Below are 144,179 nucleotides of genomic sequence, written 5' to 3' on the forward strand. Positions count from 1 at the left end.
AAATATGGCAGCAGTCATTTAAAGATGGTTTCCAGTGTTAATATGACTTATTTTCATTCCTATTCCCTCTTTCCATGTGAATCATTTCTTTTGGTTGGTGTTCTCAAATGTAGGTATCTCATTGAAATTTGCAAGTCAACTTTGTTCCTTGTATGGGCCACAATTGTTAATTATGGACAAAATGGTCAAAACAAAATTTCCTAATTGAGACTCCCACCTCATGCCTCTGGTACTCTTGGAACCCAAGTCTGAGGAGTAATTTCTGAATTCGTCAGTGCTACACTGACTTTCTTTTAGGAATTATATGTATTAAGATAGCTTTTCTTTTTTAGAAATCCTCAGTGAGCTATCTTGGGGAATGAAGTAGGAAAAGAGACATTGATGGAAAAACTGAAAAATAAGAACATTTTAAAAACCCTCCTTCAGGAAGGAGTCCAAAGGAGTTAGGGGACTCTGATCCTTTGGGAGAAGTCAGAAGATAAAAATTCTGCCCAGCAGTATTCATTCCATTAAGATTTTTTTTAATAAGCATGGAAAAATGGTGTGCAATCAGTATAGATTTTAATTAGCTAACAGTCACTCCAGAGATTTTGAACAGCACCAATTCCAATACTAATAAGTATTCAAAAGTTAAGAAACCCTACTATGCTTAATATTATAAAGGTAGAGTTCTGCAGCAATAACTGAAAATTATATACCTGCTTCAATAGAAATGTGTTCCCACTTGCATTTCTAATAACATTCTTGAAATGTGGGTCATAATCATTCACACATGGGCTCCCTCCGTTATGCTACCCCCCATATTTGAGGTGTTAAAGTTGCTGTTTTGGAGATGATCCCCTCTTTAAATGATGTATTCATCTTACCCTAGACCATTCAGGTATTTTTAATTTAGAAGTTTGCTAGTTGTATCAGCCGTGTTTGAGTTAAACTTTACAACCTCTTTAGATTTATATTTTTGTACAATTTGTGTATCCAACCTAATGTAAAAATGTGCATGCATACACTATCCTCTTTTAATATTGAAGCATCTGAAATTTCCCAGATATGCTTCGATAAAAGAAATGATCTACTTTTATTTACAATATTTTATCTAGATAATGTATGGGTACAATTATGGTTTCATGGACTTCCAATTGTTCTATACCTTCCACACATGTAACTCTATAGAGTAAATTTATTAGAATTATGACAGAGCTTTAAATGCAACCACAATCAATTCAGGAAACAGATTTATTTACTCATGTTCATGGGAGGAAAATCTACATAAAAACATTCATGAAAGCATACCAGCTATGTCATACTTGGATTATTATACTAAATCCCATTTATTAGAACTCATTGTGAAACAATGGGAAACCATGAAATGTAATTTGAATACAAATATTGGTCCCTGCGGGGTCTCAACAGTCATAAAAATATAGGAAAACAGAGCTTTATTTAATATTGGAGCTGCTAATGTCTAAAGTTGTTTTTCTAAGCTGGCCTTACCCTTTCATTTAAAGCCCTGAAGATTTTAGTGTAAACTCTTTGATGGGAGGTTCTGTATTTCATTTAAGCCTAATGATGACCAGCAAGGAAAGTGACATCACTGACCACGTTTTCTATTTGGAGGAAGGTTTAGAACGACTTTGTTCTCTTGTTTTCCCCCACACAGGCACCATTTGGGCTTTCTAGTATATACAAAGAAGAATAATGGGAATTTTGAAAGTTGGGTCTGTATTTGGTTGTCTGTCATTGGTTAGGCAAGTGTTGAGTTACTCATTTCTTTTGTGGTTTAAATTTTTTTCATGTAAGGTAAATAAGAAGGAAATATTAAATAGTTTAAAGTTATTTTTATAGGACAATATATTTCATAGGCTCACATAAAATCAAGCTGCTAAATTTTACAATTTTTCTGTCCAGCAGTTTATCTATATAACTGCCCTGAGTAGATGCTAATGCTGCTTAGCAGACGGCCCTTAGAATTTAAATATAACTCAGTAAAGCTACTCAAAAGATTTAATGATTTTCTCAGGTACCTGTCATTTCAATTAAAAGAAGATAGGAGTCTCTCATTGGTTAAATATTATCTGCTCATTTATGTTTCATACTTCATATAAATGGGGTTATTAAGGAGTTTTAACTGTGCTTGTCACTATGCATTGGAGTCCATATGAATTTCTTTCTTTCTTTCTTTCTTTCTTTCTTTCTTTCTTTCTTTCTTTCTTTTTTGGTCAAAAAGGCAGGATTTTAAAGAATAAAATGTTCTGTTTATTGGAGACTTGAAATAATATATTTTAGAAAAGTGTAGATTGTTCCCTTGTGAAACTGAGTTTTGTGCAACCTCTCGGAATCTCAGTTTATGTAAAGAAGCCTGTATTTCAAATCCGTTGCTCTAATCTGTAGATTGCAGTGCATTTTAAAATTGTACAAATGTGTAAAATTTGTGCTTGTGGAAGCTGCTGCTCTGAGTAGCCGCACTTTCCTTAATGTCACCCTCGCAACCCTCAAGCTATTGCATGCCCCGTTCATGAAAGGATACTTCACTGGGATGATGTAGCCTAAACAATTTGGCTCTAAAGCCTCCTTATCTAGCGCTTCCCTTAAAATTATATTAATTTATAATATATATTGAATGATAGCTTTACAAAAACAAATTCATGAATTGATCTTTATGAAAATGACTCTTTCCAGTAAGTAAAAAAGGGTTATCACAGTTTTGGTAACTTGCACGAGTTCGTATTGAAAAAAACAAACAAACAAACAAACAAACAAAACCCAAAATAAAACAAAAAAACCAAAAAACCTTTCACATGTTCTTAATGACTTTAAAACTGTTGTGCTCTAGGGGCACGCTCAGTTGTATGGTCTGAAGCAGTAGACACCATACAGCTTATGCTTTTTATCTGGGAACCCCACGAAGCGCACGGCAGCCTCCGTGGGACTGCAGCGCCTCCTCGGCCGAGAGATGGGGTAGCGGACGCTGCCATCCGCCAGCCAGCCCGCATCGCAGCGGTCATATCCCAGAAGTTTCCAGGCTGCGAAGATCTGGCCCACTTTTGCGATCTGAGCACCATCGTTGAGACAAGCTTGCACCGCTTCGTCGTAGGTCAGCTTGGTGGGGTGGATCAGGTAGTAAAACCGGCCTGCGGAGAGAAGGGGAGAGAGTCATGTGCCCGTCTGCTGCTGAGCCGCCCAGAGATGGAAGCAGCCCAAACGGAAGTGTTCCCCATGGAAGGGGGAGATAGAGCAATGCAGGGTTGTGGGTTAAACGTAGCGCCCCCCGGTCATTCTCCATTAAATTAGTTTTTTCCTTGTCCCTTAATATAAGTTCAGACGTGCCCTTTTAGAGCTTTGAAACCGAGAAGGGAAATGACAGATGCACTTTCTGTTAGCTAATTAGTGACTAAAAGGCCCTTCTGTAGCACCACAGAAGACAGAATTCCATGTTAAAAGGAAGAGCTATTTAAATTCTAGCTGTACAAGACTGAACCCTAGCACAAGTTTCTGGAAAGGCAAAATTTGAATGTGAAAAGATCAAAAAACATTCCTGACATAAAAGTCCATTTAAAAAAAAATCAAAAGCCCTCAAGTCCTTTTCATTACAGGTATCAATAAGACATTATTCTGATTCAAAGACTACAGTATGAAAATGCAAAAAATACAGGAAGTCACTTGCCATAAATAATGCGGACTCAGAATGTGAACCGAGTCTGTTCAGTTACTAGCAAAGAGGAGAAATTTATGTATTCAGTGGGAGCTCTGACACCTAACCATTTCTTGATTGCACAAGGAAGAGCGGATTAATCTTAGCCACTCATTGAATAAAGTTAATTACTGAAATACCTTCAGTGTATATTAAATATGCATACAATGTATAAAGTAGGACATCAACTGGCTGAAATGCTACGTGGAAGATTTTCTCAGACTTTGAGTCTCAGTGGAATATAATCAGACTCTCTTACCTGATTACACATTGTAGTGGGACGTCTCCTTGCCCTCCATTACATATGGCTTCCTGCAGTATAAATTAATGCTTGCCTGTTCTTTCGGGTGAGACTAAGACAGTGTGATTTGGAGGAAAGGTGGAGGCCACCAGAGCATGAGTTGGAAGGTTGGCTCTGTCATCCATACCAGAGGTCCGCACACTACTGCACACAGGTCGCCAGAAGTTGTGTTGAAACACAGGCATACCCATCCTTTTCATACTCTCTGTGGCTGTTTTGCATTACAACGTATAAAACTACACTGAGTAGCTACAACAGAGACTGCGCTGCCCACAAAAGCCAAAAATATTTATCATCTGGCCCTTTACAGAAAGTTGGTTCATCCCTGATCCCTTCCTGTTTTTCCCAAAGCATGTTGCCAGGGAACTAACAAAGAAAATGCTGGGGCCAGGGTTTGCTTTATGGGTGTGTGACCTGTGCAGTTACACAGGGCTCCATGTGTGTTGAATGTACTTCTGTCACCATCTTAAAATGCATAATTTTTGAACATAATTGTGACCACAAATTTTGAAAATAATTATGAACATGAATTTTGAACATAAATTTTGAACCCACATTTTCATTCTGCACTAGGTCCCACAAATTGTGTAGCTGGTTCTGGATGGGGAAGATTGGGTTGGGAGTTACACTGAAGGCAACAGACCTACCATCAACACAGAGACAATCTATATCTCTTTTCTTCTGCTTTCGTCTCCAGTGTCATTGCTACTTTTTTTGTTTCTTGTTGTTGTCGGGCTTTTGTTTTTGTTTTGCAAAGTCCTCTTTACTCTGAGCTGTCTCATTATTGTGAGTTTTACTGATCAACTATGAACATAATTGACTTTGTAATTTAGAGTATGACATAGAGGCTATTCTCCCTTCAATTAGAGACCTGTATCCCATGGCACACATCTCTATTACACACAGTGACAGCATCATCTATGTCAATAACAAACAGACCCTGTAGAATATCTCAACTTAAACCATTTTATAATTACAATCAGATGCAATAATACCTAGGAATAGTGGAAATGGACATTTTTGCTCCCGTGAATATTTTTTTAAATTATGATGTTAAAGAACTTTTCATCTTTTCTAACTCAGGGCAATACATCAAAGCATGTAAGATTAAAAATTGAGTGTGGTGTTATAGTACACATTGGTCCCCAGGACAGGAAAGAAGGCAGTAATATCTTACTATTACTGAAGAGCTTAATAGCTTACCATTGAAGTTAGATGTAAAACAGAAAACATCATATCTGCTTTTGTCTTTATCCCAAAACCCGTAGTTCCTGACACCGGGCACCGTGTTCTGGCCCCCGCAAGGCTCTCTGGGCTTCGTGATGGGGTACTGCACAGACCCGTCACTGAGCCAGCCGGCGTTGCACCAGTCTAGCCCGCCCCGCCAGGCATCGTACAGCTGGTCGAAGGAGGCAATCACAGCATCCTGGTCCAGACACGCCTGCTGTGCCTCGTGGAAATTGAGATTGTAGCGCCCGAGTCGTGGGAAGTAAGGGAATACCACACCTGTCCAAAGAAGAGACCAAGGGATTAGTGGGACAGAAAGTAACAACCGTGAGCAAATGTCGCTTGAATGGTGAAAACAGAATACAGTCTCCATCAGATGAAGTTACGGTTTTTGGTCAGCTTGCAGGGGTTTCTCGTGGTCCCTTTCCCCTACAAACGGCCTCTCAGCTCTGAGCATTTCACAGTTAAGATATGCGGTTTGATGACTTCAGTGAATTACCCTTTCACTAAGAGTTCAATTTAAGCTTTAACATTCACCTTTTTGGAAGGATTCATCCATGGGTTATATTTTTCAAATAGCCTCCTTGAGAATTTACCTTCTGCTGCTTCTGTTAATAACTTTAAAATTGATTACTACTGAGTCCTTTTCAGCTAGGAAAAAGTCAATATTGAATACTAATAATGGGGGAAGGAATAGAAATAGTGCTCAGAGAGAAGGAATTTATCAGAATGTGCATGTTTTTTGTTAGTAGTTATATAATTAGTAATTAGCTTAGGATAGCCTTTTATTTTTTTACTTATTTTTAAAAAGATTTCATTTATTTATTTATTTGGGGAGAGAGCGCCTTGGAGTGAGGGGGAGCAAAAAGAGAGGGAGAGAGGGAATCTCAAGCAGATTCCATGGCACAGAGTGTAGAGCAGACTCAGGGCTTGATCCCAGACCCTGAGATCATGACCTGAGCCGAAATCAAGAGTTGGATGCTTAACCAAGGGAGCCACCCAGGTGCCCCACTTAAACAGCCTTTTATTTTTATTTATTTATGATAGATTCATTCTTCATTTTCTTTTATTTTTTTAAGATTTTATTTATTTATTTGACAGAGAGAGTCACAGCGAGAGAGGGAACACAAGCAGGGAGGAGAGGGAGAAGCAGGCTTCCTGCTGAGCAGAGAGGACCCTGGGATCATGACCTGAGCGAAGGCAGCCACTTAAGAACTAGGCCACGCGGGTGCCCAGGACAGCCTTTTAAATGTGTAAACAAACATGGTAACAAGTGATTCAAATTAGATACATTATTTTATATATGCTCCTAGAAACTTACTTAACTAAGTAACTTTCACTTAGGGGGTTTCTTACTTGGAGAAACTAAAAAATCATTTTACACATATTTAAGAAAAACCTAATTAAGCAGCCTTATTTCATATTAATAAGCCAATTCTTTACAGTAGAGCATACCTCACTCCACACTCCATTGAGGGTATCCTGGCTCGGTTATCCATTTCAACTTTAAATTGTAGCCCTTGATCGTATTTTTTTTTCTGTTCTTGTATGCACAACAAAAATGAGAACTTTTGTTTAAAAATAATTCTTCAGTGTCCATATTCATATGTTGTAAATTGAAATGAGCTTTTAAAAACATTTTTCTTGCAAATAGGGAAAAAAAAAAACCCACAAACCCTTCTCAAAGCTTGTCCTGTACAAGGCAGATACAGAATAAATATCGGTTGAGTTAATGCCAAAGAATTAAGTTAAATATTTGAGAGGGCAAAAACCCTTAACAAATATGAACAGTGTGACTTGACTTTGCCTGGGAAGATACAATGGCTTCCCCAAAGCCTTCTTTTGGGTCAGATAATCACTGGAGGTGATTGAACCATCTCCTAACTTTCTGCGCATTTTCTTTCAAAGATAAGAATTACAGCATCAGAAAGCAAACTTGTATCATTTGCTGGACTTTCAGAAGGACCCCTGCCTCAAAATGTCTCCCCATAAAAGACAATTAATTCAGAGTGGTTATTTAAGGCCTTGCCTTAGATTTTTGGTTATAATTAGAAATAATTAATGCTTTAGCTTGTGGAATATAATAAATTGTCCCACTGACACAGTAATTGGTGAGTTATATCACAAGTGCTGTTTTATGAGACCGCAGACCCTGTTCAAGATGAATGTACGATTCACTAATGATGTAACCAGGACACAGGAAATGTTTTCTTTTATAAATTGTCCTGGAAGACTCTACAAGAAGAAATTTCAATAGCCTAAATCCAGTCGTGTCCACCCAAGGCCTCTGCAGGACACGTTTGTCCCTCTAGGACGGTCCAGCTGGCAATGTTCCCTAGAGGCAGCGATCCAGGAAGGCTTCCTGATCTCATCCTGCCTTCTCAGGTTCTTGGCTGAGGGATCTGTAAGTTGAATCAGAGCCAAAAGGAAGAAGGAAAAGACTCTCTCAGTTGCCACTGCCCCCTGCAGTGATGGGGGTTGGGGGGGAGCCTGAGATGGTTCTATCGAAGAAGAGCTATTTCCAGGCATCCAGCTAAGAACCCAGTTAGGGCTGGGAAGGAACTGCTATAGCTCTCCCTGTCCCCTCATGCCTTTCATCCTCTTTCCTCAGAACCCCAGCAATGCCAACGAAAAGAAAAATTTTTAATCTATCCAAGAAAGATTTCCTTGGCAGCTAGACCCCAAGTGAGAGAAAAATCTCAAAGTGTTTCAGTCTGGAGGGAGAAACCATTTGGGTTGGAGTCCGTTTCCCAAATGTCTCAAGAAGGGAATAGTGGAGACTATAGGATATTTTAATTTACAATGATTTTTAAGACTTAGAGGGCCTTTCTGGTTTTAAATTCACTGTGGTGGTATTTGGTGGACTCTCGTGGGAATTAGGAAAAAATTTTCTTGAGTAGTTGGTTCTTGATTAACCGTTGAATGTTACCATGATTGATTCAGTTCCAAATTCAGTGTAATGTATTTTTATTTAAGTTCCTTTCAAATTTAACATAACTTCATGTAAACATTTCTTAAAGTCATGATGAAAAAAAAAAAAGTCATAATGAGGGGCTCCTGAGTGGCTCAGTGGGTTAAACCTCTACCTTCAGCTCAGGTCATAATCCCAGGGTTCTGGGATTGAGCCCTGTATCATCGGGCTCTCTGCTCAGTGGGGAGCCTGCTTCCCCCCTCTCCCTGCCTGCTCTCTCCCTACTTGTGATCTCTGTCTGTCAAATAAATAAATAAAATCTTAAAAAAAAAAAGTCATAATGAAACCCAATACTGAAACTTCATTATTTTGCAACTGTAGGAATGAATGGCCAACTTATTGTTATATTAATTCAAAACGTTTAGTTGAATTTTAATTAATGTTTATGATTATGGAAAAGAATGCATCCCAAGTAAATCAAGGTCTATTTCTGTGTCTCAGCCAAAGTTGTAAAAGTTTCACCATACTGTGCTCATTTGGTGTACACATTTCAATAATCAGATGTTTCTTACAAGCAGGGACATTTCTGAAACTGCATGTTTGTTAGTGTTTTATTTATTTACTTATTTTACTTCCCCCAAATTAAGATTTCAACATCCAAGACTGTAATTGCAGAAATCTTTCTCTGTGGAAAAAATGTGCACTTCCTGTAGCTGAATTATAGAGGGAATGGATATTGCTTTCATCCAGCATTACAAAAATACAAAGTAAACTTCCATCGGTGAAAATGAAGGGCGTGTGATTATTTTCCAAGTATGATTATTTTATCCTCATATGTCAAAATGTAATCAGAAGTTGTCTCTTTTCCCATGAAGGGCTGGTATGCATCATGACAAAGGTAATTAATAAAGATGATCTACGTATGGAGAAGAATGTGAGTGGTTTAGTCAGTAGAAATACATTTTGAAAACATACTCTTTAATATTTATAATTGCACAGTCCAGTTCATCCTAGTTGTTGGCAAATGTCAATTTGTCAGACATCTGAAGGATGTTCATTCCATAGCCCATATGAAAGCTAACGTCAATTCCAGTAACTTGAGTAATAGACACCATGAGTATAATTTTCCCTTCCTCAGTGCCCTTTCTAGTGCCTCTCAGTGCTATACACATATCTGAATTATTTTTTTCTATTTCTAAAAGTTCTCAGACTATATTTTTTTGTAGCTAGCCCCATTGTCACTACCAGAAAACCAATACAATGGGAGATTGGGAAAAAAAAAAAAGTGTCACATTTTTAGTTTAGTTTAGTTTAGTTTGAATCCAAGACAGAATAAAATCTTGTACTATAAATACAAACCATATAATTTGGACATCTTAAAGAAGAATGATTTTTGTCCTAATTGGAGAAATTCTTTGGAGAACATAGCATTTAGCATGTATTAAAGGACCAATGTAATTTAAAATATTGTACAAGTACAGCTGAAAAAGCATCATCATGACATTTAAAATGATATGCTTCCTTGACCTTATTTACATACATTAGCAGATTGATGAGGACTTTGACTGAAACTTGCCTGGATGGTCACATGTAAGAATGTAACTGATAATGAAAAAAAGTCAAAAACTGGGTTGGAGCTATTATGGGCTAACCACAAAATCTCTTTTGCCACATAGTCCTTAAACTCTTAAACGGCACCTTGCTCATCTGTCCCAGACTATGTGGAAATTACCAAGTCACTCTCAATGTCTACCTTCAGGTTAGCAACCAAGCTTCTTCAAATGTTATTCTACAGTAACCATCTTAAATTTATTTTTGTAATTTCATTTTAAAATACTAGTCCTTGCCTCATATTGCAGCATACATAAATATGCTATCTGAGTTGTTCTTGAAAATTATTCAGTGCAAATGGGATTATCCAAAGCAAGATAAAATAAGGTGTCTTTAGGGTGTCTGGGTGGCTCAGTGGGTTAAAGCCTCTGCCTTCAGCTCAGGTCCATGATCTCAGGGTCCTGGGATTGAGCCCCGCATAGGGCTCTCTGCTTGGCGGGAAGCCTGCTTTCCCCCCTCCTCTCTCTGCCTGCCTCTCTGTCTACTTGTGATCTCTGTCTGCTAAATAAATTTAAAAAAATAAATAAGGTGTCTTTATCATGGTAATTTTTGAAGCTGGACAATGGTATACAGGGATTCAGTATATGAGTCTTTCCATTTTTCTAAATGTTTGAAATTGGCTGTGATAAATTTTTTTTTTTTATCTTATCCTATTGCCAAGCTGAGAACCTTAAACCAATCCATGTGGAGGCAGACTGTCTATAGCACCTGCTGCTCACATTTTTCCCCTTGAGGAATTTCTCTTTCACACCCGTGATGTCCTCTCCCTTGCTTTTTTACGCTCTCTGCCTTTGGAAGGACCAGGTTCGCCTTCTGCGGTCCTAATCAAGCGTTCCTTGCTTTGCAGTACTTTCCATGGCGTCCGTCCATGGTGTGCATGTTTTGTTTATGTCTTTGAAAGCTTAAACCCATTGTATCCAACATTCAGTCACTTGCAAACTGGAGTTTATAAGTACAAACTACTTGTAAAACAAGTAGTTTACAAGAACAACTTTGTTCTTGGTACCTGATGCCGTCAACTAGATTGTACGTATTGGGTGGAGAAGGCAAGTCGGCAAACTTTGCAAAACAAAGTGTGATGAGAGTTATAATGGAATCCTCTGTAAGGTGTGAGAGCTTCACAGCTATGGAGCGGAGGGGACAGGGTGAAACTCGAATCTTACTCTTGGGAGATGTGTATGTTCTTCAGTTGTTCAGAAATGGATTCATGTGTATAATGCCAAAGGTTAAAATGTTAGCTGTTTCAAGGCAGGTGCTCTGGTTAATGACTGCTTCTACCCTTTCTGCAGCACACAAGAAAGGCAGAAAAACGCTACCTGCAGGGAGGGGAATGGAACCACCATGAGCCACCATGAGCACACCAATTAATGCACTATGACCAAAGACAGCCGGTAGATAATCACCTGAGTCACTCTGGGCGCTTTAAGAATCCTCTGCAGCCAGAAACTGCCAAAGACTGCTGCCTTTTGGAAGTCTCTGGTCTTCTCTCCAACAGAGAATTTTTCCTCCTTGGATCAGAGTGGATAAAAACAGAGGCTTCTTCCAGTGTTCTTGCTGGCAAATTCCAGTTCTAGCTCTTACTACTGGCCATGTTACCATAGAAAAGGAGTTCTCCCTAAGTCTCCTCTGTCAAGGGGGATTACTGAGGTGAACCAAACAGGGTGCACGGGAGTAGAGCAATGGCTTTGTACCTGCTTACTCTATAACCGAAGTCTACCTTATTTCCTTTATTTATTTATTATATTTGAAGGGTAGTTGACCTACAATGTAATAATTTCTGCTTATTTTAAAATACTTACTTTTGAAAGTGTATTAGAATCTTTAATAGCCTGTCAGACCGTTGAATGAAAAGAACCAAGATTTGGAAATCTTCACATCTCCTGGCACCGAAATAGCACTTACAAAAATATTTATCAGTTAAATTGGTTTCTTGGACACATTTACTTGGCTCATATGTTAGTGGGTTATATGGTAGGGAAGTGTTCCAATAGCATGGAAAATGCGGTGATTTGGGATGGGGAAGGGCCTAGGCAGGAAAAATTACTCTTTTTACATTTCCTTTTCAACACCTCTAAGTATGTCTTGAATATAGTCTCAGTTTGACCTTGGAGTGCATCATCCTCTGACACATTGTAACGTTCCTTTTTAAACAAAGGTATAGCAGGCTCCATGCTCAAAGCTCTTAGCAAGCAGGGATCCAGGTGGAATATGGATATCTTATATTCATTGTATTTATTTTTATGGTTTCCTTCTCTTTCTGGCAAGTTCTACTGCTTTCTAGTCACTTAAAATTTCATTTTTAAATAAATGTAGGGAGATAGTAAATATGGCATGGTATAGAAACAGAATTTTAGAAGAAAAAGTAACTGAACAGATAATGTAGTTCAACCTGTTTTTCATAGATGAGGAAGCCAGGTACAAGGATCAAATAATTTGCCCCAGTTTCAAAACTCATACTGGTAGAACTGGGACTAACCTGAAAGTTTTGGTTGGTACTACTAGCTCGAGGGTCTGTCCACTGCCTGCTGCCCCTTTGATAAAGAAAATTGGTTGTCATTCATATTTGATGATTAACTGTTTTCCCTAAACCAATCACTTCTTTCATCTTGAATAATGCCAATGTTTATGGATATTCATGTGACTCAATAAAAACTGAAAGTACAAGGTGATATGGAATCAGGAGCCAAGAACTACGACTAAGAGAGACAAGAGGAAAAAGGAGAGACAAGAGAAGATCCCAAAAATGTACTTTATGATATCATGCAATTTATTAGATACCTAAAACTGAGAAGTCTCCATGTGTGTGATGGGATTCTGTGGGATTCAGGAGGTCACCTCTTCAGGGATACGCTAGTGGGGCAAACAGATGCTTTTCCAAAAGCACAAATCTGTCCTAGGTTATAAAAGGGACTTCTAGCAAACATACACCTCTAGTTTACGCGCAGAAGGAAGGAAAGTATTCTACTAAAGCAGCCAAAAATTCATCCTTCAGTGTAAAGAAACACTGAAATTCATGAATATAAGATGTTCTGAGATGCATGAGAAACAGAGAAGAGTTTCCCCACTGGTGGGGTCTATAGAGGGTGGACTTTGGGCAGCGAGGACACTTTTTATTGTTTATTTCTCTACATTTTGGTTTTTGAACCTACTGGGTCGATTACATATTTCAGGGGAAAAAATTCCCCCAGAATGCCTATATTGTTTGGTATTTGGTGTTTAAAAGACTCTGGATCATTAAAAAAAAGTTTACTTCTTTACTTATTTATTTAAATAAACCTGGAGGGTGCTTTTTTGTTAAATTAAGATTTCGCAGTTACTTTATAGAATACAATAATAGGTATTTTAGTTAGCAGATGTCCTTCACAAAAGTTGCCATTATTTTGAAACTGAGATACTGTTAGAAGCATAATAAAAATGCATCCAATCTGAATTTCTCAATAACCATGTCATAAGATTTCAATTTTGAATAGCATAAGGCAGTTTCCAAATATTATTAATTCAATTCCACTGCACGTCTCTCCTACTTGCAAATAGCTTCAATTTTGTGCATAACTACTTTGTGTACATTTCAAATATGAAAGCTGGAATCAGTGACAGACTGCAAAATACAAAAGAAAAGAAGCCTGCTATGCATGGACTTCTGACTTCTCACATTAATCGCTATGGTTACCACTAGACATTACTCGTCACAGAAAATGATTAATTATCATTTCCAAGTTTAAAATGATTTATAGATACCTACCTTGTAAATCTAATGCTACCACAGCAGTATCATCTTCCAATCCTTCAATCACCTCACACTTATATTTCCCATAATCCTCCAGGGTGAGGTCTGCAATCACTAGAGAAGCATCATTATCACTGCCTCCCTTCAGAAACACTCTACCCTGGTAGCCTCCATAGGCTTTCTTGTGATATCCCATGGAAACAAAAACGTCCACTTCCTTGAGGTAATCTGAAGTTAGCTTGGTCCACTTAATTCGGATCTTGTGGGTTCCTGAGCCAAATGCTGTAGGGTCTCGATAAAATTTACATGGCAGTGTAACATTGCCACCTCGATGTGAGAACACCCTGGCTTGTTCTGCTTCCACGAGTAGACGGGGGCCATTTTCTGCTAAAATAAAAAAAAATAAAAATTAAAAAATTAAAAAAGAAGAAACATAAATATGCTTTTAGGCTTTCTTTTTAAAATAAAATATGCTATCCATATAGGGTATCTGACAACGATTAGCACTGGGTGACAAGCTTCTTTGCATTTTTGAACAGTAATATTTTTTGAACCGCATAGAAAGATATCTTCAATACCTAGAGGGCACTTACAAGGTAGTCTTGTCTTTTAAACCACTGAAAAAAAGAAGGATGTTAGTTATAATAGTTAAAAATTACTGAATATAAAACTCCACAGTCATCAAAGTTTGATAATTTAACAACAAATTCTATTTTTTCCTCTATTTAAATATCAAAAATACAGAAATAAGACCTAGTGAAATGACACAATCTTATGATGAATTTTATCAATACAAATGAAAATTTTCAAGGTAGGCAAATTTCTCTTCCCACCTGAGCTTTCTAATACAATAAATATTTATTTTAATTGTAGCAAAATTATAAAGCAACGTGATCAATTTTCACTGTACTATTCTGGCCAAAGAAAATATACTCACATCAGAAAGGTATTTTTAGCCAATGCTTAAACAAACAAAAAACCAAAGAATCCCTCCAAGTTTTGAAATGTAGTCCTCAAAACGGATATGCTGAAAGTGTATCCAAAGTTGTATTTATTTCCTGATTAACCAAATAATTGTTTCTTTGTTCCCTTAAATCTCCTTCTACCCCCTGTCTTTGCTTTCCGATACACCTTGTTTTCTAGTAGATCTCATTCCCACCTTTCTTTTCCTTGCCCTTTGGTTTCCCTCTTCCCAACTCCAAGACTGAGGTAGGCTCCCGGAGAGCACTGCAATCGTCCCTGCCTGCCAAGTCTTTGGGGCTGCCCTTCCCCAGGGAGCCAGCTGTGCTTTTCACATTTTGGCTTTCTCTGGGGTTCCCCCCACCACCCAGTGAGCTTATTGTGCCTTTGACCCTGACAAGGTCTCTTGAGGGCATGCAAGATTGGAAAATGAGAAAGCAATATAAAAACTCTTGGACACGGACATACCTTCTCATCTACACACAGCTTTTGAAGCTTGCCAAAAACTGCTTTGCATGAACCTCTGCTGCCTTTCCTGCCTGAGGCAAGTAGGGACTGCGTAAATCTCAGCTGTGAATCATTTAGTATGCACAGGTCAGGAAGAGCACCCACTTACCTCCAGACAGATCCCATAACTTACTTATTTAACGGCATACACAGAATTCAGATTTCGAGATAAAAAGTGCCCAAAGAGAGACACAGCGGTTATATTTTTAACATATACAATCAGAATGATCGTATTTAAAGATTTATTTATTTATTTATGAGAGAGCGAGAGCGAGAGAGAGGGAGAGAGGGCACAAGATGTAGGAGGGTTTGGGGGAGAAGCAGATTCCCCACTGAGCAGGGAGCCTGATGCGGGACTGGATCCTGGGACGCCAGATCACAACCCCAGCCGAAGACAGTCGCTTAACCAACTGAGCCACCCAGGTGCCCCAGAATGATTATTTTTAAATGGCCATATTTCATTTATAAGTCAGCCCCAGTCCACAGAAACTGAAAAGTTTAACAAAGCCATTAATGCCCCGTCTTGGAATAGATAATAAATAAGAGGATAATGGCTTAATTAAAATGAATCCTAAATCCAGTTCATTAAGCATTTCCTTTAGATTTTATTATCTTTTTATTTAGGATCATAGAATCATTTGGGATGAAAGGTAAATCTCTCCAATATAGATTAGTTCTATATTGGTAGATACATAGGTAGCTCCCCTACCTGTTATCTTCCCCCTACAATATCCCAACTGTTGCATCCACACGTGTCCTCTTTCCGGGGGTGAGGAAAGTGCTGTAGACTGCTCAGTAATGCCTGAGGGTTGTAGGGAACATCTCCTACCCGGGTGCCTGGAAGGACACTTGGGCAGTGAGCTTCCCCTGCCAAGGCTTGAGCTGAAACCTGACACAGGGCTACAGGAGGCTGCAGTTTCATGACTCTCACAAGATTTTTACTTTCAAATCAAAGCTAATGTCCAAATCCACAGGGACAAGGGATATTACAGTAGTTAGGAACAAGGGTTGCAATGTGATAACCTTGTTATAACCTCACCTCCTCGATTAATAGTTCTGTAGCCTTGAGCAAGCTGTGTAAGCTCTAAGCTCTCATTTCTTTCTATCTTTTTTTTTTTAAAAAAGATTTTATTTATTTATTTATTTGACAGAGATCACAGGTAGGCAGAGAGGCAGGCAGGGGTGGGGGCAGGCTCCCTGCTGAGCAGAGAGCCCGATGGAGGGCTCCATCCCAGGACCCTGGGGTCATGACCTGAGCCAAAGGCGAGGCTTTAACCCACTGAACCACCCAGTCGCCCCCTAAGCTCTCATTTCTTTACCTGTGAATTAGGAATAGTAATATCTAGCTTGTCTAGCTGACCTCTTAGACATGTGGAGGTCTGATCAAAAGTAAGTGTGCGCTCACCGTTAACTGTTCCTACTGCGTAGATCTCCCAGTTTTTCTCAAATATGATATCACCTGACACTGAGCATAATTTTGGCCCTCATTAACTCCACTTACTTATAAAACTTTGAACCATGTGGGCTGAAAAAATACATAAAATGCCAACTGTATGATAAAGGAGACGTAGAAATTATTCTGTGGTTTCACATAATCATCAGGTGTTCCAGAATGAATACAAGGTCTGAGTGCTTCATAAATTAAAGAGTCAAAGCAAAGATCAAAACTCTTGTACAAGGGACTGAGACTTCTAATTTTTTTCCCCTGTGGTTAACTACACATCATCTTGTAGTATTTTAGAAGTGTAAGCTTCTAATTTTTTTTAGGTACTATTTGCTTATAATCCAACATTGTGAGTAGATGATGACTTATGTGGTATAATACTGAGAATAGAGCAGATACCAAAAATCTACTGATCTCCCACAAAATAATTTTTCTAACAAGCCTGCCAGAATGTCTAAAATTCTGTAATTCTTATTTTTTGGGGGCGGCGGGGGGTGGGGAGGCTGGGCATGGAGGTAATCAATGCCAGAAGTCCATGGCTGGAAGGTTAAGAAAGATGTGTAATGTGTAACACATCAGGTGATTGAGGGTCATCAGTGTTCATTAATCTAAACCACCAGCATGGCATTGAGAACAATGCTTTTTGTTAGTTTGCTTGTTTTTAGAAGATCAACGCTTCAGATCATAAATCACTGAGCATTTTGGTGAGAGTGACCTGTTGCAGAACAAAAAAGATATAGGAGGAAGCACTGGCCTGTGAGTCAGGGTGTTTCACTGACTGGTCTGCCTCATGAAGATATTGACTTTGGGATTTTTGTCAGGCTCATCATGGCAGGTAGTCATGATGGGGGTGAGCCAGGAAACACATCAGCTGGAGAGGTGAGAGGGCAGGGACAAAGAGTAGGAAAGGGGATGGAGCATGAGTGCTCGACCGACCAACTTTGCACCCAATTGTCCAACTTTGCACCTGGCTTGCCTAGTAAGTCTTGAATTTCATCTTTGACTGCAAAAACCTAAGTGGTTTGAAATTAACGTTTAAATCAACCTGTTTGATCAACAGGCAGTTGCAAAGCAAATAAAATGCAAGAGCTAAAAATAAACCTTGATCATCAGAATAAGCACTCTTGTGTTTTTTAAAATTTTAATAAAAAATATGAAAGAATACATAAAACTAGGCAGCATACATATGCTTATTTTCGAAGGACTGGAAAAGTTTAATTTGTAAGTCACAGAAATTTCATATTTCTTTTTTTTTTTTTTGAAATGTCATATTTCTATTAGTGAGTATTAATGACAGTGACTTGAAAGATTTGATGCCCTCCAAAGACCACAGTTGTCTCCAGGGGAAACAGTAGGGCCTCATTATTATTTTACGAATTCTGCTGTGAAATCCAGGGGACATCATTCAATTTCACCAAATTATGAAAGCAACTCCATGACCAAACAACTCATCTTCTTATTGCTGTGTCATTTAGATGATCTCTTGCAAACAAGAGATCACAAGCAATTAATTAGTTGCAGAAAAACAATGTAGAAATATGATATTGGATTTTTTTTTCAAAGATTTTATTTATTTATTTATTAGTCAGAGAGAGAGAGGGAGAGCATGAGTGAGCGCACACACAAGCAGGCAGAGCAGCAGGCAGAGGCGGAGAAGCAGGCTCCCTGCCAAGCAAGGAGCCCAATGCAGGACTTGATCCCTGGACTCTGGGATCATGACCTGAGCCAAAGGCAGCGGCTTAACCAGCTGAACCACCCAGGCATCCCATGGATTGGATTATTACCTATTTTTCTTAGTTCTTTTAAAAGTATAATCATTTTTTTTATGGCAGTTCATTGCTGAAGGAATACATATGACAGAAAAAAAGAGGTGTTACAGATTGAAGTTTGTCTTTTTACAGTGAATTGTGGATTGTGCAAAATAACCAGTCTTAGCATTGTTTACTTTCTCATTGGGGTATAGATGAAGTAGGGTCATGACTTTGGATTTCCTAGACTAATAAAATGTAAAACACAAAACAAGACAAAAGTGGGCAATATATTTAAGATGACTAAACAAGGACATTAAAAAATATTACTCTCCCAAGGGAAAAAAACTCTACCAACATCATTTGAATTCTTTTCATTGTGGTGAAAATGTATGTAATGTAAAATTTGCCATTTTAACCAATTTTAAGTGTAGGATTCAGTGGTATTAATTACCTTCACAGTGTTGTGCAACTACCAGAATTTTTATCACTCTGAAGAAAAAGCTAATTCCTTCCTGACACTCCAACCTGGTTGGCTTAATTGTCAGCTCCATGATGAGTCATTTGAGAAAACTGTACAAGGTTTAAAATTGGTTCCTTATTTTTGTGGTATTTGTTGTCACTTGGCGGGTTTGGATGTGTAAGACTCACACTGTGGAAGGTGTTAGTTTCCTGCAGGTAGACAGACTGGTGCTAGGTAGTTACAGCGGAGGCTTGCTTCTGGCAGGCATTTTTGCTGCAAACCTTCAGCTACATAAATCATTGGCTGTACACAATTTTGCCATAAAAGATAAGACAGAACACAACAAAACAACTGGTTGCCCATTTGGTTTGACAGTTTGTTAGTTTCATCAATTGGTGGTGACAGTTTGGTTTCATTTCTCCATTGATGCAATACTCCCAGTTTCTGTTGTGTAAATCTTAGCCTTCATACAGTGACACAGAGTTTGAACCCATGTTTCCCAAAGAACTTTGGAATGTCTATCCACGGTAAACCAAGAACAAACAACAATGTAGCAGTCTTCGACAATGCAACACAAAGCTCAGTTACAAGTGCGCCTGGGTGGCTCAGTTGGCTAAGCAGCTGACTCTTGATTTTGGCTCGGGTCATTATCCCAGGTCCTGGGATGGAGCCCCTTGTGGGGCACTCTGTTCAGCAGGGAGTCTACTCATGTACTCTATCTATATATATATAAAATAAATAAGTCTGACCTGAAGACGCATAAGGGTGTGTGTTTGCTGCTTACTGTTTGTATCAATTCAAAAGAAACAGTTACATTTACTTAAACTGTATGAGAAAGGATTGACAAGAAACTAATGACTTTGGTAGCCTGTGGGAAGGTGAGGTGGGTATTTGGCAGAGGACTCCTGGAGATTTTCACTGTGTATACTTAGATATTTAGAAAAAATGTGAACTATGCAAATATATCACCTACGCTCACAATAAATAAAATAGTTGAGGGAATTTAACTGACAAATAAGTAAACACAAAGCTTTGACGAAAGTGTCTCAGGAGAGATACACAAGAAACCAGTAGCCACAACCCAGTATACTGTTGTGATTGCAGGATCACAATCACCTATGGCTCTGCTAATAAAAAGCTTCTCTTTAAACATGTCTTCAAACATGCCAATTTCGCTTCATTTTCCCTCTTCTTTTAAGAAACCATTGACCAAGGAACTGATTGCTGTCTAGCTTTGACTGTAAAAGAAAAGTCCTGCGCTAAAAATAAGTAAGTGAAGGCTGCTCTTTGTTGTAAAGTCACTGCTCTTTCTCACCATTGGTGACCTTGCCTTTTGGACTCCGAGGCTCTAAAGACACAGCCCTCCCCACACTGCTCCCGCCCCCTGCCGGGGCTCACCTTCTGACTATGGTATCATCTGTGCTCCGCTCGCTGCTATCAATCTGCAGCTGAACCCAAGTGCTTAGGAACGGGCTTTCGGGGCGCCTGGGTGGCTCAGTGGGTTAAAGCCTCTGCTTTCGGCTCAGGTCATGATCCCAGGGTTCTGGGATCGAGCCCCGCATCCTGCTCTCTGCTCAGCAGGGAGCCTGCTTCCTCCCCTCTCTCTCTGCCTGCCTCTCTGCCTACTTGTGATCTGTCAAATAAATAAATAAAATCTTAATCTTCACAATGTCCTTAAATGGCAAGTGTCCTTCCTGTCAAGCATGTGATGTGCTGTGGTGCATGCTCTCGGGGATTGACAGTATCCGTCTGTCTTCCTTGCCTTAGAGCTAACTTGCTTCTGTAACGGAAAACTGCCCAACACCAGCATACAGTATTGTTCTCAGTGATGTTTATCATGAATGGGTACCATGTTGTTCTCTTATCCATAATTCATAGTAAAAAATAAGAATAAATGTTGTCATCGTTTTAGAGCCTACAGGTTGATCTATGACACTATTTTTTTTTTAAGGTGGGTTTTTTTGGTGTTTGCTTGTTTTGTTTTTGTTTTCTGGGACGGTGGAACTTTTTCTTCCTACAGGATGTCTTAGACAAAATCTGCCACATAAATCTGATCAAAGGTGAGCTTCTTTGCTTGAAACAGGCATCTGGAGCCTCCAAGCAGCTGTAGGCAATCCACTGAATGCTCTTTAAAAATCTCTTTTCTCGGAGGTAAACCTGAAAGCTGTGTTAGTATCCTGAAAAATAGTCTGTCTTCATCTTTTTTTCTAGCAGGAAGAAGTAAAGTGTGAGGAGGGTGTTTAATTCTGTCCGATGACTAAGTTCTTTGTGGGCTTTGTTTTTCCTTATCCTTTCAGTCTGGTGTGGTTTTTTTTTTGTTTTTTCTTGTTTTTTTTTTTTTGTTGTTGTTAGTCATAATTTACCGGTTAAGCTTATGGACTCCTGCGCTGTGTCATTTAACCTTTCTGTGACTCATTTTCCTCATGAGTAAAATGGAGTTAAGCCACCTTTTTCCTAGGTTTCTTATGAGAGTTAAATGAGGTGATTCACTGAGAACTTCACTTTATGCCTGGCATATGGTGAGTGCCCAGTGGCTTTTACTGCCCAACACTTACTGAGGTCCAGAGTGCACTAGGTATGCAAACTGCCTTTTATCTTTGACATTGACTTCTCTCCTGTGCTCTTTCTGAAGACAGTTTCTGGAAGGCTTTGGTTTCTGAGAAATCTGTATCTCATCAACTTTGGATGATTCCTTTAATCTACCAGGACAGGAGCTCATTCAGGAGCACCACCTTGAAACCTTTTCGAAAAAACCCAAATCTGTATCTATATAATTCAACTTCTTTCTGTCTCCTCCATTTCCCTGAGGATTCCGGACAGTCTTCATTTGGGGATAGGGACGGCCTATATTCATTTACAGCTGCTGGCCCACCTAGCTCTTCTACCTTCTTGTAAGAATTCCCACGGTGGCCAGGTTTCTCCAGGAAACAGGAATAATTCTTGGGTCACCTGGCTGGCTCAGTCAGTTAAGGGTCTGCCTCCGGCCATGTATCTTCACACATGACACAAAATCCAGGCTAACTGACTCACTTGAATTGTAAGACAGACTACTTACAAAGTAGTGGAAGGACGGTACTGTATGGAACACTAAGAGACAACAGAATTTGGGGGCGCCTGGGTGGTTCAGCTGGTTAAGCATCTGCCTTCGACTGAGGTCATGATCCCAGGGTCCTGGTATTGAGTCCTGTGTCGGGCTCCCTGCTCAGCACTGAGTCTGCTTCTCCCTCTGCCTCTCCCCACTGCTGGTGTACTCACTCTTGCTTTCTCTCTCCCTCTCAAATAAATAAAGTCTTAAAAAAAAAATAGGAATACTCGTAAGAATAGTTTCTTCAAGGTCCATGATCAAACTTTTTTTCATAGTGATTTGATTTCTTCTGAGACATAGTTATAGCAATTGAATAGAAGATGACAGCCAATCTTTACACACTGACAGACTCAACAGTCTCTAAGAAAAGCTTTAGATAGAAGTTGTATTAGGAGCATGAGAATCAGCCTGCCTGAGTTTGAATCTCAGCTTTCCACTTAATAACCATATGAGTAGGGACAAGCTTTGAACCTCTCTTAGCTTCAGTGGGGATAACCACCTTCATACAGTGCTATATGAGATGACCTAGGTAGTCCATTTTCTCTTGTGCATCACACATAGTGGTTTTAAATGTAAATATTCACTAATTAATATTATTGCCATTGCTAAGTCCAATATAACTTGCCCCAGAAATAGAGACAATCTTAATATTGTTGTCATCTTAGGGTTATCTGCTCTGGTTAATAATTTTCAGAGTTTAAATTTATCTATGATATCAAAGACTTATGCACAAAAATAGTAATTGATTCCTATAATTTTAGACTAAAAAACCAAATTGGGTTATCACAGTGATAGATTAAGGAAAAAATGAAAAATAACATTTGAATATTTCACTAATATGGTCAATGGCATTCTTAATATAAACACACTTTCCAAGATTTTACTTGTAATACAGGTTTCTTTCAAAGGGTACAGGGAAACCAAAACATTAGCGTGAGTCATTCTTCTTCATTTGGCTGTAATTAACCACATACTCTTTAATTATTGGAAATGTGTCTTTATGTGGTAAAGGGCTAGTGCCCAAATCTACTTGACTCTGATCAGACCACTTCCACTTTGTGGTGAGATGTAAGGTCCAGTTATCCATAATTTGCAGAAAAGACATTGTTGGTTTTATACACTGGTATGGTTAATGTCTTCACTTAGTATGCAACACCTCAAGATAATACTATCACAGAGTCAATCCTGGAGGCAAAAGAAATCTTTTGCTTCTTAATGAACAATCAAATTGATAACCTAAAACGTGTCAAGTAATGAGTGCCAAAACAAATGAAAGCTAAGTCGAACGCAAATACCCAGGTGGGCAGGGCTGAGGGAACTGATGGGAGCACCATGGTGCTGAGAACACCAGGGAGTGGAATGGACCATGCTACAGCTGTGTACGCATGCTCCATTCTGAACGGGAGCAGGGTACTGGTTCCCGCTGATGATGCCCAATGCGAATGCCGGTTGAAAAATAGCAGGTTATTTGGACTTTTCAACAGATGCCAGAAATGTGGATTTTCATGCAAATGTCTCCTATTTTTAAATCCTTGCAATTAATTTAGATTTGTAAAAAATTACATGAGAAAAAAAAAATAAATATGTGACCTCTGCATCCTCTTTTCACCTTACCTATTGGAGCTGAACGTCTCCAAAGCCCAGACCAGGCTAGCTCCTCATCTCTACCTGCATTTCCCCCTTCTCCAGATGTTCTCAGCAGGCCCGTGGCTAAAAACAGCACTATGGACTGATGATTCCAAAACTTTCTAGCAGTGTACTTTTCCCTGAGTACCAAATGAGTAAATCCATCTACCTGCTGGGCATATACTGGATGCCAAGGGACAATTTGAGTCCCTCTTCCCCTGCCCACACCTGTCCTTTCCGCCATCTTCCTCAATTTCTTTATGCCTCACCATCCATGTGTTTGTTCAAGTCACAATCTAGAAAGTGTGTTCGATATACTCTTTTCCCTTAATCTCTATATCCAGTCTATCAGCAAGTGTTGCCATCTCTATCTTCTTTTTACTTTTTCCCCTAATTGGTTGATATCTCTCTCTCTCTACCACCCATTTCCACTGCTAGCATCCTAGCACCTAGCATCCACACCACTAAGATTTCTCACCTAAGCTACCCCAAGACCCCCCCAAGGATCTCACCTTTCTTCTTACAACACCATAATCCAGTACTCATGGGTCTTTTGTATTTGTAAGTCATATTACATCACTCTCTTGCTCAAAATCTTTAGCCATTTTTCAATGTTTTCAGAATAAAATCTGAACTCTGTACTCTAGACCAAATATAAAGCATTATGGCCTCACTCCTCCTTATTCTGTCCACCTCATCTAAAACCCTACTCTCTTCACCGTGAGGCTGCAGTCCCCCCCAGCTTCTTTTGAGCTTGAAAGCGCTGTGTTTACTGCCCTCTTAGAGAATTCTCGTTACTCACTCACCTGGAGAGCTCTGTCCCAGACTTTTGATGTGACACGTTCCTGCTTACTATTCAGATCTCAGCTCATAGAACCCCTCCTGACTCTGACTCCCCTCTAAAGCGATTCATCCCATGACCCTGTGGGGGCCCCCTCATAACATTTTTTCCCTTAAAAACACTTTATATTTATTGTTTGTGAGTTCATTTGTTTCACTGATTTAATTACATATGCAGGAGCTAAAGTTCAAGAAGCCTGGTCTTGAAGCGATGTTGATCTTAATATGTTGTGGGCAGTCTATAAAAACTTGTAACTTTATTCATCTTTTAGTATTCTTTTTACCTGAAAACGATCTCAGGGAAGTACAGTACTAACTCTCTAATCAGCTTTTCAGTACTTTAAGCCTTAAGACCGTTTGTTAATGATTGTGCCATAAAAGACAAAGCAAAGTGAGAATTCAAAATAATCCTGTGCATGTTTTGGAGATTTAAAGCCTATCAGCATAATTTATGACACCTTTCAAGAGAAAGTAAGAATTACTCATAACCCACGTTACACTAGGGAACCAAATTTTGAAATTTACCCCTCTACTCTAAAAAACAAAAACCAAACAAAAAAAAAGATCCTTGTGTGAAATATTATTTTTTCCTAGTAAAATTATTAGCCACAGATAATCATAAACCCATAGTGAAAAAATATAGTCATATAACTAAGAACATAAGAAATTTATGTAATGCCTATTGTGACTTATAAGGAAACCTACCTAACTTTAACTGCCCCACCTCTCGTTCACCTGTGCCTTCACTACCATTCAGTAACTCTGAGAAAAATACACAAACATCATTCCCAGTGCTTTCTAGGAACAAGGCAAAGCAAGGAGGCAAAGCGAGCACCATTACAAATAGAATCATCTAGAGATGGGAGTCTCCTCGCTTCAAAGGTATGTTTTCAATGGTGTTCTTATTTTAAATTTATAATCTCTTTCAGAAACAAGGTAAGATACTCCTTTTTCCCACTTTCTTCACCTAATTGACACACTTGACTGTAGTGAATGCTCCCTGTTCTAACATGCCTTGTTAATTTCATGCGTGATGAACTATGGACTTTCTGGGTTTTTACCCGTAATGTCCCTGTCCCTTTTGAGTGGACAGTGTTTGGAAAAGGTAGGGAGAACTCTTGTTTAACTTAAGTTGTTCAATATACTTCACAGAGTAATCCAAAAGTGGCTGGAAACATCCTGCTCAGAACTTACACATGTGGTAACTAGTCACTGAGTAAATGCTGAAGTCAAGTAACAACATGTGTAATGAAAACAAGATTAAAATGGCTACTATTTGTATTAACTACTTGATAGGCATTTGGGGGGCACACATGGTTATTGCTATAACATACACAAAATATGTTTGAAGAAATTTCATAGAACTTTTAGATTTCTTATGCTTTTAATGTCCTCATTTTGAAATAAAAATATTTCTATAACAAAGATTTATCTCCCCTGGGTATTATCACTTTGATAACCTCTTAATTGAATATATTAACTTCTTAGCATTTTGGTAGATTTTTCTCTGCCAGAAGGCTTTCCTGAAACAGGAATTTTCCACTTTATGTTTAAAATAAAAAGCCAAGGCAATAAAGAAATCTAAATCTATTTTTTCTTGATATCTAGTAAAGCCAGAGAAACAGCATGTTAAAATTACTTTAACATTAAGCCATTAAACTATAAGTCAGTGCTTTAGCTGAGTCAACATTGGTTCTTGCAAAGTTGCAACCAAAGGGAAAGGCTTCTTTATTTAATGGATTTTCTGGATACTTGGGAAAGTTTCCAAATAATTATTGGCTTCCAGCATGATTTGCCCATTTCAGAGAAAGCCGTAGCTGGTAGTGTGAATTTGTTGTTACCTGAAGAGATTATTATATGTAGGTTTTTCTACCTGGTAACAGTCTAAAATGTATTGCTTTTTATGCTTTATAGCATAACATAGAATCAGCATTCTAGGTGTTATTAGTTTAGAAATATTCTTAAGATGTATTTTATGGATTTAAATCTACTATGTGATAATAAGTTCAATGAGTATGGATACAAAGTTCTAAATAGTAAGAGTTTTTTTTAAAAAAAATAGCTTATTACTCTTTTCTCCATATTTCCTCCTCTGTTTAATACTTATTTTATTATTTTTTTTGTCACCTTTTTCTTGCCCAGTACTCTTGTCAGCAAGCTCACTGAGGAGATGGTCTGTCCTTCCTCAGAGAATAACCCAATTCTTTGCATGAAAGAGGCCAGTGTTTATTAAGTGACCGAAGATTTTCTCAAAAGGACACACAAATGCTGAGAAGACTAGGGCAGGGCTATCAGATGTAAAGTTGGTATGAAAACATATATATTTCTGAACCCGGATGAAGGAATTTATAGAAATTACATATTAATGTATAGTCATTTCAGTCCTTGCCTTTTCTATTTATAACCCCTATGTATGGATATATATGTTTCACTATATATGGGTGTGCATGTACTATACATGCATGTAACTCTACATGGATAGCAACCATGTAGTTGAAGAAAAGGATTGCCATGTTTGACTAAGATCTATAGTTCAAAGCAACTGCTTTTTTGGGTATGTTTCTGTTTAAATAAAATCAATAACAGATAATGCTGTCTTCTGTCTGTAGTACTCCATAACTTTACATCAGTTACCATAGGCAGTAGTAGTTCCATATTCCTAGCAATGTCTGTCTCTCACTAGATTAAAATTGCATGAAGACAAAGACCCTGTGTTTTGTTCATCATTTTATCCCCAGTGACCAATGGAATAGGAGCTCGCTATAGCCTGAATGTTAATATGAATCAAAATTCATATGTTAAACAGTGATCCCCATGTAATGGATTTTAGAGGTAGAGCCTTTGGTATGTAATAAAGTCACGAGGGTAGAACCCTCATGAATGGGATTAATGCCCTTATAAAAAAAAAAAGACCCAGGAGGGGTCCCGTGTTCTTTTTCATCCTGTGAGTTCACAGAGAAAAGACAGTCATCTATGAACCAGGAAGCTAGCTCTCATCAGACACCAAATCTGTCACTGCTATGATTTAGACTTATCAGCCACCAGAACTGTGAGAAATAAGTTCCTGTTGTTTATAAGCCACCCCGTCTATGGTATTGTCTTACAGCAGCCCAAATAAGTGTACATATGTATGTATGGAGTGCATGAGTATTTTTATGTATGTATGTGTGTGCCTTTATACACATTTCCTTCATGGGGGGACTCATCTATTATATTCATATGGTGGCAGTCTTAGTTTGATCAAATGATAAGCCTGTGTTTAATGTAATTGGTTCTTATTATCGTATTTGGCTTTATGTCCTGTCAAAAACTAGTAGATTTTAGAAAGGTCATCCAATACTCATGATGTTGCTAATTTTTATAATGTCATGATTAAGCTAGCCGATATTTTATAACCAATACTTTCTAGATAGAATTATTAATTATTAATAGTGTATATGTTTATCTAAATGCAATTTGGAAAATACGCTTGATAGTTGTGAATTTTGCAATTGTGGCAGATAGCATTACCCTGCCTCAGAAATACAAAAATGAATTAATTTGACTTTGAAAACAGACTCAGAGTACAGATAAGTTTTAAGTGGAAGAGAGGAAATTAAGCTGGAGGAACAATTATCTAGTTCTCACATGAAATTTTGGCTCTGTGGATGGTTTGTGATCATACATTATTAAATTCACTCCCCCTCCCCTTGATCCACTCTCCACCACCAGATCCCGACTCTGCAGATATTACATAAGGAACAGGATAGCACTGCAGTGGCCATTTGTAATCTGAATACTCTTCAAAGCTTCACGTACACATCAGGCAGATTGCTGCCCCCTGCTCTGGGTGCACTCCTGTGGTGTGTAAGGTGCTGTGTGCAGTTTGGGAGCCATGCATATGACCGAATTTGCTCCCAAACTCATAATCATCTTCCTCATCTGCCATTCCTTGTTCCATGAACTAGAAAGACATCTCTGAGCTCTGGAAAGACCGACTGGGACTTGATTAGGAAAAGTGCCTGGATTTAGGTCCTGGATTTATTCCACAAATGTGAATTGATCACCTACTATGTGCCAAGTCATGGTTTAGATGACTGAGATACATCAGGCCAAGATTCCCTACCTACCCTTGTGGAGCTGAAGGGCACAGATGGCAGAAATGGATACAATTACAAAAAATAAGTAGACTAGGTAACCAGTGTTATAGAGAAAAGTAAAGGAAGGCAAGAGAGACTGGGATGCCAGAGGAGGGGCAGAATGTAGTTGACAGGGAGAATTCATTAAGAAAGTGGGAAATGGGGGCGCCTGGGTGGCTCAGTGGGTTAAGCCGCTGCCTTCGGCTCGGGTCATGATCTCAGGGTCCTGGGATCGAGTCCCGCATCGGGCTCTCTGCTCGGCGAGAGGCCTGCTTCCCTCTCTCTCTCTCTCTGCCTGCCTCTCCGTCTACTTGTGATCTCTCTCTGTCAAATAAAAAAAAAAAAAAAAAGAAAGTGGGAAATGATCCCAGATTTGAAGAAGGAGAAGAGATTAGCGGAGAGCAACTTCCCCTCAAAGCCGTGTCACCTGGGACAAGCAACGCAAAAGCTGTGGGTCTTTATTTCTTCATTGCTATGATGGGATATTGATCTAGATGATCTATGCTTGTTCTTTTAAGTTCTTAAATCCCATACGTGATGATTTAACTTATGCCAACCATTACAGAATGGAAGCAGTCATATAATGTTCATCTATCCCACACCGTGTGTCCTGTGTCACTAAATGCTGTGACTGCCACAGGATATCAGAAGTTCTCACTATGAGAGTAGTCATTTGGAAATATCTTATTACACTCATTCATTTTTCAACAAACATGTTAAGCACCTACTATGTGCCAAGCAGTACTGAATAGCTGAGGTATTCCAAAGCTCACAGTGTGATGAAACCAGGGAGGCATGTTAGCACAAAGGAACACATGTTACACTGGAACAGAAGGGTTGTTTGGGGCACACACAAGATGGAGGGGCCAACCACACAGAGTGGGAGTATCCACTTTCAGTGAGGGTTCCAGATATACATTATTTTTTCCTCTTAATATTATTATTATTTTTTTAAGATTTTATTTATTTATTTGACAGAGAGATCGCAAGGAGGCAGAGAGGCAGGCAGAGAGAGAGGGAGGAAGCAGGCTCCCTGCTGAGCAGAGAGCCCGATGTGGGGCTCCATCCCAGGACCTTGAGACCATGACCTGAGCTGAAGGCAGAGGCTTTAACCCACTGAGCCACCCAGGTGCCCCTCCTTTTAATATTATTTCAAAAAATTTAAAATAGCTTTTATGTGTTCACCTTAAATATTACTTAAGTTTGAAAAGCTTCAGTTCCCACAAGGAAAGTAAAAATGATCAGATGACATTTAATACTATTGGGGAAATCTTAAATTGTGAAATTAAAGAGGACAAAGTAGGCAACTTAGAAAATATTTACTTCCGTAGAACTAAGGTAATGACGTGGTTCTGTTAACAAATGAATTTGAAATGTTGACCTTTTCCCACCAGTATTTGTGCTCCCTTTTATATTTAAAAGTCATTTTTTTGTTGCTGTCATTAATTTTATTAATATTTTCCCATGTTTTTATTTAAATTCTAGTTAGTTAAAATATAGTGCAACATTAGTTTCAGGTGTGAAATTTAGTGAGTCAACACTTCCACATAACACCCAGTACTCATCACAAATGCCATCCTTAATCCCCATCACCCATTTAACCTATCCCCCCCAAGCCCATAAAAGTCAGTTTTCTATGATGGTTAGGAAGCAATAACCATGACAATAATAACTGTTATCTATTGGAAGCTTATTGTGTGCCAGGCTCAGTACTAGGCAGTTTTCCATGTATTATCTAATTTACTTCTCACAAAGCTCTATGGAATCTGTGATCATCCCCAGTTTTCTAGATGCGGTAACTGAGCCCTGAAAAGATGAAGTTAGTTGTCCAAGGTCTAACACCAGTAAGTAGCAGTAAGTCTAACATTCTTGAACTTGCCATTAGAAGACCCTTTATTGAACACCAGAGGCAGAAAATGCTGACTCTCTGACCTGTGTAAGGTCAAGCACTTAAATATTCAGTGTAACTGTAATTGCTTTTCACATTGGTTAATGGGCAAATGGTCAAAACATTTCTCTGCTGTCTTAAGACTTGTATTTTATAAAGTATATTCATCATCTCTGAACTTCTTCTAGAAATTGAAAGTCTACACAGAGTGTTTTTGGACCCGATCTAAATATTTTAAAAATTATGCTTCAGTGTGATTTGGTACACCATACAAAATTATTCTTCTTTAAAAAAAATTTTTTTTTAAGACTATTTGAGAGAGGTAGAGAGAGAGCACGAGTAGGCAGAGCAGCAGGCAGAGGGAGAGGGAGAAGCAGGCTCCCCACTGAGCAGGGAGCCGATGAGAGCCTCAATCCCAGGACCACCCAAGCTGAGATCACGACCCAAGCTGAAGGCAGACGCCTAACTGACTGAGCCACCCAGATGCCCCCCAAATTCTTAATGACCTCAAGTTTCAAAGGATTTGTAAGTTGTTTGACGAGGCACCTTATGAAATAAGGAGTATAATTCATTAGTTGAGAGTGTTATGGAAAAGACATTAACAAAAGCTATCTCTTCTGATAGAAGTAACTGAGGAAATTACCCTTCCCTACATTGAGGACAGTATATGCTATACAAGTGAATATTCTGACTGTGCATTTTCAGCAGACTTCATGGACAAGAGAAATTTCTTTCTTGTGCAAACAAACTGGTTAAACAACAACAACAACAACAAAAATAATGGGAATGAATTGGTACTCATACAATTTTATTTAAAGCTGTGTTTTTTCCCATAGGAAGTTGGAAGAGTTTTCATCACAAGAAAATACTTTTTACTAGAAACGCTTTGCACAGGGGCCTACACTTGCTGTTTTTTTTCCCCCAGGTAACCTGACTTTTTTTTTTTTTTTTTTTTAACCCAGAGTGTTTTTTTGTGCCTATATCTCTATGGAAACTTCCATGACAAAATTGGGAGGAAGTCTTCAGAAAAGTAATTAGGTGACTCTTATGCATGAGACTCAAGAATGTATTAAAGCGTTGAACATCTCTACCATGGCGGCCAAGGAGAATTCATGGTTGATGTGCATTATTCCTCCACTATTATTTAGGCCTGGAGAACTTAGAGTACCAAAATAGAAATTTAACGAAAAATGGGAGATAGAAAAGGTGTTTCTGTAGTAACATGAATTTTGAATAATTTTCTATCACTGAGAGAAGCTAATACTGCTTATCAGTCCAATTCAGGAATTTGAGATTTAGATTACTAATTTAATCTTCTGACTGTAAAATTCATATCAAATTTTAAGAGGATTTCAGCTCCCTTAAATTCCTTCTGGGCCAAGTTTGAAAAAAAACAGTTTTAAATGTGAGAAAATAATATAGGATTTCCGCAAGTAGTAAAGGTCATCTGCTTCAATGATTATCTACTGTGCTCTATGGTTTACTTTTGTGTTGTAAAAGAAAACTGAAATTATGGCAAGACCACTTGGAGGCGTTTCTCTGAAGGACTGAAGAAAAAGAAAGTTCAATCTGAGTGCAATCATAAAGGAAAAAGAAAACTTTTTATTAAATAAAAATAACAATGATGGGTATTTAGAGCAATTTAAAAATAAATTCCGGACTTAGGATCATGTCTCAAGTCACATTTCAGTATCAACTTCCCCAAACAAAGTATAGGCTTTGTAGTTTTATTACTTGAAAGCTGTGAGTAACTTTCTAAGAATATGAATTTACAATTAAAATGAAGTGGAGTATCCAGTCACTTTAAAAAAAAAAAAAGGGTATTGTATGCAAATGATCTGGATAATTCTGATCACTTGTGTCAAAAATTCCTTTGCACTAAATTTCAGCAGAGTATTTGGGGTTGGAAAGGCTGGAGCAACAAAAGTTTTCCTTGCTAAAAAATCTTGAGTCTGACTTATAGACTCCTCAGGAGTATTTTAAAAATAATATTTTCATACTCTGGGTGCAATTTGGACTAAGTGTTTTGTACATAGTTAATAATGTAACAAATTTAATAATTACGTGAAACCACAGTCAAAATTTATTTTACATAGGATTTAAAACTGCTACTGTTAATGACGAGTTATTACTATTTTGGCTGAATTGAATTCTGTGATTAGATGTTCAAGGATGTTCTCCTTCCTCAAGAAATCTCTGTGTATAAATGCCGTACAGCCTTTGGGAGACAGCTTTGATTCTACTATACACATTAAAGAAATAGCTGAGTCAGCAGCTTGCATAGTAAAATTTATGATTATATAATTCCTTTTCACGGTCCAACATTGGAAAACATTAAATCTGTGGGAAGCAAAGAGAACTGAAAGAGAGAGGTCTAAAATAGCTAGACACTGTCAAATTCAGAATCCTATTTGTGTAGTCGTAATATATGCAGGGAAATACTTCTAGCAAGACTTACACTATCATTTGACCTTCACTAACCATACTTTCCAACAGGGGATGGCAGTTTTCTGAGACTATGCTTTTGACCTTGAAGATACAACTTCATGTTTTATGTCTCTTGGCAAACTTATAATGCCTCTTGTCCCCAAACTGAGTTCATCTAAAATGAATATCATCATATGTTTAAGCTGTTCAGGTCTAAAATAATTCTTATTTTAATTATTCAGCCTCCAAGGGCAAAGAGAGATGCTGCAGCTCCTTTAAAACTCTCTTCTTATTGCATAAGTCTCTCAGCTTTCCTAATGCAGGATGTCCCTCATCTGAAGCTGGGACTGAGGAAACAGCTGCATTGTACTGCATGCAGTCTCCAATCTTGCTACAGCTCTCAGCCTTAGGATTCAGCTGAGCTGAATAGAAATATGCAGGAGCAATATATCGGTCCGTGGGAAACGGAAGCTTTACCAGAGGAGATGGTCACAAGGTGAGTTACTCTCCTGAACCTTAGCTTGTCTGTCTTTCATTTTCACACTGTGTTTCTTAATGCTTACTCTCACAGAAATGACCCTACATCCTAAGTTTCACTTCCTCTGTCTCCCCGCTCTTGCTTACATTTAAATAAACTTCATGCCCTGCATTCTACTTAGAAGACAGCCACTGTACTGAAAAGCCTTGAACAATGGCATCGACCCCCTGCAGCTGGACATTCTTAAGCCATTCCACTTTGATCGTCCTCAATTCTTAGCCCTACTGAAATGCAACGGCAGTCAAACGCCCGCGGAGAGCGTGTTCACCAATTAACAGAAAGGAAAAGAAAAAGTCAATGCAGCAGAACTAAAATTCAGAAGCACCAACCAAGCATCCCAACTCCAAGGAACTTGCAATTAATTTGACTTTCATAAGAGAACGTGTGTTTTCTTACCTTGGATGTGAATCACTCTGTCATGATCAAGAGTGTAGTTGTCTGAATGATGATCAGCCCAGCAGATTGAAATCAGCACCAGAAGAAGTAGCCTCTTCATCTTTATAACCCAGGGAATCTTCTTCACTGCGAGAGCATCACATACAAAGAGGCTTGTGAGATTTGGAACCCTTTGGAGTGTTGCACTGCACTTCTTATTACCGCCTTATCATCAGAGAATGGGTCTGTAAAAATATTTAACCCAATCTGTTCAGAAAGTTACTGTAGCTGTCTTTGGGAGCTGAAGACTGCAGCTTTGAACAATTCCAGTTTCCCTTATGTAGCCAGAGTCCAAATCATGTTTAACTCTATCTTTGCAGAATTCTAAATCTACAAATTTACATCAGTATTGTTCTGGTATGAAGAATTATAGTTGGTTACAAAAAGATATGGCAATGATACAGAAGGACTTTGAAAATATTTAAATCTCTGAATTGGAAGTATTACTTAACAAAACAACCATTTGATATATGTATATAGGAGTAATCCCCAGTCTAATTAGGAACTGAATCTTAAACTGGGGCAAATAATATTTGCTTGGAAGTTGACATCCTCATTCATTTTACATGTGGCTTCCTAAGCAGGTTAGATTTGCTCGTTCTGAATAAAAAAAAAAAGAAGACAAAAAAAAAATCCCTGGTGTGAAGCAAAAGCAGCACATTTATTTGAGATTCACTTACCATCTTAAACCTGACTTGGGTCGATGGTGAAGTGTTGAAAATGAGGGACCAACTAGGTTAGAGTTGTGCGTGCTACCACTGCAGTCATCCTGATTGATTTTTCATTCATTTCTATCTAAAATGCTGACGCACCAACTTTGAGCGCCAGGTAGGGTCTCTGCAGCCGGCGGAGGCACGGCTGGCCGCAGGGCACATCCCTGCCAGCCTCCAGGGGAATGAGGCAGATGAAGACCAGAACCGGACAGCAAAGCACAGCTCCAGTCCTGAGTCAAAGAGGCAGAGCCCTCGAGTGGCTGTCCCTTATCGCAAGACCAATTTGAGAAAAGGAGACATGGTCCCCCCAAATTTTGTCATCTGAAGGACTCCAAGTGATGGGAACCCCATGACCTTGGCCGTATTTGTCAGGCAAGAATCTCAGGGTCGCTCCTCTGTTTTACCGTGAAAGCTGAGGCAAATGTTAACAAGGGTTTTCTTTTTCTCTCATGCACATAGCAGCCTTAACAACACTTGGCTATTTTTAAAACTGAAATTGCACAGTACTGGCTTCTCACACTAATTTGTTTTTTCCAGGAAAGCCTGACTCTCTGGAATACTTATTAAAGAGCACTGAGTCTGTTCCTGGAGGTCCTTGCAGGCCCGCCTAGACTCGGGAGCCCGATGATAACACGAGTCGCAGGCGTCCCCTGTCTCTTGGGGGACAGAGGCACCTCCCTGCATTCACCCCACTAAAATTTGGCATTGTTGGGATGCCTATGGCTTCAGTCGTTCATGTTAGCGTTACTCCTTTTTTTTCTCTTCCTTGTGTCATAGAAAGAACATGGTAGATGAACAAATTAAGAAACTCACTTTTCTGGGAAACTGAGAGTGTCACCTTCAAAATCCTACCTGACTGGCTAATCTTATGTTGTGAAGTTCACTTGCTTGTTCCTTCGAGGGCTTTTGGGAAATGATTTTTTTTGAAGTTATAGATGTTTGTCCATAGAAATATTACTTACAAATATTACCAGTTTTTAGCCCAGAATTGCACTTTGGGTGAATAAACATAATAAAGGTGATCTTCTGGAATTTGGGGTGTAATTGGGGCAATTATATACACAAACAGAAAGCAATGGGCGAACCGGAGCAAGAGGTGTGGGGATGGCGCTCTCTGCTTGTCACAGGAATCAAAGGAAAGGGAAATGTGGAAGAGAGTGTGAGGAGAGCATACGATTTCAGCAGTTAAAGAAAGGAGAAATTCTAAGTGAGGGATCTGAAGAACAGAGGTGGAGAATTTGCTATGTTAATTTTACTATTTGTGTGGTCATTTACAGCATAATTTACATACACATAATTTACATATACACCCATACACACACACACCCACTTTTAGACTTGTGCATCCTACCACTACAGTCATCCTGATTTTTATTCACTTTTACTCAAAATATATTATTCACAAATTTATATATCTCCTTTAATTCCATACCATATGTAGTATTTTTTTTAAAGATTTTATTTATTTGATAGACAAAGATCACAAGTAGGCAGAGAGGCAGGCAGGGGTGGGAGTTGGGGGGGGAAGCAGGCTCCCCACTGAGCAGAGAGCCCAATGTGGGACTCGATCCCAGGACCCTGAGATCATGACCTGAGCCGAAGGCAGAGGCTTTAACACACTGAGCCACCCATGCCACCACACAGGTGCCCCCATGCCATATGTAGTATGAAAAGTGATATCACCAAGGGTTCATCCCATTGAATTAATGTATTAACTGTCCAAGGACTCAGTTTTTAATTGCAAATATCCCAGGTGGTGTGGGGTATCATATCCCATGATACGCGAGACTGGGAGTTATCTTTGCTACCCTGGCAGTGGAGCGACTGTCTTACCAAAAGAGGTAAAACTAGACAAACAAACCCTGGGGACACAATCTTCATTGTTTAAGCAAACAGCAGGACAATGGAGGTATTGCACCTGGATGGAGGTTCGAGGACAAGGGCTGTGCCCACGGTCTGCACCCTGGGCCTCAGTGAGGGATGCCTCAGGCTTTGCGGGTGGTCATGGGAGTGAATGAATGGAGTCCTGTTTATTTGCATTTTGTAACATCGTTTTCTCTGTGTATCCATCTATGTTAGGTAAAAATTTTTTAGTTTTTGATACGAGTAAAAATCTGGGGAATTTGGGGGACTTTCATACTACCAGTTACTACCAGCCTTGAACTAGTGCTCAGTTGAACTGCAACTCAGACTCAGATGGTCTCTTCTGCCAGCCTCCCGAGCCTTGCCGCCTGAGGCCACAGCCAGGGTCACGAGCAGTTCACGTGGAAATGGCCGTGTTCTTGGTCAAAGACCTATGATAGGACTGTAATATTACATTTCTGCTTTGGCCATAATGAAATCACTATTCAGAAGCAAGATACTGGGGACAACATAGAAGTCTAATAGTTTGATAGAAACAAAGATATGCTCATACCAAAGTCTAATGGCAAAGTGGCCAATTGCTATTCCTTAAACACCTACTGTGTTATAATTAGTGTTAAGATGGCGGCAACACTTGTGAGCACAAGGTAACATGTAGACTTGTCAAATCATATTGTACACCCGAAACTAATGTAATGTCTGTCAACTATACTTCAACTAAAAAATAAGAATAATAACATTACAGTTTTAGGTAATGGGGAACTAAGCCAAGCAGAAGGCATGTGTGCTATTTTCTGTACCGTGAGAGCTATGCCATATATTTCCTGAACAGCTTCTACATGGCTAGGCACTGCCCTGGGAGCGTCACCCATTTAATTACTATTTCTCAAAACAACCCAATTGAAGAAGTATTTTTTTTTTTAAAGATTTTATTTATTTATTTGACAGACAGATCACAAGTAGACAGAGAGGCAGGCAGAGAGGCAGGCAGAGGTTGGGGGGGAAGCTGAGCAGAGAGCCTGATGCGGGGCTCCATCCCAGGACCCTGGGATCATGACCTGAGCTGAAGGCAGAGGCATTAACCCACTGAGCCACCCAGGTGCCCCAAGAAGTATATTATTTTTAAAAAGATTTTATTTATTTTTTTAAGGGGGGAGAGCACAAGCAGGGGGAGGGGCAGAGGGAGAAGCAGACTCCCCACTGAGCAGGGAACCAGATGTGGGACTCCATCCCTGGACCCCAGTGTCATGACTGGAGCTGAAGGCAGATGCCCAGCTGACCGAGCCACCCAGGTACCCCGAAGAAGTATGTTATTATACACATTTTATAATTCCAGAAATAGAGTCAGTATGGTGGCATTCCAAGGATGTAAAGCGAGGTCCTGGGGATCTGGGCAGTCTGACCCCAGAGCTTGCACTCCCCAGCACCATTCATGGGGTGTCCCGTGTGCCCTGAGGATCGCCTTCGGCTGTCCTAGCTGATTATGTCAGATCTCTTACAGTTCACCCAAGTCAGAATGCTGTCCCTCATGCCTCTCTCACTGGGTTATAAGTAGTAGCACTTATTATAGTGCCGTTTGCATGAGACATGTTTGAATTCAAAGTGTCAATGCTTTCCTCACTGTGTGCCCAGGACCTAGGATCTCCCTGGGCCAACAGGAAGAATGAATGGAAATCTGGACCTGGGAGAGAAACAGATGTAAGGACTAAAGCAGCCAAGACTGAGGAGAGTTTAACACTGTTTCAAGAGTTACCCCTATTATTATATGGAGGATGGTGAGACTTACTTTTTTCCTCCACTGAGGACATAATGAATGAAACCGTGTTTCAACTTAGCACTTGAAATGTAGTTTAAAAATTATAAGAATCAATGCAGAAGTTGCCCAAGATTGAGCAAGAATCTCAGTTAACAGAATTACTTTGAAATAGACTGAATCTTTTCCTCCTTGGTATCTTTTAAGTCTGATCTAGTTAGAGGTGGAAGAGGGTTCATGATCAGTGTTTCTTAAAAACTGGTCAGTGGTGCGTTGCAATGAAAACAAAAATACAAAAGAAAGAAGAGAAGTGACTGCCAAAGTGCATTTCTTCACTACGTTACATTAATTCATTAAAAAATTTGGGAAATTTGTGAAGTAACTTTTTTTTAACCTTTTTTTCCAGTTAGAATGGCCTTTATTTGATGGAATTAAAAATTATAGGCTGCTCAGACTGTATATTTTTTCTTTCTTTCTCTTTTTTTCTTTTTCTTTTTTTTTTTTTTTTTTTTTTTAAAGAGACAGCCTTGTGCTGGCTCCTCAGGGGCTCTGCTGTTGTTGGGTTTGTTTTCTGCTTTGAGTCTCCCATCAATCTGGAGGTCACACCTCTGACCCAAATGATAGCTAAAGAATTCAGACTGACGATGCATTTGAATTGTTCAGGGTGTGGAGGGACAGTTGGTTCTTTACCTAAGCACAGGGGGTAATGCAGAACTGCTTGGAACATACCCAGCGCTCCAGAGAGAAGCCATAACTGGAAAAAAAAATCTTTGTTCAGTGATAGGACTCCCCTCAGGGAGTGAGTCTATGCAAACTTCAGGTGAACACAGCATTTCCCCCTGTTATCTCGCGTTGTTCTATGAAAGCACGAGCTACTGAAGAAGCTGAAGAGCATTTATGATGCCCTGCAGGAGATGGCCAGCCATAGGCCCTTTCTAATCTGGTCGTGGTCAACCTTTTGTTTTCTAGGATCCTCATGACTCTCAGAATAATCTGCATCTTAAAAATTATGAGTTATTTCTTTTTCTTTTCTTCTTCTGTGTTTTGGAATCACCCACTTTCTTTCCATTTTCCCTCTGAATTTTCCATCGTTTTATCTTTTCTTGCTTCTCGTCATTTCTCCATTCATTGCATAAGAATCTTACCCAACCTCTCCATTTTTCTCTCAACTTTTCTCTTCTTCCTATGTTTTATAATATTTATCACATTATTTGGTATCTGACACAATCCTATGATTTATCATCTAAACGAGGGCAGGGAGGGAACAGGAGAACTATTTCTAGCTAGATGGAAAACCAGCAGCAAACCAAAATGTATTGGAGCTCTCCTAGGCAGATGGGGAGATAAGGTGTTTGCGTAAGGGAGGAATGAGAGAATTTCATTTCAGTCCTGGCTCGCTTTTTTCTAGTTGTGTGATCCTGACAGAACTCATTCGGCTGCTTTTTGGTCATGTGTTTTTAGCTATCAATTGGAATAGTCAATGACAAATGTCAATGTCTCATACACATTAGTTCATTAGTTACTATTGTTATTATGTGATTTTCTTTCTTTCTTTCTTTCTTTCTTTCTTTCTTTCTTTCTTTCTTTCTTTCTTTCTTTCTTTTTAAAGATTTTATTTATTTGACAGACAGAGATCACAAGTAGGCAGAGAGGCAGGCAGAGAGAGAGAGGAGGAAGCAGGCTCCCTGCGGAGCAGAGAGCCCGATGTGGGACTCGATCCCAGAACCCTGAGATCATGACCTGAGCAAAAGGCAGAGGCTTAACCCACTGAGCCACCCAGGCGCCCATGTGATTTTTTTCTTACCAAAGTGTTCAGACCCTCTATTCTACTCATATTGCATTTTAGGACTGTCCTTCTAGGCAAATAAATTCATGGATTTTAAAGGGATAATATTCAGTAATGCATGTTGAAATAGCAATTCAATTCACTTACTGTTTTTGGCTGGCTACTCTTTGCCAGCTCTCTCTTTTTCTCTTTCTCAGAGAATATTGATGGAGTTAGGGAGAAACTCAGCATCCCTTCATTTAATTACAGTGCGTTTGTTCATTAACCCAACCACACCTGCTTTAAATAATTCCAGAGATGAGAGTTAGAAGTCCCCCAAACCAGTTTTATGAAAGGATTCTGCAGTGATTTAGTTTATAAGTTTTCCAAAACAAATTGAAAAAAGGTGTAAATGAATAAAAGTACGACTTGTGTTTGGTGTTCCATATAGTGTTCAATTCTGCAAACTTTTGTTGAACACCTGGGGTGTGCGGGGGCGGGGGGGAAGCAGTGCGTACACATATTAACAAGCGTAGGGCCTTTCCTTGTTTCCAAGGAACAGTCTAGCATTGCTGGATGAATGATGAATGGAGTACATGCAGCAGGATTCTGACCCTTCTAGGCTGCAAACTGTCTAAAACCCTAACCTTAAAGTGATGCTTAGAAGTTGCGAACATGTCACTCAAAATTTATTTGTTTGCAATACCTTCACTTAGAATTGTGTTCTCTACCCTAGCTCACGCTGAGGTAGGGGATGCATTTCTAGGTATAAGGAAGATAGTATTATATACTTATTTTCTATCTTATTTGACTCATTTTTCTACTATGAAAACAGTAAGCAGAGTAAACTAGGCCTCTCCAATTTTGTGGTGTGTCCTCTTCAGCCAGGAATCTCTTAAAAGGGGATAATACCACTGGACAGGTAGTTGTCAAAATTCACTCCTATGACAGGAAGGAAAGAATGTAAGTTGTAATTCTAGTAAAAGAGGGCTTTCTTGTCATTGTGTGTTCTTAGTGACTTTTGTGTGTGGCCACATCATACAGGTGGGAGAGCGGGTGTACGCAGACATTACATTCTGACGTTACATACCAAAAATGTCTCTTTCCCTGTGCATTTACCTGGGCGGTCAGTAAGACTCTCCTCTCTGGTCACTCAGAATATCACTGACTTGCTCTCAGTATATTCCAGTATTCTCATGCGAACTCTAGTGGATAATTCACAATATATTGGAGACAGAAACTGGTACAATAGGTGGATGAGAAGATATATGTTCAAAGTTCTTAAGCATAGTAGAAATCGCTCCAGTAGTTTGGTGTGTTTCTACCAGCTCTGTCTAGACACTATCTTCAGGGCTTCTTACCATCTACTCAAAAAGCTTTTCAGTTACGTGAGAATTCTACGTTTTCAGGGTTGGGCAGGAACCTAGCTTCTACAATTAACAGGGTGTTACAATTAACAGGGTATTTCTTAACCGGATAGTTGTTAGTAGGGGAAGTCGATAAATACGTTGTTAATGTATCAGCAATAAATGCATTTTGATGATGACAGTAATATTAAGAGAAAATCAACTTCTTCCCTTCTATTTATCTTTGGAGAATGTATCCTACTTTTTGCTGCCCTGAAAACCATAGTTTTACCCTAGAACATTAAAAATTGTACTATCATCAACATGAATATTATATTGCTATGCTCTTTTAAGTGCATCCTTCATGGAACACAGAAGAAAATATTCATTTTCTATCATTACACATAAAGAAAATGGTTAAAAAAATCAAACCACGTCATGAAAAATTCTTAAAAGATAATTAAATCAGTCAGAATAGAAATTATCAATGTGGCCACTTCAGTTTCTTTAGTGGCTCTCAGTTTCTTTATATTTTAACATGCTCAGTGCTGCCACAATGTGTTGGCATTATAACAATGACCGACCGGATTGTGGGACTATTAAGTCCATATGGTAGAAGTAATTTTGACTAAAATAAAAGTTTCACTAAAATTTTCTTCATTTCTTCTGGCCTAGAGTAATTTCCTCCCAAACCAGCAATAAAGCGTGTGTGTGTATGTGTGTGTGTGTGTGTTTGTGTGTGTGTGTATACTAGCATCATTCTGGGGGAAGAAAGTTTCCTCTAAAAGTGAATAAGCGTGCTCTAAAGACTATTCTTGCTTGGCCTACTTGTGTAAGAAAGACCTTATTTCCTTATTTTATAATTTATTCTTTGATTCCATGATCAAAAGTCTCAGTAGTGTCAACAACAAAGCATTATATTGAGTAATATAAAATTAAACTTCAAAATATTTTTTCTTAACGTATAAAATCAAATGACTTATTGTCATTATCAGTAATAATAAATGATTTCTGAACACTTAACAAGGAATTTGGTACTAAATTAAGAACTCTGCAAAGGTAGACGAATTCCCTAGTGAATGGCAATTCAAATAGAACTTAAGCACATGTATGTATGTATGTATGTATTTATTTATTTATTTTTAAAGATTTTATTTATTTATTTGTCAGAGAGAGAGAGGGAGAGAGAGCAAGCATAGGCAGACAGAATGGAAGGCAGAGGCAGAGGGAGAAGGAGCCTCCCTGATGAGCAAGGAGCCTGATGTGGGACTCGATCCCAGGACACTGGGATCATGACCTGAGCCGAAGGCAGCTGCTTAACCAACTGAGCCACCCAGGTGTCCCAAGCACATGTATTTAAAAGAGACTGAAAGGCCCCCTTCAACCAAAAATATATAGTAAACAGGTTTTTCTGAAACACTATAACAGAATGAATATATACATAGAAAAGAATATTAAGAGCTTAGGTTGTTAACTCATTCTTTCCCTAACAAATAATAAATCCCAAAACAGGCTATAGCAAATAAAATAAAACTTCTATTTTTTTAAAATTACTCATTGACATCATTCTAAAATGGAAAATAACTCTCTTCTTTATATTTTAATGTGCAAATACGAACAAAATTGACAAGTGAGAGGACTGCTTTTAAATGTGGGTTATGTAAAAATGAGTTTAGAGTTGAGGGCACACGCCTTCAACTAAACGAATGCAAAGCTCTACAGGCATTATAATTTGAAATAAAGGTTTTTAAATAAAATATTTAGAAGTAGGGTTTGAGTAAAAAACTTCATAACATCACTTTAAACTGTTTTTGAAAGTATTTCTAATTGAGCTAGCAAAACAATATTTTAAGACTTTAATTCACAATTTTAGCATTTCTTTAAAAGTTCAAAATTCCAACAGCTCCCAGGTAAACATTATATTAACAATGGATCTAAAAATACCACTGCAAATCATCTATAAGACAGCTTTGGTGGCATCACAGATGCAACAGTAACAAGCTTTCTACATAACACAAAATCCAACTCTAAACTCACCACTGGACCCCCCCACCATGTAATTCTAAACCAGTTGACAAACAATAAGAATCAGGCAACTCACATACATTTTATACGGTGATCAGACTCTGAGAAGGTGTAGAAAGATTTTAAACATATGTCAATTCTGATTTTTTTTAACGAAATGCAAGGAACAGTTTTATGATCGATGATTTACTGAGGTATTTGGTTCTACTAAGTCATGATAAAAACAAAAAAATCCATTAATGTTTGTTAGCAGCAGAAACTTCTGTCTCTTCTGGGCTTGGTGCAATCTCCACCTCTTTTGGCTGTCACTTTTAAGGTCTCTTCCAAGACCCTGAAGCAAATTTACGATTGGTTCACATCCTACGTCAAAGCATGATCCTCATCAGAATTCAGTTCCTTGGCTTATGAGTAACAAAGCCTGTTCTAGTCCAAAAAGCTGTGTCTACACAGCACAAAGAAGGAAAATATAATACTCTCCAATTAACTTGGCAGATATCAACAGCTAAGCTCATTAAATTAAGTTTCAAAATTGGTTTTATGAAGTGAGATACAGCCCAAGAATTCACCTTGGTAGGTTTTTAAGTTACAGTGATCTTTGAAAGTGTTTTATAAGTTTTTAAAATGAAATAATCCTCATTTACATCTTCTTTAGCTGAGCTATTTGTTTATTCTGAAAACAACTAATACCATTTAATCAACCTTCTTTATAGGCACTGAACCTCTGATTTACTTAATCACTTAGAAATGACTACTCTAGATCCAAAGATATCTACATAATTTGTAACTTTCTTTTATAAATAATAATGCCATTTAATACTTTTGAGATATATAAGTATTAGGTTTGTATTTCACTCAAAACCAAATAACCATCTACATGTACAAAACCTAAAAATATGGGCAGTATTTTTACAAGAAGTAGAGAAAGTATGTACACCTAAATCTCAAAGGTTTTCCAATCCTTGAACACCATAAGTTACCACCCCCACCCTTCCCCAAAACCCTTCCTTTCAACCAGGCTCCAATTTCTCACCACTAGAGTTACCAACACTAAGTCCACCAAAGTCTTTTCCATTCAAATGTGACCATGGCTTTGTAAATTTTCAAGAGAGTCTCAAGTCCATACTAGTGAGAGCAGTGTAGAGGTACCATTGCTCCTGGTTGGGTTCTGTCAAAGTTCAAAGGAAAGGAGCAACAATAAAAACTACCTTTTCTTCCATAATTTTCATAGAAAACAGTGATTATTCCATGAACATAAAAGATCCAGATTTTCATCACTGCTGAGCAAGGTAGAGTTGAGGATAATTGTGTAGTAATGACCTTTGAATATTCTCTTTCACCTTATGAACTTTAGCAGGTACGCAGATGTTTTTATACCTAGGGATGAAATGTAATCCTGAGAGTATAGTACCTAGAAAGCAAGAGAAATGGTTGCATTGCACGACTCTTCAAAAAAGAAACTGCTATCCAAAAACCGCACATACACCTCTCACACACAGCTCTCAGACACTGCAGTCAGACATTGGTAATAACTGCACACCTAAAAATAATTTGTAGTGAAAATAATTTGTAGCATATACCAAGAGAGCCACTAAAGATACGAACGTCATGGGAAATAAAATGTCACTGGCTGATTCAGAGACTGGCTTCTAAAAAAACACGCGTGCTTTCTGTAAGCAGTTGTTTAAAGGGCAAAAGCCCCTACTGCTGAGAAGCACTCAGAAGAGAAAAGGAGAGAACAAAGCCCAGGAGGAGCAAGAGAGGCTTGGGGAACTGGGTGAGAGAGAGAGAAAAAGAGGAAAGAGAGGGGTAGGAGGAGGGGGGAGGAGGGGAGGAGAAGGGGGAAGGAAAACACGGCAGCTGGGAAGAGCAAAAGGAGTGTCCCTTTGTGCTAATGGACACCTAAAAAGGCAGCCGGCAGCAACAGTCCCTGGAAATGGGAGAAATGACTTGAACGACAGAAATCACAACAAAGAAAAACCCACCCCAGATAGGCTAAGTGAACAGTCTGAGCGGCTTCGGGGAGGGAAAACCCAGCCTTATGCAGCTTAAGGGCCCCCGAATTACGTCCTGTACCACATTTAGCCACAATTCAAGTAATTATCCACTGAGCACCACTTACGCAAGTAGAAATAAGGCTTCAGATCCCAAAGCAGTCACCCTTCAGGGTGGCTGCGAAGGAGTAGAACAGAGTGGAATGCTAAGTGCATGGAGACATACTCTGGAGACCACTGGAGAAGGGGGAGGGCCTCCCCAGTAGGCCATGCGAATGGTACCCTCCGAGGTTGTGCATTGCAGCAGCCTTGGCAGGCACCTCGACCAGCCTGGGAGGAGAGAGGAATGGTTTTACAAAAGAGATGATGGCTCAGCTGGATGGGCAAGACAAGGAGATAGAGAAGAGGGCAAGAGATACTGCTGTCTATCAGGATAGTATGTGCCAAGGAAACGAGCTGCGGAGGCCCTGGGCGGCTGTGTGGCTGCTCACAGCTCCACGTGACTGCCAAGGAGGAGGAGACTCACGATGATGACGTGAAAAGCTGGGGCCGGGTTAGACAGGCAGCCAGTCCAGGGACCAGAAGGCCTTGCGCGTCACGCTCGTTTGCACTTTTCCTGATGCTAGCAGGTCTTTTAAACAACGCTTCATCACCACCACCATCAGTTGTTTACCTTATCTTCACGTATCTCAAAATAATACCCTAAAAATATAACTGTGAGAACCCATTACAAAGAAGGATTGTCTTAATCGTGTCATGTATACTCTATTTAGTAAGGAAGACAGCCAATGTTTTACAAAAGTAAAATGTAAAAATTTCAAAATATATCAGGCTCACTTTTAATTTTGGATTTTCACTTACTCTTCAGAAATGCCAGATTAAATAGATATTGCTGTATGTTCAGCATCAGTGTAATCACAGAACACACCAAAAATTGAGTACATTTTCATATTGGGCTCTATGAAAAGACTGCCAACTAGTTTAAAGTAGTTCTAGGAATATTGTATGGGATTCAAGAGCAGAAACCAAGCCCTGACGTGGGTGCATAACTACTGGAATACAGGCTCCAAAAGGGTAGAATCTATGTACCATGATATCCTCTGGGACCCACTAGGAGCTCAGGAAATTGGTTTTGTCCCCGGTGTTGTACAGTATGCAATCTGTGCAACCCTATGCTGTAGCCCTCTACATATTTGACATATGACACAAAACTTACCTCTTGAACAAATCATCACATTTCACATGAATGAAGGAAACACTCATATAATTTTCAAATGATTAATGAAACACCTTAAAGTGATTCCATGGTAATGTTATAAAAGTTTACACCTGACTGAGGATGAAAACCATCTTTTATGAGTTATGATATTTTATAAAGATACTCCTAGTATCTAGTGAGTTTTCAGTGAGTGTACAATGAAGGAATAAAGATTGGCTTCTCTGCCATTCTAAGCATAGCTGATACAAGGGAGAGCCAGAATTAACTAGATTGATCTGATCCTTTCCAGCCTGCCCCAACCTAGCATGCCATGAGCAAATTTTGCACATTTGCTGCTCATCTGAAATGCCTTATCTCCTCTAACATAAAAAGACGCTTTAAGCCAAGGGCATACATCTGCCTATACTTTCCCATAAATATGTCCGCACATGTTTTTGTAGTCCGTTTGTGGGAGAACATAAAGCATAAAGGTGATTAAGGCATTGATAGGGGCTCTCGTTGCTAACTGTCCATGACCTCTACCTCCAGAGCCAATCTCTAGCCCATCTTATTGAGAGAATATTCTCACACTGATGGAAAAGAAGTGTAGCATAAGCCACTGAAGGCTTAGCGTGAGTGGGTTGACACTTCATCAGTATATACCATTGTATGCCTTCACCCTGGTACTCTGGAGTGTCTGAAGTTGTACTACCACCAATGGCAGTGTCAAGCAAAGATTAGGGATGTAAAATGTAGTCAAATATTGGGTTGGGGGAGGGAAGGAAAGAACAAGAATTTGTGACCAAATTATCTATCTCATTTCCTCCTAGCTGCTAATTTAATATTTACTTAAGGATCGTGCCCTTTGATCCACTCCTTGGATGATGATCCAACCTCTGTCTTAAAAAGGGAAAGGCAATGACAGGCCAGAGATGCAGTTGCTACTTGTGGTGAAAAGGTAGAAGAGGGAACAAGACAAGTCTGTCTAATATAATCACCTCAGTGAGGCTTTCTGAACTCGGCTTGTCTCTTCCTACACAGCTTCTAGAAACCTCCCTTGGCTCGAATGAGAGGCAAAGACAGTGAAATCCTCAGATTTGAATTCTTAACTGAGTTGGTAAGATCAAGAGCAGCAAGCAAATGAAAAGGCTCAGTATCATTGGACTTCAGGTGGTAATTTCTAGCAATGAATTATGAGGCCACCATTTCACCTCTTCATTCTCCTAATGCTGACTGAAAATGGGATAGCGCAAATCCGATGCCAACACAGACACATGCCCCATCCCCCACGGCACCCGGCCATTTTAGAGACTCAGCAAATGAACTTAGGAGAGGCTTTGAATCCATGTTGCCGGGGCCAAAGGGTGAGAGAAGAAAGTAAAGCAAGTGGGATGCAAAGCGACACAAAACAAAAGAAGGTCATTACATTTCAAGAAATTCAAAGCAGGATAAGGCTTATTTTCCCCACATCTGGAAGGGTGTGTTGTTTGTTTTATTTTGTGTATGTGTGTTTTTTTTTTTCATTCCTGAATTTCAAGGGAAAAATTTCATTCTGTAAAAATGCCATTGGGAGGGAAAAGTTAATAGCTTAAGTAGGTTGTTTGTAAGTTAAGGTAGTTAAGATAAAAGGTATTTTAAAATATATACAAAAGAGGAAATGTACTTAAAAACAATGAAAGGCCTACAACATAACTGGTATAGAAAGGGCAACTGGTTATTAAAAAGAATTTTTTAAAAAACACAGGAAAAGAGACAAAGACAATGATCTCACTGAATCATTAACCTCAATGATCTTGTCAAGTCAAAATCAATTTTTAAAAACTGTAAAATTGGCAAATCTTGGGCGCCTGGGTGGCTCAGTGGGTTAAGCCGCTGCCTTCGGCTCAGGTCATGATCTCGGGGTCCTGGGATCGAGTCCCGCGTCAGGTTCTCTGCTCGGCAGAGATCCTACTTCCCTCTCTCTCTCTCTGCCTGCCCCTCCATCTACTTGTGATCTCTCTCTGTCAAATAAATAAATAAAATCTTAAAAAAAAAAAAATTGGCAAATCTTCTCTCAGTATGTAGTGAATGGCCTGAGGAGCCATCTGCTATTTCTCCCAGGGAGAGGAATAGCATGGTCCTCAGTTAAGGAACTTTTGACTGCAATTTGCATTTTTAGTGATAGTTTAGGCAGGTCTTTGCAAAATAACCCATTCAGCAAAAGCATAAATTTTGTTTAGTCATCTGCATAGACTGTATAAGTCTCCACTTACTGGCATCATATTCAAAGCTTTTATTCAATGATATTTCAGAGGCAAGTATGTAAAGTGCAATCCCTATCTCCAAATCTCTCTCAGGATTATGGAATCCAAACCAGGAATGACCACTTTAAATCCCATTGGATTGCATTTGATGTCATAGTAATGTGATTAGATTATCATCCCTCCCTGCCCCCCACCATTAGAATGCAACTGCCTTGCCCAGAGTGGGTATCTGTCCTTGAATCTCCAGCGTGAAGGCTGGAAGAATGCCCTCATACTATTTTTCAACTTATCTGTTAATTTTAATGTTTTAGAACATCTCATTCATTAATCTGGATAATGGAATAAAAAAGAAAGTATCAGGAGAATTGATTAACTTTTTCTTTGTGTTCTTTGGTGTTCCAATATCTAAATTATGGAAATGCATTTATGAGAACATTTCCAGTTCCTGCTCTTCAACTGACACATCAAAAGGCTGGTTTTACCCCATTGGTTTTCATTAAGGTACAAATACTGGAGAGACAAGAATTTCTAAATCCCAAAATAGGTCAAATGGGATGAAAAAAGATTTTGCTCTTTTATTCTTCTATTCCTTCTTTTGTTTCCATTTTTTCTTCTTTCTCTCATTAGAATACCCTGATGTCTGGGACATTTTAGCTACTCATGGATCTACCCTTCCAGGCTTTCTCTTCAGACGTGCTGTCCCTACCCAGGGGAAAGCTCCTTTCTGACCCCCTCTGCCCTTGAAACCAGTGTTTCATCTTTCATCTTCTGTTGGTCTCTTGCTTCTCTAACAATGCCTTTGATTTTTATCTTCCATAGTGAAGGTTTTAGGCAATGGGACAAACATTTCCCTCAAGAAGTCATCCCAGTGACCACTCAGTCACACCGTCCACCTTGGCTGCCTGTTCTGAGGCACAGGCTATGTTTATGACCGTGTAACAGAGTAGTTCCTGCCATTCTTTATTTGGTTCTCTTCACAAGTTAAACTTTTCCATATCCACAGTGGATCTGGCATGAAATCACTGGCAGAATCCCCACTTGAGGCAGCCCTCACTCTCAACTGTAAAATGAAGTTGCTTCAAAATACTACCATAGGGGCGCCTGGGTGGCTCAGTGGGTTAAGCCACTGCCTTCGGCTCAGGTCATGATCCCAGGTTCTGGGTTCGAGCCCCACATCGGGCTTTCTGCTCAGCGGGAGGCCTGCTTCCTCCTCTCTCTCTCTGCCTGCCTATCTGCCTACTTGTGATTTCTCTCTGTCAAATAAATAAATAAAATCTTAAAAAAAAAAAATACTACCATAATTTGGCAAAGCAAATTCTCTCCAGTTACTAAATGCAAATGAAAAACAATTGGTTGTTGACCTCTTTAGTGGGCACCCACGATTGTGGATAATTTCCTGGGATAGTATTTGCCAAATGCAGGTAGCTTTGAGTCTTTTTTTTTTCCTTTTAACTTTGGCTAATGCATATTTGAGGAAAGCTTATTTAAATGGAAACATTCATATAGACTGGGGAGACAATAACACTGGAAAATGATGCATTCAGGACAATGATGGATAGAGGCAGAAAACTTCTATCACTTTCTACTTATCTACAGTGAGAAGTAGGAACTAGTAATTCCACCAATAAAGCCATAAACCAAGAAAACTAAGCTGAAGGTCACAGCAATATTCATTTGCCAACCAGTGTCCATTTGGCCAATAGCTGTTGAAGCTTAGCAGCACTGTGGGGAACTTATTCAGGCTTATGTACAATTCTTAGTACAGACGTTGCATTAGTACAGCCCAAACTGCCATTTAGAATGAGCTTGCCTGGAGGATTTGCAAAATCTACAATGGGTACGTGGTCTACTTTATTTAAATTTGCTCAGTCCATTAGGCAATCATCCCAACTATTCTGTCCCTGTTTGTAGATTTTCTTTTTTTCTGATGAAATTAACTTAACAATCCTTCCTGTTTGGGGTGGATGGCAGGGAGGGTTTGGAGTCACTGGAGTTAGCCAAGGCCCAAACTGAACATTCTCAGCCTAAATGGTGACTGTTTCACTGTCCAGCTCTTTGGTAGACACAGCCAGTATAGTAACGACAACCACAGTTACGGGTATTTGAGTCGTGAGGATAACTAATAATGTCAGCTTGCCCTATGTTTCTCTGGAGGGGATAGCTGCCTAAATGGTTATTTTTTCCGGGCAATAAATGGCCTTGCAACTGAAATACAATTGTTTTTCACCGACCAGCCAAGAAGTGTAAAAAGGAAAAAGGACTCTTTGGAGGAATGGAGTGCTGACCAAAGCAACTTTAACTAATTTAGCATTTTGCCTCTGGAAGGCTATAACTGGCAAGGTGTGAGGGTGGTTAATATCTGGCTGATTTCAGTCTTGAAATTGGAATCAAATATGCAGACGAAGACCAAGTAATGGACAATTTTCTCAGAAGTGGAAGGAGTTCTCTGTTTACTACATATCCTTAGGTATTTTGATTTATCATACATTGACTTTCATATAGAAAGCAATGTGTGTGTAGGCATCTATTTACATATAAAAGTGAACCAAGTGATGTGGGAAACAGAAACATTAAATTTCCTTACTATCTACAGCCCAATGACAAGTCCTTGAAATAGTGTGACATTCCTTTAGGATAATTTGCTAAGGGGAAAAACCCTTAATACTTTGCTAAGGCTAAAAAGGAACCTTGGGCGCCTGGGTGGCTCAGTGGGTTAGGCCGCTGCCTTCAGCTCGGGTCGTGATCTCAGGTTCCTGGGATCGAGTCCCGCGTCGGGCTCTCTGCTCAGCAGGGGGCCTGCTTCCTCCTCTCTCTGACTGTCTCTCTGCCTGCTTGTGGTCTCTGTCTGTCAAATAAATAAATAAAATCTTTAAAAAAAAAGGAACCTTAGCCTGACCCCCAGGATCCCATAAGTCTACTTTAACATGTAAAAATTCCTTTGGAAATTTCTTGTATCTCTACCACGCAAGGTATATGTTGGCAATCATCCCCTAGGCATATGGCCCACTGATATACAGCTGGGTTTCATGCCTAAGGTTTTATTAGATAGTAATAAATGAACTTTTATAGCTGGCCCCCTCAAGCTCCTGGAAAACTTGCTTCCCAAATTCCTTAGAAATTTACTCTATCCCTGGGTGCCTGGTGGCTCAGTCGGTTAAGCGGCTGCTTCGGGCTCAGGTCATAATCATATTGATTGGGTTTTGTTTTTTTTTACCCTAAGATTTTATTTATTTATTTGAGAGAAAGCAAGCAAGAGAGAGAGCATGATTGGGGGAGAGGCAGAGGGAGAAGAAATAGACTCCCTGCTGAGCAAGGAGCCCTTTGTGGGGCTTGATCCCAGGACCCCAGGACCGGATCATGACCTGAGCCAAAGGCAGACACTTAACTGACTGAGCCACCCAGGCAACCCCCAATTGACTGACTTTTAAGTGGTCTCAGGTAGAACATAATTCAGTATTTAAATGAAGTTTGTTGGTAATTGAAATGGGTATATCTTTGGAGTTACCGGCTTTAAACATCAAACTTATTCTATCTAGTTTTGTTGAAAGATAAGCTTGTGTTATCTCTTGCAATTTGTTAGCAAAAAGATGACTTAAAATGATGGTTAATCTCATCGGTGTTGGAGTTTTCATGGGTAATTGTTAAGAAAGCTTTCAGTCTTTGGTAAACTGAAACTGTAAAGTTTGCTTGGGTGATAAATGGGATAAAATTCATTGGATATCTAGGTCTTTCCAAAATAGGATAAAGTGCTAAAGCATTGATTAGTGGATATAGGTTTGGGCTTTTGACTTCCTATCACAAAGAAACTAAGGATATTTGGGTCTATTGGTAAAAATGTTTGTGCTTAACTTGTTCATAAATTTGCTGTCTAAAGAATTCTGGTGTAACAGTTCACAATTGGTTACTACTTATTTTCACTGGAGACTAAGGTTTCTAAGAGTGCAAAATTCTGCTAAATGTAATTAAGTCCAATGGAAATAAGGGAAGCAAGTCTGTATGTGTAAGAAAGATCTAAGGAATGGGAATATATTTTTGATGAAACTAAAAGAAAGTAAATTTTGTCCTAAATGAGACTGGTTGTTTGGAGAAAAATGGCTTGGTACGAAGGAAAGTTGTAGAAGGTTTGTGAAGGGAAATCTTTGGAAAGGTATTTTAGTCTGCTTTCTCTCAATTAAAAAGACAAAGTTTTCTTGAATTGTCACAAGTACTTTACACAAACACACACACACAATTAAACTCAACTAATTCTAAGCCCAAATATATACACATCTTTAAGAAAGTATTTTTTTGTTCCATTGGATTTGTGTAGAATTTTCCCCTTTTAAAAGATAGAGATAGGAAATTCTGTATTAATAAACAAAAAACCCCACTAAATTACAATTCATTCTTTGTTTGCTTCAAAGTTAAAGAACTAATACAATTTATATTTATAGTATTATTAGTTCACTATTTTCTTCAAAGAGCTATTTTTTTTAAAAAGACCACCCAGAAGTTTGAACTAATTGAGGAAGCAATCTTCAGCTTACTTAAGAGGAAAGATTGCATGGGACACATTCCTGGCACTAGTCCTCTCTCATATCTGTTTGGATATAATGCAAAGGATAATCATTTTGAAAATACCTTGGTCTTTTCTTTTTGCCCTTAAAACCCCAAAGCACCCTTAGTTAAGAATCTCGGATGCTTTTTTCGGAGAAATTGTTTCATAATTTGAGGTTTAGAAATGCCAGGAATAAACGAGCCACCCAAGGAGATCATAAAAGCCAAAGTCACAGATGTAGAAACAGGTTTTTAGTAGTGTGATGAATCTGAGTTTGGGGGAAAGTGCAAGATGTTATTCAAAGTAGAGTATTTAGGCCATGGAATTCTCATTAGCTGTTTGGTCATGAGAGAAACATCTGTAAATGAGGACTAAAAGGCTTATGAAAAAATATTGAGGGAACACATTGAAACCTAGAATAAGAAAAATGTTGGGTAATTTATATTTAGAACCAAGTTAATGCTATTTTCTTAAGTACCATTATAGCATTTTAGGGTTTTAAAATATGAGTTTTACATATCTAAAGAGCCACAAGTCTTTTTTTATAGTTTTTTTCCCCAATTTTTCTTTCTTAAATTATGATATTTGTGTGCCTTTAATTTTCTCCTCTCAGGGAAAAGCTATCCGATATAATTCAGATGTTGGTAAAAAAGTTGAAAACTATATAATTATTTGTTATATATTCAAACATGTTAAAATGATTAATTACCAAATAAATCCTTTAATACTATCCTGTTACCTTTATGAAAATAACTCACATATTTTTCTTATTACAAGTTCCTACATATGTGTGTATTATTTTAGAAAACTACAAAAATGAGGAAGAGCAAAAATATGAAAATAAAACCATATAGAACTGTTTCTGGGGGCACCTGGGTAGTTCAGTGAGTTAAAGCCTCTGCCTTCGGCTCAGGTCATGATCCCAGGGTCCTGGGATCAAGCCCCACAATGGGCTCTCTGCTCAGCAGGGAGCCTGCTTCCTCCTCTCTCTGCCTGCTTCTCTGTCTGTCAAATAAATAAATAAAATCTAAAAAAAAAAAAAAAGAAGAGTCACATGCTCTACAGGCTAAGTCAACCAGGCACACTGAAAACATTTTTAATGCTAAAATTAATCCAAAAAGGAAAAGAAAAGAGGGGGGGAGGGAATGAAAACTAGAAGAGGCAAATAGAAAAATTAGCAAGCTGACAGATTCAGAACCAACCCTATCAATATTTATGTTAAATGTAAATGATCCAAGAAAAACTATTAAAAGGCAGAGATTGTCAATTGACTTTAAAAGAAAGATTTAACTGTGTATTTCCTAAAAGATATTCATTTTAAAGGACAAAAATGCATTAAAAATAAGAGGATACAAAACCATATAACATGCTAATGTTAATAAAAACGAATGTGGGGAGACTATATGAAAACCAAACAAAGTAGATTACAGAAAAAAATATCAGCAAGGAAAAGAGCATCATTTCATAATGATAAAGTGATAAAATCTTTAGTAAAGCATTATAGTCTTAAAAATGTATATCCCTAATAACATGAAGATTTTAACCTGATACAACTGTAAGGAGAGATTAGAATATCTCTTTATCAATAATTTGTAGAATAAGTAGTCAGAAAAATCAGTAAACATGTAAAAGACTTGGAAACTATAAACCAACTTGATCTCATTGATAGTGTACAACATTCTTTCAATAACAGCAGAATATACATTCCTTTCAAGTGTATATCAGGCATGTACCAGGATTCTACAATATATTACATTCTAGGCCATAAAATAATTCTCCGTAAATGTAGAAGGATCCAACTCATGCAAAATATACTCCTGACCATAGTAGAATTAAGTTAGAAATCAATAGCAAAAGGAGAGATGGATACATAGATCAATGGAACAGGATAGAGAGTCCAGAAATAAACCCAAACTTATATGGTTAATTAATTTATAACAAATGATGTAAGAATATATAATGGAGAAAAGATAGTCTTTTCAATTAAATGTATAGGGAAACCTGGACATCTACATGTGAAGAAAGGAAGGCAGGAAGAAGGAAGAAAGAAGGAAAGAAACTGGATCACTTTCTTATAAAATATGTATGAATTCATTCAAAATGAATTAATGACCTAAATGTTAGACCTGAAAACATAAAATTCCTAAAAGAAAGTATGGGCAGTAAGCTCTTGGACATTACCCTTAGCAACATATTTATGGGTATATCTCCCCAGTGAAGGGAAACAATAGAAAAAAAAATTGATTGGGACTACATCAAAATTAAAAGCTTTTGCAAAGCAAAAGAAACTATCAATAAGATGAAAATGCAACCTACTGAATATGCAGAGAGATTTGCAAATGACATATCTGATGAGGGGCTGATATCCAAAATAGATGAAGAACTTATACAGCATAACACCAAAAACCCCCAAATAATCTGATTAAAAGTGGGCAGATGATCTGGAATAGACCGTTTTCCAAAGAAGACATACAGATGCTCAACATCACTAATCATCAGGAAAATGTAAATCAGAACAACAATGAGATACCATCTCATACTGGTCAGAATGGCTAGTATCAAAAATACCAGAAATAAAAGTTTTCATAAGGATGTGGAGAAAAGGGAACACTTGTGCGCTGTTGGTGGTAATGTAAATTGTTGCATCCATTGTGGAAAACAGTATGGACACTCCTCCAAAAATTAAAAATAAAACTACACTATAATCCAGTAATTCCACTAGTCAGTGTTTACCCAAAGAAAACAAAAATACTAACCCAAAATGAATACCACCACATATTGAGGCATTATTTACAATAACCAGGATATTTATTGGATTCCTATCCAAATGTTTTAGCCAAATACAAATGCTCCTTTTATTTTTACTGAAATAAAACCAAATTGTATGGTATTTCAAAAAGTGATTTTTAGAAATACAAATCAAAACCACAGTGAGATACCACCTCACACCAGTCAGAATGGCTAAAATAAACCAGTTAGGAGATGACAGGTGTTGGCAAGGATGTGGAGAAAGGGGAGTCCTCCTACATTGTTCGTGGGAATGCAAGCTGGTGCATACTGGAAAACAGTATGGAGGTTCCTCAAAAAGTTGAAAATAGAGGTACCCTACTATCCAGCAATTGCACTACTGAGTATTTACCCTAAAAATACAAAGGTAGTGATCTAAAGGAGCACGTGCACCAAATGTTTTTATTTTTTTATTTTTTTTTTTAGAGATTTTATTTATTTATTTGAGAGAGAGTGAGAGAGAGCATGAGCGAGGAGAAGGTCAGAGAGAGAAGCAGACTCCCCGTGGAGCTGGGAGCCCGATGCGGGACTCGATCCCGGGACTCCAGGATCATGACCTGAGCCGAAGGCAGTTGTCTAACCAACTGAGCCACCCAGGCGTCCCGCACCAAATGTTTATAGCAGCAATGTCCACAATAGCCAAACTATGGAAAGAGCCTAGATGTCCAGCAGCAGATGAATGGATAAAGAAGTTGTGGTGTATGGTATGGTGTATGGTATATACTCCACAACTTCTTTATCCATTCATCTGCTGATGGACATAAGCAGATATATATAATGGAATATTATGCACCCATCAAAAAGCTGTAACCTTGCCATTTGCAACAATGTGGATGGAACTAGAGGGTATTATTCTAAGTGAAATAAGTCAGTCACAGAAAGACAATTATCATATGATCTCTCTGATATGAGGAATTTGAGAGGCAGGGGGTCGTGGGAAGTAGGGGGGGAAATATGAAACAAAATGGGACCAGGGAGGGAGACAAACCATAAGAGACATTATCTTAATTTCAGGAAACAATCTGAGGGTTTCCAGGGGAATGGGCAGGATGGGGGGTGAGGAGGGATAGGGTGGCTGGGTAATGGACACTGGGGAGGGTATGTGCTATGGTGAGTGCTGTGAATTGTGTAAGACTGATGATTCACAGACCTGTATCCCTGAAACAAATAATACCTTATATGTTAATAAAAATGAATTTTAAAAAAGTGATTTTTAAAAATTGAATATATCATGGGCACCTTTCCATTTCATTGAATCTTCTTTTACATGGATGCCAAAACTTTATGTGTATAAAATATATATGCCAAAGATATTTTAAGCAATTACCTATTTTTGGATATTTAAATATATTTTTATTGTTTTTCATAAGACATTGTGATAACTATAGGTAAGTTTTTAGGAGTCAATTTATTTTCTCAATTCTACAATGTGAAATTACATAAGTTAAAGATATACATCCACAAAAGATATACAACCATTACAGCTACCTACTTCTGGAACATTTTGTTACTTCTAAAAGAAATTTTATATCCATGATGGTCATTCTCCGTTCTTCTACAACCACAAATCTATTTTCTGTCTGTATGAATTATCTATTCTAGCCTTTTCATATAAGTGGAATAATACAGTATGTGGTCCTTTTATGACTGGCTTCCTTCATTTAGCATCATGGTTCATGATTCATCCATCAAGGTTCATCCATTCTGTAACATATGTAAGTACTTCATTCTTTTTCATAGTCCTTTGTATGAATATGTAACATTTTGCTTATCCATTTAGAAGTTGGTGGATATTAGGGTTTTTTTTTCACTTTTTGCCTTTGATGAATAATGCTGATATGAACTAGTAATGGAATTGTTCTTCACCCATTTAACATTCCCACAAACAATGCACAAGGGTTCCAATTTCTCCATGTCCTCACTAGGACATGTTTTAATTAAACAAATTATTATGTGTCTCATATGAGTAGGATCTCATTTATTTATTTATTTTTTAAGATTTTATTTTTTTATTTGAGAAAGAGAGAGCACCTGTGTGCACGGGGGAGGAGTAGGGTGGTGGGGGGGAGAGGAAGAGGCAGATGCCACACTGATCCCTCTCAACATGGGGTTTGATCCTGAGATCATGACCTGAGCTGAAACCAAGAGTCTGCCACCCAACTGACTGAACCTTCAGTCACCCCTCATTTTGGTGTTTTTTTTTGTGTTTTTTTTTTTTTTTTTCCATTTTCCCAGTGATTCATGATGTTGAGCAACTTTTCATGTGTTTATTGCTCAGTTGTATAGCTTCTTGGGAGAAATGTCTATTTAAATTCTTTGCCCATTTTTAAATTAAGTTGTCTTTTTGTTGAGTTGTAAGTGTTCTTCATATATTTTAGATACCATTTAATAGATATATGATATGAAAATATTTCTTCCAATCTATGCATTGTCTTTTCATTTTTTCATTTTTTCTTTTTTATTAACATATAATGTATTATTAGCCCCAGGGGTACAGGTCTGTGAATTGCCAGGTTTACACACTTCACAGCACTCACCATAGTACATACCTTCCTCTTTTCATTTTCTTAACATTGTCCTTTAGAGCACAAATATTTTCAATTTTGATGAAGCAAAATTTTTCTATTTTTTCTCTGGTTGCTTATGCTTTTACTGTCATATCTCAGAAACCATTGCCTAACCCAAGATCATGAATACCCATTCCTTTGTTTTCTTCTATGAGTTTTATAGTTTTATCTCTGACATTTAGGTGTTTGATCTATATTAAATTAGTTTTGTGTATGGTATGAGGTAGAGGTCCAACTTAATTCTTTTTATGTGGCTATTTAGTTGTCTCTGCATCATTTGTGGAAAAGAATATACTTTCTCCATTGAATTGTCTTGACAGTCTTGTTGAAACTGTGCTATTGATTTTTAAAAACTTTTTGCCTATTAAGGTACTGCTCCTTTTGTCTTCAATGCATATTGAAAGCCTTTTCCCTTCATTTGGATCTATAGTGTTTTTTATGAATAGAATTATAACCATTTGTGTTAACTAAATATATTAGTGTTTTCCCAAATGATTTGTTCTGCCACTCTTGGCCAAATATTCACTTATATGTCCCTCCAGTAGTAGTTTATGAAAATACTATAAATAGCTATCAACTTTTTATTATTTTATATGGTACTTAACATGTACTTTTTTGGTAGATTCTCATAACTACAAACACTATGAGAAAAATGCTATCAATCATTCTATTTTAAAATGGATAATGAAACTCAAGGCTTGAATGCTTTGCACAAGGCATGCAGCAGCAAGTACATGGTAAAATCTGAGTTGGAATTTAATGCAGGTCTACCTGAATCAATAGGACAAGTTTGAAAATAACTAAGATACCTTAAATTGGAGCTTTGTCAGCGTGGATATAAAAGTTTCCCCCAAACTATTCTAACTTTTCTAATCTGTGATCTTCAGTTTTATTTAAGGATCAGAATCTTTCGATTAAGTGAAAGTATTATATTTTAGTACAGAATATGCTATTTTAATCTTTAAAAACAGGTTAAATAAATTCCCATGTAATATGTTGGATAAGAAAAATCAAATTCACTGTTGCGTGTAAATTATCAATAAATGATTAAAAAATAGAATGCTAAGTCAGTAAAATGTAAACTTTGTCAGAATATATAAAATAGAGTTGAGGTTTTCAAATACACAGTTCAAGTTGCAAATTGTCAAGGCCCAGGATGCCGTTGGTTTACCTCAAAGAGAAATCCTATGGGTGATGCAGAAAGAACCATGAAGTAACCAAACCCATGTAAAATATTCAGTGTGGTGTAGCTTACCATCAGTAAACTACTGAAGGGTTTTTTTGTTTGTTTATTTTTTGGTTTGGGGTTTTTTTTTGGTAGAATTTATTCCTTCTGTTCTCCATCTCCTTCCATACTGCCCCTTGAAAGAAGCTTCTGGTCCTTGTTGCACTTAGTATCTCAGTCCATACGCAAAGGCTTTACAGCATTCAAATGTGAAGACCTGGCCTTATAAATAAAGATCCAGTCTGTTTTCATCTCCCTTCCCTTTTCAATTTGCTGTTTAACCAGTTAGTAGTTTGCCAAGAGCAGAGAATCTTGAAGGAGTTTATTATTATTTTTTTTTTGTCAAATGTGTCCAAGATATTTTAGGTGAATTTATACGATGACCACTATTGTTAGGGTAACTTATATAGAGCCTGCTCATGATGAATGATACCCTACGGTTGTCCTTAAGGAACAAATCTATAGTTCAAACTGTAAATTACCAAGGTCCAGGTTGCCCTTGTTTTACCTCAAGAGTGATGCTATGAGCTGTGTAGAAAATTGCTCCACTCCAGAACTTTATTCCTTAATCAAAGGATTGTCAGCATTACACAGAGCACTAATGCAATTATATAAAAATCTCAACTTCACAGGCAGTCACTACACTGTAAGACGTTTTGTGTATGCTTAAATAATTTTCAATTGTATATCAGGGCACAGATAAAGGAAAATGTTTTTACATAGTCCATTCAAACTTGAATTTCCTGTAGTGTTCACCCATGCACTAAAAAATTGGATTTGCAATTCATGAGAACATTCTGATACGTAAATGAAATGTATAAACAAAAAAAGAACAGACTCTTCTTATATTTAATAGTAAATCAATCCTGTTCCATAGTTTAGGATAATAGGCTTAATCAGCAACTGATTAAAATGCTGATAACAGGAGCATAGTTCAAGCTACACTTCTACTTTACCATTAGGAGCAGAACCCAAGAATTCCCTCTGCTGGTAGGCAACAACACATGCTCTATTTAAAACTACATTTATTGGGGTGCCTGGGTGGCTCATTTGTTAGCATCTGACTCCTGATTCTGCTTAGGTCATGATCTCAGTGTCTTAAAATCAAGCCCCGTGTAGGGCTCCACACTGGGGGTGGAGCCTACCTAAAATTCTCTTTCTCCATCTCCCTCTGCCCCCCCAAATGAATGAATGAATGAATGAATGAATGAATAAAATATAACTACACTGATCTACTCTGCTGAATAGAAACCAGGATTTTTTAAAAAAATTTTTAAAAACCCACTTTTTAAAATACCAGGTATTCCAGGTACTGCAGTTGTCTCATCCTTGAGGGAACTTTTCTCCTCCTATCCATTTGAGGTGGCAGTTACTGGCCCAGAGAAAAGCCATAGAATAATTGTTATCTAGGAGTCATAGATTATTTACTTTTTATCCTTAGCATGGCTATTTTCATGCTGGTGCAGGCAAAGAGGGATGAGGGGAGACAGTGCATTTTTTTTTTTTTCAGAGAACATATAGTAATGCAAATTAAGAACACATTTTGCTTTTTACCAATTATAGTAAATCGGTATTTCCCTTTAACATTTAGATCTCAAACTCCTTGTACCATTTTGGTTTACCTTTGGGGAATTCATGCACTACCATTAATGGTAACTATTAGACCACGCTACATGTCAACTTTTGATATGACCTAACATTTCATGGATGCAGATATTTAAACGATGATACATTGCTCTTCTCCTTCTGCTATCTGAAGATTAATTTGAAATAGTAACCAACACGTAATGAGGAAGTCACAATAAGGGAGTGTAGAAGATCAATGCCTTCTATTTCGAAAATAAAGTTTTTCAACTCTGCATTGACATTTATTTTCCATTTCTCTGATGCACCAGCTGTTTGTTTAATAAAAGGAGACCTTTCCAGTGACAAGAACATTATCTTTTTCATTTTTATAATTCTGTGAGAACTTCCAGTCAGGAGGTTTGCTTTCAAGTCCGGTTAACATAAATTAGGTTTCTCCTTTTAGTCATAGAGTTTCAAGACTCCTGTAAAGATAATACCAAGAATAATTGCAATGTGACTTGGAGGCTAGGGGAAATGAAGTGATCTGCAGAGTTTGAAGTGATGTGCCCCCCAAAACAAACTTTTATAGAACAAAACATACTGGTTTGCATTTAGAAGTGAATTGCCCAGATACGAACTAGGAAGATCATAAACTTATCCAGGGTAGCTTCACTGGACCAGACTAGAACAAATGGATGAGAGTTAAGGGACTCCATTTTGCACAATATCAGGAAGAACTTTTTGGGAAGTCCTCTAGAAGTGGAAAGAGTTGCCCTGAGGAAGACCTAGTGCTCTTGCCACTGCAGGTGTTGAAGCAGATCAACACTTTCTGTCACGCTAGGGATTCCTGGAGCGGGTGGAATGCTGGAACAGATCGGGTCCTTTGAATCTGATTCAAATCTAGCATTTTGAGGTCAAAACTCTTAAGGAGTCAGATGGATAAAATGATCTAGTAAGAAGGAGGCTCTAAATTCGTGAAAGGCGCATCAATGGTTAATTATAATTTATTTAATAGAAAAGTGTGCCAAGTAGAGTAATGGTGGTGCAAATAAAATATTAGGAGGTAACTGAGAAAAAAGTGACTTATTTCAGTCAGCAGTACAATGTAAGGTTGCCCGGAGGAAGTGTTTTCTATTAATGATCCTGGGAGGAGCCATAGTTTAGGTGGGAGGGTTCAAGTATGAGGGATTCCTCCAGAGAGAAGTGAATGCACAAAGAATTAGAGCAAAACTGAGAGGAAGATTGGAAAGAGGGGCGCCTGGGTGGCTCAGTTGTTGGGTGTCTGCCTTCTGCTCAGGTCATGATCCGGGCTTCCTGGGATAGAGCCCCCCCATCCAGCTCCTTGCTCATCGGGAAGCCTGCTTCTCCCTCTCCCCCTGCTTGTGTTCCTTCTCTCACTGTGTCTCTCTCTCTCTCTCTGTCAGATAAATAAATAAATAAAATCTTAAAAAAAAAAAAAATGCCAGACTCAACTAGCTTCCAGCTTTGAACACAAGTACGAAGTAGGTTTAAAAAAAAAAAGAAAGAAAGAAAAAGAAAGTTTGGAAAGAGAGGATAGGTAATCTGGAGCCTTTAATTATCATCATCTTTGTGATAAATTTGCATTTGCTTTAGTAAATTTGGTAAATGCATTTGCATTTACGAAGACCTGCCTTTCCTGCGTTAAGCAAATAGTTATAACATTGTAAAATATCCTGTAGAAATCATAAGTTTGTGATCATTACATTGATTTCCTCTCCGCAGTTTAAAGTAACTTTCCATAGTGATAAAGTTACAAAGTTAGGAAGCTTCTTCCCTCACAAGGGGGAAAAAAAAAAAAAGAAATGATGTTTTAAGTCATATACTTAGTTTGGGTTTGCTCGCAAGATCCATTGGGTCCATGATTCAGTGCAAGTGACTGTAAAATGCAGGTGACAGTTTGTGTTTCGTGTGACTCTCTACTGAGTTCCATCCTTCAGTTATTCTCTTCAGAATTTTTTCTGGGTAACTGGTGTCTGCACTTTCCACTTCTTCAACAATGGGATATTCCAGATAATCAAAATAAATGCATAGATACCATGAGACAGTGATTACAGATGGCTACAAACTTCCCAAACTCTTGTCCAGAATTTTCCTAGACAGCAGTAGAACTGTACAACATCTGGAAATAGATTGCAGGAGCTGAGTCACCAGGACAATGGATCAGTCCAGCTGCTTCAGGGAACAAGGGATACTGAGAGCCCTGTGGGCTCGAAGACTCTACTCTCTCAGAGAAAGTAGGCCAAGAGGATAAGAGCTATCCAGAATCCAGGCAAGCCCACCTACTGACTTTGGGCATTTTCTAATGGGGAAAGAAAAGCCAGATTTCCAACTGGCTAATTTTGCTACCTGTTCATCTACCTGAAGTCTTTTGTTGCTAGAAGCTATTGATAGTCTCTCTTTGTTTTTGTCAGCAGATTCTCCGTGCCATACCTGGGTGTAGGTGCTTTATTTTTATTCTGGTATCTATGCTGTTGTGGCTTTGTGGTGCTTGAATCTGTGACATGGACAGTCACAAGCTGTTATTTCTTAAAAAATTGTTTCTGCCCCATTTACTGTTTCTCCATCTGAGATCGCAATGTCTGTACCCCATAGATCTTTTACTCCCCTCTCTCCGTGCACCCCACACCCCAGTACCTTCCTCCCTTTCCCTCTTAGGTTTCAGTCTGCTTTTTGTTGCTGTTGTTACTGTTGTTGTTATTGTTTTTCAGACCTATTTTCCATTTACTAATTATCTCTTCAGTGTGTCTTAACTTTGTATAAACTCATGTATTGAGTTCTTCGTTTTAGTTATTACAATTTCTTAGTTTTAGAATTTCCATTTAAGTCCTTTTTTTGTAGTTTCCTATTAATTGGTAAGATTCTCTTAGAGTCTGGTTTCTTTTTTTTTTTTAAGATTTTATTTATTTATTTGACAGACAGAGATTACAAGTAGGCAGAGAGGCAATCAGAGAGAGGAGGAAGCAGGCTCCCTGCTGAGCAGAGAGCCCGATGTGGGGGCTCGATCCCAGGACCCTGTGATCATGACCTGAGCCGAAGGCAGAGGTTTTGACCCACTGAGCCACCCAGGAGCCCCTCTTAGAGTCTAATTTCTTAAACATATTACTCACACAAAATCTGTATCTGGTAACTTTGATATTTAGATCTCCTATTGATCTGTCTCTATTTTCTATTTAGTATCTTGATTTTTTGTTTGTTTGTGTGTTTATTTGGTCCTCTTGGTCCTGTCACCTGGTGTGCTGGGTAATTTTAGGTGAGGGGAGGTGAAACTGGAAATGTAAGCTACTGGTCACTGAGAACCTTGCAAATGATATTAAATAGTTTGAAGTTAATTTTCACAGCAGTAGATAGGTGTTGAAGGGCGTAAGCAGGCAACAATTTTCAGGTATCATATTTTTTTGTCTTAAAGATATATAATTCTCCCTGATCTTGAGAAATATTACTCTAGCTTCGGTGTGGAGGAATGCATCAGAAAGCAAGAAGATAGGAGAGGCAGAAACCAATCTGTAAGGTTTGCAGGAATTCGGGCAAGAGAGGATGGTCACAGAGGGTAAGGTTTACACTAATGGAGATAGAAAAGGATGTATGTATTCAAGAGATATCGATGAGAAAAAATCAACATGGTGACGCCCTTCTTTGTGGTTTTGGAAACAGAGTGGAGAGAAAATGGTGTCATTTACTACAGTAGATAAAACCGGGAGAAGTTCATATTTAAGAGAAAGAAAACATTGAAAACAAATCATCGGTGATCCCAATGATGGAGCATTCCATTGGAATCATTGCGGGAGAGAGCACATTGCTGTGAATTGAGGGGTGGATGGGGTGAAGAGGTACAGAATGACCAGAGGTAATTCATGAAATGTGGCTCTGATGGGAAGGAAAAAGATTGGTAGAAGGTATATGAGATTAGGGAGAATTTTATATATATATATGTGTATATATATATATTTTTAAATTTAATTTAATTTTTTCCAGTGTTCTAAGATTCATTGTTTATGCACCATACCCAGTGCTCCACATAATACGTGCCCATCTTAATACCCACCACCAGGCTCACCCAACCCCCTACCCCCTTCCCTCCCAAACCCTCAGTTTGTTTCTCAGAGTCCATAGTCTCTCATGGTTCATCTCTCCTTCCAATTTCCCCCAATTTACTTTTCCTTTCCTAGTCCACCAACATGTTTTTCCTTATGCTCCACAAGTAAGTGAAACCATATGATAATTGACTTTCTCTGCTTGACTTATTTCACTCAGCATAATCTCCTTCAGACCCATCCAGAGAATTATATATTTTTAAGACAAAAAGATATGACCATAATTAAATGCCATTAGGAAGAAATAACCAGAGTGGGAGAGGTTGAAGATGTAAGAGAGAAAAGGCTTAATTAATGGGGACTATATCTGAGAAGACTGGGGGACATGGGATCTAGAGCTCAGGGTATAATATCTGCTTTAGGCTCTTAGAGGTAAAGAGTATCTTTTTCTCCTAATAGAAGGGAAAAAAGAATATATGGGGGTGCTGGTGGTCAAGGACTTGTTTTGGTGGCAGGACAGTGACAGGATTCTTTCTAGGTGGCTTCTGTTTTCAGGATGAATTAGGGAGGCCTGGACATCTGCTACAGGTGGTTCAAGAAACAAAACTTTTAAGAAATATGGTAGAACTGCCACACAGCATTAAAGATTCAGCTGAAGTCAGATACCGTGGTTATCTAGTGGCCCCATTCTGCAGGGTGATGTGGGTTTTTCTTAGCAGTTCCCAGCAATTTAGAGAAAGTGTGGAAGAAGTGGGGCAATTAGACTTTCCTGAAAAAGGATTTGGGGCTGGTGGGTTCCTCTGCAGACAATAGGACAAAGACAGTGAGAATGTGGGAAAGCTGATGGACAATGGAGGAGAAAGTGAAAGTAAAAGGGAGTAAACAGGGAGAAGGAAGAAAAGAAGTCAGGGATGGCAGTTCCAGGTGATTTTGATGGACCAGTAGTCCGTAAATCCAAGTATTCTAGTTTGGATGACTGGGACTATGATGATTTTTATCTTATATAACAAGGCCCCCAGTTGGGTTGACAGAGTCTTGGTCTCTATCACTTTTCTGGAATAATTAGTCAGGTGCCCCATTTCATTTTCAAAGTGTTCTGTTTTAGCTAATAAATTATATGGCCTTGGTATCTATATAGAGATGCCATAGACCAGGCTTGGTAGACAGACTATAATAAGTTCAGTTTTGGACATGTTAAGTTCCAGTATTTATGAGAAATTCAGGTTGAAAGGTCAAGTGAAGTTAATATACATGCAGATACAATCGAAATTCAGTCATAAAACATAAAGCAGTACTAAATGACTTATAATTTATTATCTTACGAATCATTTACTTATTTGCAGACAATACATGAAACTTCTAGGAAATATGTGAATTAAATACTTGAGAGTCCTAAGTATAAAATGTATGGCATTCTTTGGTAAAGTGAAAAATATTAATCATCTGAGGAATAATTTTAACTTTGGTGAATCTGCAAAAACATGTTGATGGACTGGTGAGGTTGAATTATCCCTCAACACATCACCAGGTGGCAGTATAACTACAGTCTGACATAATTAACAAAGGTAAGTTTCCCTTTCAGATATTTCTGCAGTTAGAATAGTTGGGAGTTTATACCCATTGTACATGTATGTATGAATGGAAGTTTTTTTCATTTAAAAATAATTGCTTGTTTTATTATTATTGCAACTTGAAAAGGTGAAAATTAAAAAGCTTAATTTTTTAATATGTGCATTATTTTTTAAAAAGATTTTTTGTTTATTTATTTGACAGAGATCAGAAGTAGGCAGAGAGGCAGGCGGGGGCGGGGGGGGGGGGGAAGCAGGCTCTCTGCCGAGCAGAGAGCCCACTATAGGGCTCGATCCCAGGACCTGAGATCATGACCTGAGCTAAGGGCAGAGGCCCAACCCACTGAGTCACCCAGGCGCCCCTAATATGTATATTATCTTAAAACATTTTAGATAAACTAAAATATATGATCACTAATATAGATTCATGGCATTCTTAATATAGTCATTAGTATACAGGTTATATATATAAAACACTATTGTTATAGATGTTTGATACATTTGCATTGATTGGTATATCATAGGTAATTTTATTTTGATTATCTTTTTAATACATTTAACTAGTGAAGATAGATTCAATAACTTCATTTGTTGACTTTTGGGAGAGTATTCAGAAGTTTCATGGGGAAATTCTTTGCCGTATTCTGTAATAGTAACTTCAAGTGTAGGGTAGAGTTATATCCCATTTAGCCAATAAAAAATACAGGACACCCAGCTAAATTTGAACTTAGACGAACAACAAATAGTTTCATTGGCATAAGTATGCACCATGAAATATCTGAGACATACTTATACTAAACATTATTCAATTATCCTTTGGATTTTATATGGCAGCTTTAGTATGGGGAGTGGAGGAAGGAAAACTGGGGGGAAAAAGCAAGTTGCTGGGAAAACCAGAGAAATCCAGGTTTCTGGGCTCCAAATTTGCTATAAGATTCGGAGGTCTTCAAGATCAAGGAACTAGGAAAAGAATTATAAATGGACCTGAACCAGGCTGCATTCTGTGGCGAGCTCATTTGTATGCTAAACTAAACAACACGGGCTAAGGTTAATCAGTACTCTGGTGAATTACCATCTACACCACACATTGATTACTGATTTTTAAACAACAAAATGCAACAACATATATTTAAAGCCAGCTCCGTATTGGGCAAAATTGAGTAAATAACTACAATTCAGGCGTTTTGGGGTCTTACCCAGGTTCAGAGTTATCATTATGAAAATCAGTCATTAGAGTATCAAGGTTCAGAAATGCCATTTTAATTTCATTTAATTCAACAAACATGTCTGGCACCTTCTATATGCAGAGGACTTACTAAGACTCTGAGATATAAAGATTAATAACACTGATGTTATCCAACTCAGTGGGCATTTATAGTTGATAAAACACAAGTTAAGATTGTGCACAAACAATGGCAAAACTAATTTTTATCAGTTTTTTCCTGGGTTTCAGTTCATGGTCATCTGTTTTCTCCTTTGTTCTTTCCTGAGTGAACGCTTTCCCTCTTCTGTATGATTTTCAACTGCCATTTTAATACCAAAGACTTCCAGAGCTCTGTTTTCAGCCACAACTTTTCCCCTGTGCTAAAGATATACACTCAACTCACACAAGTTCTTGGCTGTCCCACTGGCTCTTCCTAAATTAGAGTCCCCATATTCTCCCAGAAACTTTTATTCTTCCTTTATTCTTACTCTTAGTCTGTCATATCTCTCTGTGTTATTTTCTGCCTTTGAAACAGTCACACTATCCTTGACTTCTCTCTTCCATCCAATAGATGAATCCTTATTAGATCATGTCTACACTGGTCCAAGGCCTCTCTCAACTCATTTCCAGCCTCTAGTCTTGCTTTCCTTAAATTTAGAGATTTTTTTTGAAATTATTAATTAATTCTATTTACATTATTCATTTTATACCAATTATTATTATCTGAATCTGGAACGATTTTATGCATTTAACAACAATGAAAAATCAGAAGACTAAAAAGGAAACAAAGGCTGAGTCGGGGAATGGCCTAAGGTTGGGAAGTGTTCCGACGTCTGGGATATAGGCACTCAGGACCCCGAAAACCCCACGTTCTGCCCTGTACTGGGCGCTGACAACAACAGTAAGCATTGGTAGGGCACCTATTAAATTTCTAGCATCTAGATCTCCCAGCTAGGTGAATAATACATACCAACGATCCCTTTCCTCTAGGCCGCAGGGAAGAAGGGGAAGGAAAGTCTAAATCTGGGTTATCGGTCCTGTCTTTAAAAAGTAGTGAGCATATCTTCATGTAAGAACAGATCAGTACCTTGTAGGAGTACCAAACTATGGTGGCACAATCAATGAGAACACAAATCTGAAACAACTAATAAGATATGGCTTTTGTTATGCCATATGTTAATCAAACATAAAATGGGAAGGAATTACACAAATGGCTCTGATTGCGTTCTTTATATAAAGGCAAAGCAGATCTTCATTCCCCCCCTCCCCATAGTTAGTTTTCCAGCATTTATAATCAACATCAATGTCAAAATTGCTCGTTAACCAATTGTAGTGAAGTCCCTTTTATTCAAAAGATGTTGACTTTTCAACAGGTTATCTAATTCCTACGCTTACCCTATGCATATTTCATCTTCCTCCCTCAGCTCCTTCACTTAGAGGAGCCCTTGGACAAAATATGTGGCTTCCTGTTGTTCCCTCCCTCTAGACCTGGACACTTAGGGTGGCCCAAGGGCTCAATCAGTGGAATATAAAAAGCTCTAGGTGCTCTCTCTGTCCAGGAGCAGAAACCCAAGCATGGGGACGAAGGGCTGGGAGGACTTCAGAGCAGGTTTTGGCAAAGTAAATGGAAGGGTTCAAACGGATGGGCTTTCCAGGTGGGAGAGGGGAAACCTGGTCCGGGCACAGCTCTGGGGAGAGTGTGAAAGGACAGGTTGATCAGGCTCAGCAAAAAGGAGCCAGTCATTGACAGGACCCAAGATCCTTCAAGTTTCCAGAAGCGGGCCTTGAGGGAGTCCCCCTAACCTCACATACGGAGTGGGGTAAGTGAGAGATTGAAGACCATGGAGGACTAAATCAGCTTAATTACACCCTTTGGTGTAAGGATAGGAAGGCCCCTGAATGTTTGAAATTCTTTTCACAGAAAACAAAACATTTACTTTAGAGACATAAAAGGCTTGAAATGTAAATGCATGAGTGAAACTCATTCACACTGAAGTGTAATCAGTCAGTCAAGAAATCAATAAACCAGAGAAGTATCAGATCCTCTGGGCGTGGGGGAGGAGAGCAGGAGTCTTACTTAGGAGACAGAGGCAGGGTGGAAAGTTTGGATAAAGGCAAAGAAAAGAGACCCAGGGGACTAGGAAGGCAAACTTCACCTACGTGGCAAATTTTACTAGTGATTCATGATGGGCATCCATCTGTCTTCTCCACTAGCTTGTGAAGTCCTTGAGCCAATTACTCTGCAACACCTAGCATGGTGCCTGGTGCAAATGTTAGGCACTAAATCATTCTGTGTGCAATCTGAATTTTAGATGCAAACTGGCAGACAGCAACTGTGTGCAAATGAAGTTTTGCTTTTCCTGTCCATCCAAGCAGACAGATTATTGGAAGCTTTGTCCTCCTGGAGGTCTGCAGCATCAGAGCCGCCCTCCCAGGCCCATCTGTGCCTACACAACCAAAAACCAAAGTTCTTATCCACTCAACAAGACACAAACAAGGAAAATGATTTTAAAGGTGCATGCTCAAAATTCTCTTAATACAAAAACTATAAAGCTAGAACTTTTTGCTTGTTTCTGTGTACCTCAGGATCTTGTAGCCTTTTAGTTTCCTTATTACAATCAATTTTGATGTTCTGAATTTTTCAGGATGAATTTTCATGGTATAAAGTGAGGGTCCCGGCACATAGTGCTAGTACAGTGCCTGTCAAATAGCAAGTATTTCATAAATTTTTCTTGAATGAACAAATGAGTGCATGAATGATCAAATGAGGTATCCCCAATTCAAAATAAGAGAGTCAAAATGAGAAAATCACATAGTATAGGTGGGGACTGATCCAGGATATTATCCATGAAACTGTATGGAAAGTTTAGGAAAATCCAGATTTACCACAAAAATAATGTGAATGTTATTTAACTTAATTGGATTGTATTTAATACAGTAAATGTAACTGGAGTACCATAATTGGAATTTAGTAACAAATCAAGTGATTTGTGTTCTCTCTGGGTTAAGGTAGTTTGGACAAAAGGGGACATTTCTGTTGCCCTTACCAGTCTGAGAACCAACACCTGAACTGAAGGTAGTCAGTGTTCCATGACTTTAATTTGGGGAGTTTGTTTTATTTGTTTTTGCTTTGCCTTGTTTTGCAAATAGCCTTCTGGCCTTCTAGCCACCCCCCATCCCCCATCTCAGGCATCATTCTCTTACTCCCCTGTTAAACTGAAACAATGAATAGATGCTCAAAATAGTCCAGCGCCATTTGCTATTTTAAACAAATCCTGGCTGGATCTGCATGTGGCTAGGAACTCTTCACCACCAGCAGCCCCCTCCAGGTCCCCATTGCTGGGAGAAGCCATCAGGTGCACCTACTCTATCACTGAGAGCCCAGTACCAGCCGACCATTTTGGAGAGCTTGGTGGGTTCTTATTCACAAATTTGTTCTTGTCTAGTATCACTAGGCCATCTGAAACCATGAATGACACATTTCCAAACCACGTCTCAAGTTCTACTTTCACGGCCCCTGACAGTTTGGTGCTCGAAGTACAAGTATGGGATTCATTCTAAATCACAAGGATGGTCTGATGAAATTGTCAACAGGATGGTTTGTTTCTGGTGGATAACAACTTGTTGGAAATACGAATTAAGATAATATGCTTTCTTTTACATGATTGATAGTGTTTCCAGCCACCACCTCTGATCGACTCAGGCTATAATTTTGTGGCATTAATGAAAAAGGACTTAATGAGAGGGTTTCCTTCTTTCCCCATGTAGGTTTCACTGCCATACACAAAACCAAAGTGCCCTAACTAGGATGCTTCCATTCCACACCAACAGGCCCAACTCGATTTGTGGATTACACCACCAGAGCTCACTCAGCAAGTAAGACATTAATCATTTAATCATTTTTTTTCTTATGGAGGCATTTTACCTTCTAATGTGAATTTCAGAACTTGTCTTGATTAATGCTGATGTACTGAACACTGTTGCATTAAGTCATAGATCTTGCAAAAAGCCCCTTGGAATAATAATTCACATACCTCCTGAAGAAAAGTTTTTCAAAATTCTCAGTGCAATATTCTGATGGATTAATCTAGGATATCCTGATACTTCTTTCAAATAGTGGCTTTCTTCCTAATAGTTCTTTTCTAGGATTTTTTTTTTTTTTTTTTTTTTTACTATCATGTCAACTTAATGAAAGCAGTGTTCCTGCTTCAAAGCTGCATGCAAACAACAGGTATAGAAAAAGTTGTTCTCTATGCTAATTTTTGATGTTTAGGGCAATGCCTTTAGTAACCTCAAACAAATTTTACTATTATCCTTATACATTGAAAGAAAAAAATCTAGAGAATATATAATATATGTGAGTATCTGTGTGCTAGCCTTTTAAGCTAGTAATTATTTACCCATTTAAACCCAGCATCACTGAACTTTACAGAAATGTATTTTCATATGAGAAACAGTGATTCAAGATTCAAAGTCTCCCCATCCTTTCTTGAACTAGGTCATGACATCTCTGTAAAAAAAAAACACATTGTCTATTAGAAGTGAGTTACAGTTATTAAACTATATCTTCATGGGGGTAGAGAGTTGATGGTAAATTACCCAGGAAAGAGTAAACTGATTTTAAATGCAACCACCGGGAACTTAATCAACAGTTAAGTGGTGCCTTGATTTTTAAATTATATAAAAGTCACTTGCTGTATTTTCTGCTGTGAGCTCCCACCCCAACGTCTGGCACCCAGCTAGTGTTCAATGTCAACAGAGTAGAAGTCTCAGAAGTTTTTAGGGTCGAGAGGCTGGAGAGAAAGGCTTCTCTGACTCAACCACTAGGTGGCACACAGGGACTGTGCTTCACACACTGAACCCTCACAGACCCTACCTTTCATGGTGTAAATAAAGAGCTGCATTATTAATTTATGCCATCATGACCACTCTACACCTAATATTTGTTTAACCAGCTGTTTCCTCTAATTCCCCTTAACCACTATTGATTAAAATCCCAAGTATATTCGGGTTTCATCCCTCCCTATTTTCCTCCAACAATATTTTGTCACCTTTAAATAACAGACTAAGTACATTTAAATAACACAGACCAAGTACCATGGTTACTAATAATGAATCCAGGGTGTTGGAAAATTAACCAAAGGCAACGGAAGACTCTGATGTAAAAGTTATTTTCAAATTTGCTTTGCGTTTTGTCGGAATTTTAATTGGTGGAATACCATTATCTTAAAAAAAGTAATCTGGAAAATAAAACATGCATGGAAAACAAGCAAAAGGAAATGAAAAGAAAAACTAACACTAGTGTTTTCTGGAAAAGGGAGTTATTTCCTGAAAAAGGATTGTGTTCACTTTTCCAGAAACTTCTTCGACTCTTCAGAAAATACCAGTGTTCTGCAACCAAGATGTTAAAATGCAGGACTTTGGTGAACTATCTACTCACAGAGTATCTTTCTGCCTATTCTGCCAAATGTATTTATCCTGGATGTGTTACTTGCTCCCAAAGGAAGGAAGAGGAAGTGAAACCACTAGGGATATAATGAATTGATTCTTCTTTGTGAAAGTCTCTTCAGTACTTCTAAATTACAGTGTCAGTCATTCCTCTGAGAGACAGGGCCTGCTGACAATAAATAAATGGCTCACTTTATAAGAACATGATGGTCTTCTCTTTTTTGTTTCTCATAGAAAGCTCAGACCCCCAGGACACCTCTGGAACACTGGCCTCTGGGTACCTTCTCCCTGGGGGCCAGCAATCTTTTGAGGTTGTTGGTTTTCTCTTCCTCATTTAATTAAGTTTAAGGAAAATTACTTCTACTTATCTAGTTTTCCCATTTTAAAAGCTGTTTCCAATTTTGTGAAGAGGTTACCTAAAATGTAACATCATTCTCCCAGCTTAAACAATTAAATTATTGAGAACAGATAGCCACCAAATGACTAAAGACTAATAAATGCTCAATAAACCTCTGGCATACGTTTTACTTTACTGAATGGAATAAAAGCCTTCTTTATTATTAGAAATAAATGGAAATGAAGGTAAACACTGATGTAAGAATTATCACTGTAAAAGTTACCAGAGAGAACTACTATGATACATTTTTGGAAGGCAGCTATGCTAACCACTATACCACCAACGCAATGATACATTTTTGATAGAACAATGTTCCCACTTTATGATTGCATTGAAATATTGAAGTCACAGAAGTGTGTATAAAATTACTGCAATTCAGTACACTGAAATAATCAAATAGAATGTTACCAGAAACTACATTTGTAATAAATAAATATTACATTTCACTTAGAAATTAACTCACAGGCTTTATTTCTTAAAAACCGTTAGCTTCCAAGATGCCAGCCAGTATGTTTGATTTTATGACATCACATTGGAACATGTACAGGAACACTTTCCACCCTAAAAATTCCCAAATGTACTGGCCACTCGGTGTGTTTTTCCAGTGATAAATGAAAATAAAGTAACATATTTTCAAAATAATAAACCATCTCATTTTCAACACAACAGTCAAATTCGGTGGAAGAAAACAACTTCATTTAAGCCCTAAATGTTCAGATTTGCTTAGAGTGGTAAACAGTCTCAACACATAAATCCTTTAAGCAACTTTTAATAGTAATCTCAAAAACTATGACTTTAAAATATTTTTCAGTACCTTTAAATTAATTATCAATATCATCCAATGTAGGAAAGGCATCATAACTCTAAAATCTTAATTTCACAATTAACTGGAGGTGTGCGGACCAAAATTCATAACATCTCAAAGATTATCCATCTAACTGGTATTATCTATGATTACAGTAACTTTCTTTTCCACACAAACCTATATATTCCCTAAAACAAAACTCAAAAATCTGGAATGGACATTCCCATTCCTCAGCATTTCCTTCAACCTATACTATCCTATTTCTCTTCTCAGAGGCTATAAAAATGCTTGTTGAAATACAGATGGAAAAGCCACCACTTGGAAACCACGCGCCTGCCAGATTTATAGTACCAGGAGCAAAACCCAGGATACTAGAGTTAATCCTTAGCCCAATCTAGACTGAGCTTTTTTATTGCAATCCAGGATTTTACCTGACAATATGACTCTTCAAAAAAAAAGTTGAGATGTCATGTTAAACTCAAAATGGAAGAAAATAAGAAAATTTGTTTTAATGTATATATACATCATAATATGTATTGCTCTCTGAAATCTTCAAGGCACTAAGGTTTGAGAGGAAGAGTGAAAAATTTATGGAAGTTTTACCTTGTCCTGAAATCCAGAAGTTCAGATGCTCTCAAGTCCTGTTGAGGTTGGAGCCTGAAGATCAAGTGAAGCTAGCGCTCTTTCTCCTCACCTTAAGTTTGTCTCTGGGCAAGAGTGTGTGTGTGTGTGTGTGTGTGTGTGAGAGAGAGAGAGAGAGAGTGAGAGTGTGTGTGGGGTGTGTGTGTGTGTGTGCGTGCGCAGAATGTCTCTTTGTGGCGCTGGATGGCAGAAGTCCTGGTCCTGGGAAGAAGGAGGCACTTTCTCACCAAGAGCAGAAGAAAAGCAAAGCGTCACCAGGAAAGTTCTCCTCCCAGATCCCCTAATTACAGCCTAACGTGCACTTCATGCAAACTTCAGGGAGGAAGGGAGGGGCAGCTCTGTGCCCAGATCTTGTGAAACAGCAGCTTCTTAGATGACTTTCCACTCTGCTCAGATCCCGGAGCATCCAGCTCAGGGGTTCAGGGAAAGCAGCAGCTACAGCCACAAACCCCCACTCACACCACACCTCCTGCACCCTCACCACTCCTGGGTCTGTACAGAGATGCTGGGGCAACGGGTCAGGAGAATCCTCTATGGGGCAGCAGTGTGAGGCAGAAACGGGAGGACAGTACATTCGTGCTTTGTTTTTTAGCCTCCATTCAGAGGAAAATCCAAAGGTGGGAGAGGTCTCCCTTTCCCCAGTAGATCCAGGGTGACTTGGTGGAGAGACAGTTATGACAACAGCAGACAAAGTTTCCTAAACTGGAGGTGCCCTTCCACTTCCACACTTCCAAATTGCAAGAAGTATATTTTCTTGTGTACTGGACTCTATGTTGGGTTTGAATCTTGGCTAACAACTGCTATTGTACCCGGGAGTGACAGAGCTCAAAGAACCTGGATTTATTTATAGAGTGAGGAATGCGAGGGGCAGACGAGATGGGTGGGGTTGGCTTATGGATCCATACCCAGGATTAGAACCAGATGGGCACAGGGCGCGCGCGCGGGTGCGCACACACACATAGACACACACACACACACACACACACACACCCTAAAATAACCACTGGGGAAGATGCTGGGACACGCGGGAAAACGCCTCCTGAACAAATAGACGTTTATTTATAACTTCTGGGAGAGTATATAGGTCCATTGATTCCCGCCTTGAGTAACCAAGGTTTTGGAGAGGAAATGGCTTCATATTTCAATAACAGAGCCACCTTTGATGGAGCCTAGGAGGGGAAAAAAAGAAACACACCGCAGGAAGCAAACGGCGGTTGAAGCAGCCGGGAGGGAGCGGGGCTGGCCCGGGGATGAGGACAAGCAAACAAGCCCGAGGGCCCCCGAGCCAAGGAGGAGGCGAGACGCGGGCTGGCGTGACTGAGAGCCGGGGTGCGGGGCTCCTCCGGCGCGGGGCGCTGGGAGAGGGCCAGTGGCTTGCGGCAACGCTCCTGTGCCCGCCCGAGAGCGCGGGGTGGTTGGGGCAGGGGGGAGTGTGCCCAAGGCAGGACCGCAGGCTCCGCGCGACCGCCGCCTCCGCTTCACCGGGGCGCTGCTGGGGCCGGGGGACCGGGAGACACGGGGTCGGGCGGGCCAGAGGACTGATGAGCAGAGGGACTGGTGCGGCCGGGGGACTGGAGCGCAGACGAGCTAGTGGAGTAGGGGCGCCCGCGGGACAGAGGCGCAGGTGAGACGCGGGGACGTCCGTGGGGCAGGTGACTCGTGGGGCAGATGAGCTGGCTGGGCAGGGGGACAGGTAGGACGGGGGCTCCGGCAGGGTAGGGCGCGAGATCAGAGCTGTGCCTGAGGCGGCGAGAGGCGCTATTGTCTTAGAGATAAAGCCTGAGCCTCACCCCCGGTGGTGGCTTCCCCTTTGGAGAGAGGCGGGAAAGAGATCTTCAAATAAATGAAGAAAGAAACAAAAAATTCTTCCCCCCGCTATGCCTTGCCGTATTTCACTGGTTCTTGCCCCCAGACTCGTCGTGCCTGCCATTCCGGCGTGTGGTGAATTAACACGTGCCTCTTGGAAAAGATTTTGTAACGAAAACAAACCCAACACCCACAAATTCTGACTAAATGAAGACGGCTATATTCAAACTGGGAGAATCAGGAATGAATCCTCCAGCAGTCAGTTCAACACCTTTCTTGTGGAGTCATTCCAAAACCTGGGCAAGGCACCTCTTTAGTCATTTTTTCTGTTTCTCCCCCGCAGAAAACAAGCCGCTGAAGGTTTTTGCAATGTTCTGTCGTTAATTTAATGGCTATTGAGACAGCTGTTATACTGTAGGCCCCCACATTAACTGCCAGTAAAAATAAGATACATCTCAGCTTTTCAGCCATGAGAAGAGTGTTTATGTTATTTCTTGTAAATGTTCAGAATGATACGTGTTTTGAGGAACATAAAGGAATTAGAGTTAAAAAGAAATGTCCTACAATTTTCCTATCGAAGCTTCATGAAGGTGGTGAGGCTGGTAGTATGTGGTTATAAAGTCATACAAACACAGGCTAAACACTACTCTTGTTCTTTCAACTTAAAAACCTAATTTCTGAGAGTGGCCTGGGGAGCACATCAGATCAGCTGGCCCATGGATGGCACTTGTTCCCTTTATTTTGTGCTCTGCTCCATACATTTATTCCAACGGAGCATTAAGAGAATGTACTGCCTTCTCTTCAGAAATTGTTAGCCACACAAGACATCTGTCTCACAATTCTGTCGGACCACAGTGAGTTACTCTAGAATTTTTGTTTGTTTCAATATCAGGTATAACCCCATCAACTGAGATTAGCTTCCAGAAACAATGACAGGTACTTACCATTGGTGTTCCAGACAAGAGTTATCTCGTTAGTCCTTTCCTACCCCTATTTCCTGGCTCCCTTTCCCAGGTACCTAGTTACTAGTTTTTGTCAAGTACTTAACCTACCAACAGTGTGTGTGTGTGTTTAAGATTTTATTTATTTATTTGACAGACAGAGATCTCAAGTAGGGGGAGAGGCAAGCTGAGCAGAGAGCCCAATGTGGGGCTTGATTCCAGGACCCTGGGATCATGACCTGAGCCAAAGGCCAAGGCTTTAACCCACTGGGCCATCCAGGTGCCCCAATAGTGTGTGTTTTAAGTGTTATTCAGCCTTAATTTAATTGATTTATGTTTCCATTCATTTTCAGTTTCTTTTTAAAGATTTTATTTATTTATTTATTTGTCAGAGAGAGAGAGAGACTGAGGACATAAACATGGGGAGCAGCAGGGAGAAGGAGAAGGAGGCTCCCTGTTGAGCAAGGAGCCCGATGTATGACTTGATCTCAGGACCTGAGATCATTACCTGAGCAGAAGGCAGACGCTTGACCAACTGAGCCACCCAGGTACCCCTCATTTTTAGTTTCATATGCTTTAGTAATTATTTAAAGTTCATTGTGGAATCAGCTTTAAGAGTTTTAAAATTTTTTCAATGGTTATATATATATATATATTTTTTAAAGATTTTATTTATTTATTTGACAGAGAGAAATCACAAGTAAGCAGAGAGGCAGGCAGAGAGAGAGGAGGAAGCAGGCTCCCTGCTGAGCAGAAAGCCCGATGTGGGGCTCGAACCCAGGACCTGGGATCATGACCTGAGCCGAAGGCAGCGGCTTAACCCACTGAGCCACCCAGGCGCCCCCATAAAGTTCATTGTGGAATCAGCTTTAAGAGTTTTAAAATTTTTTCAATGGTTATATTAATTCATGTTCACCTAAATAATGTTTTATAGAGGTAGACGTTACTTGGATCAGTTGTTACAATAATGCATTATAATTATACAATTATTACAATAATATGCATAATAATACGCTTTGGTTAAAAAAACCCAATGAAGTAATTAACTAAATAAATACAAATATATTTCATGACCAAATATTTTATAAAGGTGTAAGTTGTGAAAAAAAAATGCGAAGACCCAAATATCTGTATTCTGTATATGAAGATTCCTCTAATTATGAATATCAGTAATACATGTGGACAGTCATGTCTTTCATGGCATATGCAGTAGTTTTGTTTTGGGGAAGGCAGGGTAACCAGCTTTTTTAAGTTTTAAGAAAAACCAAATATTTTCTTCAATATTAATTCTTAAAATGACTTATGTGCTTAAACTGTACGTCAGATTCTACTTAAATTCCCTCACTAGTGCTAGAGATTCAAAACCTAAAAATCGAAGTTGAAAATCAAGGCCAGTACAAGGAAAACTGAACATGAATTTAGAGCTAATGGATATCTATCTATCAGCACATTTTGAAAAGATCTTGCTGATCATAATGCAAAAATATTTTTTAAAAATGAAAATTAGGTCAGGATGGTGTTATAAAATGTGACTTTCCATTCTTTTGCTAATTGTAAGAAAACCTGTGTAATCAGGTTGAACCAAGTAAAATGGAATATTCAACCATTGTTGACCTACCAAAAAAGGGCAATTTTAACTGGCTTAACCTAATAAGACTTAAACATGTGCATAGCATAAACATAGCAGACACATTTTCAGCATTTAAAAAATACCAATCTAAAGTATCATGAATCTTTAATATGTGATAAGTTTGCAAGCAGAATGGTATTCCTCCTGGCATATTATATGTTTAATGAAATATAGATTTGAATTCAAATGGTGATTATCTAAATTCATCTGTTCTCCAAACTCTGAAAGAGGCTGCTCTATTATCCACTGAATTCCAAAGATCTCCTACCCTGTGAGTCATGTTTCCTGGAATTTTCACCTCAGGCTAATATGATACCTGGTTGAACATCTGTGAGGATAAAGGTGCAGCTCTGTGCACTTTGAGGCATTGGGGGAGGAAAGCCATTTGACCTTTCCTGTCCGAGGGCTCAGAACTTCATTAAAGCAACCCCTGGGATTGCGGGCATAACCATGAGAAGGACATCATTTGTAATTAAGTCCTTCCCACTGGCTGTATTCCTGTTGAACTCCATGATTAAAATACAAATTCAATATTCGAAATGGTCACAAAGCATTTGATAAAAGGTTATTTTGCTTTTAATGCAATGGGGGGAGAATAGCTTTCCAAGGGCCCACTTTTTGTGCTCTCACTCTCACAAAGTGTGCTGCAGAGAGACTCTTCAAAAGGGCAAACAAAATAATTAGGCAATAAATTGTTCAGATGTTAAGAACAGAGCTGTTCCAGAAACTAGTGAGGCCATATGAGTATCATAGCAAGTGATAAATATCTTGAGAAGTAAGAGCCTCCATGTTCCCCTCCTAGCCTGTTGGACCAGTTTTGGTTTCAAAGCACCTTTCTTATAACCTATTGTTCTCTCAATGTGTTTCTTTTGTCCAGAATGCCCAAAACTGTTCTTTTTTTTTCCCAATAAGTGGCTGTCTATGTCTGTATTAACCAGACTTTACTCATTTTGCAGCGAGGCCCAGATTCAATCTCAGGACCTTTGTCATGTTGTCTTTGATGGTCCTAATATTAGGAAACTTCCTCCTTCACAATCCCTGGTTACTGTTAAGATCACCCACGGGCTACTTGTAGGCTGCCTTAATGTTTTATTTGTATTTTCATACAGTTTTTTTTAAAATGAGCTATATCGTAAGCTTTCTGAGAGACAATAGTATATCTTTGCATATTCAGTTTCTAGCACACAGCCTTGTTGTTAGAAGCTGATCAAAAAATGTTTATTGCTATTGTTGGAGATAATGAGGAGATTCTCTATATTCAGGAGAGAAAGTAAAAACAAACAAGGAAAGCTAGTTCTTGAACAAGCTAGTTCAGGGTATTTTGTATCTAGTAGCCAATGGCATAAAAAGTAAATCATCAAAGGTTGATTCATAATTTGTGACTCAGTTGATTAAGCATCTGCCTTTGGCTCAGGTCATGATCCCAGGGTTCTGGGATCGAGTCCTGCATGGGCATCCTTGCTCAGCAGGAATCCTGCTTCCTCCTCCCTGCGCCCTTGTGCTTTCTCTCGCTATCTCTCTCTCTTTCAAATAAATAAATAAATCTTAAAAAATAATTTGTATCATTTCTGTTGATCTCACGAAATTAAAAGAAACATAATACATATTTTTTCTTCCATGCTTGGCTGATGAGTGATTGTATAAATGAAAGCAAACAAAGGTAAACTGTTTTACTCTTTTAAAGAACTAGGTTGAGGTTAGTGACAAATAAGCTTATTGTCTTAGAATTCTAGTATCAGACCCTTGAATATTAATTTTTTGCTTGCATTTATATAGCTATTTTAAAGTTAAGCCAATTATAACTATCAGTAAATGTAGTCCTTATTGTATTTTATTTTTTTTTAAATTTATTTATGTGTCAGAGAGAGAGGAGCGAGAGTGAGCACAGGCAGACAGAGTGGCAGGCAGAGGCAGAGGGAGAAGCAGGCTCCCTGCCAAGCAAGGAGCCCGATGTGGGACTCGATCCCAGGATACCAGGATCATGACCCGAGCTGAAGGCAGCTGCTTAACCAACTGAGCCACCCAGGCATCCCCTTATTGTATTTTCTTATAACCTTCAAAGAAAAGGATGTCAAGTCTAACTGGGCTGATTTTTTTTTTTTTTTAAGGATTTTATTTATTTATTTAACAGAGAGAGATCACAAGTAGGCAGAGAGGCAGGCAGAGAGAGAGGAAGGGAAGCACGCTTCCTGCTGAGCAGAGAGCCCAATGCGGGGCTCAATCCCAGGACCCTAAGATCATGACCTGAGCCGAAGGCAGCGGCTTAACCCACTGAGCCACCCAGGTGCCCATAACTGGGCTGATTCTTAGGTGAATTAGCTAATGCACCAAGGTTGGCATAGAGCGAGACTGAAGTGTAGGGCTTTGATTATTTGAAAGTGAAGGAAATGGTCTAGAATTGTCAGGAAGATGGAGAGAAAGGATTATATTGTATCAAAGTCTATGAAGAATTTTAAAAAGGAGAGGTTTGTTAAAGCCAAGGTGAGGGACATTTCTACAGAAGGCTAGAAGAGAATATTAACATAAGTACTTGGGGCAATATGCTTCTTAGTAAATTTTGAGTTAAGCTTGGTTTGGAATAAACATCAAAATGTTTTGAAATTTTATATACAAGTCTGTGCTAAACTTGAAAGGTAAAAATCTTTTTTCCTAATATCACCAGAAACACAGAATTAATTAATTCTCTCCTTACATCCAAGTTTTAGGCAGGTACTAGGCAGTATTTAAAAGACTAGCTAGGGGCGCCTGGGTGGCTCAGTGAGTTAAAGCCTCTGCCTTCGGCTCAGGTCATGATCCCAGCGTCCTGGGATTGAGCCCTACACTGGGCTCTCTGCTCTGCGGAGAGCCTGCTTCCTCCTCTCTCTGCCTGCCTCTCTGCCTGCTGTGATCTCTCTCTCTCTCAAATAAATAAATAAAATCTTAAGTAAATAAAATAAAAGACTAGCCAAGTTTTGTTTTTTGTTTTTTAACAGATTTTATTTATTTGACAGAGAGAGATCACAAGTAGGCAGAGAGGCAGGCACAGAGAGAGGGAGAGACAGGCTCCCCACTGAGCAGAGAGCTCAATGCGGGGCTCAATCCTAGGACCCTGGGATCATGACCTGAGCTGAAGGCAGTGGCTTAACCCACTGAGCCACCCAGGCACCAATCAGGTTTATTTTCTATATAAAACAGTAACAATAGGATTTGATTTGGGGCTCAACTTGACTCATTTTTTGGCCTCTTCCCTCCTAAGTTCTCCCTTCGGCATCTGAGTGTCTTGTGGCACAAATGTTTGATCGGTCTTACGAGTTGGAAATTACCATGTCAGGATCCTGTTGCCTCTAGCAGGAAGTCTGAGGTGTTTCTCACACCTGCCACCTCTTTTTCATTTTGCATATCCCTTTTTTATTTGAACCCTATTCTTGAAGTAGCATCCTGGTTGCCTTCCTTGACTCTTAGGTCTCTTTGGGAGTTCATTTCTACTTGCCCGTAATACTATTTCCCTCTCTCAAAGCTCTGAAAATAGCACTGCCTCCATCAAAACCTTTTTAACAAAGCTTGCTGGATAGCTAAACTCTAAAAATCTGGCATGTGCATTTGGTTTTGTGACCTAAATGCTAAAATCTACATTGCTTTACAATACTTGGCCTGAGTGTGGCATTCTTGACTCTCTGAATTAATTAAGTTGTTTGGAGGAAGTAGAAACTATCTTTGGATAAAGTTGAGTGATATAATTGTTCATCCAACTCTGGCAACTCCAAATATGTTTTTTGATTACCTAAATTACTATGCATGAAAATGAAACAAATAGGTCACTGCTGAATGGAATTTTGTTCTCCCATTTTATAGACCGTCACTAGGCTCCATTTTTGTGTGTCTAAACCCCAAACAATTGAGAAATATTTATAGATCACTAAGTATACTTGACCATTTTGTATTATGGTTTGGTCCCTTTGTGGATTTCCTGGTGACTGTTACAGTCTTGAGCTATTACTTGAATATCACTATTAGAACAATATATAGAGAGTTCAGAAGCTACCAGCCTCAACTGGAATATCCGTAAGAAAAAAACACAAAAAGCTGTATGTGGCCTTCTTGACTCTATTAAAAAAAAAAAAAAATTTTTTTTTTTAAGAGCAGTTTTAGGATCACAGCAAAATTAAGAAGGTATGGATATTCCCCAAATACTCCTTTCCCACACACATGCATCGTCTCCCCCATTATCAACACCCCGCTGGAGTGAGTCACTGATTACAAATGCTGAGTCCATGACACTGACACCAAAGTCCTCCAGAGTCCTTCGTCACCCTTGGTGGTGGACATTCTGTGGGTTTGGATAAAAGTATAACGATTTGTATCTACTATTATAGTATCACTCAAACTATTTTCACTGCCCTAAAAATCCTCTGTGGTCCACTTATTCATCTCTCCTTCCACCTAACCCCTGGCAGTCAATGACTGAGTTTCCATTTTTGGTGCTTCTAGATAGTTGAAGAAGCTGGCAGTGAGCGCCTATGCGATCCCATCCTGAATGAGAATGTATAGTCCTAGCAACTACTTAGAAAACACAATAAAGCACGCATTTGGGAGGTTAGAAAACATGTAATTTATTTCAAAATATTTCCTATTATTGTCTAGCTTCTATATAGGAGAGGATAAACAAAAGTTTTTAGGTAAAATCAGTGCAGTACGAGTATGTTCCTGGCCCTTTAATAAGAGTAAAGTTTCTTTCTACCTAGTGGGCTGTCATGAAGTCTCCTTCACTACTCCTGATAATTAATTCAATAATTAACCTTTGACTCTATTTGTGGTGGTATTATTTTCTGTTTTATAATTTTGCTGTTAAAAATCATGAAGTTTTTATTAATCAACTATATTCTTGAAGGTAAAATTAAGGTTCATAGCCTTATTTTCATTTCAGTGTAAAATATGTATGTCATTTTGTGAGTACTCTTTTAAAAGTTAACTGTGAAAATGATTTCTTTCTACTGTTTTCAAAAATAATTGAATTTGAAGCAGATTTTGTCTCAGTGATTCTTCAAAGTTCTGGTTGTCAAAAGATATCTTTTTTTCCTTCGGGTTTAGAGAAAAAAGATGACTCTTAAATAATAAAATGGTTAATTTTAATGCCTGTAATCTTTCTGATATTATGTATACTGGTATTATCAAATAATAAGAAAAATAATAGACCCCTGGCTGTTATTTCCATTCTTTACTTGATCTCTAGGAAGGGGGTAATTTGATACAATCCGTCTTTGTTGTTTTGAATCAATGACTATGTTGGTTAAGATTTTTGTTGTTTTCATTCTGAAATGGAAGCAGCTTTTACCCCAAACCCTGGATTGAGCACTGACATTAACTGACTGATCAATAAAATAAAGTAACAATAATCTGTTCTTTATGCTTTGAGTCATCTAGGTTGTGTCCTTGTGTCAAAATATTCATCAGCAATTGTTCAGACTGTTTGGATTATTCATGCAATGAAAATTATAATAATTCATAGAATAAAAGATACACACACACACACACATATATATATACACATATATATATATTTATGTATCTTAGACAAGTGAGCATTACAGTACCTCCACATAATTTTGAGGCCACATGCTTAGAGGGACGTCTATTTTATAATATTGGTAAAATCATTCTCTATAGAAGCCTTTGTGTTCTCCTATTCAACAGAACACATGTTCTGTCAAGGAGAAGTTTATACCTGTGAATATTTGGTGTTTGGAAAAGTTGTAAGAGGCAGTAATTTTAGAACCCCAATTGCCTTGCCAGATAAATTTCTGTTGGTTTTTCTCAGAGACATTGTATGATTTTTCTAAGTGTTTACAGGTGTATTGGTAGAAGGGACTATAATCACTTCTATTTTTATTTGTGCTTGAGGAATAGTTTTTGGGGAAAACCACCCATTTGATGTGTCAAAACACTGGAAGACTTCTGTCTATGCTGTCTTTGAATTTCAATCTCTACAAAATTATACTTCAAGCTGTATTAAATTGTCATGGTTAGACTATATAAGATTACTACCTACCACATTCTAACCCTTTTTAGAAATTAAAAGAACAGGAATCTGAAAAGGACCTCAATCAGGTTCTCAAAAAGGTCCTCTTTTGCTTTTATTTTCTTATGGTATTTTTCATGTCAGGAATGATAAACTGTGGACACTGTAATAGATTTGGAAATAACTGATATCTATATTTTTCCTCTTAAGAATTATAGCTTTATTGGGGTGCCTGGGTGGCTCAGTGGGTTAAGGCCTCTGCCTTCAGCTCAGGTCAAGATCCCAGGGTCCTGGGATCGAGCCCCACATTGGGATTTCTGTTCAGCAGGGAACCTTCTCCCTCTTTCTCTGCCTGCAACTCTCCCTGCTTGTGCTCGCTCTCTCAAATAAATAAATGTAGTCTTTAAAAAAAGAATTATAGGGGCGCCTGGGTGGCTCAGTGGGTTAAAGCCTCTGCCTTCGGCTCAGGTCATGATCCCAGAGTCCTGGAATCGAGCCCTGCATCGGGCTCTCTGCCCAGTGGGGAGCCTACTTCCCTTCTCTGCCTGCCTCTCTGCCCACTTGTGACCTGTCTGTTAAATAAATACATAAAATCTTTAAAAAAAAAAAGGAATTATACCTTCATTACCTATAATTATTATGCTTATTAATATTTCTGTAGGGATTGTGGCTTAGAAAATTTTCAGTTGAATGTGATACACTGTGATGCTGTGGATACCAATAAATTTTGGAACCAAAGTGCACACACACACACACACACACACACACACACACACACACAGAATGGTAGTTTCAGTTTTCTTGTCATATACTTCCGTAGCTTCCTAAACCCTTTTACATTATAATTTTATGGGTTGATACTTGTCTTTCCTAGCTTAAGCTATGCTAGGGCAACACCTAAGTCCATTTTGTTTACCACTTTATCTTCAGTGACTAGCATGTAGCATATTATTGACAAATATTTGACAAATATTTAAAAAATGAAGTTTATTTTAAAAGTAAAAAATAAAAATAAAAAAGAGCAAAAACCCCATAACTAAATTAGATTTCATGTCCACAGTGTCCTTAATGGAATCTTTGAATGACATTGACAGTTGAGAGAAAAATGTTTTCCTACCCTAATTTACTTGTTCTCCTTTACAAATCTTTTTTTCCAAATCTGTCAATAGGAAATGGTATTGAATTCATTTGAGCTAGGGTGATCCCACTTATAAACAGAGTGGGAGGCAATGTCAGTGGTATAATTTGAGGGCCAGGGAGAGAGAGGTCTGTCTCCTCACAAATAACTCCCACCTGGCTACCGCAGTATTTGGAATTCCCATCATTGGAGTTGTGCGTGTGTTGTTGTCATTAAAGTGTCTCCAGGAGGAGCATTTTAGTTTTCTTTTTTCTTTTTAAAGTATTTTCATTCTCCTTTTTTCCAAGATAGCAGATGGAAATATTCTCCATTCTGTCCTTTATTGAGAGAAATTTTTTTAACATCTTAATTTTATTTTTTTTCGGTGTTCAAGGATTCATTGTTTATGCATCACACCCAATGCTCCATCCAATACGTGCCCTCCTTAATACCCACCTCCAGGCTCACACAACCCCCTCCCCAGTCCCCTCCAAACCCCTCAGTTTGTTTCTCAGAGTCCACCGCCTCTGGTGGTTCAGCCAGGAGGACCATTTTTTTTTTAATGTTTTATTTATTTATTTGACAGAGATCACAAATAGGCAGAGAGAGAGAGAGAGAGGAGGAAGCAGGCTCCCCGCCAAGCAGAGAGCCCGATGCGGGGCTCGATCCTAAGACCCTGGGATCATGACCTGAGCAGAAGGCAGAGGCTTTAAACCCACTGAACCACCCAGGCGCCCCCAGGAGGACCATTTTAAACTTACTTATTCTGTTGTAAAAACAGAAGGACATACTGCCTTCTTTATGGAGTAGGACTTGTAATTAGGAAAGGTAGCCTTTTGATCAGTAAAACGACATCAGATGTGCTATCATCTTGTTGAATACCCAGAGATTTTTCACCTGAAAATTTGAGAAAGAAGAAAAAAAAAAAAAGCCTGTAAAAATATCTGTTACGCTTCAGGAAAGTCTTAGAAGGTATTCCTCCAAGAAGGGTAACTGGATAAAAGATTGAACAATATTAGGTGCAAGATTATTTGTGTGAAACTTGGGGCTTCTGAGTGGCTCAGTGGGTTAAAGCCCTTGCCTTAGGCTCGGGTCCTGATCTCAGGGTCCTGGGATGGAGCTCCGCATCAGGCTCTCTGTTCTTTGGGGAGTCTGCTTCTCCCTTTCTCTCTGCCTACTTGTTAAATAAAATTTAAAAAAAAATATTTTTTTTAAAAAGATTTTATGTATTTATTTGACAGAGATGACAAGTATGCAGAGAGGCAGGCAGAGAGAGGAGGAAGCAGGCTTCCCGCTGAGCAGAGAGCCTGATGTGGGGCTCGATCCAGGACCCTGGGATCATGACCTGAGCTGAAGGCAGAGGCTTTAACCCACTGAGCCACCCAGGCGCCCCTAAAAAAAAAAAAAAATCTTAAAAAAAAAGATTATTTGTGCAAAACTTGAGAAAAAAAAACAACAACAAAACCAACCAGAATATTCCTAAAGTATGGAAGAACTTTGCTATGTGGAAATTCAGCCTATTATTCCTGTATTTGGCTTATGGAATGAGTAGGATGATAGGGCCAGAGTTTAATGAGCTGCCATGGGTGGGACAGACATGAGGGCCATGAAGATAAGTTGCTTAGCAACTCAAAGGCCATCAGAACAATGGTACCTTGTCTTAGGGAATCACCAGCTGCCCATTCACCCAAGCCAGGAAGAGAAGGAGAATTGGGGCTGGGGGTGGTACAAATTTTGCTTGTTCTCCATAAGGCTAACTGTGATAACTGTGATTTATAATAAAAATATAGATTTGATCTTCATCTCTGTTGCTTGCAGAGAGCTCCTAAAACCCTCGGAATTTCTTAAGTGATGAGAGTAACAAAGATGTCTTTTTTATGTTAATGAAGTGATTTTTGTATTCCTGCCCCTTCCCCAAGAGTGGGACTAGTTGCCAGAACCAGCCATGATTGGAGGGTTAGAACTTTCAGTCCCACCCCAGAACTCCTGGGAAAGGGGCGGGGCTGGAAGCTGACTCAATCGCCAATGGCCAATGATTTAGTCAATCATGCCTATGTAATTAAACTTATTATATAAAGCCAAAAGGTGAGGGTTTGGCGAGCTTTCAGGTTGGTGAACAGATGGAGGCTCCAAGGAGCGTGGTGTACCCTGAGAAGGCACAGAAATGCCATACCCTTCCTTCATAACTTGCTTTATACATCTCTGTCATCTCTTTCTGAATTTTATAATAAACAGGTAATCAAAGGAGAAAAGAGAGAGAGAGGGAGGCAAACCGAGAAACAGACTCTTAACTGTAGAGAATGAAATGATAATTACCAGAGGGGTGGTGGTGGGAGGTTGGGTGAAATAGGTGTTGGGGATTAAGGAGGGCACTTGCTGTGATATGGACCAGGTGTTGCAAAGAAGTGTTGAGCCACTATATAGCACACCAGAAACTAGTATTACACTGTATGTTAGTTGGAATTTAAATAAAAACTTAAAAATTTTTTAAATAAGCAGGTGATCGGATAAGTAAAATATTTCCCAGTTCTGTGAACTGCTCTAGCAAATTAATCAAACTCAAGGAGGGAGATGGGAGAACCTCTCTCTGATTTATAGGCAGTTGTCAGAGCACAGGTACCAACCTGCCCTTGAGACTGTTATCTGAAGTTGGGGGTTAAGGAGGGGCCAACATTGAACTCTTAAACTTGTGGGAGCTAATGCTTTCTCCAGGTAGAAAATGTCAGAATTGAGTTGAATTATAGGACAGTCATGTGGTCTCCTGAGCTTTGCTTGGTGGGGGGAACTCTTGCCCCCCAAACCTATTGGAATTGAGTGCTATTTGGTGGTATGGGAAAAGCCTTCACACACTGGGTGACTAGAAGTGAAGTGCTCTCTGTGAGTCTGGCAGTAGTGTGAGAAAAAAGAAACCAGAAATTTTTTTTTTTTAAAGATTTTATTTATTTATTTGTTATAGAGAGAGAAGCGAGAGTGAGCACAGGCAGACAGAGTGGCAGGCAAAGGCAGAGGGAGAAGCAGGCTCGCTGCCAAGCAAGGAGCCCGATGTGGGACTCGATCCCAGGACGCTGGGATCATGACCTGAGCCGAAGGCAGCTGCTTAACTAACTGAGCCACCCAGGCGTCCCAAGAAGCTAGAAATCTTACACCAGTAGACTGAACTGAGTTTTTGCTATTTACTGACTTCCTTGTTTGAGTAGAAAAACCTGAAAGACTCCACCAAAAAATTGATAGAATTGATACATGAATTCACTAAAGTTGCAGGATATAAAATCAACGTCTAGGAATAGGTTGCATTTCTATGCACATTGACCTATGGGTCTTAGTTTTGTGCCAGTACCATACTGTTTTGATTCTACAGCTCTGTAATATAACTTGAAATCCGAAATTGTGATGCTTTTTAAATTTTTAACTTTGTTTTTCAAGATTGCTTTGGTTATTTGCCGTCTCTTGTGGTTCCATACAAATCTTAGGATTGTTTGTTCTAGCTCTGTGAAAAATGCAGTTGGTATCTTGTAGGGATTGCATTGAATACGTAGGTTGCTTTGGGTAGTACTGACATTGTAACAATATTTGTTGTTCCAATCCATGAGCATGGAATGTTTTTCCATTTCTTTGTGTAGGTTTTGGTTAGGTTTGTTCCTAAGTATCTTACTGTTTTGGGCACAACTGTAAATGGGATTGATTCCTTGATTTCTCTTTCTGCTGTTACATTATTGGGGTATAGTTTTTATTTAATTTCCATTTAGTAACACACAGTGTCATATTAGTTTCAGGTGTGCGATATATCATTCAGCACTTAAATACAGAAGCTGATGCTCATCACAACACGTGCATTCTTTCATCTCCATCACCTACTTACAAAGGTTAACCTGTTTGGGAACTGCTAGCGAGAGGCCATGCTCAGATTTGAGTATAAATAGTATAAGTAGTCAATGAGCCAACTAAGGCTGGTTCATTCTTTGGCTTCTCCTCTATCGGTGTGTCATCGATTTATTCAGTGGAGAAAAAGTTGGGTTAAGAAAACAAGTGAAAAATGACTCAAATTTGTAATGATTTAGGAGCCTGAATATTTATGAGATGAATTGATCTATTATTGTCCTTTCTTTTTTCCTGATTTTTGCCTGATAGCTACTGGAGAAGACCTCACCTTTCACAGACAGAAAGCAGAAAATAGAAAAGGTAAACTAAACCAACTTTGTTGAGGTTTTTTTTATCATGAATGAATGTTGGACTTTGTCAGATGCTCTTTGTGCATTGAGAGAATCATATGGTTCTTAGCCCTTCTTCTATTAATGTGGTAAAACACGCTGATTGATTTGCAAATATTGAACCACCCTTTAAAACTAGGAATAAATTCCAGTTGGTGGTGAATGCTTTTTTTAATGTACTATTAGATTTGGTTTGCTAGTATTTTTGCAAGATTTTTGCATCCATATTCATTAGGGATATTGGCTTATCCTTCTCTTTTGTAATGGTGTCTTTATCTGGTTTTGGTGTCAGGCTCTGCTGGCTTCATAGAATGAATTAGAAAGTTTCCCTTCCTTTTCTATTTTTTTGGGAATAGTTTGAGAAGAAAAGGTAGACTCTTTTTTTTTTTTTTTTTAATGTTTAGTGTAATTAGCCACAAAGTTCACTGTCCTTACCAAAACCTACCTATTTTTCTTAAGTAAACACTCCTGGATTCTGGCAAGTATTCATTAATTTGTAGAGCTCTGGTAAATTGGTTTTGTTCGTGTTTCCATTACTTTTGTGGAGGAGATCTTTATCCCACCATTCCAGAAACCTGTCTCCTAAACAGTATCCAAAGAGCCTCCTTTCTTCCCAACCTTGAACAAGCATGTTACTTAACATCAGTGAGCTCTAATTCCTCATCTGTAATGTGAAAACTCTAGTAAGCCTCCTGGGGTTGCTGCAGGTACTAAAAGAAGCTGTTGACCATCGTGCCCAAACTGGAGTAGGCTGTTAAGGGAGGTTGTTTCTCCCTTCCCTCTTCTGTACTTCTTGTCAATTTTGCAGCACTAAAATCTTTCCAAAGTCTAGCTTAAACACCAGAAGTTATTCTTACTTGTTAAAATTATTGATACTTGTTATCTGACATTGCCTTTGCTGTTTGTATCCTAGCTCCCCTCTCCTTTTATAGTCCTTTTTTCTACTCTGGCATTAATGTTTGGCGCCAGTCAACCCGTTTCATTCAGTTGTCCTTGGATTGCATAGGACGTGGAGAGTTTTTCAACCATTTACGTTTATTTTCTGGATTTGCTTCTCCTTTATCTCTGCTTTCTCACTGGCACCCTGCTGACTTTCCCCGCTCCTTCCCAAACCAGAGCAGAATCAATGAATCAAGACATTACTTACTTGAGTGAAAGGTTAAAGCATTTGGTCCCTGTTAGCAGAGCTCTTTCTTGGTCTCCCATCCCTTATTTAAATAACCTTCAAATCTCTCTCTGTCCTTACCCTATACATTTTTCAGGATTTCAAGTTCTGCTATTTCCTTTAAATCGCCTTCATGTGCAGAGCTCCCTGTTTTGCACATGATTGCAATAAATTTATTTAACTACTTTATCTTTTGGTCTGTTTGATTACATTATGACCAAAGCTTTGGCGGCCTGTATATTAGCATATCAGTCCAGTGTTAAAAAAACATCACAAGAAAATACAATTTTAAAAAGTTTGAGTATAAAAACAGGCAATATTTCAAAGAGGCATTTATAAAAGGAGTTTTTGTGCAGTTTGTCCCTGCATAATTTTGCCCACGGCTCCCAAGATAAAATGAGTTATCTTTTAAAGAACGCCATTTAGAAAATGTTAACTTTAGACTAGACTAGACTAGACTAACTTTAGACTGATACTTTAGGTATCAATTAAAAGCCTGCTGTAAACGATTAGGAAATCAATTACACACACATTTTCCACTTTTATCAAACAACTTCATACTACTTTTGTCAGGCATATTACTATTTACGTTCTCAGGGTTTATAGTGTACACATTCTTAAACTGGCCTTTTACGCCGAGCAACAAAAAATCTACACCCTTTAAGATAATAAACATATTTTGCAGCATTTGTTGTAGGGACGCATAATATTTTCCATTGCAAACCTGTACCATTACTTATGTAACACATGTCCTATTCTAGGACATGCAGGATATCTTCCATTTTTCTTATACAAGTGATATTCTGATGATTACTCTTACATAGTTTTGCTTCCATAAATTCTTTTCTCATTCTTCCTTAACTTGAGGAAAGAAAAACGAAGAAAAGTTAAAAAAAAAAAAATTAAGCCTGGGTAATCATTGGCTATCAGCTTGACCAAGCATACAGGAATTTCAATTAATGGATACTAAACCTACCGTAGTTCACCCATAAAATTAAAATGTAACTGCCTTTTGTTCCCCTGAGGTTTTGAAAGTTGTAGTTAGATAACAACTGAAAAAGATACGCTATCAAACAGTGTGGTATCTGACTAATTTCATTGTTGAGGCAGGTTTGCGAAACTCTTGTCCCACAGCTTTGCTTTGATGCTTCATGACTTTTTGACATAAATGACTACTTAGAAAAACTGAAAACCCCATGAAAATCTCAGAATCGTCCTGGGTTCTACACCTCCCTGGCTTTATAGACTCTAGCAGATCGTGAGGTTTCAAGGTAGGCTATTGTTAGGAATTCGAAACCCCTAACTTTTTGGAACAGTACGTGATACTCGTTCAACTATTTCATTTCCCGAATATTGTATTATAAATTATAAACCTACAAATTTAATAGGCACATTATTGTTCCTCTCATTGTAGTACAATCGCACCCATTGTCGTGATGGTATTTTGGGTACTTAATAAAAAAAATCGTCAGAGGCTCTGTGTGTACAATGTAAATACAGACATTAAAATCACTTTTAGCTTGTTAGTACCTTTCATAGTATTTCCGAAAATTATACTGAAACACATGACTTTGCAGAATGGGTTAAGGTTAGAGTTTATTTTGAAGACTCTACCTGAATATGTGCTTGGGTTAAAGGAGAGACCGTGTGCATTAATAATTCAAAATGCTACTGTTTATACTTGCCTAATTATAAAAAGCTCTTCACTGAATCCGTGGAGTGGAGTGTCTGTATGTTACTAAACTCTCTGCACCATTAGCTTTCCCCTTCTGTTTAGAAGTGTTTAACTGAGAAGCAAATGCTACTGTAAATATGCCAGGACTTTGTGAGGGATAGAACATTAAACAAACATTACGAAGATCCCACTATGTAAGGATCCCTAGAGTAGGTGCCTGAGGGCCCAAGATCAATGTTTTGTGGTTTCCGTCTCTGATGAATTTATGGTGTAGAGAGAGGAACAGACCCACAGGCAGTTCATCTCATATAATTTTTAAGTTGGTATTGAGGCAGAAGCATTACAAACATTTTGTGGAACAGAGTATTGACCCCGTCTGGTAAGGTGTGGTAATGCTTGAACTCAATCTTTCAAGATAAAAGCAAGTCATAGAGCCGGTCCTTGCACCTGGAATGAGGGAGCAATTTCAATCTGTTTTTTTTTTTTTTTTTTTTCCAAGTCCCGCCATGGCCAGTATGTTGAGTGCAGGTGTGTGGGCTGTGTGCTGCAGCCCAGCCTGTGATGTTCTGACTTGCTCTCTTAGGCTGTTTTATAATTTATCTGCCTTAGAAGAGGCACCTTTCTGTCCTCTCTCTACTGAAAATGGTTCCTTTTTGTATTTGTTCACTTAGAAGGAGCACTTATACATTTATACAAGTTATTTGTATAAATTAAACAATATATACAATGCTACTGTGCTTTTGCCTTGCACTATTGATCAGAGGGTGAGGTCTTCTCTTCATATCATCTCTAACTCATATTTTCTAAGCATCTACTATCCCTTACTTTCTCTTCTAGAAGCCTCCAACTATCCTGAACTTTCTGCCCATAAGTGGCCAAGAGCTAGCAGATTGAGAAGTGGATGGAGAGGGTAGGTCTGCACTCCAGGCTACCTGTGGTCTGGATCCAAGTCAGTACAAACTGAAGGAAACTTAGGCAACTGGTTGACCAGTCAAGGCAATGGTTCTCAAAAGGCAACAGCTGTACAATTAGTCTCCAGAAAAGTTGGCTTCCAGGGACTTGAGGTCTCCCCACTTTCTTCTCCTTTCTACATGGTGTATGCCTTCCTCCCTTTGGGTTGCTTCTAGAGACTCTACCCGTGCAAAACTTCCTGTGCCATAGCTCCAAATCTTTGTTTTCCGTTGTTATTTGGCTTTGTTTATGTTTCTGCAGTGGCTGATTCTCATCTGTCTGACCCTCTGCAGCCTTGGGAGAGGGAAGATGTCCCTGGGGGAAACAACTGGAAAGGTTCAGAGAAGTAAGTTCGGAGAAGGTGTGTGTATATAGGGAAAAACAGATTAAAATCGGGAAACACTATATTACTACATGTGTATATGCTGGAAATCACTTTCAAAAGAATGTTTTAGAAGTACTTAGGATGGTGGCCAGTCCATATAGTCACTTGTTTTATCTGAACCCTTCATTCAGTGAAACTCAGTCTCTCAGAAATAGATCTGTAGTACTGGTAATGAACAGTGTGCAATAGAATATCAGAACTCCAATCATAGATAAGCTTGGTCAGTCGCTATCTTTGAAGTGGTTAGGCAAATATTAACCCCATAGATAATGAAGAATTGATAGTAATTTAAATTGCTGTTCTACTCCTTGAGGGAGACCAGAGGAGCCTTAAGAGTATTCAAAAGCCTTTGAGGCCCTTGGCCGGCTAAGTTAGTAGAGCATGCAACTCTTGATCTCGGGGTCCTGAGTTTGAGCCTTTAAATTTCTTACTAGGCATCTCTAAGGAGCTCCAAGGAGAAGGTTGCAAACTGGGAAGCATGACTTTGAACAGAAGTGGTGTGATCTTTGGGAAGTCCCAACCCAGTAGTCTTATTTCTACTTAAAAGTTGGACACAAAAGTCTGATCCTTAGCCAAGAAACCCAGCAGTAGTGGTTGGGTTATGAACATTGGGGAGGGTATGTGCTACGGTTAGTGCTGTGAAGTGTGTAAGCCTGATGATTTACAGACCTGTACCCCTGAGGCTAATAATACATTTTATGTTTAAAAAAAAAAAAAAAAGGAAAAGAAACCCAGCAGTAGCTGTTCAGTAGCAATCAACTGGCAAGTAAAACAGATATTTCAGAGAAGAAATGTGCTGGGGTAGAACTATCCGGACAATTGGAGGGTGAGATAATTTGATCCCGTCTCCTGGAAGAGATGGTTATTGACATGGAAGCATGACCTAGAGAGATTGAATGAATACTTCTCCTTAGAGTGGGCTGGTTCAAAGTAATTTTTGGCATGATGACCAAAATCTCCAGATACTTTCCCATCACCGTCTATACCACCTTATGATAGCACTTGACAGGTGCCAGTTGAGGACCCCTTGTGGCAAGGTGGTCTGCACGCCTGGGGTGCTGTGTGATGTCTGCTTTCTAGGTCCTACCCTGCATGTACAGCATTGGTATCTCTGAGGGTGAAACCAAAGAATCTGTTTTTGAATGACCCCGAGTAATCAGAATCCTTGATTAGAGAGTATCGTCTACTCTTGGTAGTGCTGAGAGGAGAATATTTAGGATCTGTTTTCACAAAGGAGTTGCGGACATAAATTTAACATGCAGATATTCCATGGTAAGCAGATACCTCTTTAGGCAAAGACTACAGAGATACACTGCTATTTCGAAATAAGAGCAGATAGAGGATAAAGAAGGGGGAAAAAATCTGGTATTTACATAATGGCCTGCCTATATCTAAAGTGATAAATGTGAGGGGTGCCTGGGAGGCTCAGTGGGTTAAGCCTCTGCCTTTGGCTCAGGTCATGATCTCAGGGTTCTGGGATCGAGCCCCGCATCGGGCTCCTGCTCAGTGGGGAGCCTGCTTCCCCTTCTCTCTGCCTACTTGTGATCTCTCTCTCTCTCTCTGTCAAATAAAAAAATAAAAATAAAGTGATACATGTGCATAGATAAATTGCACTGAACATTAGGGTGGTATGCTGGTAAAGGTGGAACCACTAGCTTTTTGGGGGAAAAAAGTCCTGATTTGTATAGCATTTGCTGACTTGTGTGGTATAAGTACTTCCACGTTCATCAGTTTTAAGCTACCAGTGAGTTAACAACCGCTAGCAAAGTTCTTGAAATTGTAATAAGTCAGTTCTTATGAACAAGTATCAGCCAGCTCCACTGTATTTATATCTGTGATTTCAAAGTTGACTTTGTAATTTACTTATTATATTGGACAGTACGTAGTTTCTTCTCCATGTCCCTGCCAGCATTCATATTCCCATGTATTTTTGTCCCCTTTTGCTGCTCATTGTGTATCATTATGATTTTGATAAGCTAACATGGCCGGTACACTTTTCATTTAGATTGCTTTTCTGGAATTCTACATCTTCAGTGCACTTTGAAAAGGAACAAAGAGACCTTATAATAGTGGTGAAAAACTAACAATGAGTACTAGATGAAGTTAAGGGTATTTTTTAAAAAGTTTTTTTTTTTTTTAAGATTTTATTTATTTTTTTTGACAGAGAGAGGGAGATCACTAGTAGGAAGAGAGGCAGGCAGGGGGGCGGGAACAGGCTTCCCACTGAGCAGAGAGCCCAGTACTTGATCCCAGGACTCAGAGACCGTGATCTGAGCCTAAGGCAGAGGCTTAACCCACTGAGCCACCCAGGCACCCCTAAAAAAATATTTCTAAAACTAAGTGGCATCAATATGTCAGATACCATCTGATTCTTGTTTAAATTTCTCTTCTGAAAAGTAATTTGTTTCCTAGACTTGGAGGATAAGGAGGTACATCTGGCTCAATTGCTAGAAAACTCTTAAATAACTGTGCTGGATATTCACTGAGAAGTGGGGGCTGGTGTGCTCTGGCAGCCAGTGGGTCTGGCAGGGAAATATTTGTTGTATAATTTTCTGAAGAGAAAAAAGGCATGGGAGAAATCTGGGGGAGTTCTCAGAACGGTATCTAAAGATAGCCACATAAATTTCTTTTAGAGTTGGAGAGGTTAGTGAGAAAGGTATATTTTGAGGAAGTTCCTCAAGATAATTCTGACTGACTTATTATACCATCTATGGGCTGCTCCCCATTTCTTAGCCCAATCCACCCTCCCTTGTGAAATATGTAGGTAGGACATAGGTAAATGCTGGATTAGAGTTATGATTAATTCAGTTCTACAGAAAATGCTATTTTTAGAGGATGTTAGGAACTAGGAATTTAGTTTTACAAAGCATCATTAAATTTTTCTCCTGAGTAATTCAGCTAAAGTAATGTGGGCTAATTAGTGGGGAGGAATATTGTGGTGAGACTGGTTAAAAATGAGAAATACCTGAATTACATGTTGTTAAGGACTGAATTGTGTCCCCTACCCCCTTCACAATCTGAAGCCTTAAACCTATGTGTGATTGTATTTGAGAATAAGGCCTTTAGAGTGGTAATTAAACTTAGATGAGGTCATAAGGAGGGACCCTAACTTGGTAAGACTGGTCTCCTTATAAGAAGAGCAGGATAGGGGGCACCTGGGTGGCTCAGTGGGTTAAAGCCTCTGCCTTCGGCTCAGGTCATGATCCCAGGATCCTGGGATGGAACCCCGCATGGGGCTCTCTGCCCGGTGGGGAGCCTGCTTCCCCTCTCTCTCTGCCTGCCTCTCTGCCTGCTTGTGATCTCTGTCAAAAAAAAAAAACAAAAAAAACAGGATAGGGGCACCTGGGAGGCTTAGTCATTAAGTGTCTGCCTTCAGCTCAGGTCATGATCTCAGGGTCCTGGGACAGATCCTGCACTGGGCCCCCTGCTCTGTGGGGAAGCCTGCTTCTCCCTTTCCCACTCCCTCTGCTTGTGTTCCCTCTCTCGCTGTCTCTCACTCTGTCAAATAAATAAATAAAATCTTTAAAAAAAAGTGGGGGGGGGGCAGGATAGCTTCACTATCCCACTTGCCCTCTTCCTGCCCTCCCCACCCTGACCACCCCCCCTGCACCCACAGAAGAAAGACCCAAGAAGCATGTCCTCACCAGAACCCAATTTGTGATGCCTTGATCTTAGTCATGCCAGAACTGTGAGAAAATAAATTGTTGTTTAAGCCACTCAGTTTGAGGAATTTTGTTAGGGCAGCCTGAGCAGACTAATGTATGTATATTATAAAATGATGCATTTTAGTACTTTCAAGCACATAAAATAATTAAAAACAGGCCAATTATTTTTTTAACCACTATCAAAACAGTAACCGCTTACACTTGCAGAATTCTGTTCCTGTTGCTTTGTCATTTTTTTTTGGGAAGGCACAGTCTAAGTTTCTCTGCTAGTATCAACCCATCTAATCTCACAGGGCCATTAAGCCGGTACTCACGTTATTGTTTATCCTGCGTTACAAAATGAGGAAATGGAGGCGCAGGAGTTTGAGGAATTTGCTCAATGTCCCGGATAAAGTGAGTGGTGGCATCTTTGAACCCATCATTCTGACTCAGGAGCCCAAGCTCTTACTCATTATGCTAAAAGAACAATTTGTGAAATAGGATCATCTTGTGCTTCTTTAAAGTTTTATTTTTCTAAATTGCATGAAGTTTTTGTTATTGTTGTTTTTTGTTTTGTTTTGTTTTGTTTTTTTGAACACGAAGCTACCCTTTGTCCAAGTTATTCCCAGGGGGATAGGGGTGAAGGGTAATAATAAAAATTCATCTAGGCTTTTTTAAGAATTCATCCCTCCTGACCCCTACCCTTAGTGTAGCCATAGTGATCCCCTGCTACTGATGGGGAGGCATCGCATACTTCTGGAGTGCTGGGAAGGAGAATGTCTGAGAACCACTGGTTAATAGCATTAGTTTTTTAATTTTTTATTTACTTTTTATTTTTTATTACAACTAATACCGATGGGCCTGAATGACTCTCTAGCCTGTAAGTTCTGCTTACTTGATGACACATGTAGGAGACTATGCACAAACATAATTGCTTCAACAACAATGTTTTTGGATCTCCAGCTGTACTGACAGGTATGAGTAAATCCAAAAAAGTGAATCAGAGTCTGTTTTCATGGAGTTTCCATCATACTTAGCAAAAATAGTCTAATACACCTTGGAGAAAAAAATGTTAATGTGAAGAAAACTTCAAAGTTGAGATGGAAATATTTTCAGGCAGGACTCTGTTGTACTATTTAATTTTGCAAAGAAATCTTACTCTCCCCAAGATAACTTAAGGTGGGTTTTAAAACAAGTACCTCACTGTGATAGGTTCTTACGTATATTCCTCTGTGTGGGAGCATTAAGGATAAAAAGTGAAGTGAGAAATCACATGGTAAAGGAAAAGGAGCTGTTGTGCTCACCAGAGATAAGATGGTCTGTATGAGTGCATGTGGCGTCGGCTTTGGGCGCCTTAGTATTTTAAGGGACATAGAGTTGAATAGCTTGCATAGATCTCCTTGACGGGATAACTCACTTTATCACTTTGCTCTCCATGTTTTTGTCCAAACTCCAGTTAACGTTCTGCTGGAGAACAGAAATAGTTGATTTCTATGAATAAATAATGATGGATCTGTAGGGTTCATTAATTTACCCTGGTGTAGGTTTTCCTTGTAGCCCTAAGTGTTCCCCTACAGCTGGGTGATTGGAGTATCCCACGTGTTCTGGCTTCCTAAAAAGGAAGAAAGGGCTGACTACTACACAGTTTTTTGTGTTGTTTTTTTTTTTTTTCTTTGAGTATCTGTATCTAATATACACACACACATTTCCTGACTGAAACAAAGGGTGACTCGGTGGCATAGAGCCTTCCTGTTGTTGCTATATTTGGTGTCTTCCTGCATTCTTCCCTCTGGCTCCACAGATCCCCTGTCATGCCCATTTGCCTGAACTTTGAACCTCCGTTGGCACCTTCTTGCAGTAGTTAAGCTCCTATCTCTGTGTAAGGTCTTCAGCATTTTTGAGGATTCTTCTTTTGTTTCATAGAATCACTATCTAGGCATTAAATTTTGGTTCCAATAATTAGAATTCCTTTTATTAAAGTTATAAGTTCAAAAATTTAGTACTTGCAGAGTGAGTTTCTATCTTTAGCTTACAAATTTCCCTATTAGAATTTTTAAGTCTAGCACCTTGAAACCATCATTTTAAGCTATTTTGGGAATAGTATTTGGCATCATTTCACACTTAGTTAATTAATACCTTCAAATATACTTGGCTAAATTTATAGAATAAATACTATATATTCAATATGGTTCTTAAAGATTTCACTTGTCCAAAAGGAAAGACCTCTCCAAAATAAAAAAAAGATGACTTTTTGCATAGTAAATATCTCCAGTTAATATGACAAACTTATAAATGCCTTTAATTTTCTTAATAACTACACAAAATAGTGTGACTTTAACTGAATGCTGTCCTATGTCCCCTTGTCCTCAGCTGAGACCTACCTCTTTCTGCTCGGCTTCTTCCTAGCTGTCATAAGCTGGTGAGAATTGCCTTTAGAGGAAAAGCCATGGAAAGATCGATATCCCACAGAGCAGTTCCTTCCCTCAGTTTCTGCCTGGTTTTGGTCCCTCTCCATTGCTTTCAAAAAGTTGGTAAATAATTTGTCCAAAGTTTAGTTGGACCAGAAGCTCTTGAAAAATATAAGGAGAGGCCTGAATGCACGTAAAGACATCACAGATCATTACCCAACAACAAATAATGTCTTCTTTAATAGGTTAAGGTGGAAGATTTAAATGCAGAATTCATACGTGTCTTGCACGATACCGATAAAGTAACATGGTTAGAATTTTGTTGTGCGGCCAGCAAAGCTATTGACTTAGGCTGAGGCTGCCATTTCCTTTGCGTGACCAATGGTGTTCTGGAGTTGGCAGTGGCTCAAAATTGGTCTTGAAAAACCTGGTTGTAGAACCCATGTTGTCTTTTGTTCTTCCTTAAGTGGCTTAGCTACCCAACGAATAGATGTCTGGTCTTATGGCCTACAAACAAAGAACGGGTATTCCTTTAGCATATCGAGACACTTACGCAGAGTTTGGTAACTGTAAGTCCTATGAGTTTAAACTTGTGAGAGAATTTGTTATTCTATTTGAAATTTCTACTAAAAAATGCCTCATTAAATGCTATGGTAAAAAGCAAGGAGTACGTACAGAGAAGGATGGTAGAAGAGAAGATAATTTGCAACAAAACATTACACATAAAATGTATTTGAGGGGGAAAAATGGAACAAAGAAAGGTAGGGAGCTGGGATAATGGTCTCCAACAAGAGCGTAACCACTTTTGTGAACTAATCTAAGGCAATATGGCTGGTCAACAATGTCAGATCACAGAAATAGATGTGCTGCCTTCCTGTTACCAGGTGATGTTTTATGATGAAAGCAAGTCTTAGTTAAACACTATTTTTTCCTAATGTACATTTATTAGTGAACTGGAATAAACAGTCATAGAATCAGTTCTTGTTTCCTCTAGAACATTCATCTCTCTCTGTCCTCAGCCACTCTGAGAGGTAGCTGACCTGATTTAGCCTGAGGCCAATGCAAGACTATTTTGAAGTCAGCCAGCACTTACTGGGGTCAAAGGAGAGTTGTCCCCGAGATGGAATGGGCCAAGGCCTTCAGAGTCTTGGGTCTCAAGTGCTTCCCAGTTTGGGTTTGTTGAATGTTGAGGCCCTCTTCTTAAGTCTCTTGTCCCCTCTAGCCAACCAAGTATTTCAGAAACCATTCATTTTAGCAATGAAAATTTACTGCTAAGGTTTCTCTGTGATCAACAAAACTTGTAAAGATTTTGATAAAATACTTGAAGTGCTTAAGTGTACTTCCTGAGTGTGGATTCTTCTATAATCTCTTTCAGACGGTAACTGAATCCCCTGCCTTGAGTGTTAAAACTGATCTATACCAGCATACAATACCTACTTACTGATGGATTTTAAGTCATTTTCTACACAGATACTAAAATAACTCTTGATGACAATCAGATTTATCTGGAATGCCTTCACCCAAATGAATGGATTTGAATTGCCACCCATGCACTGAGGTAGACACAGCTAATGAGTCAGTAACTGCTTTCTGCTTTGGTTAGATTACAGAGTCAAAGAAAATCAGAAGTTTCAGTCAAGATATAGTCAAGATAAGTTTAATATCCAACGTTGATTTCATTTCAATATCTAGGTAGTAACTAACATTTTTCATTTCACATAGCGTCTGACAGCAGCTTCAAGCAATACACATTTGACATTTGTAGTCATTAAGCATTTGGGCTTTTTTCTAATGGGGATGGGTAAAGGGGGAGGCAGATCTGTCCTAAGTATCTCAGCTTTGAGACGTCAACAGTGGTGATGATTGCTCAGGAGCTGTCGCGGCAGCAAGAGACCCCCTATGAGGAAAATAGAGATAATTACAAACAACCATCACAGCTGTTAGCGGCAGCACTCAGAACACATCCTCAGCATGAAGAGGATTGCTCCTGATGCATCAGACAACGAGCCACACTCAATCACTGGGACGGATCCAGAGCGGAGACCATCTAAGACAAAGCCAACACTAGTAATTGCCGGAGAGGTCAAAACTGAAGTCCAGTTTGCCTTGCATGAGAAAGTTTTAATCATTTCAGAATTAAGAGCTAAAGGCTTAACATATTTTGCATAAGAGCTTCATTCTCTAGAGGTTACTTATCAATCAACTCTGCAAGCTTTCTTACCATACTTAAACATTTCCTATAGATGGCACTTGAATCATTATGCTGATTTTTCCCAACTGCATAAAGAGCCACTCTTCCTGCAGTTACTGGGCTCTGCCATTCAGGAAACATTTCATTGCTCCTTGACAGGGACATAGAATTTTCAGTAGCCAGGGCTTAGTTAGGTTTGACTGTTCTCCAGAAAAATAATTATGATTTATTCGAGAATATTCATTTTTGGAAATACTTGTTTATTTCCTGTGAAGCATACTTAATATTGGGATTGTTTAGTAACTGTTTTTTCCCTCTTATTTCTTTTGCATTAATATCTTACAAAACTCACAAAATAACCAGCAACCGTGAGGAGTCGAGGGATAGAGAAAAATAAAACACGTGTAATAATAATAGTAGTTTAAGTCGAACAGATTAATTTAAATTCTGTTAAAATCATATACTGCTTTGAAACAAACAGCATAATCAGAACATATAAAAATTTAGAAATAAGGTGGAGGAAGATAATATTGCCATCACTGCTTTTCTTTGTGTCCCAAATCTACATATCCTATTAACATAAATTATATGCATTTGAAAAGTTTATTGTCATGCACAGAAAAGAGGTTTTGAATTTGGCAAAGTGTTAGTAATGTGTTTGCTTAAGGGACACTGAATGCAAAAACATAGTGATGGATTTAGTTTTTGTTTGAAGAAAGTGTGGGTTAGCTGGCCTGTGGTGAGAATTAGCTGGAAGTATCATTTGAGACCAAAATCTACAGATTAGTTTCAGCCTTGTCCATAAACGAGCCTGCATGGAAAAATGTATAGAGGAACATCTCTGATCCTAAGGCAAGCAAACAATGATGGGTGTAGATTAGGTAACTTAACTAGAGCGGAGGGATTTTAAGGTAATTCCTGTATCATTCCTGTTCTGTTTGCTCTTAAAAGAAGGGTAAGGTCGGTTCCAAACCCATAGTGGTAATTCCTTCTTAGAAGTCTGGAAAGTAGTCCCATTTCTTTTTCAGATTTTAGTGTTTCCTTTCCAACCCCCTCTCCTCCCAGTCTGATTTCCCTCCTGTTAATGCTGATTTTGGAAGGAACTTACTGGAAGAACATACTTTTTCCATGCTCCTAGACCCATATCACTGTGCAGATAGGTCATGAGTAAAGTGACGACCATGGGAAAAACGGCACACGCTCCTTTCCTGCATCTTTTATCTGTGCCAATTAATCATAAACCAAAGAATTTCCGAGTGTATCCAAGTACATTTTAGGTATAAAATATTTTAAGCATTGTGACATATATTTTACATGATCTGAACAATAATCCCAAAGAAGAAAGGGAAGAAGTTCTTATTATTCATCAGACTCTAAAAGCATCTCATATTTATAGAGCATTTCCAATATGTAAAGTGTTTTCATACAACCTTCTCAATCCAGCTTCAAACAAATTACCGTGGTATCAGGACAATTTACAAGAGAATAAGTGTGAGTAGTTAAAATTCACAAAAATTGTTCAAGAAATTGTTCAAAGAAATACAAATTAAAATTACCAGAAAACATTTTTACCTATCAAGTAATTGAGGAAATGACACCCTCAATTTGGTCAAGGGCATGTGTTGGCAAAGAGAATACTGTTGTTAGAGGCTGCTGGTACGCTTAGAATCTGTTATACCCTTTCTGAATAGTATTCTGGCTCTAAGAATTCACTCAGGGTAAGTGGGAGATAGCAACAAGGTTTATGTTTAAATGAATTCATTATAGAGTTATTTCTAATACAGAACATAATATGAGAAACCATTTATTTGGGTAAATGTAATTTGAGGCAGGCATTTTTGGAACATGAGGAAATCTTGCAAATGGAGGCCCTATAAAGTGAAACAAAAGTTGGAGGAAGGGAGCAGGGCAGAAAGAAGTAGAGAGCAGAGAAGCCTAATCCTATGTACTGCTCATCCCTTGAGTTTCAGGTAAGAACAACAAAATGCTTGTTTAATTAAGGCACTGTTCCTTCAGGATTCAGTTGTTAGAGCCCAACCTAATTTTGGCATAGCGATATTTGCTGGTTTATGTTAGGTACGAATGCATTTACTTAATATTTAATTTTAGAAAAACGTCAGTCCCTTTATTGTGAGCACAGAAACTGTGTTATTAGGGAAACAGTAGGAATGAAACTGTAGTGTAATCACTGTCTTGGTAACCACTGCAAAGCCTATAGATACTGAAAATCTAAAGTTATTTAAAAAACTATAGAAATAAATGTCTCTGATTAAACTGCTTAGGTAATATTCTTTCTTTTGATTCTAAGACTTGATGACCCTGAGATTTCTTTTAGCTTTATGAGTCTATGGTTGATTTAGCAGCCACATTTATTATTTGAAGAAAGCAAGAAAGATGGTGTTAAATGTTCCTCAGAATGGAATTGAGGTTTTAATTATTACTGGACATATGGAAGAAAGAGACACTGAGTAGCTCAATTCCAAGCCCGAGAAAGTTTTAGGTGAATATTTAAAAATACAACAGTGTGCCTGTTCAATTAGAAAGCTGTTGCTGTTTGCTTATTTGCTTTCACTGGGCAAAAAAATTGGCCACTGTAGTCATTGCAGCACTTCCAAATTAGTAAAGAGAAAACTTCTGGTAAAGTACAGATTAATATTCCCTTAATTTCCACTTACACGAAATCAATGCTGCAAAAACTATGAAACTTTTTGGCTATGGATGTGTATCTTGTGACATAAATTTTAAGGGCCCCATAACAGTTAGTGAAATCTGCAAAACTAGAATCAATATATTGGTCTATAGGAAATTTTCAAGTTCTTCTTTTCTGAACTATTATAGTGAAGATGGGAGACTTCTCGACTATCAAAACCACATTAAGGAATACAGTGTTTCTCTTGCTCAGATGCCCTCTCAGAAATTTTTTTTTTTTTTGGGCAGGTTAACAATCCTCCTATTTAACTTTTCTATAGCATCTTACTTTATGTAACATTTTCTTTCTCCCTGTCTCCTTGCCTTGTCTCCTCTTCCTTTCCTCTTTTCCTTCTCAGTTACTGAGATTAAAATGTTGCTGCTGCTGTAGACAAGGATGATGGGAAATGGTGGCTTTGTCTGGGCAACCCAGGAGGCTTCGAATACTCCCTTGAATGACTTATGCACGTGGATGCTGGCACAGACGAGCCTGCGGGGCGGTTTGTACCTGCAAGCGTCCACAATGGAGAGCAGAGGATGCTCTGTGTCCGGAGGACGTGTGACCCCAAGGGGAGCTCTGCCTTTCTAAAAGCCGTGCCCATACCCGTCTGCCCTTGATTTCTGTTCTATAGCAGCTCACTTCTTGTTCCTCACCCCTCTGTCCATCTTTGTCCATCTAGTTTCTTTCTTCGTTGCTGTGTCTTCCTCTAACTTAAGAATCGGAAGCTTGGCTATTCCTGACGGTCCATCTTCTTCCTTGTACTCCCTCCCTTTGGGGGCTGTTGTTAGGCTTGTGGCTGTCCTTAGTTATGAAGGCAGAAAGCAAATGTTTTTCTCTAGCTCTGGCTCTGGATTCCTCACTGGACATCAGTACTAAAACTCATTTTTTTAAACCAAACTCATTCTCTTTCCCCCTATCCAAACCATTCCTTTGATGTCACATTTTTGCTCCTGTATCACGCTTCTCTAGTCACCCAGACGCAGAAAGTCTGATAGCCTTTCCTCTAATCAGACATTCCTTTGCTGTATCTCCTGCATCCATCCTTTCCTTTCCATTCCCACTGATACCACGCAGGCTCCATCTGCCCCGAGATCAGTTGCACTGAATCTGAAAGGCCACACAAAGATTAGCTTATGCTCACAGCGTTTTTAGCCTTTCCCTGGTCTAGTTCTCCCTGCATATATCAATCTTCTTTAAGGTTAATCTCCCTTGCCTTTGGGACTAAATCTCTTTATACTGCATCTGAAGGCTTGCACAGTTTACCCTTTATATACCTTTGGAGCTAATCTAGGTTTCTCACACAAACCTTCCATTCCAATCCAATTCCTTTAACATTGCTCCTCCCCTCCCCCATGCCTTTGTTCACACAGTTCTCCTTATGCTGAGATCTTGAATATGATCCTTTAGCAAAATCTCACCTTTCTTTAAGGTCTAACTGAAAAATTCAGCCCCTCTCATGAGCTTCACTCAACATGAAATGATACATGCTGCCTTTTAAACTCAATCATGTTCTGTAACGTTTTTGGTTATTGGTTTTATGATGCTTGGTAGCTTTATCTTTTAATACATTTTATCTCTAGTTTTAGATTATAAACTACATGCGGGCAAGGAGCTGATTTGTATTTTCCACAGTTAATAGTAAGGCACAACCAATCAGTTTACTGATTGCTCTCTGGAGATTATGTCATCTATTATAAACACCTTTCATCTCCCTTCTTGCCATGAGTCGTAATTTGGAAAGTTATTATTCAGAATAGCTACCTACAAAATAAGGGTTGAGTTTTTCCTGATGATATATGTGCTTAGTTTTTTTCCCCACATGAATGCCAATGTGGGTTTTAGTCTCTCATTATTTTCTTCCACTCTTGGGGAACTCTTGGGGTAGTCAGAGCTCTAGGGCTCTATGTGTCCTTGGTAAGTAATATCGTTGTGCACAAAAAAGTCAGTCTCAGGAAATTAGCAAAACAGATTTCTTCATTGTATAACCACAGGCAAAATTGCTGGGTTTAAACTATGTAAGGACTCAGGACTGGCCCTTAAGAAGGTTTTTCCATCACAATCCGTAAAAGCGAAGACCTTTCCAAGGCTAAAAGTTACACATGATCAAGTTGGGGGCCAACAAAACTAATGAAAAACTTTTCCCAGAAAGACAGCGTGGTCTTCTTGGTCAGGGGAAATGATCCCCCTTTCCACTCCGTGTTGTGTGCTGACAGTTAAGCTCACAGTGGGCTCCTTTTCAGCTTCTGAAAGCAAAGGTTGGTAGTTGGCAGTAAGAAAACCAGTACAATTAAAGCAACTGTCTAATAAAAAAAAAAAGCCACATTGCTTAAATTTCAGCACGAAATAAAAATATTTTAAATATGTGGAATTTGTTTTCTAAAAAGCAGTTCACATAATTTGCAGTACTTACTCTTTTGCAAAAAAGTGTAGGAGAGCTTGACCAGAAAATGGTGCGGTGGCTGCGAGAGAGAGAGAGAGAGAGAGAGAGAGAGAGAGAGAGTCTTTTGTTCTCAGATGGCAAGTAATTTTGACTTTTAAATATAGTGAAAGCAGCATTGAGATAGTCTTCCTGGAGTTGCAAAGATCTATAGAATCCCCTCTCTGAAATCATTTTTATTGATTCATCTATAAGCAGAAATATTAGAATCCAATTTTGTGTAAACTGCTTTCCAACAGGCATTCATTAAAATATGCCATGAATATTTTCCATTTCCAGAATATTTTCTGTTTTGCATTTTCTTTTCTAGGCAAACTGAACTACTAAATGTTCACTTGGTGTAATTGCCCACCTCTGAATCTCAGTTCTCATTATCTTTCCATCAGAAATCCTGAAGGATTGCGGTATGTAAGCAACCCAGTCCTAAATTCGTTATGGTAGACCTAATGACCCGCATCTTGTAGCAGACAAATACGGATCCAAGTTCACCCTAAATTCTATCACACACAGTTGTGTGGCTGCTTGATAAACCTCATCTTACAACTAGCCAAGGATGGAACCTTGAAGGGGTTAAAACAGTGGGTGTACAAACCATGTTTGCAGTTGGAATGGTGACCTTAGAAAAAAATATTTGTGTCTCTAATTTTTGGATTTGATGATATTTGCTGAAAGAGCAAGAACATGCAGTTCTTAACCTCTAGATTTCATTTTCAGGACTCCATTCAGCATTTTTACAGCACACCAAATCTGCAGTCATTTCTAAGGCTGTTGATGGCCTCTTGTCTCAGCCAGTTCAAGCGGAGGTTAAAGTTGACTGCTTCAGTGGCGCTCCCTAGTCCCATGTGGGGCAACTCTCTGGTGTTTTGGCAGTGTGTGACTTTCAGTATTGCTTGCAATCTGTATTTTGATGGCAAAGGTTTTTAGACTTTGTTTTTGAAGTAAGAACTTTTGGTTATTTCCTTGAGGGTCCTAGCTTTAATTAATCATGATTAGCATGCTTAGAAATGAAAGAAACAGCATCTGATTAGATGATTACGAGAGACTTCTGAGCAAAAGGCAAAAACCTAACTTTGAAGGAAGTGAGTGAAACTCCTGGATGGACCTGACTTATCTTATATCTGGTTCTTAATCAAGAATTGCTGAGAGTCATTGTGTCAGTAGCTTTGCTGAAGTCGCCTTGTGTATTTGTCAGGGTGATTCTGTAAAATAGGTACGCATAGGCTGTGTTGGGGACTTCTGCAATTTTAAATGGCTTCTGTTTTAATGGTGAGGGTGCAGGTGTAATTGTGCCATCATTTCTATGTAACGTAGATCAAATATGCCGGTTTGAACTAATCTCAGTTTTTACCCAAGGGTAAGAACAGAACTCCAAAAAAAAAAAAAAAAAAGGAAAGAAAAGAGTCATCTAGAATCCATTCATGTGGCTCTTAGGGCAGAGACATCTTGCCATTTTATCTGGGTTTTTTACTCTCGGATATGTATACTTTAAAGGGTAAGGGCCCACCTTTGCTGCTCCATGGGAAGAATCTTCCTGCAAATGAAGCCAACCCCCAAAAAACCAGAGGTAATAATTTAGGGTAGTCCATTCATTGTTGTTCTTTACTTAAACCAACTTCAGTAGGGTTTCTGACGTTCCTAATCAAAAGAATTCTAGGAGGGGCGCCTGGGTGGCTCAGTGAGTTAAACCTCTGCCTTCGGCTCAGGTCATGATCCCAGGGTCCTGCGATCGAGCCCCACGTCGGGTTCTCTGCTCAGCAGGGAGCCTGCTTCCCCTTCTCTCTCTGCCTGCCTACTGTGATCTTTCTCTCTCTTTCAAATAAATAAAATCTTTAAAAAAAAAAAAAAAGAATTCTAGGATTCCTTTCCCATTCTGTACAGAAGAGGTTACCCGGCTTCACCTAAAATTCACGGCTGATCGGTGGCAGGCCCAGGGTTTGAATACAAATCTCTCTGCTTCCAGAACCACAGTCCTGTAATGACCCTGAGAAAAGCTTGGGGAATCTTGGGACCAGTCAGTGACTTAAGATGTCAAGATGGCCGTGGGCTCTGACTCCAAGTTACGCTAACCGTTTTCTTCCCTAGAGGTTTTCGTGTGTCCTGAAACGAGGGAATCGTTTTTGCAGGATGGATATAATCCAGCAGATTCTAGCACATACCCTCTGTTTTTGTGGAGACAGTTTTGAAGAACACTTGCTGATCTTAACCTTGGCAAATGACAGTGTTCCGTAGAAATTGTTTTTTTTACCTCTATCAGTGTTCGCTTGCACTGGTTATAAATTCTGGTTTCTATGGTGCAAATAGTCAATGTAATCTAATACCTATTGATGGGAGCTGCTGCAAAAATCGCTGGATTTGGATCGCCATCCTCTCCTGAGCTGGATCTTCCTCATTTGCACTTCCAGAGGCTGAGCAGGGGCCGGTTCTCAGGGCCAGTTTTGATGACCTAGTTAGTAAGAGGTCTTTGCTTGGATGGCATCAATAACTGGAATGTGGGAATGCTGCTTCTCTGTTGTCTGAGACATTTAGTGGAATCTTATTGTTTGGTAAATATTCATGGACCACTAAGCATAACCCTTTGGTTGAGATAAAAACAAGTATAGGAATTCTTCCCAAGCAAGAAGGTTTCCAGGATGCCTGGGTGGCTCAGTCGGTTAAGCCGCTGCCTTTGGCTCAGGTCAAGATCCCAGGGTCTTGCTCTGCGTGGAGCCTGCTTCTCTCTCTGCCTCTGCCTGCAGGGCTGCCTGCTTGTGCTCTGTCTGTCTCTCTGACTGACAAATAAATAAATAATTTTTAAAAGCCCAAACAAGATTTCAAAACTTGTTCTAAAATTTCCATCAAGGGGCACCTGGGTGGCTCAGTGGGTTAAGCCTCTGCCTTCGGCTCAGGTCATGATCCCAGGGTCCTGGAATCGAGCCCCGCGTCAGGCTCTCTGCTCAGCGGGGAGCCTGCTTCCCTTCCTCTCTCTCTGCCTGCCTCTCTGCCTACTTGTGATCTCTGTCTGTCAAATAAATAAATAAAATCTTTAAAAAAATTAAAATTTCCGTCGACTCACATATTGAACGAATTTTCAGTATTAAGATAGATGGCAGACTTCTTAGGTGTAGGGAGAAGTGCATTTCCTTCTGAAATTTAAATCTCTTAATCATTTATGGGGGTAAGTTTGCAGGTATTCAGTAATGTAAGTGTCTCAGAACTAGTGGATACAATGAGAACTTGTGAATGGTAGATGTTCAGATTTCACAGAGAGTCAAGTTTCTGTTTTTATTTTTTGACGCTTTGGTTACTCCGAAGGAGAAAGAAAACTTTCAGTACACTGATTCCAAAAGTTAGGATTCAAATATTCAATATTCATCAGAGTGTCATTTGAAACTCTGTTTACCCAAGTTCCAAGATGGAGGCTGAATAGAGTAATTTTGATACAGTATTTAAAAGTACATTTGTAGGGCTGCCTGGGTGGCTCAGTTGTTAAGCATCTGCCTTCGGTTCAGGTCCTGATCCCAGCGTCCTGGTATCAAGCCCTGCATCGGGCTCCCTGCTCGGCGGGAAGCCTGCCACTCCTGCTTGTGTTCCCTCTCTCACGGTGTCTCTCTCTGTCAAATTAACAAATAAAATCTTAAAAAAAATTTTTTTTAAAGTGCATTTGTATTGCCTGGTACCCATTTATATTAAAAAAAAAAAGGACTCCAACTCTGTTGCTAGAAAATCTAATGTTTGGGAATTACAGTAAACAGACATGGCTAGTTTAGCCCTAATTTTTAAAGTTTTTTAAAAATAAAAGTATACTATAAAATGCAAATTGGAAATTTAAACACACGGAGGTGAAGAAGCATTAGCCTTTCCTCCCTCCTGAAAAATGCAATAAATTGAGGGTAGAGGTAATTTTTAAGGTTATAGATAAATAAGGACAATGAGAGAAGAGGAGATGGCCGTAATGAAATGCCAGAAGCTGAAGAACAGGTGGAAGAGTTATAACCGACTTCGCAGATCCCAGAAAACGGGGTCCTAATTGCGCAGTGGAGAAAGCCAAGGAGCCAACTGATTTGGACCATGAGACCTACAAGGGGTTCCAGAATTGCTGATGCTGCAAAGTGCTGGAAGTGGAGACAAAACTGGGCTGAAACAAGAGTTTTGGTTGAAAGTTGTTTTTTTTTTTTAAGATTTTATTGACTTATTTGACAGAGATCACAAGTAGGCAGAGAGGCACGCAGAGAGAGAGAGGAGGAAGCAGGCTCCCTGTGGAGCAGAGGGCCCGATGCGGGGCTCAATCCCGGGACCCTGGGATCATGACCTGAGCCGAAGGCAGAGGCTTAACCCACTGAGCCACCCAGGCGCTCCTTGGTTGAAAGTCTTTGAATGAAGTCAGTCACCCAGTTCTCTCTTCTCTGCTGGTCACTGTTCCCCTCCAATGCTGGCAGATTTGTCCTCTAAAGAAGGTCTCTGGGCTGCTGCTGCTGCTTTTTTTTTTTATTTTAAAAATTTTATTTATTTGACAGAAAGCACACACAGGCAGAGAGGCAGAGGGGGGAAGCAGGCTCCCTGGTGAGCAGAGAGCTCGACTCGGGGCTGGATTCCAGGACCCTGGGATCATGACCTGAGCAGAAGGCAGAGGCATTAACCCACTGAGCCACCCAGGCATCCCTCTGAGCTTCTTCTATTCAAAACCTCATTGGTACGGAATGACCCGCAGTGAGCAGGAGAATGAAGTGAAGATTTATATGTATTGACTCTTCAAGCTTGCCAGTTAGGTTCAGATCCTCAAACAAGAATTAAAGAAACTCTCTGGGGAATGATTGATCCCTAAGTGGGGATGCCCACCATGCCCAGTGGATTAATTTAGGCACAGAATCCACATCTAACACCCATCTGCCTCGACCACAGGTAGACCTAATCAGCAGTTTTCCGGCTCAGTCATAACTTTGAGCAGACAGTCAAGGGTCACCAGGAATTTGAGAAAGACTCTAATGTGAAAGGCATAAACCAAAATAAAGGCACAAACAAGGTAATTTGGAGGAAAGCGTTTCCATAGTACGGAAAAGGCAAAATAAATCCTAGTATACCACAGCTAAAAATGAACATTGATCTAATAGGAAGGATGTTTTGTTCTCTTGAGTGAACAGGAGTTGAGGAGTACAGATGCCTGGGTGGGAGCCACATCTTCACAGTGGGAAGGCTATAGTGTCTAAAACTCAAAGGTCAAGAAGCAATTTAAGTAAATTACTCAGAATAATACAAATTAATAAAAAATTGTAAAAGGATTCCAAAGTGGTTGCCTCTGGAAATCAGGAAGTAGTGGCATATGGGAGGTCAGAGGCATGCTGTTTTTTTTTAAAAACAAGAGCTATTAACTCTATACTGGGTTCATGTAGAACTTCTACAAAAATAAAAAGATAAAAATAGATGACATACTAGAAAAAAAAGTTTCCAAAAATACAGAAGTATCTGGAATAGGATTTTCACAGACCCCTTTACCTATTCTATATCCTAGTATGTAGTCATTATTAACTAACTCTGTGTATATACATATATGTAATGTATATCACACACAATATTTATTCTAACATTTCTTTTTACTAATGAGATTTACAAATTCCTTAATCATATCACTTTATTAAATTTTAGTACATATGAATATGTATACATACATACACATACCTTATACATACTTACAAATAACTGTCTTGTGATTTAGAAATGAGCCTCTCCAGAAAGGAAAACAGAGAAATTTCCAAAATAGACCTAGAGCCCTTCTGACGCACATAAAGCATAAATGTTCATTTATTTTACCCATGTGGTAAGGCCCAGCTCAAATGCCACTTCTGCAAGCCTTCTCTGACCGACCCGTCTGAAAGCAAAGTGGACTGTCCGTGCCTGTACCTTTTTCTTACCCTTTGACATTTGTCACAAGCAATTGTCTTTGTTTTTTTTGTTTGTTTGTTTTTGTCTAACCTTCTGTTGCCACCGAGAGCCCCCTAGCTTTACCTCTCACAGATTTGAACTCTTGGTGAGGCTGTTTGATTATTTCTTCAGTTCCAAGCCCCAAACCAGCTTGAGTCTGGTACTCCTCTCTCTGGTCGGGGCTCAGGGAGGGGTTGGTTGAATGATGTGGTTCTTCTTAAGACATCTGTGTGTATGAAGGAGAAAGGGTGTTTCCATAAGAAGGTGTTAGATGCTTCTTCAAGTATTTTTTTACACCGCTGTATGTTATTACTGCTTTGGCAGAGAGGATGAGTAATTATTGGTAAAGTTGTGTTGCATCAAAACTGTTAAATTAGGAAAGGAAATGTGTCTTGACGTTTGTTAAAGAAAGTGGCCCTTACAACTGGCTCAGTGCCTTTCCCTTCATTAATTAATTTGTTCCTTTATTAGGTTTAATTAATTCGTATAGCATTACTTTTAACAGTTTTTATTTTGTCATTCGTAACTATGGTAGTCAAAACCATAACTTGGTGAACTATTAATTTTCCTACTAATAATATTTATCTAGCCTTGCAGTCTACAGAGGCATATCCTGAAGTATTTAATTCTTCTTAATTTCTGTAGAAATTCCAGTGAAAGTTTAGGATGGATCATGGAAAAATTATAAACCAGAATCTGGTTAATAGAGAAAGGGTTATGACTGTAGGAAACAGAAAATATTTGGGAAAATGGACAGTTTACCAGTTCAATGTAGCAATAAAACTGGCCAGCACAGCTCATTGATTCAAGAATTGTCACTGCAGATTCTTTAACTGAGCAATGAAGTATGACAAAAGAGATTTTAGAAAATCTAGGTGATGTTTAGATTATAAACAGAAATATTGACTCGTAAATATTAACTCAGTGGAGGGGTACTGACCTCACTAAGAAATGACTCATGTGAATAACCAATTTGTGATTTGTTGGCATTTCGTGAATCAGGTTTCACACTGAAAAAATATGTTGTCTTTTGTCTAAACATGTCAGTTCATTTATACTATACTTAGTCTTGAGCAGGAAAAAAATTTTTCTTATCTTTTTTTTTAAGATTTTATTTATTCATGAGAGAGAGAGAGAGAGAGAGAGAGAGAGAGAAGGGCAGAGGCAGAGGGAGAAACAGGCTCCCCAAAGAGCAGGGATCCCAATGAAGGACTCGATCCCAGGATTCTGGGATCATGACCTGAGCTGAAGGCAGACACTTAATTGACTGAGTTGCCTAGGCACCCAAAAAACACAATTTTCTTTGAATAAATTTTTATTCTTTGAGGGAAGTTGCATTCTTATGCTTGATTCTTTTGTAATTAATGGCTTAATTCTTAGTTCCTCTTACTTCTGCACAAACGAGTACCTGATTGCTTATGTATTCAGAGTACATATTCCTAATTTAGAATACAGAACCTAATCATCCTATTTCCCTTGCCTTGGGAGCCTTGCTCTCCCAGCTAACCATTCATCATTGGCCTTTAAATTGCTGTAGGCAAGCAGAAAAGGATTTCCTTCTTTACATTTTCTTAGTATAATTTCACAGAAAAGAAAATTAATAGAAGTGTAAAAGACTCCCTGGGAACTTTTGTGGCCACTGCAATTTAAAAATGTTACTGAATTGGTTTAAAAAAAAAAAAAAGGTATGAAATAAAAGAAACAAAAATATTAGGCTAAAGAAACCTGCAAGGAGGTTCAGTCTGACCACCGTAGACCTTCAGAGTCTGCTGCTCAGCAGAGACTCACAGCGCCACACACCTCTTGCCACCATTGTGAGATGACGGTGACAAATGCAGACACACCCAATCTCACTCTGAATGAAATGCAAGTAAATCACAACTGTAATGAAATACTATTTCCAGCCACCAGCCTGGCAGAGATAAAAAGGTTTGCTAATACACTTGGAGAGGGTGTGAAGGAACCAGCATCTGCCCTCCAACACTGTTGGGAATGTGGGTTGGTACGACCTCCGCGGAGGACAATTTGGCAATATTTACCAAAATTACAAGTGCTCATGCCCTTGACCTAGAAGTCTACTTCTAAAAAGTTACCCTTTAGAAAATGTATCCATATGTACAAAGATACTCATTGTGATTTTTGCAAATAAAAATAAGCCAAGGAATAGTTGAAATGTCCAGTCTACTGCTAGTTAAATTATGGTAAATTTACCACAGGAAAAAAAAGTCTATACCATACGCAAGAGGTATTAAGTGCAGTGCAGTGCATAAAGGCAGAACAGTACCATTAGTGTTTTTTACCTCCTTGACTTTCCCCCCCCTTCCTTCTAAAGACTTACAGAATAATTCCAAAAGGCAACCTAAGAAACTGAGTTTGCCTTGGGAAAGGAGGGTTGCGGGGGCTTGTGGTGGTCTGTTTCCATGTATCTTTTGATATGGTGAAAAAAGTTAACCAGGTCAAACACCACATTTTCTGCCAAGTTGAGGGAAAAATGGCAAGCACAGTTTCATGGGCTCGCTACTGGCCACTGCAGCTCTAACTCATCATGAACCCCTAGATATGCAGTGGCAGGCTACAGAGCTAACAGGAAAGTGGGAAACAGTTGGATGGAGCAAATGTCGTGACACAGAACAGTAGGGTCATGATACTACCTCGCATTGCACCTATGGAATACTTAGGATGTGCCTGATACTACAAGTATTTTACATGCATTAACCTACTTAACCATTACAGCTAGCCTAGGGAGTATACATTGTCACTTTCCTCATTTCATAGAGGAGGTAAACCCCAGAGACAGAGCAGCTGAGGAACCCATCCCAGATCACATAATTGTTAAATGACTGTTCACCATTTCAAGAGCTTCCCTCAGCAAAATGGAGAGCTCCCTCCATTTCCCATCTGAACTGCCTTACCCCTTATTTTCAACTAGACTCCCATTTCAATAAAAGGTATTTTACTCCGTGTGCTCATCCTCAAAAAGGGAGACCTGTTTTGGTTCATTATTTGAATTTGCAAATATTTGCAGAGGCTGTGTGGCCAGTATTAAAACTATTTAGTTCCTTGGAAATTGAAAGGCTAAACAAAGAAATGAGTAGAAGATATGCCAGGTGAATGCCAAGAGAAGGATAGTGGGTTGTCAATATTAACATCAGAAAACACCATATGAAAGCCATTAATACAGAAGAAAGACTTTTTATATGTTGACAAAATATTAAATATCCACAGTGAAAATTCCATAACCATGAATGTTGAATCATTAAATGAAATACATGAAATATGTAACAACCAAAGATAATAAAAATTCAAAAAGTGGACAAACCCAGTCATTGTGTCAGATTTTAACACACATTCACATCTATCACTGTCACATCAAATGTCACAATAATGATGGTATCAAGAATAACACAGAAATGAAAGAAAAGGAATTAAAACAAGTTTATGGACTTAAGATGATTTATAACTCCGCATCTCCTAAAATTTGCATATGCATTAAGTAAAATTTTTAGTGATCTGGGATTTTAAAGATTTTATTTATTTGAGAGAGAGAGGGAGAGAAAGAGAAGGAGCAGGGAAAGGGGCAGAAGGAGAGGGAGAAGCAGACTCCCTACTGAGCAGGGAGACTGATGTGTGGCTCAATCCCAGGACTGTAGGGCTCCGATCCCCGGACTTCAGGATCATGACCCAAGCTGAAGGCAGGTACTCAAATAACTGAGCAAACTAGGTGACCTGGTGTCCTGGGATTTTGTTGCTAATGTAATAGGGTAGACTTTCTTTCAGCATACATTTTTTTAAAATTTAAATTTTTTTAGCATGCAATGCAATATTGGTTTTGGGAGAATTCATTGATTCATGACTTACATACAACACCCTGTGGTCATCATAAATGTCCTCTTAATATCCAACACCCATTGGTCCCTCACCTACCCCCCTCCATCAACCCTCAGTTTGTTCTCTATCGTTAAGAGTCACTTATGGCTTGTTTCCTTTTTTTTTTTTTTTCTTTTCTCCTTCCCACATCTTCATCTGTTTGCTTTCTTAAGTTCCACATATGAGGGACATCATATGGTGTTTGACTTCCTTCACTTAGCATTATACACTCTAGCTCCATCCAAGTTGTTACAAATGACAGCATTTCATTCCTTTTGATGGCTGAGTAATATTCCTTTGTATATATATGTCACCTCTTCTTTATCCATTATCATCAGTCGACAGACATTTGGGCTCTTTCCATACTTTGGCTATTGTTGATTATGTTGTTATAAACATCAGGGTTCATGTACTCCTTCAAATTTGTATTTGCATGTCCTTTGGGTAATACCTGGTAGTGCAAATGCTGGGTCCTAGGGTACTTCTATTTTTAACTTTTTGTGGAATCTCCATACTGTTTTCCAGAGTGGCCACCCTAGTTTGCAATCCCACCAACAGTGCAAGAGGGTTCCCCTTTCTCCACATTCTCACCAATACCTCTTGTTTCCTGTGTTGTTAATTTTAGTCATTCTGACTGGTGTGAGGTGGTATCTCATCGTGGTTTTGATTTACATTTCCCTGATGATGAGTGATGTTAACATCTTTTCATGTCTCTCTAACCCATCTGGATGTTTTCTTGGAAGAAATGTCTGTTCACGTCTTCTGCCTATTTCTTAACTGGTTTATTCATTTTAGGGGATGAGTTTCATAAGTTCTTTACAGATTTTGGATACTAACTTTTTATGAGCTATATCATTTGCAAATATCTTCTCCTATTTGATAGGTTGCTTTTCAGTTTTGTTAATTGTTTCCTTCACTGTGCAGAAGCTTTTTATCTTGATGAAATCCCAATTGTTCATTTTTGTGTTTGTTTCCCTTGCCTCCAATGACCTGTCTAGTAAGAAGTTGTGACCTGAGGTCAAAGAGGTTTCTGCATTCTGCTCTAGGATTTTGATGGTTTCCTGTCTCACATTTTGCCTGGAATGGCCAGTAATCCTGTACTGACTGATGAAAGATTACTCTAAGCTTTGCTGTGAAAGAGAGGAGAAGGCAAGGGAGTCAATGCTCAGAGACAAGGATCCTTTGCCTTGCTTTGCTCCCACTTTTATTGGTCCTTCAGGATAATCACAAATCCTTATCACTGTTTCTCAAGCATGTGATACGTGACGAGGGGTCTTACTGGAACTAGGAGGATCTGTTTACAGGAAAGATAGGATATGCTAATCTGCATGTTCTATGAGTTCTGCTAAAAATAGATTGAGGGATAATGCACACATCTCTTAGATCACAGGATGGCTGTTTGGGCTAAGAAAGCTTTGGGGGAAGGCAACTCCCCACGGCATTCCAACGGCAGAGTGGTTACATAGGCCTTGGCATTCCAAAGACCCAGCCCTTCTCCAAAACCTACCCTCACCTCCAGTGGCCTCTGTGTTACATTTTAGCAAGCCAGGTATTATGGCTGATTTCATGCTCTACATTAAACCCCAACAACATTTAAGTCTTTAAATCATTTTGAATTTATTTTTGTGTATGCTGTAAAAAAGTGGTCCAGTTTCATCCTTTTATGTGTTGCTGTCCAGTTTTCCCAACACCATTGGTTGAAGAGATTGTCTTTTTTCCATTGGATATTCTTTTCTGCTTTGTTGAAGACTGGTTGACCATACAGTTGTAGGTCCATTTCTGGGTTTTCTGTTCTGTTCCAGTGATCTCTGTGTCTGTTTTTGTGCCAGTACCATACTATCTTGATGACTACAGTTTTGTAATGTAGCTTGAAATAAAAAATAAAAAATCATAATACTTTTTTAGAATTGTTTTGGCTATTCAGGGTCTTTTATGGTTCCATACAGATTTTACTATTGTTTGTTCTATCTCTGTGAAAAATGCTGGTTGTATTTTGATAGGGATTGCATTAAATGTGTAGATTGTTACGGGTAGTGTAGACATTTTAACAATGTTTGTTCTTCCAATCCATGAGAATGGAATGCTTTTCCATTTCTTTGTGTCCTCTTCAATTTCTTTCATAAATGTTCTATAGTTTTCAGAGTATAGATCCTTAGTTAGGCTTATTCCTAGGTATCTTACTGTTTGTGGTGCAACTGCAAATGGGATTGATTCCTTGATTTCCTCTTTTGTGCCTCATTGGTGTATAAAAATGCAATAGATTTCTGTATGTTGATTTTATATCATTTGACTTTGCTGAATTAATGTATTACTTCTAGCAACTTGTGGTGGAGTCTTTTGGGTTTTCTACATAGTGTGTCATGTTATCTGCAAACAGTAAAAATCTGACTTCTTCCTTGATGATTCAGATACATTTTATTTCTTTTTGTTGTCTGATCGCTGAAGCTAAGACTTCCAGTATTATGTTAAATAATAATGATGAGAATGGACAACCTTGTCTCGTTCTTGACTGTAGGGGAAAGGCTCTCAGTTTTTCCCCATTGAGGATGGTATTATCTGTGTGTCTTTCCTACATGGCCTTTATGATACTGAGGTATGTTCCTTCTATTCCTACTTAGTTGAGGGTTGTTTTTTGTTTGTTTTTTAATCAAGAATGGGTGTTGTATTTTGTCAAATGGTTTTCCTTCCTTCTTTCCTTCCTTCCTTCCTTCCAAGATTTTATTAAGAGAGTGTGTGAGTGGAGGGAGGGACAGAGGGAGAAGGAGAGAACCTCAGACAGACTCCATGCTTAGCAGGGAGACTGATGCAGGGCTCAATCTCATGACCCTGAGATATGACCTGAACTTAAATTAAGAGTTGGATACTCAACCCACTGAGCCACCTAGGCACCTGTCAGATGCTTTTTCTTCATAGATTGACAGGATCATATGGTTCTTATCCTTTCTTTGATTAATGTGGTGTATCACATTGATTGATTTGTAAATATTTTATCACCCCCAAAGCTCAAGAATAAATCCCACTTGATCATGGTGAAAAATCCTCTTAATGTACTATTGAGTTGATTTGCTGGTATTTTTAAATTTTTTTTTTAATTTTTAAAGATTATTTATTTATTTATTTGTCAGAGAGAGAGAGAGAGAAAGTACAAGCAGGAAGAGTGTCAGGCAGAGGCAGCAAGAGAAGCAGGCTCCCTGCTGACAAATAGCCTGATGGGGGACTCAGTCCAAGGACCCCAGGATCATGTCCTGAGCTGCAGGGATCCGCTTAAACAACTGAGCCACCCAGGTGTCACTTGCTGGTATTTTATTGAGAATTTTTGCGTCCATGTTCATCAGGGATATTTGCCTGTAATTCTCCTTTTTACTGGGGTCTTTGGTTCTGCAATCAAGGTAATGTTGGCCTCATAGAACAAGTTTGGAAGTTTTCCTTACATTTCTATTTTTTGAAACAGTTTCAGAAGAATAGGTATCAATTCTTCTTTAAATGTCTGGTAGAGTTCCTCTGGGGAGCCAACTGGCTCAGGACTTCTGTTTTTTTGAGCTTTTTGATTACAGATTGAATTGCTTTGCTGGTTATGGGTCTGTTCATGTTTTCTGTTTCTTCTTGTTTCAGTTTCGGTAATTTGTAAGTTTCTAGGGATGTATCCATTTCTTCTAAATCACACAGTTTGGTGGCATATAATTTTTTACACTAGACTCTTAAAATTGGTTGTATATCTGTGGTGTTGGTTGTTACCTTTCCTCTTTCATTCGTGGTTTTATCTATTGAGTCTTTTTTTTTTTTTTTTTTTTTTTTTTTTTTTTTTTTGGTAAGTCCGGCTTAAGGTTTATAAGTTCTGTTAATTCTTTTGAAGAACCAGTTCTTAGTTTCATTAATCTGTTCTATTTGTTTTTGTTATTATACCATTTATTTCTGCTCTAATCTTTATTATTTCCCTTTACCTGCTGGTTTTAGGCTTTATTTGCTGTTTGCTTTCTAGCTCCTTTAGGTGTAAAGTTAAGTTGTGCATTTGAGACTTTTCTTGCCTCTTGAGGTAGGCCTGTATTGCAATATACTTCCTTCTTAGGACTGCCTTTGCAGCATGCCAAAAGTTTTGGACTGTTGTGTTTTCATTTTCATTTGCTTCCATGTATTTTTTTAAAATTCTTTAATTTCCTGGTTCATCCATTCATTCTTTAGTAGGATTTTCTTTATCCTCCATGTATTTGAGGTCCTTCCAAATTTTTCTTGTGTTTGACTTCCAGTTTCGTAGTGTTATGGTCTGAAAATATGCCTGGTATGATTACAGTCTTTTCGTACTTGAAACCTGATTTGTGACTCAACATGTGATCTGTTCTGAAGAATGTCCCATATGAACTTCAAATGTGCATTCTGCTTTTGGATGATATGTCCTCAATGTATCTGTTAAGTCCACCTGGTCCATTTTGTCATTTAAAATAATTGTAGCTTTGTTGATTTTCCGCTTAGATGATCTGTCCATTGTTGTAAATGGGGTGTTCAAGTCCCCTGCTACTATTGTATTATCAATGAGTTTCTTGGTGTTCATTATTAATTTATTTATATATTTGGGTGCTCCCAAGTTGGGGGCATAAATATTTCCATTTGCTATATCTTTTTAATAGATAAACTCCTTAATTATGATATCATGCCCTTCTTCCTCTCCTGTTACAGTCTTTGTTTCAAAATCTAGTTTGTCTGATACAAGGCTAGTCTGGTTTTCCTTTAATGTACATTTGCATGAGAAATATTTCCCAATCCCTTCACTTTCAATGTACAGATGTCTTTAGTCTAAAATGAGTCTTTTGTAGGCAGCATAGATGGATCTTGTTTTTTTAATCCATTCTGATACCCTATGTCTTTGCTTTTTCCATTTACATTCAGAGTGATTATTGAAAGATATGAATTTAGTACCATTGTGTTGCCTGTGGAGCTGGTGTTCTTGGTGATCTTCTCTGGTCCTTCCTAGTCTTTTATTCTCCACTCAAAGATTCCCCCTTAAAATTTTTGGTAGGTCTGGTTTAGTGGTCAAGAAATCCTTTAGTTTTTGTTTGAGAAAATTTCAGTTTCCATTGTGAGTGACATCTTTGCTGGATAAAGAATTCTTCGCTGCCTATTTTCACATTCAGCATGTTGAATATATCCTGCCACTTTTATCTGGCTTGTGAAGTTTCTGTGGACAGATCTGCTGCAAACGTAATCTGTCTTGCATTGAAGGTTAATGACTTTTTTCCCCTTGCTGCTTTCAGTAATTTCCTTGTCTGTGTATTTTGTAGATTTGACTATGATATGCGTTGGCGATGGACAGCCTTTATTGAATTTAATGGGAGTTCTCTGTGCTTCTTGGATTTTGATGGCTGTATCCTTTCCCAGCTTAAGGAAGTTTTCAGATATAATTTGTTTGAATAAACCTGCCCTTTTTAGTCTCGCTTCATCTTCTGGGACTCCTATGTTACGAATGTTAATACACTATTTAAGTTGCTGAGTTCCCTAAGTTTACCTTTGTGATTCATTACCTTTCTTTCCCTCTTCTTTTCAGCTTCACTATTTTCTGTTTATTTTCTTATATCTGTATTTCCTATATCTATGTTCTGTTTATTTTCCTATATCTCTGATTCACTTCTCTGCTTTGTCTATCTTTTTTTTTTTTTTTTTTGTATCCATTTGGATTTGCATCTTGGTTATAGAATTTTTAATTTTGGCCTGACTAGATTTTAGTTCTTTTATCTCTGCAGTAAGGGATTCTTGAGTGTCTTCTATGCTTTTGTCAAGCCCAGCTAGTGTCCTTATAATCATTGTTTTGAATTCTAGTTCAGACATCTTATATCTGTATGGATTAAATCCCTGGCTGTGAGTTCTACTTCCTCTTCTTTCTTATTGGGGGACTATCTCCATCTCGTCATTTTCCCCAGGGGGAAAAAAAAGTAGAAAAAAAAGGAGACAAAGAAAACAAAAGCAAAAACCTAGATCCTCGGTGTGTTTTGGTTTGCTTGTTTAAAAAAAAAAATCTAGATTTCGTCCCCTCACCAAAATCCCCCAGAAATTGAAAAAAATAATAAAATAAATGAAAAAAAAAAAGAATAATAGTTATAATAGTTATAAGGACATTAGACTTATTTTCCCCTAGAGCTAAAGTTTTGTAGCATTCTATGATCATTAGACCTGGTCCAAGGGAGTGTGCTGGTCTCCTGGATGAGGGGCCTGTATGGCTGATTCTCAAGTGGACTTGCGTTGGTGGAAATGCGCCTCCAGGGCACAGGGGGCGGGGCTTGGTGTAAGCGGCTCCAGCCTCCACCAGGTGGTGCTATTTTGCTCCTTGAAGTCTTCAATACTAATGGGCAGGATGACTATGGCAACGCCCTGCTCTCTGGCCCTGGAGCTCAAAGTTGGAATCCCCCACTGTTCAGCGAGCCCTCGCAGAAGAATAATCAATCACTCTTCTTGTTTTCCCAGTTTTCATCAGAACCCTGTGTTTATTCTGTTTGTGTATGAATGAGTTTCAAAACTCCAAATTTTAGGGTCTTCTGCAGAGTGGACTCACACTATTCCTCTAGGGGAGCATCTCACTGTGCTTTTGCCATTTACTGGCCTGTCTCAGTTAAGCAGTCACAGGACCACCCAGTGGTTCACAGTTGAGGGCAAAAATGAGCAGAAAGCTGGCACCAAGACTAACTATTCCCAGCTGGCTTCCTGCTTGTATGCCTGGGAACAGTGCACCATGTTGGTCCCACCTGTTCTTCTTGAGACCCAGCAGATCTTTGACCACGCTGTTATTCCTGGGATTCTGCCAAACTTCACCACCTGAGCATCTTTTTTTTTTTTAATTTTTATTTATTCATTTGACAGACAGAGATCACAAGTAGGCAGAGAGGCAGGCAGAGAAAGAGAGGAGGAAGAAGGCTCCCTGCCGAGCAGAGAGCCCGATGTGGGGCTCGATCCCAGGACCCTGAGATCATGACCTGAGCCAAAGGCAGAGGCTTAACCCAATGGGCCACCCAGGCGCCCCCCACCTGAGCATCTTTAAGCCAGGCATGTCTCCCATGAACTTCTGAAAGTTCAGATATTGTGCTCCACTGCTTATAATATTTTGCAGTAGCCTCCTTTGGCAAGGCTCCCTCCCCACCACTATACCTGCAGTTTTATCTCCCCCAAGTCAACTCTCCATACCTCCTACTTTTGAAAAGGTGGTCAGTTTTCTGCTTGTAGACTTAGAGATTTTGTTCTCTCAGATCTTTGATTGATTTCTTGGGTTTAGAATGATTTGATAACTTTCTGTCTGTGTTCAAGAAACAAGACAAGCTTAGGGTCCTCCTACCCCACTGCCATCTTAACTCCTCCCCCACCCTATACAATTTCTTGATGATAGCATAGGTTATTTTAAAAGGTAGGAAAAATAAGAGCATATCCTGGGAATTGTGCTCAGAGGCAGGCAACCATAGCATTCTTAAGAGGGTAGAGAAGAGATTCTGTTAATAAAGTAACTGGAGTCATACTATTAAATACTGTCCATCTTGTAGAGGTAGAAAGATATCCTTAAAAAGATAAGATATCCTTAAAAGATATCCTAGTGCTTTCACCCAGATGCTGAACCAGAGAAAGTGGAGTTTTTATAATATCCTTTGTCTACAAGCAGAGTCTGATGAAATCATCGGGGGTAACCAAATGACTGACAGTTTAGGCCAAAGCTCATGTCAAGGAAGCAGAGATCAGAGGGGATAAAGGACTATGGAGGGAAAGGTCAGATATTTATGTTTATTGAGCACAAGGATTTCTTCTGTGAATTGCCTAGTCCCATTCTTATATCCATTTTTGAATTAGGTTATTTACCTTTTACTTATTGATTTCTAGAAGCTCTTTATTATTGAAAGTAACTTTTTATTTTCTGTTCAGATTATATCTAAATATATCCAAATATTTATATTTTATTCAAATAATTATATCTATTGAAATATTTAAAAAAATTTTATAATTTTATTTAAATTCCATTCAACATACAGTGTAATAGTAGTTTTAGGAGTAGAATTTAGTGATTCAACACTTCCATACAGCACCCGGTGTTCATCACAGCAAGTGTATTCCTTAATCCCTATCACGTATTTAATCCATCCCCACACCCACCTCCCCTCTGGTAACCATCTGTTTGTTCTCTATAGGTAAGAGTCTGTTGCTTGGTTTGCCTCTCTTTTTTTCTTCCCTTTGTTCATTTGTTTTGTTTCTTAAATTCCACATATGAGTGAAATTGTATGATTTTTGTCTTTCTCTGACTTATTTCATGTAGCATTATACTTCCTAGTTCCAACCATGTCATTGAAAATGGCAAGATTTCATTGTTTTTTATGGCTGAGGAATATTCCCATATATATAAAATATGTACCCATTCTTCTTTATATATTCATCAGTTGAAGGACACTTGGACTAATTCCGTAATTTGGCATAATGCTGCTATAAACATCAGGGTGCATATATTCCTTTGAATTAGTATTTTTGTATTCTCTGGGTAAATACCTAGTAGTGCAATTATAAAAATTTTTTCATTTGTCTGTTGGCCTTCTGTATGTCTTTGGAGAAATGTTTATTCATATCTTCTGCCTTTTAAAAAAAATTAGGTTATTTGTTTTTTGGGTGTTGAATTTTATAAGTTCTCTATGTATTTTGGATACTAACCTTTATCAGCTGTGTCTTTTGCAAATATCTTTACCCATTCTGTAGGTTGCCTTGTTGTTTTCTCTGCTGTGCAGAAGGTTTTTTTTTTATTTAGATGAAGTATCAATAGTTTATTTTTGCTTTTGTTTCCCTTTACCCTGAAGACCTATCTAGTAAGAAGCTGCTATGCCCGATGTTGAAGAAGTTACTGCCTATGTTCTTGCTAGGATTTTGGTGGTTTCAGGTCTCACACTTGGGTCTTTAATCCACACTTAATTTACTTTTGTTTATTGTGTTAGAAAGCTGCTGAGTTTGATTTTTTTGCATGTTGCTGTTCAGTTTTCTCAACACTATTTGTTGAAGAGACTGTCTTTTACTCATTGGATATTTTTTCTTGCTTTGTTAAATATTAATTGACCATGCAGTTGTGGGTCTATTTCTATTCTGTTCTCTTGATCTATATGTCTGTTTTTGTGCCATTGCCATACTGTTTTGTTCCCTACAGGTTTATAATTTGAAGTCTGGAAATGTGATGCCTCCAGCTTCCATTTTCTTTTTCAAGGTTGCCTTGACATTTGGAGGTCTTTTGTAGTTCCATACAAATCTTAGGATTATCTGTTCTAGCTCTGTGAAAAATGCTGTTGTTACTTTAATAGGGATTGGATTAAATGTGTAGATTGTTTTGGGTAGTATAGACATTTTAACAATATTTGTTCTTTCAGTCCATGAGCATGGAAAGCTTTCTATTTCTTTGTGGGTTTTTTTTGCCCCCAGTTCCTTTCATCGGTGTTTTACAGTTTGTGATTACAGGTTTTTCATCTTTTTGGTTAGGTTTATCCCTAGGTATCTTAGGGATTTTGATGCAATTATAAGTAGGATTGATTCCTTAATGTTTCTCTCTCTTCATTATGAATGTACAGAAATGAAACATATTTCTGTACATTAATTTTTGTATCCTGTGACTTTACCTAATTTGTGTATCGGTTCTAGCAGTTTTTGGGTGCAGTCTTCTGGGTTTCCTTTATATAATTTGTCATCCATAGATAGTGAAAGTTTGACTTCTTCCTCGCAATTTGAATGCCTTTTATTTGTGTTGTTAAGACTTCCTGTGCTATGTTAAATACCAGTGCTGAGAGTGGATATCCCTGTCTTGTTCCTGACTGTAAGAGGAAAAACTTTCAGTTTTATCCCCACTGAGGGTGATATAGGGTGATATTAGCTGTGGATTTTTTATATATGGTCTTTATTAGTTGAGGTATATTTCCTCTGCCCCTACTTTGTTGAGGGTTTTTATCAAGAATGGATGTTGAACTTTGTTGATTGAATTTTTCTACATCTATTGAGAGGATCATATGGTTCTTACCCTTGTATTAATGTGGTGTACCATATTGATTGATTTGGGAATACTGAACCACAGTTGGAGGCTAGGCATAAATCTCACTTGATTGTGGTGAATTATTGGATTTGGTTTGCGAGTATTTTATTGAGAATTTTTGCATCCATGTTCAACGGGATATTGGCCTGTAGGTTTTTGTTGTTGTTTATTTTTTTTATTTTTTATTTTGTTGTTGTTGTTTTGTTGTTTTAAGTGGGGTGTTTCTCTTTGGTAACAGGGTAGTCCTGGCCTTATAGAAACAATTTAGAGGTTTTCCTTCCTTTCCTAGTTTTTGGAATGGTTTGAGAAGAAGAAATATTGACTTTTCTGTATATGTTTGGTAGAAATTTCTTGTAAAGCCTCCTGGGCCTGGCTTGTTGTTTGGTGGGAGATTTCTAATTGCTGATTGAGTTTCTTCATTGGTTATGGGTGTATTCCAGTTGTCTATTTCTTCCTGTTTCAGTTTTGGTAGTTTATATGTTTCCAGGAATTTGTCCATTTTTTTCTAGGTTGTCCAATTGGTTGGCATTTAGTTTTCCATAGTATTTTCTTAAAATGGTGTGTATTTCTGCAGTGTTGGTTGCTATTTCTCCTCTGTGATTTGTGATTTTATTTGGTTCCTTTCTCTTTTCTTTTTGTAAGTCTGGCTATAAGTCTATCCATTTTGTTGATTTTTTTCAAAGAATCAGCTCCTAGTTTCTTTGATCTGTTCTATAGTTTCTATGTCATTTATTTCTGCTCTAATTATTATTTCCTTCCTTCTGCTGGCTTTAGGCTTCTTTTGTTGTTCTTTTTCTACCTCCTTTAGTTGTAAGGTTCAGTTCTTTATTTGAGATTTTTCTTCTTGATCTATTATATTCAAATATTAAGGCTCTATTTTATATCCAAATATATTCAAATATTTTCCATTGCAATTTTTGGTTTATTTTCATGTAGGTTTTGTTTGTTTGTTTGTTTTGGTCTATAAATGTTTGTATTTGATATAGTGAGGTGTGTTTATTATCTCCTTTATGGCTTTTGGGTACTTGTTTTAGTACATAAAATTTAGCAATTTAATTTAGTAATATTTTCCCCCCAAATTGAAATTTGTAATGAAATTCTAGTAGCTCACTTGATTAAAATATCTAAAAAAGTAATAATCACATGGACCTCTTTTAATCTGCATCTGTTCTTACATTAACTTTGGAGTTAACCCCTTACCCAAGGCACAGTTTGGAGAATTCTCTTAGTGACTTCCTTAAGAGAATTTCTTTGGTTCACTGCTTGGATGCTTTTCCAATTCTCATTTAGTCTGTGCTTTGCTCTGATACTAATTCGTTAAAACTTGCCAGCAGGAAAGAAATAGCTATAATTGCTTTATCAGTAATGAGATATGGAATATCTTTATTTCTGTGTCAGATTGTACTTCTCCCTATTACTATTGATAATTTCAGAATGTCCATTGCCCAAGCAACACATCACTAAAAATACACTCACATTAACATCCCCTTTATTACTCTCCCTGAGATGTCTACCCCTGTGAGCTGTCCATTATGCCTCACTGACTGATGGCCCTCAGTTGGTCTCTTTAAATGGCACCTGTCACCCCAACCAGCTGGTGAGTACTGCTTCTGCTCTGCACCTCATATCAGACCTCACCACTCTTGGGAACTCCCTTGCAAGGACTTCGTTCTTTCACCGCTCTATCAAGCATTTAGTTCTCTCCTGGTAATCACCTTGAATCTTTGTGGTGCCAGAGCTCTGAAACAGTCCCACAGAGTGGGGGAAAAGAGTCTTGTTCCCCTTTGTGTTATGCTTTTTTAAAAAAATATTTATTTATTTGACAGAGATCACAAGTAGGCAGAGAGAAAGGAGGACGCAGACTCCCTGCTGAAGAGAGAGCCCGATGCGGGGCTCTATCCCAGGACCCTGGGATCATTACCTGAGCCGAAGGCAGAGGCTTAACCCACTGAGCCATCCAGGCACCCCTGTGTTATGCCTTTTTAATAGAAGTTAAAAGCTGAGTTTTTGATCCCAGTGACACATTGTATTCAGTTGAGTAACTTAGTTTTAGTTCCTCAAAAGCTTACTCTGAGAACAAGACTTAAGAATCTCCACATTAGGTTTATTTATGAAATGTTCCAGGAAGCACAAATAAAGGAGTAAAGAAAGAGGGGGAAAGATGATGCACTTATCAAGGTTCATTCATAAGTTGGTCATGTGCTCAACCTCACTATGGGCTTTCTAGGATAACAGGTAGAATACACCCCAAATTGTCCACTGAGTGTCAGGAAGCTTGGGTATTTATCTGCTGACTCCCATTTCTCTTTTGTTATGGGGTGCTTCTGGGAGTGTTAAATCTCCAGTTCCCTGGCTATTTCTTAGTTAACCTGTAACATTGGGCAAAAGCCCATGACTCTAGAAAGCCCTGTGACAGAAACAGAGAGATGGAGACTCTGCGGTGATGTGGCAGTGCATACAGGAATGTCCACCGTGGCTGCCCATGAATTGAGCAAGGCATCAACAACACCTGCCACCAACAGTACCAGAAACTATTTTGATTTAATACTTACAAACTCCTTGCACCATCAGTGCAAATATATTTTCTCTGAGCCAAGCTGACCATGAATGCTGCTGTTCTTTGTAGAATTCATTTGCTATCGGCACACTCTGTATCCTTCTCTTCCCCTGATATATCCGATCAGCCACTCCAGTTTTTCAGGTAGACTTGAGGATATCTATTTCCCATAAATGGATACCAGCTCAGTTATTTCCTAGGAGCCACAGGAGACTTCCATACAAACAGATTTCCCAGTAGTTCACAGGCTATGCCCCCAACATATTTGACTAGTGGATACAGGAGCCCTCCAGCTGAGAATCACACCATAAAATCACAAAGTAAAATTTTATCTTTTATGTCTTGTTTTTTTCCTGACCTGCACTGACTGGTACTTGACTTATTCTATATAATGTAATGTTTTACTTACAGTTTTTAACAGTTTTCCCAAGATACTCTTAGCAACAGGCCTCTTAAAACTTGCCTTAAGGGGCACCTGGGTGGCTCAATTGGTTAAGTGTCTGCCTTCAGCTCAGGTCATGATCTCAGGGTCCTGGGATCAAGCCCCACATTGGGCTCTCTACTCAGAGCGGAGTCTGCTTCTCCCTCTCACTTTCCCTCTGTGCTTTCTCTCTCTGTCAAATAAATAAAATCTTTAAAAGAAAAAAAAAAAAACTTGCCTTAAGTGCAGACTTAAAGTGACAGCATTCCTTTAAAAAGGAAAGAAAATTAATTGGCTAGATCATGCTTATAATGCCACATAATCATTGCCCCTTCTTTGCTATATACAGATGGCTCCATTTATATGACGATTTAGAAGGAAACACCTCAATAGTTTAACTTTGACAAGTGACGTTCTGTCAGAACCATCCAGACAGAATAGAGAGATGTGGACTCAGATGATTACTGAAGGTTCCCTCCATTCATTTATGTTGAAGCTCCAGGCAAGTAGGCCAGTTCCTCTATGTTGCATTTCCCTTGGTTTTCGTATGGAAATACTTATGTGCTAAAGGACTCCAGGGAGGAAAACCGGAAGTGTAAGCGGAGTAGCCCATGGCGAATAGGAAGTGGAACCTCTTGACAGAGGGGCAGTGTAGTAGTAGAGTCTGCACACTCCTATTAGCAATCCATATTAGGTGAGATTAACTTGTGCTGGGGATACCTTCCCAATTAGCAGTGCATCTGGAGTAGTCCTTGTAGGGCTTAAGCATTTGTTGTGTGGGTGGCATGAGCTCTAGTATTGTTTTCTATGTCTTGGTGTCTCTCTAGGCTACTTAGTTTTGTTAGCACTTTATCTATGTTGTACTTACTAAATGCCGGTGATGTATTGCATATGTTGAGGCTATGTTAAATAGCCTCAAATTTCTATCTAATACTCTTCTCCATATTTGGGGGGAGGGGTGTGATAAATTGGTGGAGAAATACAGATGATCTTCTTTGCCATAGCAGTAGAACTGAGAGATGAATCCCTGTTTTTGTTTCTCTCCTTCACATCTGTGTCTCTTTGTCTCCCATCTCTTTCTCTATATCACACACATGCACACTTGTGTGCCTGTGTGCCTATACACACACACACTACTTAGATTTTCTCTTCCCTGCCGAGGATAGTCCCTCCACTTGAAGTTAGTCTTGACCTGTCCCTTTGAGACCCATGAAGGGGGCAGTGTGGTATAATGTAAACAACAGAGGTTTTGAGGGACCTAGGTGGCTCAGTTGGTTAGACCTCCAACTCTTGATCTCAGCTCAGATCTTGGTCTTGTAGTCATGGGTTCATGCCCCCCCACCGACCCACCTGCAAAAAGGGTTCAAACCATTTTGAACCCTGCATCTGCTACTCATCTGTACAGCCTGCAAATTAAACCAACTTTTGAACCTCAGTTTTCTGAAGTTCCAAATATTTACTACCCCTCAATAATGAGAGAATGACATTTCTCTCCTCCCGTGGCATGTGGCTCATGGTAGATTTCCATGAGAGGATTAGACTTCCAGCCATTACATCACACTTGGCCAAGTGAATTGCTGTAGCCAATGTCATGTGAACAAAAGCTTTAAGAGCCATCTTGTGGTTCCACTATTGGTCTTTTTCTCTGTTGTGAGACTGCTATGTACCACATAGCTGTTTCTTCAGCTTTGGTCTGGAAGACCAGAAGACATGGAGCACAGACCCAATCAATCCACAGTAGAGACCCATACGGTGAGCAAGAAAGAAACCCTTACTGCTATAAACCACCAAGGCTACACAGTACCTTAGCCTAAACTGATTGACAAATTTTCCTATCTGTAAGATGGGCGTAGCATTATCCATTCTGCTAAGCTAATGTAAGGTGGAGTGAGATAATATGCATTTAAAGCTCAGTAACTGGTAGTCTACACAAGGCTTGGAGATGGCAGTTGAAAAGTTTTAGGGACTAAAAAGGAGGAATTTTTGAAGGTGCTTCTAACCAAGAAAAGACATTGCTTTCTGAAATGATCTCTTTCTTCCCCTCTAGGAAAATATCTATATTTAATTCAAGTCACAGTTCTAATTTCACATCTTCTCTAAAGCTTTATTTGACCCTTTGTCCCTATGCAAAATCAGTTGCCTTGCTGAAACCATAACAACATTGTGTTATAAATGTTCACATGCTGACTTGCCCACTAGACTGTGCAGGCCTTTAGGGTAGAAGCTAATTTTTATATTCAGACATGCAGAAAGCAGTGCAATAGGTAGAAATTATAGTGGAGGCTCATAGAAAATGTTTTAATTTATGCCAACAAACACAACAAAATTTGATATGATCTGTTATTTGTACAGTAACAAACACATCTAGTAATGTGCAAAGGGTCAAGTTTATATTATATTTATAATATTTATAATATTTATTATATATTTATTATATTAAGAAGAATGTCTTAAAATTTTTCACCCTACTCTTCATCACTAGTGTTACAGGCAGAATGGTCTGAATGCCCTAGCATCTAAAGGCACTCTTTCCTTTTGTTCTTTTTTATTCTGCTCTAGTGGTTTGCTCAGTGGCTCTCTGTAGAAGACTGTACAGTGTATATAATATATGTATGTCTATTATAGTGTGGGGCAAGCGAATGGGTTTTCAAGACATTTTTAAATTCAAGTATAAAAATAGGTTTTCAAAGGACATTTTTAAATAATTGTACTGAGGTAAACTAGACATGCAATAAATGGCACAGATTTAAAATGTACAATTTGAAAATTTTTGATATATCATACACCTGTGAAACTATCACCAAAATCAAGATAGTGACCTTATCTCTTATTTCCGGAGGTTTTCTTGTTCCCTTGGTAAGCTCATACCTCCATTCCCTCCCTGCTGGTCCTCCCATCCCTGGATGACCACTGACCTGCTTTCTGTACTATAAATTGGTTTGCCTTTTCTAGATCTGTATATAAATGGAATCATACAGGGTGCACTCTTTGCTTGGCTTCTTTCACTTAGCATAATTATTTTAAGATGAACATTTGGGTTGTTCCCAGTTTGGGGCTATAGCAAATAAAGCCTCTTTGAACATTCATGTACATGTCTTTGTGTAGACATATGTTTTTATTTACCTTGGGTAAATAGCTAGAAGTGAAATGGCTAGATCACATTATAAGTTTATATTTAACTTTTTAAGAACCTGCCAAACTCTTTTCCAAAGTGGTTACTATTATGCATTCCACCAGCGGTGGATGAGAGGGTCAGTTTTACCTCCTTGTCAACACTCATATGGTAAGTCTTTTCATGTAGAGCCATTCTATGACATACATACCTCATTGCGGTTTTAATTAGCATTTCCCTAATAACTCACAATACTTAGAGTTTCATATGCTTATTTGTTACCTATGTATGTTCTTTGGAAAAGTGTCTGTTCAAATACTTTCTTCTTTCCATTTTTTATTGTATTATTTGTTTCCTTAAAATTGCATTTTGAGGGGCACCTGGGTGGCTCAGTGGGTTAAAGCCTCTGCTTTCGGCTCAGGTCATGATCCCAGGGTACTGGGATGGAGCCCCCGCATTGGGCTCTCTGCTCAGCAGGGAGCCTGCGTTCCCCCCGGCCCCTGCCTGCCACTCTGCCTACTTGTGACCTGTCAAATAAATAAATAAAATCTTAAAAAAAATTGCATTTTGAGACTTCTTTGCATCTTTATAATACAGGTAGTTTATTAGAAATATGATTTGCAAATATTTTTTCCCAGTCTGTGATTAGTCTTTTCATACTTTAAGAATGTCATTTGGAGAGCAGAAAATTTTAAATTTTGACATCTACTTTATCATTATCAATTTTCTTAATGAATACACTTTCACTGTTTAAGAAATTGTTGCCTAACCCAAGACCATATAAGATTTTCCCCTAAGTTCTCTTCTGAAAGTTCTATAGTTTTAGGTTTTCCATTTAGTTCAATAATTCATCTTGAGTTAGTTTTTATTATAGTGTGAATTAGGGATCAAAGCTCATGCTTTTGCATATGGACAGTTGTTTCTGCTGCTATTTGTTGAAAAGACCATCCTTTCTCTACCTTCACAACTTTGTTGAAGATCAATGGTCTATACCTTGGCTGTTGTGAATAATGTTACAATGAACATGCGAGTGCAGTTATCTCTGTGAGACGATGATTTCGTTTACTTTGGACACAAACTGAGAAGTGGAACTAGTCACAGTGTACTTCTATTTTTAATTTCTTGAGGAAACTCCATACTGTTTTCTAAAGTGTCTATTCTGGTTTCTATTCCTTTCCTTAGGGCTCAAGTGTTCCCTTCCTGCACATTCTTGCCAGCATTTGTTATGGCTTGCCTTTTTCTACTTGACATCCTAACAGTAGGAGGTGATCTCTCACTGGGGCTTAATCTGCATTTCTCTGATGATTAGTGATGTCCAGCACCTTTTCATGTATCTGTTAGCTTTTTGCTTATCTTCTTCTTTTTTTAAAAAAATATTTTATGTATTTATTTGACAGAGATCACAAGTAGGCAGAGAGAGAAGGAGGAAGTAAGCTCCCTGCTGAGCAGGGAGCCCGATGTGGGGCTTGATCCCAGGACCCTCAGATCATTACCTGAACTGAAGGCAGGGGCTTAACCCACTGAGCCATCCAGGCACCCTTTTGCTTATCTTCTTTAGAAAAATGTCTGTTCAGGCACTTTGCTCATTTTTTAATTGGATTTTTGAGGATCTTTCTTTCTTTCTTTCTTTTTTTTTTTTTTTTTTTGCCGTTAAATTCTATGAGTTTCTTGTATACTTTGGATATTGATTTGCAAAATTTTGCAAAATTTTTGCAAAATCAATGATACTGACTTGCAAATATTTTCTCCTATTTCATAGATTTTTCCATTTCATTTTGATGATGGTTTCCTTTGCTGTGCAAAAGCTTTTTAGTTTATGTAGTCCAACTTGTTTTTGTTGCCAATTAAAAAAAAGTATTGCTAAGACATATATCCAGGAGCATAACCCCTATAAAGAAAATGTGGTATGTATATATTTAGATACACATGATGGAATATTATTCACCTTTAAGAAAAGAAGGAAATCCTACCATTTGGGACAGCATGGTTGAAACTGAAGGGCATTATGCTGAGTGAGATCAGACAGAGAAATACAAAAACTGCATGGTATCCCTTATATGTAAAAAATACATAGTCAAAATTATAGAAAGAGAGAGTAGAAAAGTAGTTGCCTCGGGCTATTGGTGACTCCAGTTGATAACACTATATTGTGTAATTGAAATATGCTAAGAAAGTAGAACTTGACTACTCTTACCAAAAATGAAAAAAGAACCAAAAAACCCAAGATAAATATGTGAAATAGTAGATGTGTTACTGATCTCAATTGGGGTAGTCCTTTCACAATGTAAATGTATGTCAAATCACATTGTACACTTTAAATATTCACCATTTGTGAATTACACCTCGATAAATCTTAAAAAAAATCTGTTGTCTGTGTATGTGGGTCTCTTTCTGGACTATCTCTTCTGTTTCAGTGATCTGTATGCTAATACCACACTGTATTGATCACTGTAGCTTTAAATCTCTAAAGCAGATGTTAGCCCTCCAACTTTGTATACTCAAAATTGTTTTTTTTTTAAATTTTTATTAACATATAATGTATTATTAGCCTCAGGGGTAAACCTGTGAATCAACAGGTTTACACACTTCACAGCACTCACCATAGCACATACCCTCCCTAATGTCTATAACCCAACCACTCTCTCCCTACCCCCTGCCCCAGCAACCCTCAGTTTGTTTTGTGAGATTAGAGTTTCTTATGGTTTGTCTTCCTCTCAATCCCATCTTGTTTCATTTATTCCTTTCCTACACCCCAAACCCCCCATGTCATATCAGGGAGATCATCTGATAATGGTCTCTTTCTGACTGACTTATTTTGCTCAGCCTAATACCCTCTAGTTCCATCCACGTCGTCACAAATGGCAAGATTTCATTTCTTTTGATGGCTGCATAGTATTCCACCACATGTGTGTATACAGACACACACACACACACACACACACACCCCACATCATCTTTATCCATTCATCTGTTGATAGATATCTAGGTTCCTTCCATAGTTTGGCTATTGTGGACATTGCTGTTATAAACATTCGGGTGCATGTGCCCCTTTGGATCACTACATTTGTATCTTTAGGGTAAATACCCAGTAGTGCAATTGCTGGGTCATAGGGTAGTTCTATTTTCAACATTTTGAGGAACCTCCATGCTGTTTTCCAGAGTGACTGCACCAGCTTGCATTCCCACCAACAGTGTAGGAGGGTTCCCCTTTCTCCATATACTCACCAACACCTGTCATTTACTGACTGGCTGATTTTAACCATTCTGACTGGTGTGAGGTGGTATTTCACTGTGGTTTTGATTTGTATTTCCCTGATGCCAAGTGATGTGGAGCACTTTTTCATGTGTCTGTTGGCCATCTGGATGTCTTCTTTGCAGAAATATCTGTTCATGTCCTCTGCCATTTCTTGATTGGATTATTTGTTCTTTGGATGTTGAGTTTGCTAAGCTCTTTATAGGTTTTGGATACCAGCCCTTTCTCTGATATGTCGTTTGCAAATATCTTCTCCCATTCTGTCGTTGTCTTTTGGTTTTGTTGACTGTTTCCTTTGCTGTGCAAAAGCTTTTGATCTTGATGAAGTCCCAATAGTTCATTTTTGCCCTTGCTTCCCTTGCCTTTGGTGATGTTCCTAGGAAGAAGGTGCTGTGGCTGAGGTCGAAGAGGTTGCTGCCTGTGTTCTCCTCAAGGATTTTGATGGATTCCTTTCTCACATTGAGGTCCTTCAGCTATTTTGAGTCTATTTTCATGTGTGGTGTAAGGAAATGGTCCAATTTCATTTTTCTGCATGTGGCTGTCCAATTTTCCCAACACCATTTGTTGAAGAGGCTGTCTTTTTTCTGTTGGACATTCTTTCCTGCTTTGTCAAAGATTAGTTGACCATAGGATTGAGGGTCTATTTCTGGACTCTCTATTCTATTCCATTGATCTATGTGTCTGTTTCTGTGCCAGTACCATACTGTCGTGATGATGACAGCTTTGTAATAGAGTTTGAAGTGTGAAATTGTGATGTCACCAACTTTGGCTTTCTTCTTCAACATTCCTCTGGCCATTCGAGGTCTTTTCTGGTTCCATATAAATTTTAGGATTATTTGTTCCATTTCTTTGAAAAAAATTGATGGCATTTTTGATAGGGATTGCATTAAACGTGTAGATTGCTTTTGATAGCATAGACATTTTCACAATCTTTGTTCTTCCAATCCATGAGCATGGAACATTTTTTTCCATTTCTTTGTGTCTTCCTCAATTTCTTTCAGGAGTACTTTATAATTTTCTGAGTGCAGATTCTTTGCCTCTTTGGTTAGGTTTATTCCTAGGTATCTTATGGTTTTGGGTGCAATTGTAAATGGGATTGAACCCTTAATTTCTCTTTCTTCTGTCTTGTTGTTGGTGTATAGAAATGCAACTGATTTCTGTACATTGATTTTATATCCTGGCACTTTACTGAATTCCTGTACAACTTCTAACAGATTTGGAGTGGAGTCTTTTGGGTTTTCCACATAAAGTATCATATCATCTGCAAAGAGTGAGAGTTTGACTTCTTCTTTGCTGACTTCTTTTTGTTGTCTGATTTCTGAGGCTAGGACTTCTAGTACTATGTTGAATAGCAGTGGTGATAATGCACATCCCTGCTGTGTTCCTGACCTTAGTGGAAAAGCTCTCAGTTTTTCTCCATTGAGAATTATATTCGCTGTGGGTTTTTCATAGATGGCTTTGATGATATTGCGGTATGTACCCTCTATCCGTATACTTTGAAGAGTTTTGATCGGAAACAATGCTATACTTTGTCAAATGCTTTTTCAGCATCTATTGATAGTATCATATGGTTCTTGTTCTTTCTTTTATTAATGTATTGTATCACATTGATTGATTTGCAGATGTTGAACCAACCTTGCAGCCTTGGAATAAATCCCACTTGGTTGAGGTGAATAATCCTTTTAATGTACTTGTGGATCCCTATTGGCTAGTATTTTGGTGAGAATTTTCACATCTGTATTCATCAGGGATATGGTCTGTAATTCTCCTTTTTGATGGGGTCTTTGTCTGCTTTTGGGATCAAGGTAATGCTGGCCTCATAAAATGAGTTTGGAAGTTTTCCTTCCATTTCTATTTTTTGGAACAGTTTCAGGAGAATAGGAATTATTTCTTCTTTAAATGCTTGGTAAAATTCCTCTGGGAAGCCGTCTGGGTCTGGGCTTTTGTTTGTTGGGAGATTTTTGGTGACTGCTTCAATCTCCTTACTGGTTATGGGTCTGTTCAGGTCTTCTATTTCATCCTTGCTCAGTTTTGATAGTTTGTATGTCTCTAGGAATGCATCCATTTCTTCCATATTGTCAGATTTGCTGGTGTACAGTTGCTCACAATATGTTCTTATAAGTGTTTGTATTTCTTTAGTGTTGGTTGTGATCTCTCCTCTTTCATTCATGATTTTATTAATTTAGGTCCTTTCTCTTTTCTTTTGGATAAGTCTAGCCAGGGGTTTATCAATCTCATTAATTTTTTCAAAGAACCAGCTCCTAATTTTGTTGATTTGTTCTATTGTTCTTTTGATTTCTATTTCATTGATTTCTGCTCTGATCTTTGATTTCTCTTCTCCTGCTGGGTTTAGTCTTTCTTTGCTGTTCTTTCTCCAGCTCCTTTAGGTAGCGTTCCTGTTTCTTGAGAAAGGCTTGTATCACTATTTATTTTCCTCTCAGAACTGCCTTTGCTATGTTCCACAGATTTTGAACCATTGTGTTTTCATTATCATTTGTTCCCATGAAATTTTTCCATTCCTCTTTAATTTCCTGGTTGGCCCATTCATTCTTTAGGATATTCTTTAGCCTCCATGTATTTGGGTTCTTTCCAAATTTCTTCTTGTGTTTGAGTTCTAGCTTCAGAGCATTGTGGCCTGAAAATATGTAGGGAATGATCCCAATCTTTTGATACTGGTTGAAACCTGATTTGTGACGCAGGATGTGATCTATTCTGGAGAATATTCCATGTGCACTAGAGAAGAATGTGTGTTCTGTTGCTTTGGGATGGAATGTTCTGAGTATTTCTGTGATGTCCATCTGGTCCAGTGTGTCATTTAAGGTCTTTATTTCCTTGTTGATCTTTTGCTTGGATGATCTGTCCATTTCAGTGAGGGGGGTGTTGAAGTCCCCTACTATTATTGTATTATTGTTGATGTGTTTCTTTGATTTTGTTACTGATTGGTTTATATAGTTGGCTGCTCCCATGTTAGGGGCATAGATATTTAAAATTGTTAGATCTTCTTGTTGGACAGACCCTTTGAGTATGATATAGTATTCTTCCTCATCTCTTATTATAGTCTTTGGCTTAAAATCTAATTTATCTGATATAAGTATTGCCACCCCAGCTTTCTTTTGATATCCAGTAGCATGGTAAATTGTTTTCCACCCCCTCACTTTAAATCTGGACGTGTCTTTGGATCTAAATTGAGTTTCTTGTTGACAGCATGTTGATGGGTTTTGTTTTTTTATCCATTCTGATACCCTGTGTCTTTTGACTGGGGCATTGAGCCCATTTACATTCAGGGTAACTATTGAGAGATATGAATTTAGTGCCATTGTATTGCCTGTAAAGTGACTATAATTGTATATTGTCTCTGTTCCTTTCTGGTCTACTACTTTAAGGCTCTCTCCTTGCTTAGAGGACCCCTTTCAATATTTCCTGTAGGGCTGGTTTGGTGTTTACAAATTCTTTTAGTTTTTGTTTGTCCCAGAAGCTTTTTATCTTTCCTTCTATTTTCAATGATAGCCTAGCTGGATATAGTATTCTTGGCTGCATGTTTTTCTCATTTAGTGCTCTGAATATATCATGCCAGTTCTTTCTGGTCTGCCAGGTCTCTGTGGATAAGTCTGCTGCCAATCTAATATTTTTACCGTTGTACGTTACCAACTTCTTGTCCCGGGCTGCTTTCAGGATTTTCTCTTTGTCACTAAGACTTTTAAGTTACTATTAGGTGATGGGGTGTGGACCTATTCTTATTGATTTTGAGGGGGTTTCTCTGTGACTTCTGGATTTTGATGCTTGTTCCCTTTGCCATATTAAGGAAATTCTCTACAATAATTTGCTCCAATATACCTTCTGCTCCCCTCTCTCTTTTTTCTTCTTCTCAAATCCCAATTATTTTTTTTAAGATTTTATTTATTTATTTGATAGAGAAAGATCACAAGTAGGCAGAGAGGCAGGCAGAGAGAGAGGAGGAAGCAGGCTCCCTGCTGAGCAGAGAGCCCGATGCGGGACTTGATCCCAAGACCCTGAGATCATGACCTGAGCTGACGGCAGAGGCTTTAACCCACTGAGCCACCCAGGCGCCCAATCCCAATTATTCTTACTGTCATTTCATCTTATGGTATCACTTATCTCTCGAATTGTCCCCTCGTGGTCCAGTTGTTATTTGTCTCTTTTTTGCTCAGCTTCTTTATTTTCTGTCATTTGGTCTTCTATATCACTAAGTCTCTCTTCTGCCTCATTTATCCTAGCAGTAAGAGCCTCCATTTTCTATTGTACCTCATTAATAGCTTTTTTGATTTCAGCTTGGTTAGATTTTAGTTCTTTTATTTCTCCAGAAAGGTCTTTTATTTTTCCAGACAGCATTTCTCTAATATCTTGCATGCCTTTTTCGAGCCCAGATAGCACCTTGAGAATCGTCATTCTGAACTCTAGATCTGACACATTACCAATGTCCATATTGATTAGGTCCCTAACCTTCAGTACTGCCTCTTGTTCTTTTTTTGTGGTGAGTTTTTCCACCATGTCATTTTATCCAGATAAGAATATATGAAGGAGTAAATAAAATGCTAAAAGGGTGGCAAAGACCCCAGAAAAATGTGTGTTAATCAAATCAGAAGAGATCCCAAATCGTTGGGGGGAAGGAAGGGGGTAAAAAAAAGTTCAAAAAAATTAAAAAAAAGAAAATACAAAAAAAAAGAAAAAATATATATTAGACCAGTGAATAGAACAGAGCCACCTACTTAATTCTGGGAGTACTTTGGTTTCTTAGAGGCAACTACCTCCCAAAATTTTAAAGAAGGACACACACACACACACACACACACACACACAAATAAGGGTAAACATGATGAAGGGATGGAATATGAGTATAAAGATGAAAAATTTTTAAAAAGTTCTAAAAAAGAAGTTGATAAGTTGGTTGGGAAAAGAAAGAAAAAGAACATGGAGAGAATTTGTTCAGTCTGGAGACTAGAACAGAGCCCTATGCTAGATTTAGGGTATATTTTGATCTATTAGAAGAAGTTGTATCCCAAAGTTTTTTAGAAGAAAAAACTCTATGTGTATATAAAAAATAAATTTATATACAATGAAGGATAAAATATGACTATAATAATGGTTCAAAAAGATTTTTTTTTAAAGATTTTATTTCTTTGACAGAGAGAGAGATCACAAGTAGGCAGAGAGTCAGGCAGAGAGAGAGGGGGAAGCGGGCTCCCTGCTAGCAGAGAGCCCGATGCAGGACTCGATCACAGGACCTTGAGATCATGACCTGAGTCAAAGGCAGCAGCTAAATCCACTGAGCCAACCAGATGCCCCCCAAAAGATTTTTTTTAATGAAAAATATTGTTAAGATAAACTAGTTAAAAAACATAAAAAGAAGAGTAAAAGTTAAAAAAATTTTTTTCTTATTCTTATCTTTGCAAGGCTAAAGAATCATGGGAGGAAAGCCATGAATTCCATACTTTGCTTCTTCTCCTCTGGAATTCCACTGTTGTCCTTGATAAGTGAGCTTGGTCTTGGCTGAATTTCTTGCTGATCTTCTGGGGGAGGGGCCTGTTGTCGTGATTCTCAAGTGTCTTTGCCCAAGGTGGAATTACACTACCCTTGCCAGGGGCCTGGCTAAATAATCTGCTTGGGTTCACTCTTGGGAGCTTTTGCTCCCTAAACGCTTTCTGAACTCTGGAGGACAGGAATGAAAATGGCGGCCTCCCAGTCTTTGGCCCAGAGGTGCCGAGAGCTCGGGGCCCCACTCCTCAGTGCACCCTGGGAGAAAAGCACTCAATCACTCCCATCTCCCTGGCCTCCAGCCATGCTCTGAGCTCACCCAGCCTGTGATGAAGCATCTCTGTCTGTGGCACACAGCCTGGAATCTCCAAACCCAGCAGATCCCTGCCACCCTTCCAGGGGGGTCTCCCTGGATCTGTCACTTGTGTGGTCCCTGCTCAAAGAGCAGTGGCCTCACTGTGCCATGGCTCACAGTTTAAGGTAACCCCGAGCTGAGAGCTCACTCCTCTGCTCTGTCTCTGTAGCCGGCTTCCCCTGAGAGCTCTAATACCTGCGAGCTCTGAGCTATTCAGACACCCCCAATCCTTCTGTGACCCCATAGGACCTGAGACCATGCTGTCCCCACATGAGGGGGGCTCCTCCCCCGCTTAGCCTCTGGAAAGATGTCCCTCTGTGGAGCAGACTTTTAAATGTTCTGATTTTGTGCTCTGTTGCTCTGCCGCTTGCTGGGAGCTGGCCCTTCCCCACCACAATCTATCTTCCCATCGCTTTGGATTCATTTCTCCACAGGTCCTACCTTTCAGAAAGTGGTCAATTTTCTGTTTCTAGAATTGCTAATCTTCTTCTCTTTGATCTCCTGTTGGATTTGTAGGTGTTCGCAATGGTTTGATAAGCTATCTAGCTGATCTCCTGCTACCTGGTGTCGTCTCAGCCTGCTACTCCCCCACCATCTTGACTCTTCCATATGAATTTTAGATGCAGGCAGTCAGTTTTATAAAAATATCTGCTGGTATTTTAATTAGAACTGTCTTCAATCTACAGATTAATTTTTGAGGCCATACCATCTTAATAATACTGAGTATTAT

At 38.8% G+C, this 144,179-nt stretch overlaps 1 protein-coding gene across 3 annotated transcripts; it reads right to left on the minus strand.

Annotated features, from left to right (window-relative positions):
- Window positions 1-1,219: 1,219 nt before the first annotated feature.
- Window positions 1,220-75,501, minus strand: HAPLN1 (hyaluronan and proteoglycan link protein 1). Of its 3 annotated transcripts, none has more exons than XM_047731560.1 (5): window positions 75,201-75,501; window positions 33,506-33,631; window positions 13,481-13,849; window positions 5,193-5,495; window positions 1,220-3,128 (listed from the first exon to the last, which is right to left on the minus strand). In XM_047731560.1, exons 2-5 carry the CDS (start codon window positions 33,603-33,605, stop codon window positions 2,839-2,841), a joined length of 1,062 nt encoding a protein of 353 aa, XP_047587516.1. In that variant the 5' UTR covers window positions 33,606-33,631; window positions 75,201-75,501; the 3' UTR covers window positions 1,220-2,838. The 3 variants fall into 3 exon arrangements, with proteins under 3 accessions (XP_047587516.1, XP_047587513.1, XP_047587514.1); XM_047731557.1 differs by having other exon boundaries at window positions 13,481-13,852; XM_047731558.1 differs by lacking the exon at window positions 75,201-75,501 and adding an exon at window positions 34,225-34,409 and having other exon boundaries at window positions 13,481-13,852.
- Between the last annotated feature and the right edge of the window lie 68,678 nt (window positions 75,502-144,179).

This window comes from Lutra lutra, chromosome 5 (genome assembly GCF_902655055.1).
Source record: "Lutra lutra chromosome 5, mLutLut1.2, whole genome shotgun sequence".
NCBI lineage: Eukaryota > Metazoa > Chordata > Mammalia > Carnivora > Mustelidae > Lutra > Lutra lutra.

Bases quoted from the DNA above. Each gene is read 5' to 3' on its own strand.
- HAPLN1 (XM_047731557.1), bottom strand. From the start codon at position 33,605: ATGAAGAGGCTACTTCTTCTGGTGCTGATTTCAATCTGCTGGGCTGAT. The intron at 13,853-33,505 runs GTAAGAAAACAC...TTTTTATTTTAG, and splicing joins CAGAGTGATTCACATCCAAG to CAGAAAATGGCCCCCGTCTA. The intron at 5,496-13,480 runs GTAGGTATCTAT...TTCTTTGGACAG, and splicing joins GGTAGCATTAGATTTACAAG to GTGTGGTATTCCCTTACTTC.